Below are 115000 nucleotides of genomic sequence, written 5' to 3' on the forward strand. Positions count from 1 at the left end.
TTCGAACATCTATATATTATAGATAACATAATTTTCATATTGCTAAATAGTACCAGGATGAACTTATGTCTTTGAAATCATGCTAGAAACCCTGTCTTCAGGGTATTGTTGTCTTCCTTCCTTCCCAGTCTGTTGGAATGTCTGGTGCATGAGAATCCGTAGCCACATCAGACAATCCTTTTAAAATGGAGGAGCTGGCTTTGTTGGACTTGTTGGAATGCCCCATGTGTTTCGAGCGATTGGACCGGTCAGCCAAGGTCCTGCCCTGCCAACATACGTTCTGCAAAAGCTGCCTGCAGAGACAAGAGGCCTCTCGTCCGCACCTCTGCTGCCCAGAGTGTCGCACTCCCACCCAGGCCAGGTCAGTGGAGGAGCTGCCTGCCAATCTCCTGCTGGTCCGGCTCCTGGAGGGCCTTCATCAGGGCTCCACGGGGCCCGGCAGGGACAGACAGTCTGCCCATGACATGGTGCCCTCAGCCAGGGAGAATGCCCTACCCAGGGACAGACAGTCTGCCCATGACATGGTGCCTTCAGCCAGGGAGAATGCCGTACCCAGGGACAGACAGTCTGCCCATGACATGGTGCCCTCAGCCAGGGAGAATGCCCTACCCAGGGAGGCGCAGCAGCAGCAGCAACCCCTGCCCACACAGCACAGAGAGAGGCAGGGGCATCATGAGGTATGGGGCTGGTTCTTACTGCAACCTCCTTGTTTGACTGCTTTGTTGATTGTGATACTGATGTTTCACGCACCTCTATGATAATGACATATTATGATTTACATTGCACATTGTGTACCAGTCCCATATTTCAGGGACAATTCCAATAGTTTGTTTTGAAGCAGGCTTTAGCAAATCCATTCCAGGTCATTCCCAGCTCTAAAGATTCTTTCTGTGTGCCAAATGCCTACGGGAACGATGAATCTGGGAATTGATTTTTGTCAACCGGTACATTTTGTGAATGATCTAAGTATCTGTAAGCGATACTTAGACGATTCACTATTTCAACATCATTTAGTGAACAATTTAGCCCTCGGTTCTGAACGTCTAACCATTACTTTCATGGTACTTTCAAGCTTTTTCCAATGAGAACATATCATATAACATTAGCATAGTCATGAATCTGGTTTGAATGTTCTGAAATGAGGTTTCTCTCACCACTGTGTAGGAGGGTTAGGGCATTTTGCTGATTCTCTGTGCAAGGTCTATTTCAACAATTCCCAATTGTTATGGTCTATTATCTCGTCCCCTCTCTCATGCTTGTTAACAAATGTCTTTTTGCAAAGTGGTTGGCTGGTCCTAGTTTGTCAGTGTAGAAGTAGGTCAAGCTGAGAGTTTTATGTTTCACCAGAGGGACATGCAATTGTATTGGCAAGACCCATTGCACAACTGACATCATGGGAAAGGGCAGCCTAGAAAAAAGTTTTGTGTGTTTTTTATGTTGGACGCTTCTCGCTCCAAACTTATATTATCCAACAAGAATCTACATGTACATACAGTACCATGCAAATGCACAGTCATGAAGTGTGAAATGTGTACAGTCATGAAGTGTGACATGTGTACAGTCATGAAGTGTGACATGTGTACAGTCATGAAAAGTGAAGATGTGCTCATGTTGTCCAGGTTGTTGCCAGAGCCTTGCACAACCACAGAGGGAACACCGCAGGAGAGCTTGACATGACGGCCAGTGACATAGTCACCCTCAGACACAAGGTGGATGATAATTGGTATTATGGAGACACCAACAGCAGCAGTGGACTGGTCCCTGCCAACATGGTGCAGGTCATCAATGAGCCAAACCAGTCTCAAGCTCAAACCCAGTTCCATTCCCAGTCCCAGTCCCAGTCCCAGTCCCAGTCCCAATCCCAGTCCCAGTCCCAATCCCTACAACAATCCCAAACCCAGCCACTGGCACTGTGCAGAGCCATGTATGACTTTGAGGCCAACGCCATGGATCTGGAAGACTGCAAGGACCGCCTAACCTTCCTCAAGGTCTGTCTGTGTGACTGTGTACTGAACATATGGAGCCTGTTAGGACTGAGTAGGGTCCTTAGCATGTGTGTGCATAATTGTGTATCTTAATGGTGGCGTTATAATTGATGTGGGATTTTCCTGTTCTGAACCCAAGGAGTCATCACTTCTGTGTCTATCTGGCACAGTAATTGTTTTTTTTAATTTTAGGGTTAGGGTTACTCACTAACTGCTGATTCCAGAACACACCCACCCTAGAGTGCGGAGTGTTTTGTGTGGTATTTACCTAGCTACAAATTCCTAATATATTATTTATGGGTTTTTAATGAATACAAAAAGTCACACCTACTATTTGAAGTTGCTGATTGGCTCCCATTCTATTCATTTCTTGGAAGGCAACAACTGCAACTAGAAGACCCAGAGGCACTCTGGCAGTGGGAGACCTCTGATGCAGTGTTTCATACTGTGAGGATTTCAGAGGGAGTTATATAAGGGCCTTAGCACTCACACGCTCTCCATTAAAGCACATTCGAGCAGAGCTTTTTTCTCAAAGGCATATGGTCAGATGGGTTTAGAGAGGGGTTGTCCGTGTAAAGGATTGGGCCTGCAGACACAAAGGGAGTTGATGTCACATTGCTGTAGGGGAGTATTCCTTCTACAGAGCTAGCACTCTGTTCCAACCACCTTACAGTGGGATCTCTCTCTCTCTCTCTCTCTCTCTCTCTCTCTCTCTCTCTCTCTCTCTCTCTCTCTCTCTCTCTCTCTCTCTCTCTCTCTCTATCTCGCTCGCTCTCTCTATCTCGCACTCTCTCTCTCTATATATGTATATATACGGTACTGTATATCTGTCTCTCTCCCTCCACTCTCTCTCTCCCTCCATCCACCCCCCTCTCTCTGCCCCTGTTTTTCTTTTGATGTCAGATCTTGAATTGCAGGGAGACATCATCACTGTAATCAGACGTGTGGATGAAAACTGGATCGAGGGAAAGCTGGGGGAGAAAGTTGGGATCTTTCCTCTCCAGTTCACAGAGGTTAGTGTTTATTTTTTTTTCTTTCTTTCTTTCTTTCTTACTTTCTTTGAAAGCATCTATTGATTGCCGCTGGCAGATTATATGATCAATGTTTGTAATAAGTTGAACTATAGATGTCACTACTGGATGTCATTAACTCGGGGTCATTGCGGGGGCACTGCTTTGATTTCCCTCAAATCGTTCCTCTTTGATTCTCCCATAAATGTGCTGAGGTAAAGAACTAATCCCTGTATCCCTACTGTGTGTCACCCACCACTCATTAGTGTGTGACCATGAAGCTCACTCAGCTTCACAAAGCTAGCTTAAATAGCTAGCTGATCTGACTGCCATTAGCCTTCCTCTGTTGTTGCTGCTGCTTGCAGTTGTTAACTCTGTCCTGGCAGGGCACAACCATTGATGTTGTATAATCGTATCCCATTCATCCCCTATACAGTAGTAATGTACTGCTTAGCTCTCAGAGCCCTCCCTTTCACCTTCTACTTATATTCCCTCTCTCTCTCTCTCTCTTCCTCTTTTCTTCTTTAATCATCCAGCTCTTGTCTACCCCTCTCTCTCTCTCGTCTCCTCTCCTCCTCGCTCACTGAGCCACTGCCTCTTCTCGTGTCGTTCAACCAAGCGTGAAGACACACAGTAATACTTTCTCTGCTTGGGTGGCAGAATAGCACATCACTGTAGGGGAGTGAGAGCAGCACCACTCCACTCTGCCTCCTGCTCCTCCTCCCACCACCAGTCACGACTGCTTTGCTCAATTACGGGTACCTAGCCGCCCGCCTGCCTGCCTAACCAACAAGTACAGTACAGTGCGTGAGTGAGGGAGGGAGGAGTGAGCAGAGTAGGCCTTTTTTTGAAACCGACCATGTCACTGATCAGGTCCATTAAAGTAGGCACAGAGGGGTGGCAGGTGATGTTGGATAGAGGTGAAAAGAGGATGATGAGTGATTTAAGAGTGATTTAATTTAGTGGTCGTGTTCAGTTTTGTTTTTTTGGGGGGGGGGTTCCAGTGATCAACATAGCGTGCTGTAGCGTCTTGTTCTCTTAGTCAGTCAGATCCTAAAAGTGTGTTTGTTCTCTTTCAGCCAAACACGGCAGCTGCCAAACTCCTTGGGGGAAAGATCCAGAAGGGGACTTCTGACTTTGCAGAAACTCGCCCCCGCATCGGGAGTGGCGGGGGAAGCGCTGGCTCAGCTGGCGTACAAAACCGGATACCCCGCGGCCTTGGGGGGGCGCCTCAGAGCCCTACGAAGACCCCTATTATCAGTGCTCTCCCCCACCCCAGCCAGGGGAAACAACCCAGCATCAGCAGCTCCCTATACCAGACAATCCAGGGGCAACCCACTAACATCAGTCACCATTACCAGACCATCCAGGGGCAACCATCCACCATTAGCACACACAACCACCTGAACCATCAGGGCCTTGGGCAGCCGTCCCACCCGGCTGGCCCCTCTATCACTGACACCTCTGGAGGAGTGACCTCGCTTCGTGTGAAGCGCCGCTCTGACAGCACTCAAAAACACCTGATGCAGGTGAGTCCACAGATTGTTTGTGTGTCTGTATGTGTATGTGTGTGTGTGTGTGTGTGTGTGTGTGTGTTGGGTGGAGTCCTCATACATCTAAGCCTCCAGCCATTGGTTGCTCAAGGTTCTTGTTTACTTAATGCATGTTTTCTCATTGACTTTTCCTATTAAGCATGCGTGAAGTGTTCTCACAGCACAAGGAAACCGCTGTTCTCAGAATAACAAAGCCCTTTAATAATGGGCGTCTTTAAGGGCCTCATGAATCACAACAGCTAGCAAGATGTTTTCTCTCTAATACAGGGAGGGGAACCATTACTCATAGCTTCAGGAATGAGTGAGAGGCAGCGCCCATGTACCGTACATGATGAGGTGGCTCTGGTCAAGACATTTTACATTGACATTGTCATTTAGCAGACGCCTTACAACAAATTCACAGAGACACAGGGAGGAAGACAGATGGAGTGGATGGATGGAAGGGGGATGGAGTGAGTGAGGGAGGGAGGGAAGAATGAAGGGAGTTGAGGGAAGGAGGTAAGGGGAGATGAAGAGAAACAGCGGGGAATCACCGATTACAATCAGATTCCTTGGGAAAGGAAGACAGATTTGACCAAACCAATGAATTGGTGTGTTAAAGGGAATATTCTCCCCTTGTGGTCTGCTCTGGGAGATCGAGGGAGACACGGGAGGGTGTCAGTGTGTATGTCTAACAGAACCCCATTAACTGGGGAAGGTTAATCCACAATGCATTTTCGTATTTACGCTTAGTGTATATTATCATCATACCATAGTAGCCTATGTATATCAGGCCAAAATTAGGTGACTGGTACCTTACAGGCCCGTGGTCCTAGGGTAGTTCATAATATCATAGCTTAGTATATCATGAGTTCAACTTGGCCCATATTAGGTCTACCCCCCTGTCTGTAGGTCTACTCCCTATCTGTCAATCTACAACCTGTCTGTAGGTCTACCCCGTGTCTGTCAATCTCACCCCATTTATGGTAACGGGGGCATATCTGTAGGAACACGCCCCATTGCCGCTTGCGGTTATATTTTGTGAATTGGATTCACTGTCTCGTCTGCCCTAGGCTACTGGGTAAGTGATGCATGGCTTGTAAACAAACTTGCATTTTAGGACGTGTTTAAAAGCAAGGACTGTGTGATCATCTAGTTATGCGTCTTTAGCATGTTCATGCTAGCGATGTTCCTTTTTAGCGCTAGCCTACTAGCAAATGTTTTGCATGTGTTTTGATTCAGAGTGAATTTCTCCGCTATTGGTTTGAGGTGTACCAACATTCAAATAATCTTCTTCAACAGATATTAATGCATGATACTATCATTTGAAAGCTTTCATTTATTACAATCTGCACTATCATAATCTGGAAAAAAACTGAAAAATGACCTTGCCCTACTTGAGGACTTTTTAACCAGACCCTGTTACAAAAGCATATTAGCTCAATTAAAACTAAATGTTTAATTTGAATGATCAAGTTGAACAGCTATTATGGTTGCCTAATGTTTAATTGGACAAATACTGTAGTGATTCTCTACATTACATAAGATTAGCTTTTTACAACTAAATCACACATAATTGAGGTCCATAAAGCTAAATACTATCCTTATGTGGCTGCAAAAAAAATCCCTCACCTCCAAGCCCAAACATGAGATCATACTAGAACAGTATTTAGTGGTAATCCATGCCAACACAAACAACTCTGCAAACTACCCTAATTCCAAAGCCTGCTACTGTACCACTGCTGCCAACTGACCTGATAATAGTGTTGTTCCTTTGAAGAAAGTACTGCTCTACCCTGCAATTATGCACGTCAGGGAGTAAAAGAGTAATGTGGGTGCCACACAGGAGGCCTCACGAGGAGGAAGGAGTGAAGAGGAGAGGGAGGAGGAGTAGGCGGATCAATAAGGGCATGGAGGAGGAGGAGGAGAAGGAGAAGGAGGAGATGGAGGAGGAGGAGGAGAAAGAGGAGAATAGGGAGAAGAAAAAGAGGAGGAGGGGGAGGAAGAGGAAGAGGTTAGGGAGCCTCACTCTCTCTGTTGCTCGCTCCCATGCTTATGCTGATGACTCACTCAGCAGAATTGGTTACATAACAGACCCCCTCTCTTATCTGCCTGAGAGCTCCTTCCTCTTCACTGAGCAGGTAACACTCTCTTTCACATCGCTGTGCCAATAATAGCAGACGAGCTGAGTCCTGAGCTTGGCTCTGGCTGGCTCCCCACTTTAAAGGAGAGACTCTTGCCATCCAAACATGAGCAGGGCTGCCCAATGGTACGGACCATGGGAGGTGACATGGACTGACTGTTTTTCTTTTATTTAATTCTATAAAAGAGGTCTGTGATCCCTAGTCAATTATTATTATTATTATTATTTATTTTTTTTAAATGTTTTTTTAATGCTGTGTCACCAAAATCATAGTATAGGAGGCGATAGTGAAAATACTGTGCTCCACACAATCCACTATACCTTTCCTTTTGGATGTGATGATGAAATAATTTATGACAATCATCTATGGAGTCTTATTCTTTCTCCTGGATGTGTGCAGTGAAGGTAGGCTACTGCAACATTGTGCTGCTAGCCTTCTTCTGTTTTGGTGATACAATACCCATACAACATTGATAAACAACCAACATGGTGACTGCTGTTGGTCATGGGTGTAGGAAGCATTGAAAACGTGGGTGGGTTCTCCCCCATAACATTTTTAACAGAGCAAATTTCTTGTTTTCTGGTGCCTTTTATAGTTTGATACTTCTATCTGGCTATACTAGCATGAGACAAATGATGGGTACATTTTGTAATAGAAGCCAGAGGAAGTGGTTGGCCAGAGCACTATCATATCAACTACACCACTACCACAGATGGTGTTTGATATGCAGGTGTGACTAAATGCATGTTCATGCAATGGGCTTAACTGTTCATTGAGGTGTAAAAGAGAAGAAGACAAGAGTGACTTCAAACAGGTGTCAGCATATGTCATTTATTTAGCTGCGACAGTAAATTAATCAACATGAAATGAATCACCCTCTTTCCATATGTGCGGTTCGCTGCTTTTGGAGTGAACATAAATACATATTAAAATAAGCAGCGACAGGGATCAGGTCTAATGTTGAATAAAACGGCAGCTGTACCGCCGGTCGGCAGATACAAGACAGGCCTGAAGAGCAAGACAGGCCTTTCAAAGTCTTTCTTTTTTTTAATTAAATTTGTTTTTTTCAGATTTTATCCCCTTTTCACCCAATTTGGTAGCCAATTTAACCCAACTTAGCATCCAATTATCCCCTGCCTATTGCGAAGGATCCGCCGCACGACCCCGTGGCCGGCAGTCCCAGAGGAGGCCGCCAGGCAGACTAGGCTGACTGGCTCCTCGAGCCCAGTACCGTTACTCCGACACCAGACGGGGGCGGTGTTGCGCGACGGATCCTAGTCCAGAAATACTCCTATACCACCCTCGGAAGCGGCCGGCCAATATGCCGCTTCCCGTGTGCCTCGGCCATATCTGGATCTGGCGAGCCGGGATACGAACCCCGGCCCCGGTGGGCAGCATGCACTAGCGGCCAGTGCTTAGACCGCTACACCACCGCGGGGCGTTTTCAAAGTCTTTCTATGCAAGCCGGGGTCAATGAAGTTGTCCATTTCTGTTATAGCAATTAATCTGTTTGGTGATCTGTTTGGTGCCAAAATAGGATTCTGGCTGACTCAGAAGTCACGGAAACCTAACACCTGTATTTCTGGGGGCTGCTCCTTACCTTTACCTGTCATCACATTGTCATGAGAGGCCTAGTTACATAGTTTTACACTATTAATGAAGTTGTTTATGTTCTCATTGTAAAGCTGTTTCTGGAGTGTCTAATAGTTATCACCCAGGCTGCTCTACGTTCCAGCTTCAACATGAATCTAAATTAAGCACTTTGAGCTGCAATGTTTGCAGGAAAAGCGCTATACAAATAAAATATTATTATGATTATTATTGATTATTATATCATATATGATTATTATTATTATTAATATTATATGTGGCTAGTTATGTAAAGAAAGCGTCCCACCAGCCGGAGGAGCATGCAACTCCCCTCTGACTAGCAGCAGCCTGCCGTGAGGGAGGGGACTAGGGAACACAGACCGAATGAAAAGGTGTGCATGCTTTATATTTTGTGTGCGCACGCTTAAGTAATTTGTGTGCACGCTTTGTATTTGTGCATGTGTTTTAGTAATGCGTGTGCACATTGGCCAAGTCAACATGTGCTTTGTGAGCTATTATTAGAGCTGCAGCCCATCAGCTCTTGCTTTTGCCCCCCCCTGCCACTGCAAAACAAACACAGGCAGATCATGTCTTCCTCCCAGCACCTCTTATGAAAATAAGGTGAACTGGTGAACTAGAACATGAAGTTCCAGAAGAAACTTTGTGAGCTTGCTGAACGTCTTATTATGATAACGGATAACGTTTACAGATGGCTTGGTTGGTTTGATGGTTTTAGTGGGTGTTAGAACTGGTAGCTAAGATTGTTTGTGTCATTATTGTGTCATTATTCTAAGAATGTGTTCTGCTGGTGTCCTGCTGTTTTTATTTAAGAGTTCTGAAAGCACCATGGCAGTTGCCGTAACAATGGAGTTGTCAGAATGTTGGCCTTAGTCAACATATCACCATGTTAACATTTGAGTTACAAAAGGCAAATAGTTTAAAAAGTTGAATAGGTATCAATACCAAAAGTCATAGCACACCAAGTTGTTGAAGGAGTTACAGAGGAAAATCCAGAAGAAGGAGAATATTACGTTTGGCAAATACAATAGTTGGACTTGCTGAAACAAGTCCACTAATAACTAGAAAAATAAGTTCCAGAAGAAACTTTGGATTTTCGTGGGGTGTCACACATTTCTTACAAATTACATAACAGTATACACTCACTGAACACTTTATTAGGAACACCCTTTGCTCTCAAAACAGCCTCAATTCTTCATGGCATTGATTTCACAAGATCTTGGAAACATTCCAGAGATTCTGGTCCATGATGATTGCATCACGCAATTCCTGCAGATTTTGTGCACTTTCAAGCTGTGAATCCCCTGTTCTACCACATCCCAAAGGTAATCCCAAAAATCTATTGGATTCAGATCCTGTGACTGGGAAGGCCAGTGTAGAACACTGAACTCATTGTCATGTTCATGAAACCAATTTGAGACTACATTTGCTTTGCATTGCTCTTGGTCCCGTTGGTGGCCAGAAGTGTCTGGCACAGTTAACGTTCATGTGACTGTGCTGTGAACCGCAAAGTACAGGCCAGGACTGGAGGAGGTGTAGGGTGAGCTTCACAACAGGAGTGAGAAACTTTAGCCATAAAGCGCTTGGATTCATTTGCATCAAAACATGTATTATAGAATGCATCACAAAATGGTTAAAAGGGAGTGATTATCATTTTCATTTGATTATCATCAAACCTAACTTTTGATACAGCTAGCTTTAATGTTATGTGAAGACATGTCACAAACTATAATACATTGACCAATGGAAACATGCTATCAATCTCCCGAATGTGCCCAACGAGAGAAATTCAGATCATCTGCCAGTTTGTAGATCTGTCTAATAGACAGTGTATAGACAGTCTCTATAGACAGTCTCTATAGACAGTCTAGATCTGTCTATACAAAATTCCTTAGACGGCAATGAACTGTCATGATCTACTTCTCCTTTAGACAGTAGCAGGCAGCATCTCTCTAGGACATGTAATGCTAACTTTGTCTCACATTACTTCTGCCTCATGGCATTGCTTTTTACATTGTGAAAGTGCATGCTAGAGATTCTGATTATAGCCATGGCAGGCAATGCTTTAATCAGGGCTTCCATTGTCCCTCGGGTAGAGTGTGTGAATATAATGTGTTATGTGGTGAGAAGGCAGGTACAAATACAAACATCAAACAACTCACTTTATGCACTTTATGCACTAATGTTGTTGAGACATGGAATCCTAAATAGTGCCATAGTGATGTCACTATAATGAGAACAGTCAGTTGGAGACTACCGTCCGTGGCACTGCAATACGGACCTTTTAGTCACTCATCTAAAGGGACAACACTTGAAATTACAGGAAGGATTAGGAAATTGCCTTAAGTCTTTTTTAAGTCTTAAAATCTCAACTTTTGTACCTTTGTGGGGAACTATGGGGAGTGTAATTTCAACACTACCTGGTTGAAGAAAAGCATGTTTTAGTGCTTGGTTGAAACCAATGGAGGGGAAAGTTTTTGAAGCCCGCTGCACCTTATGCAAGAATACGGTGAAACTAGGAACATTGGGGGTAAAGGCTTTATAATCACATGGTCAGTCAGAGCCTGCCATCTCTTCCGTGTTCGTCGCTGCTTCGGGAGCATCAAGTGCGCAGTAACACAGTTGTGGCTGGTGATAGAAAGTGAGGATGATGGCTAGGTATACTAAGTGAGATAGTATGGACCGATGGATAAAGATACAAGATAGGAAAGGATAGGTAGGATAGCCAGATTGATGAGAGAAGGTTATAAGATACATAGGTAGATAGATACATACATACATAACTACAGTTAAAATGTAGTTAAGACTTTTATTCTGAACCTTTTTTTATTTTTCAGACTTTTATTCAGAAACTTTTTTTTCCTGACTTTTATTCAGACATCTTTTTGGGGGACTTTTATTCTGAAACTTTTTCTTTTTTGACTTTTATTCTGAAACTTTTTTTTCCCAGACTTTTATTCATAATTTTTTCCCCCGACTTTTATTCAGAACATTTTTTTCCTGACTTTTATTCAGATTTTTTTTTTCCTGACTTTTATTCAAGAATTTTTTTTTCCCAGACTTTTTAATTTTATTTTTTTAACATAAACTAAACTATTTAAATGCTGCTATTGTTTGTGAATGTTTTTCAGAGGATGCAAAGTTAGTGTTTTAACTACAGTATGTGTGGGAGCAGAATTTCAGTCACAGAACAAATATCAAAGGTCTGTGACTAAAGTGCTATTTCCAGCTCAGTAATTAAGAGCTATTATCCAAAAGGCAGCGTCCTTAACAGTAGGGCGGCACACCTCAGGGTAGCTCCCAGGCTAACCTGAGTCAGTGACTCTTGTCTCTGAACCCGCCAGAGTCCTTCAGCTCCCTGGAATGTTAGTAGAGTGGAGGGTAATGGATGGATGAAGGTGGTAGGATGAAGGTAATGTGGTATATGCTATGTCTGTTGCAGTTTCACTGCATTTCCCACCACAGTATTTTTCATCCAATGGAGTGCTAACCGTGGGGGCGGCTGAATGCAAGGCAAATAAAACATTATTATTATTATTATTATTATTATTATTATTATATTATACACAAAAAGGAGACAGTAAGTACAAAGGAGTTTAGAGTTTATGTTAAGCATTGTGTTCTGTTGAGGCACCAATTCAACAGTGTGTAGTAAATAACAACTCCATTGTCCTTGGTGGGTCAGTGATGCCTTATTCTCTGTATATATGGCTTTTATTCACTTTTATCACTTTTATCCCCTTTCATTTATCTGTCTTTACCTCAGTCCCTCTCCGCTGAATTCCTGGTTGACAGTCTGCTTCATTTCACATACAGTAGTTGAATAAACTTTGTCTGTTTCCATTTGATGCCTCCATCTTCTTAGGGCGAGAGGAGGATGAGTAGTGAGACCCCTCCCAGCATCACTATGGCCCTGATCAACCCCCAGACCTCCACCTCTACAGACAACAAACAGTCCACTCAGCAGCTCTCCATCAGTGTGTGAGTAACACTGGAGTAACATGTCTAACACTACATAGTAGTAACACATAGTAGTAACACATAATAACACAGTATAATAGTAAGAATAGAGCAACATTGGGGTAAGTAACACTGTAGTAGCATGACGGCACAGCACGGTTTCTCTGGGTCCTCAGGTGTGCGGCTCTGTATTCCTACAAGCCCCGTCGGCCGGAGGAGCTGGAGCTGAGGAAGGGGGAGATGGTGGGGGTGTACGGGAAGTTCAAAGAGGGTTGGCTCCGTGGCCTGTCTCTCAGAACAGGCAAAGTAGGCATCCTGCCTGGCAACTTTGTCACCCCTGTGCTCAGGTGAGAGGGTGTGGCCTGTGCCATGACACTTTTCATTGGCTGACTATTGAAGGGCTATTCATGTGGGGAATGTTTTTTTTATTTTTATTGATGAACAATCAATAGGATATAGGACAGAACCTTAAATATTTCAAAGATTCATCGTCACCTGCATATATGTATCGGAAAAAAAGAAACTGTCATAACCATTTCAATACATAGATTTAAAAAATGTTAACATTATTGTAATTACATATAATATACTTTGCCTAACAGCAGGAGTGTAAAGTAATGATCATAAAAAATCATCCATCTATCTATCAAAATGTCATCTCTTCCCAAAGGGAGCTCATAAAGGGCTCTGCACACAGCGTGCGATTTCTGTTGCGCGTCAACGTTCCATTTTGAAGTTTGAATGGAAGTCTATGAGAACATCGCATTTACCCACACACGGCCCCGATTTTAATCGCACGGCGAACATTCGATTCCATTCATTTGACAGTGCGACAAAACTCGCACGCCGTGTGCTTTGTCCCATTCAAAATGAATGGAATCGAATGTTCGCCGTGCGATTAAAATCGGGGCCGTGTGTGGGTAAATGCGATGTTCTCATAGACTTCCATTCAAACTTCAAAATGGAACGTTGACGCGCAACAGAAATCGCACGCTGTGTGCAGAGCCCTTTAGTGTTACTTTCACTTTACTTTCACATGTCACAAAGGTCTATAGTTACTCAATAATACACTGGTAAAGTGGAACATCACTGACACCCATACAAACCTACAAAGCTGCGGCAGATGGTACACTGACATGAATATGGTCATGTTTGGCTGCTATGTGCTCCCACCATAATATAAATGAATATTCGTAATGATTTCCCTTCCCCCTTATCTCAGAAACAGAGACAATGTCAAATATTCTGTAGCTTAGAATATTTACGACTGCACCCTGTTTTTGTACATTTAGCATTTTTTTACGTTAGCCGCTTCAAACGGTTATGACCATTAAAGCGATTAGTTGTATGATGATCGACTGACACTTAAAATACCATGACTGTCAGAGCCGTACGTGTATGTGGTTTGGCGTCAAGCGTTCTCTGATGGTTTGATATGAAACATGTTTGTGTTGATGTTGATTACAACAATACAACATGTGTGATGATGAAAACTTAAATTGACACTGATGTTACCCATGCCACCCATGCCGTAGAACGTCGGCCAGACTTCTTGAGTCCAAAGCTGTGTCCTCAGCCCCCGGCACAGTCTCTGGAAAGAGAACCACAGTGACCAAGCCTCCATCGGTGGTCCTGGCTCTGGATAAGGTCAACTCTAATGGAACAGCCTACACATCTGGACCTGTTTCTATGGCCACACAGCCTGTGATGTCATCAGCCGGTGCCGTAAGACCTTCCCTTCATGGGGTGTCGCAGGGATGGGACACAGTGAGGCGAGCCTTCCATCCACACAGAGGTGAGAGTGGGGAACTCGTACACAACTCCTGTTCAATAGTGCTGGATTCTATGGTTGTCAACCAGATCAAATTATGCATGCTTGACATTGTATGCACACGTAATGGGCTTACAAAGTCCTATTTTGCTAGTAGAAAAAATTTAAAGGTTCAGGAAGTTGAGGTAGTTGAAAGAAAGTGAGAGTCCTGGATGGTTGGATGGATGGATGAAAGGTTAATTCTATAGTTTAGTGAGAGAAATTTAAAGAGAAGGCTGAAGCCACCGCACTATACTTTTGTGTGTTTATGTATTCATCGCCAGTACAGGTCACTGGGCCCAGTTGTTCAAAACGTTTAATCTGGATCAGAATGATCAGATCTATCTGGCTGGTTTTGAGTCGTATAGGGGGAGAAATCAGCCAGCTCCATCAGATCCTGGATCAGAGAAAAGAATCAGGATCATTCTGATCCAGATTTTGAACAACTGGACCCAGGTGATGAGGCTTATTCTATCTCAGGATACACACTTTGAGTGACAGCAAACTGTTCATGTGCCCTCAGGCTCGTCCCAACGAGGAAATTACTCTTCCCACACCTCCAGCCATCAGTCCCACACCCAGAACTTTGCACACATCCATGCTCCTGGATACTCACCTGCCCTGCCCAGGAAGAAACACAGCGGCATCCTCTCCAACACCAGCAGACCACTGGGCTTGATCTCTGAGACAACAGCGCCCTCAGCTGGTAGCTTTCTGAGGGACAGAGATACTGCTCCTAAAGAAGCCTTGGACAGACAGGCCGGTGACGCCCCACACTCCATCCTGGTCAGACCAGACTCCTATAAGAACAATACAGAAAAGGTACTAGAATGTATAGTAGTTCTTAAAGTTCCTTTGGGGGATGTTTCACTGGTCTTATTTCTGCTTATAACCTTTATTAACTGGTTTATTATGACCTGTTTTTCACCCCCTCAGCCCATGAAGTCAGTGCGGTTCCTCACCAAGGACCCCTCCCCTCCAGGGTCCAGGACCCCCTCCCTATCCTCAGCCACTCAGGTCCCCCCCTCCAGTACTCGACCCGGACCACCACCCTTAGAGGTGTGGGCCCCATCGCTGACCTTGGGCCGAGACGGGCCTGGTATCGTAATGAAAGAAGGCAAGGCACCTATTCTTAGGAAAGGTCTGGAAACAGCTGTCTCAGATGGTCTGGCTTCCAACCTGAAACCTTCATCATCATCCCCATCAACGTCATCATCATCATTATCAGCAGCATCCACTCAGTCGAGTCCTTGCAGGTACAATGGATTTCTTTTCTCACAATCAAAAGTTAGAAACAGTGGTTAGAGTGCTATCTGTCCTGAAGTGGACATTCCAAAAGGAAGGGAGCGAGATGAGCTTGGCAGATCATGTCAAGGTTTTCTCTAAGGGTTGATCTGAATATTCTCTATAATAACGGCGAATTGTTACAAATTGCCCCACTCATTATATGACAATCGATAAAGGATACGTACTGTATGTGTGTTTGTGTACCTGTAACATCTCTTATCTCTATTCCTCACAGACACAGAGTAGTGACCATGTACACGGCCCAGACCGATGCTGAGCTCAGTCTGATGCAGGGAGAGTCGGTCCAGGTCCACAGGCCTCGACCGGACGGACGGGTTCTAGTTACCCAGGAGAGCAGCGGTCACTCGGGTCTGTTCCATAGCAGTGTTCTACAAGTCCTGGAGAGGTTCAGCTGACTGTATGTGTTGGTTAGAGTATGTGTGTTTGTGTTCTCCATTTGGTTAAACTGCCAAGTGAAATAATCAACCCGTTGAACAGTATGTGAGTGTGTCCATGTGTTGTTATACTGCCAAACAACAAACCTGCAAAAGGAGGTTTTTTGCCCTTTGAGATTTCTTACAGTATTTGAGACAGTGTCTAAATTAGGTTCTGAGATATATTTTGTGTATTTCCATGTACAGAGAAGCATGTATACAGTAATGTGAAAAAATTAGGACACCCCATGAAATATTTTGTTATTTCTTAATCCTATTGAGATTCTGTGAGGTGATTTGAAACAGGCTGTGCATGCAAGATAACGCTCAAACATCGACGAGTGGGAAAAACCTTCTCCCAATTACATCACCTTTATCTATAGATATTGTTTGAAAGAAGATCAAATATTGATGTCTATATTTCTTAAGATCTGAGCTTTGACTTGACGTGGCCATTCGAACTTTGAACTCTCCATTTCTTTCTTTTGAGCCATTCCTTGGTGGATTTACTGGAATGTTTTGGGTCATTATAATGTTGCATGGTCCACGTCCGCTTCAGCTTACAATATGTTGAAAAAGACAAAGGTTTTCCTGGGGTGTCCTATCTTTTTCACATGACTGGACAGTTATTTTCTGATTTGCACAAACCACCTCTGAGAGTCTGACCAATTATTTTGAATAAGACTGTGTTCCCTCGACAAAACACATTTTAGACACAATAGTCAGTGTCTTGGTGATGCCCATTAAGATGACAAAATAACAAAATGACTGTCAAATTGTTATAATAAACATGCTTTCATCAACAATAGAATGCATTTTAACATCCTTAACCCTCCTGTCTGCAATAAAGTTGAGCAAAGCTGGTCTACTGTCCTGTGTTCTGTTCTATGCTATGATGACTTCTTCTGAGGACAGGCACACAGACAAATAGTATAATTCTCCTGCGCTTAAAGGAATGGTACTTATTATTTTTGCTGAATATACCATGATATACTGTATATTCAGTCATATGTCATATGTCACACAATAAAATACAATTTCTTGGCAAGCCATGGATTTATATATACATGTATAAATAAATAAATCCATGACACTGCAAGAAATTGTATACAATATACAATATACTCTGTCTGTACATAGTGTCCATACAATGATATGAGAGAGACAGAATTAGAATTGCTTTTATTACTGTACACAAGAGTAACATTCTTTGGCTTTGGTTCCTCAACATTGATATTGCAGAATTCAGATACAAAAAAACTATATTAATAATAACTAACGTAAGTAAGTAAAAAAGTAACCCTATATTGATAAAGTGATGGATTTGACAGTGGCTTCAATAGTGCAAAAATGCTGAGCAGAGAGTATGATGATATGAAATGCAATCTGCCAACCAACTTGTCATCCCTTCTGCCTGCCTGACTACTATGGGACCTGACTTCGAGAGCCTTCAGCCGTTCTGCTCCCCGCCTCTGGAACTCTCTGCCACCTAACATACGCAATATTGACAGTCTCACCACTTTCAAATCCAGTCTTAAAACACACCTTTTCACAATGGCTTACTTGGTTTGATCTCCTGTATTTTGTTTGTTGTTATATCTGATTTTGCTGTTTTTATCTAATTTTGCTTTGTTGATTTTAATGTTTTGATATGTGGTTTTAAACTGTCTTGTAAGGTGTCCTTGGGAGCCTTGAAAGGCGCCCATAAATAAAATGTATTATTATTATTATTATTATTATTATTATTATTATTATTATAATACAACACATTTAGTCCAATAATCCAGTAGTGCAGCAGTTATAATATTGTAATATTTTCACATAAACAAACAAAAAATAGACAATTCATGCTTTCGATTTTTGAGCATTGCTATATCGTTATCATTACAGAATAGATTTATCGATTTTATTCATCCTCCATAAACATTGCACTCTAGGCCCCTTCTCCCCCTCCCTAGGAACCGTTCTCCTGCGCAGCCGCAGACGCTGCTCCCAGGCAGACGTGATAACAAATAATACCAGTTATCGGATATGGGCACAGCGTTGGAATTTAAATCCTCTTCTTGATAAGATAAACACCACCGAAGCTTAAAGACGCCTTTGTTATTGCCTCTTGTAATTGAAAACTATCGGCCACTGAAGTCGTAAAATGCCGGTAAGAGGGATCTGCTTTGTATTTTGCTGATGTTTAGTAGGGGTCCCTCCCTTCCTCCACCCAGGGATGGGATGCTTAGCTACTTCGGCCTGTTTGTGGGTTGAGCTAGCTAGCTAACTGATGTTTGAAGCTTTTGTAGACAGTGTCACGATGAACATGTTTGATATTGGTGTGGTTTGAACCTATCTCTTCTTATCTGGCTATGGTTCTTGTCTTTCCTTATGCGCCGATGGAGGAATATATAACGATGCAGCTAACGCGTTGGCTAGCTAGGTTAGGTTGTAGCTAGTAGCAAACCTGCCTTAATGCTTGCTTACTGCTTAGCAACAGAGCCAGTCTGATGGTTGTTGCCAACAAGCTAGCCAGCTAGCTACCTAGAAGAGACAGATGACAGCGCCTGGCTGGCAGGACATCATGTCAAACCAATTAGAATCAGCCATCTCATCATCGAGCTAACCCCTAGCTAAAACACAGAGTTATCTCTCACTGCACTATCCTATGCTGTCTGTGTGACTAATATCAGTGATCACAACGGATGTGTCTCTCTCACACAGGCACAACTAACGTTATCTTACATCTAGCCAATGATGCTGATGAAGGTAGCGGCACAGTGCTGTCATCATCGTTGTGTGTTTTCCCGTTGCAGAGCCACAATAAACCCGAGGTCCTTGACAACGTCAAGGTGGTGGTGCGATGTCGGCCGCTCAACCAGAAAGAGAAGATGATGGGCCACAAGCTGGCCGTCAGTGTGGACGAGATCCGAGGGACCATCACTGTCAGCAAACTTGAAACCCCCCACGAACCTCCCAAAACCTTCACCTTTGACACAGTGTTCGGGCAAGACAGCAAACAGCTGGACGTGTACAATCTCACAGCACGCCCTATCATCGACTCAGTGTTAGAGGGTTATAATGGTAAGATGTGATCTATTTGAAGTACATAGGCCATGAGGTGTCTGTGCATTTTCATTAGCAGGGTATTGAATCCACCCTTTTAAAAAAAGAATAAAAGTTTTGATAGCGACTGAGCCTTGATGTCTATTACAGGGACCATCTTTGCATATGGACAAACTGGAACAGGGAAGACATTCACCATGGAGGGTGTTAGGGCCGTCCCTGAACTCAGAGGGATAATTCCAAACTCTTTTGCCCATGTATTTGGCCATATCGCTAAAGCCGAGGGCGACACCCGGTAAGGACGATAGCTTAGTAGTCATGGAAACAGGGAAAAGCATGTAATGCAAATGTGAAAGCGATTGATTCATTGACCAGACCAGACTGATAGGACTGATGTTAAGACACTGGCACCACACTGGTCCACAGTCTCAGGGGTCATCGCAACTGACATGACACTGTCTCACTCACAGGTTTTTAGTACGAGTTTCATATCTGGAGATTTACAATGAGGAAGTGCGGGACTTGCTGGGCAAGGATCAGATGCAGAGACTGGAGGTAAGAGGATGTCCATGTATTTACCCCGCCGAAAGGGCTCTGTACGTAGTAGATTATCTTGTAAATGTCCATCCCATAAATATTTGTTCTGTCATTAGTGACCATGACGTCTTCTAAAACAGGTGAAGGAAAGGCCCGATGTGGGTGTTTACATCAAGGATCTCTCTGGTTACGTGGTAAACAATGCAGACGACATGGACAGGATCATGACACTTGGTCACAAGAACCGTAAGGACCCACATTTGATGACATTATCCTCACACTATCTTCCGTTGCCTTCTTAAACCCACACCATAACTGTACCAGACAGCTCTCTAATCTCTCTAATCAATCAATTAAAAGACCCCCCCTTGCAGCCAGTTAGACGATAATCCACGGACCATTTAATCGTCATGACGACTTCTGTGACTGAATTATGTTCTCTTTACATGAAGGCTCCGTCGGCTCCACCAACATGAACGAGCACAGCTCCCGCTCTCACGCCATCTTCACCATCACCGTCGAGTGTAGTGAGAAGGGCGTAGATGGCAACCAGCATGTGCGCATGGGAAAACTACATCTGGTGGATCTTGCGGTGAGGAGCATTTATGCATTTTACAGAAATAAATGCTCAATTCCTGTAAACTGCCACAGAGATGAAACCCAAGGAAAACCAAATGCATCTGATTGATTAATTGATTGATTTCCACAGCTCTAGTGACCATTCTCATGTTGGTTCTAGGGTTCGGAGAGGCAGGGAAAGACCGGCGCCACAGGGCAGCGTCTGAAAGAAGCCACCAAGATCAACCTCTCGCTCTCCACCCTGGGCAATGTCATCTCAGCCCTGGTGGACGGCAAGAGCACTCACGTGCCCTACAGAAACTCCAAACTCACCCGCCTGCTGCAGGACTCGCTGGGAGGAAACTCCAAGACCATGATGGTAGGATGGCAACACAAACCATAACACATTTTGCACACAAGTGTTAGAGATCGGATGGCAATGACTTGGCCTGTCAACATCTGGTCAGAGTAGTTGTTTTTTCACAAGTTGCAGATATTATTGCACATCCATTTGTCATTGAAGTAACTGACCTGACCCGTTTCCCTGCTAGTGTGCAAATATTGGCCCAGCGGACTACAACTATGATGAGACCATCAGCACCCTGCGCTATGCCAACCGGGCCAAGAACATCAAGAACAAAGCTCGGATTAACGAGGACCCTAAGGATGCCCTGCTGCGCCAGTTTCAGAAGGAGATTGAGGAGCTCAAGAAGAAACTCGAGGAAGGTAGCTATTGATTTTATCCATGTGCATTAGTGAGAACAAGACTAGAAAATCCGAACATGAGAAACGTGGTCACAACTTGAACCTGTGCATTCTTCCACCCAAATAGTTAAAAGGGTCAAGAGTCTGTCACCTCGAGTGATTGGATGAGAAATGAAAGCTTTAAGAATGCAAACATTCTAATGAATAGCACATTGTATTGCGTGTGGTTGGTTGGTTAGGCTTTTGGTTATGCCTGTCCGGTGCTGGAACTGAACACTGCTCTTTTATGTCTCCCAAGGGGAGGAGATTTCAGGTTCGGATGGTAGTGGATCAGAAGAGATGGATGAAGGTGATGATGAAGGAAGAGAGGGAGGAGAGGGACGCAGGAAACGGCGAGGTAAGAGTCAATATCTCTCTGTCACGCTGAGAATAATACAACTGGTGCTAGGCTTCAATGTAACATCAGGAAGAATGGTCCTTGGTTTTATGGAGACTTAGGAAATAGTTAGTGAATATCTGTCACTTGATTAGAGATTAAGACTTATGACTCAAATGTCCTTTTGCTTTTTCCAATCCAATCGTGTGCGTAAGGAAACTGAGAAAAGGTGAATGAGGAGTTAGGGCTAGGGTCTGTGTGGGTTTTATATCTGGCAATGTGAAGGGGGAGGAAAAGGAAGCTGATGCACTCTATCTAAATTTTTCCGCCTACATGTGAGTGACCCAACCACTACTCAGTCTATCCATTCTATATATATTCTTTATTTTTGTACCTTTTCCCCCCCTCTCTCCATGATTATTACTGTAGGCCTGTTTCTTATTAGCTGGAGTCAACATCCTTTTTACTCAGTAATCACACTGATCACATCTAACATTGACTTCCGTATATGGTCAGGCCAAGTACTCACATATTGGTCACAGTTAGACAAGGAGTTCCCCAAAACTTCCTTTTGCTTATGCAATGCTTTTGTGGAATGCAAAAGATCTAAAGATATCATGTGCAATCAAAATGACACGTCAGACAGGATATTTCATATGTTTGATCTCCTTTATCTTGTGGTATGGTTTGACAACTGAGTTAGGGCTGGGCGATATGACCTAAAAATAAAATCTCAAATGTTTTCACCCCACACCCGATTCTAATCGATTTTCTGTGTTGTGCAACTTGCAGTGCCACACACTTCGCCCACCCGGCTGCGTGTGGTTGGGGCTTCGGGGAAGGGGTGGCGGTTCTGTACCGTAATTACCCAAGTTAAAGTGAAAAACGATTTTCATTATTAAACATCTTCCTAAACCATGAATCCGAATTAATTGATAAAATCGATTTGTGCAGCTTGTGCGTGTCCGTCCGTCCGTCCGTTTGTCCGTCCAGCTCTGCCTAATGTAGATACTTACATAAAGCTCTTAGGATTGGCTCAAGGCCGGTTGCTCTCCAGGTCTACTCTCTGTCACCACCTCCACCTCTTTCTCTCTCTCTCTCTCCCCGTCCATATCACTCTCTCTCTCTCCCCTCAGTCTCTCTCTCCTCATCCATCTCTTTCCTCTTTTCTTCCCCCTCCCCCTGTCCGTCTCGCTCTTTCTCTCTTTCTCCCCTCCTCGTCCACCTCCCTCCTTCTACCATAATCTCTCTCTCTCTATGCCGTGCTGTGGTTGGCTGGTCCCTGTGGAGCCTCTCTCTCTGTTGCAGGCAGTGGCAGCAGCAGCAGCAGTCTTAGCTCAGACTCTGCCCGCTCCTCCTCAGTACCACAGCCCACTGGGGACAAATCTCATACTAGTGAGTGGGAGCAGCTGTCTGCACAAACCACCCACCCAGCTACCCCTCCTTTCCTACTGTTGACCCATCCCCCACCCCCGCCACCCCTATAGACACACAGCCCAGCCCCCCCCCCCCCCCCCCCACTGCTATACAAACTGCATTTTCTTCTTCTTCACCTTCAGTGTGCTTTGGTTTAACATGAAGATGATTTCACAGAAGTTGGCTGGTGATAGGCTGGTGAGGGATAGCATTCAGAGAGGGATGCCTCAAGTGCAAATGGCATGGCTCGTCTTAAATTAGCCTCTAATGACACTTCACACATGCACAACTGGAGACACGGTTGACTTAAATGCTACGGAAAACGCAGGTTATGGAACGCTATCGTGAACACGTTCTCTCCTTCCTCATCCCTCTCTCAGGCATGGCACTCTTTCTGACTACTGCATGAAACTGTGTTGTTCTCTTACTCACTTATAGGCCAACCAACTCACAGCTGTTTAATATCTGTTCACTTCGATCTGCTCATCAAATACATAAAGCAGGCCTTTTCTTCAGTGTTTGTATCTCCATCATGTCACACTCCTTCGGATTTCATCTGTTTCCTGTTCCTGTTTTATGTCTTCTCTGTAATGCCACTCATGCATATACTCAGTGTGTGTCTCTCTCTCTCTCTCTTTCTCTCTCTCTCTCTCTCTCTCTCTCTCTCTCTCTCTCTCTCTCTCTCTCTCTCTCTCTCTCTCTCTCCAGGGTTCCCACAGACTTTGAAAGCCATTGAATAAAATAAAAAATAAAAACAAGGCCTCAAAAGAATTGTGTAGCCATTATCAGAATTTTACTGTACACTTACTGTACATTATGTGAAGGCCTAAAATGAAAATTTTGTTTTTTTTTACCATTGATTTTGATCAAGCTTGCATACCTTGCAAGTAATTTGAAATGCCTTGAATTTGAGACCCTGTAGACGTGGGAACCTTGGCTGTGTGTATTGTCCTCTCTATAGAGTCGTAGGACTTTCTAGGTCACTGTGTAATCTGTGTACTCTTTGTCTTTCTCTCTTCCTCCGGGTGCAAAATGCCGCCTGTCTGACTTGCTACTGTAAACTCCTCTTAATTCAAGAAGAAAGAGGTTTGTCTGAGAATCTCCACTGTACTGCAATAGATAAGATCGCCCATCCCTCTCCCTACTGACCACAGACCACATCTATTTCAGTAAAACTCACCTTTTACTCCAATTAAAAATGGCAACAGAATCAATATGAACAGTCTCTCCATACTGTGTCATATGATGTCTTTCATTGTCCTCATTACTTCCATCTTCATGATGTATCATTCCATCTTTTAGAGCATTGTTGAATGAAGAGCCATCTAGCCATCTTGTCATCTTGTATCTCTTTACAAAGATCTTAAAGCACATTAACATTTCAAGTTGTGCACACTAAATCAAATTAGTGTTTTCAAAGTCTGACTACCTATGAATACTTATAGCGAGACTGATGAATAGATGATGTTTACCTACCGCTCCTATAATCAATTAAAGAATTCTTCAGAGGGTAAAGGTATGGCTTTTGTCTTGAGATAGTATAATCTAGAATCTCTTGCTTTTACCGTGTTCTAATCTATAAACGAATAACACAGAGAAACTTTGGGCGGAGGTTCGGGTGTCAGGATGGACCAAAGAACTACCTTTTATTAAGATGTCTGTCTATGCTTGACTTCAAAGGGAAGAAGAAGGTTTCTCCTGATAAAATGGTGGAGATGCAGGCTAAGATTGAGGAGGAGAGGAAGGCCCTGGAGGCAAAGCTGGACATGGAGGAGGAGGAGAGGAACAAGGCCCGGGCTGAGCTGGAGAAGAGGGAGAAGGACCTGCTCAAAGCCCAGTGAGTCATTTACACTCTCAACTCCATCCATCATCCAATCAGAACTCGGGCAAGCTATTAAGAAGTGTCATGGGGTAGATTTGGGACAATGTTGTAGTTAAGTCAAGACATCTTTACATAGTACATTACACGAGTTATACAATATACATTACACAAGTCAGACATATTTGACATCGATGTCCATATCCCAAAATCTCTTCCATATCTTTCATTACTCAAACCAAATCAGACAATCAAAAGATCTAAAGGCAACATTATTGTGATGCCCTGCCTCCTCAGGCTGGAGCACCAGCTGCTGTTGGAGAAGCTGTCGGCCCTGGAGAAGAAGGTGATCGTGGGCGGGGTGGACCTGCTGGCCAAGGCTGAGGAGCAGGAGAAGCTGCTGCAGGAGTCCAACAACGAGCTGGAGGAGCGCCGTAGGAGAGCCGAGCAGCTCCGCAGGGAACTGGAGGAGAAGGAGGTAATGGCATGATGATGATTTACATGTTTTGCCCTACTAAGCACAGGTCTTCATGGTAGGTAAGCGAGATGTGGTAAGGGTGAGACCACAAGAGGATATGACATCATCACACCCACAATACTTGGTAATTAATAGTGTCATTGCTAGGAATGTTGCTGGCAGGTTGGTTTGACTGTTGATGATGACTAAGAATATGCAGGTTAACCTAAGTCTAATATTAACACAAAAAAAAAGAAATTCTAATAATTTCTGGGTTAGGGTTAGGGTTTGGGAAAGTCTATACGTCACAGACAACAGAAAAACACTGCAAGCAAAAGAGAGTCAGCGCGGTAGAAATTTAACAGTACATTTCTGTGCATTACTCAGTTTACCTTACCTGCAAGCTTAGTAAACCATGGACCAAATTTCCCTTTCATTAGCTCCAGCTCAGATTTTCTGTTGCTAGCTAGCAATCATAAAGTCTGTCTCAAAAAAAAAAAAAAAAAAAAAAAAATGTCTCAATGTTTGTGACCCTGACATGCCTCTCAAGCTCAGCACCACTGGCTAGCCTATAGAGTTTCACTGACTGTCCCCTTTTCTAAACAGCAAGAGCGTCTGGACATTGAGGAGAAGTACACCAGCCTGCAGGAGGAGGCCCAGGGGAAGACCAAGAAGTTGAAGAAAGTGTGGACCATGCTCATGGCTGCCAAGTCGGAGGTAAACAAACAACACGATAAAGTACGATACAACACAGGCCTGGGGATCCTGTAATTCATGCTTCCTTTCATTCCTTATCATTCACTAGATCCCCCCACTGCACTTTGACCTTTCTGGGGGGTTTAGGTGTTTGCTTTATGTGACAACAGAGAACGAATACAAAACTACTGAATTGGAAGTAGGAATTCGGTGAACATAGAGGTTCAATTGAATGATTAAGGGAGAACAAACAGCAAATGTGGTGGTGGCTGTGGCAGGGTGGCTGTGGCACAGGAGGTAGAGCCGGCATCTAATGATCACAAGGTCGGCAGATCGGCCACATTTGGCCACATGTCAAGGTGTCCTTGGGCAAGACACTGAACCCCAAATTGCTCCCAATGAGCGGGCCGGTGCCTTGCATGGTAGCTTGCATTTGGTGTGTGAATGGGTGAAAGAGAGGCCATTGTAAAGCGCTTTGGAATAAGGTGCTATATAAGTCAGTCCATTTACCATTTGGTCTTGGGTTGTTGTTTGTCCCGTCAGATGGCCGACCTGCAGCAGGAGCATCACCGGGAGATCGAGGGCCTCCTGGAGAATATCCGCCAGCTGAGCCGCGAGCTACGGCTGCAGATGCTCATCATAGACAACTTCATCCCACAGGAGTACCAGGTGTGTCTTTGTGTCTATGTCTGCGTTTGTCCATATCATCCATGTACAGTGCCCTCCATAAGTATTGTAAGTACTCTTATTTAGTATTTGGTCGACAATCCTTCTGTGACCCATTGACCCCACCAGACGCAGGGTAACTTCTCTGGTGATGCTCTAGGCCTGTACTGTAGCCATCTTTAGTTGTTGTTTGTTTTGAGGATGTTTTGCCTAAAACCTTACCATCAGGAAAGGAAAAGCATGTTCAATTGGATTTAAATCTGAAGATTGACTTGGCCAGACAATAACTTCCTTCTTTTTGGCCATGAAAAACTCTGTAGTAGTAGCTGCTGTCAGCAGTGACGTCATCAACTGAGACAAGTTAGCCAGTTCTTGTGGCAGCTTACATGCTAAAACTATAGCATCCCCTCCACCTTTTTACTCTCTTACACTCGTCTAATGTGACGTAACAATAAAGTTGAAACCATGTTTCACAGATCAGGTGGTAGGATGTGGGATCTTGGGTAGAACCCTTTTTCTCCAGACTTTCCTCTTGCAATCCCTCTGGTACATGATAGTCTTATGTGTCCACCTCTGCAGGCTTGTTAGGTACTTTTTAGGGTAACTTGTGGTTTGCACCTTGCGGTGAAGCCTCTGTAGATTGTCTGGTGACGTATTCTGAGGATGGTAGTCTCTACCTCCTGGAGAGTGTTTCGGAGCTGTGGTACAGCTCCTTTCCCTTCTTTTTTTCTTTTTTTTTTTCTTTCCTAGCACCAGGGGAGCCACCCCTCCTAAATTTCGTTGTTTGGTACCTGTACTATAGCAATGACAATAAAGACCATTCATTCATTCATTCATTCATTCATACAGTTGTTTTGGGGGGGTTCTTAATTATGATGAACATTCTTCGGTCATCCAGTATAGAAGTCTTCCTTGGCCTACCAGCCATGTTTGGTCATCCCACTGACACATCCTTTTTTAATGATGTTACAAACTGTAGATTTTGGTAAGTCTACGGTTTTGGCTATTTCTGATGTTTCAGGCTCATAATGACATGATTCTAGGCTTCGGTCCTCATGTTGACAGATACCAATAGCAGACTCCAAAGGCAAATGCAAAGCCTAGAATCAATACTACACATTGACAGCTCTTATGCATGCACAGATGATGACGCAGAACACACCTGACTAACCAGAAACACCCGTCAAGCCAATTTTCCAATGCTTTTGGCTCTGAAATAAGGGAACTATGTATAAAAAGGATTGTCATTTCTAAATGGTGAAACCAATCTGACAAAAGAAAACATTGAATTAAAGCTGAGAATCTCTACTTTAATCTCATAGTAATTATTGGTAACACTTTACATTAAGGTCAAATAATTGTGTATAATTAGTTATTAAACTATGAACCATTTACAAACAATTATAACATTATAACATTAGTTTAGATTGTTAGATATTCACTTGGTATTTGCAATGGTTGCACAGTTGGTAAAGTTGTTTCCTAAAATGTGGAGAAGATTCAGCTGTCACCAAACCGATTCAACACATCTTTACATGCATTCCAATGTGAAGGTCTCCCAAAATACAGTACAGCTGTCACCATGTCACCATATTGATAATTAAGTCATAGCACTTCTACTTCTCTCCTTATCCTACTCCTCTTCTATCCTGTGTACTTATGGGGAAAACCTCTGACCATATAAAAGGTACCAACATGTATAACCGATAAAATGTCACACCATTAACCATTTATTAATGAGTTATCAATATTTATTAATGGGTTACCAATAGGTTACCACAATTCTAATGAAATGTTACCTTAATGTAAAGTGTAACACCGTTAACCATTTCTGAATGAGTTACTAACATTATTTTTGACATTTCTTTGAATTATTTGGGGTCTGATTGTGGGTCTGATTCTGTCTCTGAGTTTATGTTAATCTGAGAAGCTTTTGAAGTACTGATGCTAATGTTGTTCATGCTCCTATTTGCAGGAGATGATAGAGAACTATGTGCACTGGAATGAAGACATTGGGGAATGGCAGTTGGTAAGTGCTGGATACAGTAGCACAAAATGATTTGAAGTTGAGAGAATAAGGGTAGGAAGTATTGAAGTAATTGGTAACATTCTATTTAGTGCTGTCCCAAACGACTATTTTTCTAACGATTAATCTAGCGATTATTTTATCGATTATTCGATTAGTCTAACGACTAATTTATCGATAAGTCTAACGTTAATTTTTGTACTGTAAAAAAAAAAAAAAAAAAAAAACGTATTTGTCTCCACCTCACTGCTATGTTTAGCCAACTTGAATGCCAACATGGCCATTTAGAAGTCTGTCCATCACCACAACACATAGCTAGCTAACGTTACTCTCGCTGCTATGTTATGATTAGCTAAATTTATGCTAACGTAGCATGCGAGCTACGAGCTAGATAACGTACAGTAGGTGCTCGCACCACAATGACAATAGGCTACCGTAGCTAGCCAGCTACATAGCTAACGTTACTAACACCAGAAGACAAGACATACGAACTGTGGTGAGCTACATTGCTTGTGTAACATTAGCTAGTAGCTATCCATTTGTCACTCATACACTTAATTGTCTCGCCTGGTAAAATAAAGGTTAAAAAAAAAATAAAAAAAAAAATCGCCATTTTGTTTATTTACGACTAACCGACGCATATTACGCTAACCGACGTATTGACGTAGTCGATGACGTCGACGACGTCGAATAATCGTAACAGCCCTAATTCTATTACTTAATGCACATATTCCTCCAATAATGCTGATACCAAGCACCAAGATCAGTCTTGCATTCCTAAATTATAGAAAATAGGGTATATTGTAATATTGTTCCAGAGGAAAATATATGCTTTTTTTTAAATGCATGAATACACCTGTTTATTGATGTTTGCTGTTACTGGAGTGCCTACTGAAGTGGCTATACTTAGCAAAGTAACATGAGCTCTTTTGACTGCTGTCAATTAGCACAGTATCTAACTAAACGGATGTTGACTGAACAAGGAAGTTGTTCGGCATAAGGAGTCACACAATAATATATTATTTACCAATCCTTTATTTCACCAGTTAACATGCTAGCTTGTATCCATGAATTTCAGTCAAATGTTCTAGCTAATATTTGTCACAAGCAGCTTGGGTCAACCGATGAAATAATTAAGTGGATGATCAAACTGTAATATATATATATTTGTTATATATAACCAAAACATGGAATTATATATATATATATATATATATATATATATATATATATATATATATATATATATATATATATATATATACAGGGGTGCACATAACTGGTGCGCCAGTGCGCATGCGTCGCCAAAATGCATGCTGCGCGGAAGATCAGCGGCATGAACGCGCTCTTGCGCACCAACAGCTGGGAGCGCTGGGAGAGGAATTTACTTCCTCAAAATCCACCTGCTGACTGCTGACTGCTGCATCACAGCAAGCGCCGTAACGCCATCACAACGACCACGGCGACTCCCCTCACGAAAACATTCGGAAAGTATCGTAACTTGTACTTTCATTCCGCGTATCGCGTATCGCACGGTTATCACGCCGACACGTGACAATTCAGTCCCGAACGACTCGTCGCTAAAAGGAAAAACAACACCAAGGAACTTCACGTTTCTTTTCTCTGAAGCTTTCACACGTTCAGACGTTTATTTTACAGCTTCATTATCACACCTCGACCCCTGACCCAGGGAATATGGTTGGGAATTCTATTAGGAAAAAAAAAGACTTTGTTGCACAATCAAAATAATTAGCTATTTAAAGTGATGGCCTACAACATCCTCTACCATGGTTGAAATTGAGGACAGTGATAACTTACAGCAGTCAAGAGAGCAGTGATGATGATGATTAAGCTTGTAGCATAAATAAATACTTAGGCTGTAACTTTTTGTTGAAAAGTTGATTTCAGTGTTTACAGAACAGAGCAGTGCTTAAAGAGATGTCAGTTGATTTCATTGTGTTTAAAGAACAGACATTCAGTTAGTGCTTAAAGAGATGTCAGTTGATTTCATTGTGTTTAAAGGAGTCTGACAGACTTTCATGCTTAAAGAGCAGTCATTTGATTTTGTGTTTGTTTCTTTTGTTTCGCACACAATCATTTGTTCGTTCATCTTTATTTATGAATAAATGTCGTTTTGCTAATATAAGTTATCCATGTATCCCTTTTTTATCCATCCTGTGGGACGGGTCGTGACTCGCGAGCTCGGGGAGCACCAAGCAGCATCCTTAGGTGCTCCTCTGAGCACTGGCCCCAAAAAGTTATGTGCACCCCTGTATATATATATATATCTGTCATGAATCTTGCCACCCATAAATCTGCATTGTATCCAAAACTCCACTATCGGGCAGGCTCTAATGAACATACTGTAGCCTTTGATCTATCAACTAATGGTTAACATGTTTGGTTAACATGACGTTAACATGTTTCTCCCCAGAAATGTGTAGCATACACCGGGAACAACATGAGAAAACAGACCCCAGTGCCAGACAAGAAAGAAAAAGATGTAAGTACTTCCGTTATGACCAGAATTTGTAATGTCACCTAGAAAATGAACAAAAGAGTGGACAAAAACAGAAAAATATCCTCCATCCTTCCTCTCTCTTGCCCTTGCTCTTCCTATTTCTCAATTTCTTCTCTATACCCCCAGCCATTTGAGGTGGATCTGTCCCATGTGTACCTGGCCTATACAGAGGAGAGTATGAGGCAGTCACTGATGAAGCTAGAGAGGCCTCGGACCTCCAAGAGTGGCAAGAGCGGCAGGCCCAAGACTGGCCGAAGGTAAGCCCACTGCCTCCACAGGTTGCTTGTACAAATTAACGTTTCCTAGGCCAGCAGCTATTAGATAATTGCCCTGCACAGACACCAACACATGTTTACCTAGTATTACAAAGAATTACAGTGAATTAAAGTAATCTCTCTTTTTGGTGTGACCGTAAATGGTGTTATCACCATGCTCAGTATTTCTGAGAAATGTTTGGGCTTGATACTCCTCTAACGTATCAGATGGTTGACATTATCATGTGTCCATATCTCTTTGCAGGAAAAGATCTGCAAAGCCTGAGGCTGTGATCGAATCCCTTCTGCAGTGAGTGCCACTGATGGCCACCACTACAATCTACACGTTCCCTTAGGACAAAGAGTCAATAGTCGAGATTTTTATTGTTGAACGTTATTTAAAAGATTTATCTGAATACACTGTATAGCCGAGGAAGGTTTAAATGTGATTGAGAGGTTGTTCAGGGAGCACCCACTGTAGGGCGTTTGGTCAAGGGGACCTGTTACTTTTATTATAACTTAAGGCTTTTTCAGGTTAGTCTGCGTCTTAACGTTGCCAGTAAGCACATTCAGGTGGCAACACTTTTTTGCTTAAAAAATTGGGCTATTCCTAACAAGAACCTTGTACCTCTGTGGCATGATGTCAAGCATATATGTCAACTCACAGCACAAGCAATGGTCTTAACCTTTCTGCTGCCAAGAAAACAGTGACACTAAGAAAGCTGTCAGAAACAAACTTTGACATTATTTGAAAAAGATCAGTCAAAGCTTTTGATGGCAGGATGTCACAAGGCAGATGCCCTACAGGATAATCTAGAGATGATTCTTGCAATGAAAATGATTCTTGCAATGAATCATACTGTATACTAATGAATGAAAATGATTGTCGCAATGAATCATACTGTATACCAATAGTTCATGTTGAGCATCTGTTGAGCATTTCAAGTTATGTTGAGCATTTCAAGTATGGAAATCAAAAGTGTGCTTTAAACTTGTTTCCTTTAGATCCGAAGGGTAGGACATGCATGCCATACAGCTCCTACAGTAGTGCCATTTGCCCATTAAACACTAACTAAGCGACTGGTCTTTATTTTCTTCTCATGCCATCTTTATTGTGTATTGTAGTCAAAGCAAAGTGACTTTATTTTGTACTATACTGTATGTCGAAAATGTTTACATCTACTGAGCTTTTCCCCTGTATACTTAATTTATTAAATTATTTTACATGTTTTATCTCACACCCTGTTGTCCTTCTTTTTTGAGTCCCTCTGAATATGTCCCTCTCATATAGGTTGTTTGTTTGAATGTTGGTCTACTATGATCCTTTTTGGGTGTGGGAATTGCTCCATTAAACTACAATACAATATTCATTATTTAAATCTATTGCGCTGCCAAGAATGCTGTTTTCCTACTGGTCCAAAATCACAGATAGTGTATGATGTTGATTTTCTGATTTTTCCACTGGTAACTCATTGGGCCGGTTTCAGAGACAAGGCTTAAGCCTAGTCCTGGACTAAATCACACTTTCAATGTAAAATCTCCATTGAAGATGTTTTTTAGTCTAGGATTAGGCTTAAGCCTTGTCTGTGAAACCGGCCCATTAACGTCTAAGAATGTTGAGAGTGCAGCAGTGGATACTGTCATAGTATCCCCTTTCAAGTGGTGTTCAGAAATGAGCACAGACCACATTTTTATAAATTCTACATTTAGTGCAAAAATAAATAGTACATAAATATGTTTTCATTAAATACAACTCATTTCAATAAATAAGGAACAAGTGTTTGCATCATTTTCACTGTTGGATATGCTTGTTGGTTTGGGGCGGTTGCTTGTGGATCAGGGATTGGACACAGTGTTCAATGCCTTCCAGCAGGTTCCTCAGATGCTGCTCTGAATTTGTCGTTGGCTCTTCGCAGTGAATCCCCTGAAAGAAGAGGGAAACAATTATTTTAGCACCCTAATGTCCATGTACCAAGGTCAGCTGTCTGATCAACTGGCAATCAAACAATTTTGGGAAACAAGATTCATACTTAGTCGTGCATTCTGAGTCTTCACTCATCAAGACTATTCACATTGATGATCAGAACTTCTACAAATGTGTAATGTCTGGATATGAGAGAACAAGGTCAAATTACCTCAAATACCGCATATATTTCCAGATGCCTGATGAGATGTTCAAACTTCTTGTTATGAGTTTTAATATGTGCTAAACTCTTCCGAGCCTTGCAGAGGTCTTGGGACTGCAATTGGAAAGGTCATGATGAATGATCAGTGTGCGCTTGCAATGTGTTGTTGCATGCAGCATCTGGGAAAATGTCTAAGGTTCCTAGAACAGCCTATGCAGGCTAGTATATATACACATTTGTGAGAAGATTACATTATATTACACAGCAGTCAGACCTAAGCACAAAGTTAAAATCTTGATTCTTGATCACAGTGAGTCTATTATATTGGGAAGATGTTTATCAACTGTACAGTATAAGCATAACTTACATTGCAGGCATGGCCTTTGGAAAACACCTTTGGCACAAACATGTCCAAAAGACTCTGAAACAAAAGCAAATGGTACAAAATATTAGACACTCAGAATTCAGACATAATCCAGAAATTCATAACAAATCACCAAACACTCAAATGAATCAATAGACATTGAATGGTCTAGTGCATTAACCACTGTTCTTACCTCTGGGAATGTTGCGTTAGCCTCGTCTTTTATCCTCTCCAGCGTATGTCTATGTCTCTCTGGTATTGTTGCAGTAGAGACCAGCAAAAATGCAAAGGAGAGACAACAAATAGTCCTCATGGCTTTTAAGTATAACTTGAGCGACAGTGGGCTATCAGTTGAAAGTTTAAATCTGACTAACTTCTGCCATCAAAAATTCTGCTTTTATTGTCACCAGAAGCAGTAATGTCACTGCAAAAGGATGTCACTGCAAAAGGTCTTCCTTCCTGGTGCCCTAATATGGAACTTGGTCGAGGTGCAATCAGCACAAAACACCCACTGAAGATGACATCAAAATACATTACCATATAGGATGCCATGTTTTTCCATCTACATAGGTATTAATTCTCAACCATTTCGATTGAACCCTCATCAAGTATTGTTCAAAAGATTGTCTAACTTGCTTAGATTGACCATAACACTTCGTATCATCTGGTGTAGACCATAATAATGTCAAAACTCTTTATGAAACTTTATGTAAACTTTATGTACAAGCCTTCCCCCCTTGCACTGTTTTCTTTTAATCATGTGCTAAATAAATAAACTAAACTAAACTCAAAGGGGTTTACTCAATTTCATCTTGTTCAATAGGGGCCTGTTAACCAGACATAGATTAAGCCTAGTCATAGGTTAAAAAGCATCATCAATTTTTAAAAGTATACAGGTTTAATGTTTTGGTTATAATAAGGTTATGATATGATAGGACAGTCGTCCTATGCTCTTGAAGGTATTTAGAAGTCATGTTCATTCAGTAGTTAGTTTGTAAATATGCCATATATTATTATTAATATTTGTTACTTAGGTTCACATGAATGGACATTCACAGTATGTTGTCTAGATTAATCAAGAAATCTGAGCGCTGTGCATGCAGATATTAAATCAACAAGAGAACATCAGGGTAGTGTAGTAGTGCAGTGTAGCCTTGTGGAGTCTTGCTTCAGGAATGCTTCACTGTCCCAATAATTATGTGCACTGTATAGTGGTGGTTTCCTTTTGCCTTACATAGATTAAGCCTACCCCTGGACTTAAAAGCACCTTCAAGATTATTTTCAACTAACCCCATATTGGTCTTCAAAAGGTCAACTGTCAGTGTTCTTAACTTATAAACATTTGCTGTGCTGATTATGTAGGTGTACTCAGAGCATTTGACCAAATACATAGTGTATCATTCAATACCTTAGGTGTAGGCCTGCAAAAGCTTAGAGTTACCTACAGTTAGGGCGAAAATACACTGCAAGCGTCAACATCAGCAGCGCGTGTGCGTTTCATTTCAGCGGCCATGTTAACAGGTTAGAGCGGCCATACAGCACGCATCTCAAGCGTGTCTCACACTGTCTAGAGATTAGGACTCTTGCCTATTTTTTCCACGTGTCATGTGCGTTGCAGGCAAAACTCAATGTATAAAGATAGGGCTGGCAGTAACAGAAGACACACAGCCAGTGTGCAGTTCCATTTACATTTACATTTTTGGCATTTAGCAGACGCCTTATTCCAAAACGACTTACAATCAATACATTTGAATACTAAGCATGTGAATCAGCAATCCACCATTCGTTGCAGGAAGAGTAATCTAGCTCAGGCCCGGGGCCACTGATAGAAGGAAAGACCTTCTCCCTATCGCCTTCTACTAAAACTTGTGGGTGTCTTTAGGAGACGTAGTGGTGAGGGTCAGAAGATGTCTCAGGAGGAGCAGTTAAGATGTAACCTGAAGAGATGGAGGTCGTCAGTCTACGACGGAAGATGGGTAGTGACTCTGCCGTTCTGACAGCCGTGGGGAGCTCATTCCACCAGCGGGGAGCCAGAGTTGTGAAGAGACGTGATCGGGCATCGAGGTGGAGGAGCGGAGTGAGCGGGCAGGGGTTTGGGGGGTGACCATTTCCTTCAGGTAGGCAGGGGCTGTCCCTTTAGCTGCCTGGTATGCAAGCACCAGGGTCTTGAATCTGATGCGAGCTGCTATCGGGAGCCAGTGCAGGGTGCGAAGGAGGGGGGTGACATGCGAGTATTTGGGGACAGGGGAGGCTGGTTCATTAGGGGCAATTGGACAATGCCCCACCAAAGGGAGAAGAGAGAGATTTTTTTTCTATGACTTCTAGACAGTGTTGCTTCTGAATATCATAGTCCAATCAGCTAGTGTTCTGTGGAGTATATCATAGTCCAATCAGCTAGTGTTCTGTGGAGTATGTTCCAATCAGCTTCAAGTCCCGCCCCTTTCAGGGCAACTTTCAGTCTACTCGAAATTGCACTAGGCTGTTCTCGTAGACTTGCATGTAAAATCTATTTTGGTAACTTCAGGCCATTCGGTCATTTGTCTATGGGGTTTTGGGACATGCACAAAGAATCGTACGTGCTTACGTCATGTCATACGGCCGGCGTCACGTTCGTTCACCTGCTTCACCATGGCTAGTAATGTTCTGAACAACTCGGTTGAATCTTTAAAAGAAACACCGTTCAGCCGTCGTAGCAACCAGGAGAAATTAACAGTAAAGGAATTAGGACCACCCAGACCAAATTTAATTATAAAGCAAGTTTATAAGGCAGGGAAAATTGGAAAATCGTATAACCGAGGATTTACGAGGGGTTGGTATGAGAAGAAAACATGGCTAGCGGGATGTGAAGCAACAAATGCGTTGTTCTGCTTTCCACTACCGGACTTTGTAAACAAATTGAACAAATGGATTAGAAGGAGGCATCTTTTGTTCCCAACTTGATATTGCAACTGGACCTATTACCGAAGTCAAACTTGTGTAAGTAAGTGAATCATCTGTCCTTCAGTCATGATAGGAAAACCAAATCGATGCTGGGAGAAGGAATGGCAGACTGTATTCTGATTGTATCTTCTATGCTCTTTGTATGTTTCTATGCTCTTTGTATGTTTCTATGCTCTTTGTATGTGTCTTGGTGTAGGAGAAACGTAGGACCACGTTGGAAACAAGTGTTTCGGTACACGTTGACGTGTAGAAACTGTAGAGAGAAAATTGTAGAAATTGTAGAGAAAACTGGGGGGGTAGAGGTGATGAAGAGGTCTGTACAGGGGGGGGGTAGAGGTGATGAAGAGGTCTGTACAGGGGGGTAGAGGTGATGAAGAGGTCTGTAGAGGAGGGTAGAGGGGATGAAGAGGTCTGTACAGGGGGGTAGAGGTGATGAAGAGGTCTGTACAGGGGGGTAGAGGTGATGAAGAGGTCTGTACAGGGGGGGTAGAGGTGATGAAGAGGTCTGTACAGGGGGGTAGAGGTGATGAAGAGGTCTGTACAGGGGGGGTAGAGGGGATGAAGAGGTCTGTACAGAGGGGTAGAGGGGATGAAGAGGTCTGTACAGGGGGGTAGAGGGGATGAAGAGGTCTGTACAGGGGGGTAGAGGGTATGAAGAGGTCTGTACAGGGGGGTAGAGGGGATGAAGAGGTCTGTACAGGGGGGTAGAGGGGATGGAGAGGTCTGTAGAGGAGGGTAGAGGGGATGGAGAGGTCTGTAGAGGAGGGTAGAGGGGATGGAGAGGTCTGTACAGGGGGGGTAGAGGGGATGAAGAGGTCTGTACAGGGGGGTAGAGGGGATGAAGAGGTCTGTAGAGGAGGGTAGAGGGGATGAAGAGGTCTGTAGAGGAGGGTAGAGGGGATGAAGAGGTCTGTACAGGGGGTAGAGGGGATGGAGAGGTCTGTACAGGGGGTAGAGGGGATGGAGAGGTCTGTACAGGGGGGTAGAGGGGATGGAGAGGTCTGTACAGGGCGTAGAGGGGATGGAGAGGTCTGTACAGGGGGTAGAGGGGATGAAGAGGTCTGTACAGGGGGGTAGAGGGGATGGAGAGGTCTGTAGAGGTGGGTAGAGGGGATGGAGAAGTCTGTAGAGGTGGGTAGAGGGGATGAAGAGGTCTGTAGAGGTGGGTAGAGGGGATGAAGAGGTCTGTACAGGGGGGTAGAGGGGATGAAGAGGTCTGTACAGGGGGGTAGAGGGGATGGCGAGGTCTGTACAGGGGGGTAGAGCTATTCTCATGCTAAAATTGACTGTAAATCCAGATTTTAAAGTTGATATTCTTCCCCGTGGAGCATGCCCCCATAACCTGTGCCCCACCCAAACATTTTAGCACCAGCCGCCACTGTTTGGGGAGGTTGAATACCAGCCGGGCAGCAGCATTCTGGATGAGCTGCAGAGGTCTAATGGCTGAAGTGGGGAGCCCAGCCAGGAGTACGTTGCAGTAATTTATCCAAAGTGCACTGAGACATCTAGCTGGCTAGCTAGAAAACCAACTGTGGGATTTACAAATGATGTACATTATTGAGGAGTGCATGTCAACACTTTTCATTATTTTAATTCAGTCGAATATTGAACAGAGGCAATATGGCCGTGACAATGGCGCCCCCAAGTGTTTATAAACGAGTATTGCAGTGTATCAGATGAGTGCAATTCAATTATACTTTATTTATCCCCGTGGGGAAATTCAGTCACAAAGCGTATTATTCATTTAATGTACATCATTTTGATCTCAATCATTTCAAGGATTTTTTATTATAATTGTTTTAATAACGTTCATTTTCATATCGTCTTTGTACATTGAATACATAGCAACGTCTCGTGAGAATCAGTCGAATGATGCGCGTGGCTGTTGTTAAGTGTTTATGTTCAAACAGATAACGGTGGTTATTCTCATTACTCCAACTTCTCTCGGGTCAACAGGTGAGTTATTCCTCTGCTCTTCCTGCATTTCTCTTGTCATCTCAAACTGACTAACGGATCTATACCGGACAAGTTTAGACACAATTTAATAGCTAAACGTAACCCGAACTATTAACCCTATAGCGCCCCCACGTGTAGTTTGCTAGCTAACGTTAGCATTGGTTAGCTTGCTAGCTCATCAACAACCCCTTGGCATTTAGCAGACGCCTTATTCCAAAGCGACTTACAATCAATACATTTGACTACGACTGGTGGATTGATGTACATCATTTTGGTGGATTGATGTACATCATTTTGATCTAAATCATTTCAAGGATTTTTTAAAATTATAATTGTTTTAATAACGTTCATTTTCATATCGTCTTTGTACATTGAATACATACACGTCTCTTAGCAACGTCTCGTGAGAATCAGTCGAATGATGCGCGTGGCTGTTGTTACGTGTTTATGTTCAAACAGATAACGGTGGTTATTCTCATTACTCCAACTTCTCTCGGGTCAACAGGTGAGTTATTCCTCTGCTCTTCCTGCATTTCTCTTGTCATCTCAAACTGACTAACGGATCTATACCGGACAAGTTTAGACACAATTTAATAGCTAAATGTAACCCGAACTATTAACCCTATAGCGCCACCACGTGTAGTTTGCTAGCTAACGTTAGCATTGGTTAGCTTGCTAGCTCATCAACAACCCCTTGGCATTTAGCAGACGCCTTATTCCAAAGCGACTTACAATCAATACATTTGACTAAGCAAGTGAATCATCAATCCACCAGTCGTAGCAGGAAGAGTAATCTAGCTCAGGCCCGGGGCCATTGGCAGTCTCAGTGATAGAAGGAAAAACATTATTATTATTATTTTAATATATAGACACTGGAGAACAGAGAAACAGTACAAGGGGGGCAGTAGAAGTCATAGGGGACACAGTAAAGGGGAAAAGCGGGTGTCTCAGGAGACGCAGTGCTGGGGGGTAGTAGATGTCTCAGGAGTCTCTGTTTAGCCACATCTGAAATCTCAAGTCTATAATGCATCTTTAGTGTGCAGGGAAAGTGTGTTTATGCATCGTGGATGCTTCCTTATGCTCTATGACTGAATCAAAAAATAAACCTGGGACAAGAGGAGGTAAGCAATATTATGTTAGTACCAATACGTTTACAGAAAATACAGCTCCCACCATTCAGAGAGCGGGACTTTTTTTCATTCCTTAACCAATAGCATTGCATGTAGGATTTGGGCTAGATGCGCCATTTTAGTGCGTCTCCATCCATCCGGCAAGATGGCGCCCGTGCTTTGTCTCTACTGATCGGGGCTGATAGAATACTCACATTCCCCTACTAAATATCAGCTCTTGAGAATCTGTTGAGTAGCTGCATCTCTGGGACAACGTGCCGCGATCTACACGCGTCTCTGTCATTCAAGAAATGACGACAGAGAACAGTAGGTATGGATGATATCTTGCTTTTATGCAAGTGTTTGTGCAGTGCGCGCGTTTCCCCGGCATACGCAGCCGGCACATTTAGCTACATGTAGCTAGCAGCTCCACATTGAGACTGTACTACGAACACGGTTAGCTTCGAGTTCGATGGGTTCTCTGCCATGCTAGCTTTTGCACAAAATTATGTTCTCGCACTGTAGGATGTACACATTTTACGCGGGAATCTTATTTGCAGTTAGCTTTACTAGCTGTGCTGAATCTGAGAAAAAAAGAAAAAAAACAGGGGAGGGGACAAACTAGAATGCATGCATTTTGATGCATGCCTTGAATGCATTGGACCGTGGATGCATGCACCGGTGTTGCAAGGTTGCCACGGTAACTCAGAAATCTTGACATTGTGAAGCACGTTAGCCGGGTCACCCTGCCTGGCGTTAGTTGCGTGCAGACAAGCTAGGAAGCCAGCCAACCTGGTTTATTAGCTAGCTAGCTATTTTTCCTTTGAATGTGAACAGGCCCAATTTCTCGGCAAGCTAGCTTGTTTTTTTTTGTGATTTCCAGATTAATGTCTGTTCACGTTGCCGGCTAGCGTCACTTTCCTGAACCCATGCCAAACGGCGAGGAAACTCATCCAGGCAAGTGTCGAGGAAACGAACTTGGAAGATGAGCACAGCAGCGGCGAATCACTTCGCGCCTATGACGCAAAATGTCAATAAACATAACTAGCCTGCTAAGCTAAGTAGCAAAACTAGCTAACGGAGAATTGAAATCCCTCTGTTGAACTGGCAGTAAGCGCATCGGTCAAATTCACTAATCTTTTGCACGCATAAGCGGCTGTTTTATTTAGCTAGCGTAGTTAGTATGTGTTATATAGCCAGCGCGTAATGTAAACTATTTTTCCGGGAGATACAATGACTTCCTAAGCACCTTTGATGGAAACGGCCAATGGCCTGTTTGATCTTAGGTCCCTTTATGTCCCCGTTTGTGAGACATGTCCCCGTTTGTAAGAATAATTTATCTCAGTTCTCTAAACACCATTACAATCCTATTTGTTTCAGCAAGTTGAGCATAATGGTGACGAAACTTCATGAGTACTCGAGTCATTGTTCAGAATCAGGAGGAAAATATTCAGGCCCAAGTCCCAGAAATCTGATGGTTGTGAGTGATACTTCAGTTTCTCCACCCAGTGAACTATGCACTATAACAATGAGACCATGGGGATAATTAGCCTTTGCTGAATCCTTTTTGTGTCATGGCTGGCTGACTGACTATGGTTATGTTACAGTTATTGTTGAGTTACACACTGTATTGCTTGCATGAGGTTTGTGGCTTAGCACTTGGCTGGTAGTCAACTGACCAGTTTGATGTTCCTCTCCCAACGTAGACCTCTTTTAAAACCTAAAGAGAATTACATTTTGGGCCATCTTTTCATCCTTTGTTTTACTGAAGAGTCAACATCAGTACGTGCTTGGTTTTTAGCATTATGCAGTGAGACCTTAAGGGTATGTTTTTTTGCCACTGAATGATGGTAGGAACTGTTAGTTTAGTCGACTGTTGCTGTTTCTTCTTCATTCTTATGTTATGATAAATTGTATTTCTTTAGCTGTTGATATAGAATTTCCTCTCATTCACAGGTAAAATGAGTAAGGCATCCACCGAATCAAATACAGACCAAGTGATGGAGGAGGTAGGTCTCCTGAGAAACATTGATTTGTCTTTCCTAGTTTCTCCACCACATAGCTTACCACATTAGGCCTTTATTATTGCTCTTACTTTTCTTAACTCTTGCTTTTATTTTTTATGTATTTATTTTCTTAAGGCTGGAAGCTCAACTGAGACCACAAGGTCTTCATCTTCACGCTCTAAAAGGTTGCTATGGCACTGCGGTCTTGACTCTTTTTACACACACACACACACACACACACACACACACACACACACACAAACTAACTAACTAACATCAATATCTAGTCTACACTTGCTCATGTACACAATTGTATCCTCCAACGTCTTTTCAGGAAGCCTACTGTTGTGACCAAGCACACTGGAGCAGATGAGTCAGACACCTCAGATGAGAGTGGAAATGAGAGTGGTCCGACTTTGGTCGTGAGACCAGAGCCAGCTGGGAATGAAAACAAAGATGGCAGCAGAGGAGCCATGAAGCTCAGAGTAGACATCCGGAAACGGGAGGGTCAGTCTCTTTTTATGATCACATGAACACATTAATATACTTACTTAAGTATAAGTACCTCTAGATAATATACATTATGTTAATCAAGTTTGTCAAAGGTACTGGGGCAATAGTCTGAGGGAATGTATTCATGACGCTAGTATTCAGTCATTAGGCATGTGACCTTTTCCTCAGAGGAACTGATATTCAAATGGATCTCTACTGCAGTTGGCATTGTATTCAAACAGATATTCTTCCCTGTCCTTCATGCCTTTTTCATCACAGACAATATTTTACTGGAGAGAGTGAATTGCACTGCCTGCGGTCAGCAAGTGAACCACTTTCAACGCAACTCGATCTTTGAGCATCCCATGCTCAAAGTGCTCATTTGCAAGGTAGGACATGCATCTGATGTACCTGTTAGACTTAGGCGAAACATACAATAGTGGTAGTGTGGTAATATGCTAGCTAATCCATTAGGGCTGGGACGACGCGTCGACGTAATCGACTACGTCAATGCGTCGACTTGCGTAATGTGCGTCGCAAATAAACAACATGGCTGCGACCAGTTACGAGCAACGTGTCATTGATTTTCAACAACGCTTAACTCACGCTTTTATTTTGAAGACGCGAAAACAAAACCGGAAGTCTATAATATTAGAATGTGCCTCTTGTTGTCTTTCAGAGTCAGAGAACAAATACCAAACTGCCCACATGTTTGCTGTAATTATATTACTTGGCAGTAGGTAGTCATCACTCAATGCTCGTCTCATTTACAGAACAGCATGGGTTGCTTGCACTGTTTGATCGCGTCATAAAAAATGTACGTCTCACATTGGCGAACATTCACACGGAACACGGAATGGCCGAACTCCGACTGTGCTGTAAAGTGGGTGGAGTATGGACTCCGCACATGCGATAGTATGTATACTAGTATACTAGATAGTAGTATAATCATGCGAGCTTTTATCGACCGGAGATCTCCGACACAGTCGTACATCAATGGCGCGGTTAAGGCTTATCCCTCTGAACCTGGCCGATTGTTCGGTGCATCCCTACTACAAGTATTGTGATTTTCTGTCATTTTTCTTTTCCCTGTCAGTGTCCCTGTTAGACATGCCATCATTATGAACAGCTAAGATACTGTAACTTGTTGACCTCCTAACTGTCTCTCGCGACGCGCCCGCCCCACACTTTGAGAAACACTGACCTATAATAATAACCAGGAGGCAGGCGGGGGGAGAGAGGAGGGGGGAGAGAGAGGAGCGTGGGAGGGGGAGAGCAGAGAGAGGGGGAGAATGTTATATTGTTACTGAGATCGTTATTGTTACTGAGAGGTATAGTTACGGTATTCCGGTTAGAATTTCACTCGAATTGCACTAATTAGAGGATTTAATGTTGGTATTTATTTTGGTATTCCTCCTGAAAATGACTTGAACTTGCACTACATTACTACAATACTACAATGCATTACTTGCACTTTTCCTTTTATTTGAAGTGAACTTTTATATTTTATAATATTATATTTTATGTTGGACTGTAAGAAAGAGAGGATATTTTTTGTTGTGGAATATTGCCCTGCAGTGCAGAAGCCTAATTTATATATTTGTACAATAATAATTGAATACAATACTGAAATGTTAATAAGAGAAGTTTTTGACATTTATTTAGGGAAAATGAAGTGATGCATTAATCGAACAGAAAAAATAATAATAGCTAGACTAATCGTTAAATTAGTCGGTAATCGACTAACTGAAAAATAATCGCTAGATTAATCGTTAGAAAAATAGTCGTTAGGGACAGCCCTATAATCCATATGTCTTATGAATAGCTCTGGAACATATTGCTATTTTGGTGCATGTGTTTCTGCATTGAATGTGCAATAACACTATGTGCAATATGACAACCCTAGTCGTTTTATCTGTACAGTATAGTATAGTGGATAGTGTACATAGCCTTTATTTATGTAAACCAGCTCCTTTCCCTTCTTGTTTTTTTTGTTTTTTTTCTTTCCTAGCACCAGGGGAGCCACCCCTCCCAAATTTCGTTGTTTGGTAACTGTACTATAGCAATGACAATAAAGACCATTCATTCATTCATTCATTATATTTTTCTTTTCATTAATGCTTCTCCCCAAATGTTTCCTCCCCTAGTCATGCTACAAGTACTACACAAGCGATGACATCAGCAAAGATTCGGATGGAATGGATGAGCAGTGCAGGTAGGAAACTTAAAACAGATTCCAACTCTTCACACTTGGTTAATGTTTATAGTTGATGCATTAAGCGCTCAGTTTACCCGTGCTCCAAAAGGTAACCTAAACGATCCCATCCTCAGGTGGTGTGCTGAAGGGGGCAACTTGATTTGCTGTGACTACTGCAACAATGGCTTCTGCAAGAAATGCGTCCTGCGCAACTTGGGCAGGAAGGAGCTGTCAGCCATCACTGATGAGAACTGTAAATGGAACTGCTATAGCTGCAGTCCAGAGCCCCTTCATGACCTGACTGCCAACTGCCACAGCGTCATGCAGAAGCTGCAGCCGCTGTGGAACAAGAACCGGAAGAAAGAAAGAAAAGTGCAGAGTGAAGGCAAAGGGCACAAACAGAGCAAAGGCCACAAATCGGTCGTCAACGGGAAAGAACATTCCGAGGGCTCCGGGATGCTGACGTTTTCCTACAAGGCACTGCAAGTTCCCAAAGAACTGGTCAAGAAAACGAAAAAGTTAATCGAAACCACAACAGGACTGAATAACACTTTTATTAAGTTTATCCAGCAAGCGACAGGGGAGCAAGGAGGCAGTGCTGTCAGGCATAGGCACTTGAAGGCCTTCAAATCTGTGTTGGCTGATCTGAAAATGGCCCATGCCGCCCTAGAGGAGGCTTTGGAGCCTGAATTTAAGAACCAAGACATGCAGAATGGAGATGAAGGGTTACACACGGAGAGGAACAGCACTGATAGAGTCGTGTCTAACTCTGACCACACTGAGAGCCATGTTGAAACTTTAAATGAGGAAAATGACAATACGGACAACATGCCTGATGATGACCAGGAGCCTGATGGAGGGGAGGATGAGGTGTCAGATGAGGCAGAAGTGAAGAAAAGCCCTGAGTATTCCTTAGACAACACTCAGGACTACACAGACGACAATGAAGCCAAAGAAAAGACTGATGTAAAATCTGAAGAAGACGGCAACTATGACAATGGTCCTCCATCAGCTGATGAATCATCTCTTGATAAGGATATTGTCTCTGTCCCTCCTTCCGTCCCCGACGAACTCTTCCAGATGGTGGAGAGTCTTGCTGACTCCACAATGTTGTCACAGGGCAATGACAGCACAGAGACAGAAGTGAGTGAATCACCTAAGCCCACCGCCTCCAAAAGGAAACCAGCTGATTCTCAAAAGGACCCTCCCAAAGTGAAGAACCTGATTGTGAAGTTGACACCTGTTCCAGTGGTGACTACACGGGGGTCAAGGACCAAAAGTAAGGACAAAGATGGAGGTAGAGAGAAGCAGAGCAAGAAGTTGAGGAGAGAAGGAGAGCAAGAAGAAGAAGAGCCAGAAGTGGATGGAGCTGCATCCCCGGAAAACAGTCCTCCTCATAACAGGCGGTCTTCCAGAGTGAAGACCACACCAAAGCGCAAGCCAGTGCATGGCGAGGTGAAGGCTGACCCATCACAGGACAACGGTGACAGTGACGACGAGAGCCACGGCAAGACGTCCAAGAGGACAAAAAGCTCCAAGGAGAAGCGGACCACGGGAGCCGATGCTTCCTCTGATGTTAAAATGGCAGAATCTGATTCTGATGAGGTCCCCGACATCCTTCTCCAGACCGCTGCAGCAGGGCACAGCTCAGAGGGAGAACAGGACATCCTTCTCCAGACCGCTGCAGCGGGGCACAGCTCAGAGGGAGAACAGGACGGCAATGCAGATGGCTCAGGCAGGAGTGTGAAGAAGTGCCTGTTCAAGCTCAACAAGACATCGGCCAAATCACAGGAGAGGGAGAAGAAGTCAGCCAAACGCAAACTGAAGACCAACTCCTCTGACTCTGAACGTGATGGTGAGAAAGCCTCCACCAAAGCTAAGAAGGCCTCTAGTAAGAAGCAGGAAGGCTCAGAGTCAGAGGACTCAGAACACGATGGTGAGAAAGCCTCCACCAAAGCTAAGAAGGCCTCTAATAAGAAGCAGGAAGGCTCAGAGTCAGAGGACTCAGAACACGATGGTGAGAAAGCCTCCACCAAAGCTAAGAAGGCCTCTGATAAGAAGCAGGAAGGCTCTGAGTCCTCTGACTCTGAACACGATGGTGAGAAAGCCTCCACCAAAGCTAAGAAGGCATCTAAGAAGAAGAAGAAGCAGAACGGCTCTGACTCAGAACACGACGGGAAGAAAACCTCCACCACAGCCAAGAAGGCATCCAAAAAGAAGGAGCAGAACGGCTCTGACTCTTCCAACGATGATTCCGACCTGGAGAAAGAAATGAAGAGTCTGAGCAAGCTGCGGACTGGAAAAAGGAGGTCCAGTAGGGTTAAGAAACAAGAGGACAAAGAGACCAACAAGGAGGGCAAAAAAGAGATTAAGGCTGGGGATCGAAAGAGGTCCTATGAAAAGAAACGCAAGTCACCCAGAGGCAAAGAAGCCACTAAGCAGCAGTCATCTTCGTCCAGTGAGGATGAGGAGAGGGAAGCCCAGGGTGGGGAGTCTGGAGAAGACAGTGACCAACAGAAGATCAAGCCCATTGTGGAGGAGAACATGGCAGAAGGAAGGCACACTTTCCACCAGTCTTCAGGTGAGTTGGTTCCGTATTACTAGACGAGGGATGTGCAGGGTTCGACATTAACAGTTGCCCGATTGCCCGGGGCAAGTAAGACATTTGCCGGGTTTGTTTGCACGACAAGAACAACGGACGGCGCAGGCGCCAGACCAGACTAGATGATCGTGGAGTGAAGATATTATTAAAGCGTACGCGCCTGTCCACCTGTCTGTCGATCAGCGTGTGCGCTTTAATAATATCTTCTCTCCACGATCATCTAGTCTGGTCTGGCGCCTGTGCCGTCCGTTGTTCTTCCTGCACACTGATACACAGATCCAGGATCCAGCAGCGTCGTCGCTGTCGCGCAAACAAACCCGGCAAAATGTTTACTTGCCCCGGGCAATCAGGCAACCGTTAATGTCGAACCCTGGATGTAGAACCTGAAGTCACTAGTGTCGGATTGGATGTCATCACAGTCGTCACATTTATTTGCCACGGTCAGCTTTGTTAGTTCAGAACAGGGTCAAAAGCATCCACACACTGCAGCTCTGCAGGAGGGAAGAACACATCTAACCCCTTTACCACTGTATCTCTTTTGTAGGTGATGAAGGTGAAGGCAAGCATGATGCATCTCAGGTGGCTGATGACGACGAGGACCCTGAGAACAGGTATGTCTCTCAGACCCAAGCCTCCTTTCAACTCCTAACATCACCCCAACTCTAGCCCAAGTGTTATGTCCAACACTTACCAGCACCCTGAATGACTGGCTTCAGTCTCATCTCCAACCCCAGTGTTTCCCATACATGGACGAAAATGTGGTGAGCTGCCATAGTCTAATTTGTCCTGCCCTAGTCTCATAACGAACCAAAAGTATTTTTTAGCTCTGTTATTTTTTTTACATTTTTCAGCGCTGCTGGCGCTGTTGTGGTAAGTGTTGGAGCGAGTTCGCGGAAAGGCCAGAGCTAGGGTGTTTTGACTTCCTCTGTAGCTATTTTGAATCAACAATTTGTATTCAGTGTTTCCCCTACCATTGCCTTGGGCGGGCCGCCCCCCCAACGGAACCCCCTGCCCCCCCAAGAAAGAGGAATTATTACGGACGTAGACAAGCGTCAAACATAGACAAGTAAGCTAAAATATCCGCTTTTTTAAGTGCACCCAACCCGAATCTGGCGAGTGGCAAGCCCATGGGCTCGTTGGTAACGTTAGTCCGCCAGTAGTCTCGCATAGCCAAACCTGTCTCCACACTTCGCGCTGGACACACTCGCACACTCGCGTACAAGATTGTGCGCGAGTGTGCGCGCGACGCGAGAGAGTTTTTGCAGGGTGAGATGTCTGCAGATGGAAAGTAAGCAAGTTGAAACGTTTCCAAATATAATTGCTGAGTGTTCTAACAGAGCAAGTTGGTTCAAATTGGTCGTTATTATTGTGACTAGAAAGTGTCTGATTATAGTTCCATGGTATGTAAAATAGTGTCAAAGAACTAGCAAGCTAACTAGCTAGCTCAGAGGTGATTACCGTATTTTCCGCACTATAAGGCGCACTTAAAAGCCTTTAATTTTCAAAAAAAACGACAGTGCGCCTTATAACCCGGAGCGCCTTATATATGGATCAATTGGTTAATTGGTTGATCCATACTGGTTGTACACGGCGCTCAAGGCGCTCTGTCAAAATGTTTCAGTACGACTGGTAAACTACAAAGCCGCACCGCTTGCAGCATTACGGTAATCAGTAAACACCGGTGTTGTGCTTCCTCACAGTCCCACACCACTTGTGTGTGTATAAAGACCCCAGGTAAAGAAGACTAAACAGAGTTTCCGAGGGAACAAAGTGAGATTCTTGGTGCTTTCAACTTGAAGTTTTAAAGTACCCACTCGATATAATAAACAACAGTTTAACGATCACTAAACACTTATCATTTGTGTATTGGATTCATTATTCTCGTTTGCCGGAGGCTACCGGTAAGGGAGGGTTGATTTGTAAACATACTTTCGTTTTAGCTCGTGTTCAAAAGCAAGAACTGTGTGTTCATCTAGTTATGTGTAGTTATGTGTTTTTAGCATGTCGATGTTCTCCCAGTATGTTGTCATGTTATTAAAATACAGTTTAGACCTTCGTAGCGATGTGTTTTGTTAGCTGTTAGCCGCTAGCAGCGTTTGTTGTGGTTTGGTCAGTCACTTTTCTCCCATTCAGTGTTTGAGGTGAACCAACATTCAAATACGCCTGTCGTGTTCAATCTTTCTCTGATTTGAATGTATGACACATCATTTGAAAGCTTACAATCTGTAGTTTAAGCATGTGTAAAAACTGAAAAAGTACGTTGCACATTTCACCAGGAGCTGTCACATATTGGTTGTTGGTTATAATTGTATAGCCTATTGGTTGTTTTCTGGTGTTGTTTTGCTCTGTTTGTAGTCTACTTGATGTATTTTTATCAGCTGTTAAATCACCACAGCGGTTAATCCACTAATAGAGATAATAGCAGATTGAAAATGCTTGTAGCTAACTACTCTATATCTCGTGGTTGCAGCTATTGCGAATTGCTATTCACGCGAGTCAGCTGTGAATCACCGCAGGTCCTTGACGCTTGTTGCAAAAATGGATGACGAACGGCTGATACTTGAGGTGGAAAAATATATATTTTTGACAGTGTAGCAGGTAGAACGTTGATGGTGACAACGCTCAGGTGGAGCTTGGACAACGGGAAGTTGACACAACACCGATGGAGAGGTGACGCAACGCAGTAGGTGGAGCTTGGGCGTAACGCAACCCCAGTCAAACGTTTGACTGCAGTATCTATTCTATGCGCCTTATAATCCGGTGCGCCTTATAATCCGGTGCGCCCTGTATATGAAAACAGTTCTAAAATAGGCCATTCATTGAAGGTGCGCCTTATAATCCGGTGCGCCTTATAATCCGGTGCGCCTTATAGTGCGAAAAATACGGTAGATGAGCTAGTCTGCTGCACACATGCCAGCTAAAGAGCTAACTGGATGCACTTTATTATTTTACTTAAAGTAGATCTATCTAACTATCTTTCTTATTCTGCTAGAATTGGGCTTAATACCATAATGGCATATTTACAGTACATGGACAGTGGATTGAAGCATTGGAAATGTCTGTTTTTATAGTTGGACATACGCTTTTTTTTTTCAGGTGGGAGAGTAAAGTCAAAATGACATTATCTGACTGCATTGCCCACAGCAATCCAATATTCAATTATAATTATGTTATAAATTGATATGGATCAATTTATACCTCTTATTAGATTATAAATACTCTGGACATGACGCCGGTATGTCGCAGGGTCTTACCCCCTGGGGGGGGGGGGGGGGGGGTCCATGCCACGGTCCATGCCACCCCCCCAAGGCAGCAAACCTAGGGGGAACACTGGTATTGATACAAAAACAATTCTTTTTTTCCTGTTATTATTCCTCAAAGGATTGCTAAGAAGATGCTCCTGGCACAAATCAAAGCTAACTACTCATCAGGAGCTGAGAGCTCCTCAGATAATGAGGGCTCAGAGAAAGAACACAAGAAGTCCTCAAAGAAAGCTGCAGGGGAGGATGAGCAGGACGGTGAGCTACCTCTACTTTATACTATTCATTTTATTATTATTATTTAATTTTTTTGGTGAAATGCACAAACAAACAATAGATACAACACTGTTACTGTTAATCTCTGTCAACCCTAACAACAGGGCTCTTTCCTTGAGAAAATGTTGTTGGTTCATGTGCAATATTACTGCTCCTATTCCCCCTTGCAGACGACGACGATGATGACGACGATGATGACGATGATGAGGATGATGATGATGATGATGCTGAGGTCTCTGGCTCTGATGTTGATGTGAAAAAGGGTGGCCGCCGTCATCGCCTTCTGCGTCACAAACTCTCCCTGAGTGATGGTGAATCAGGAGACAAGAAACCATCCAAGGGAAAGAAGAAGAAGGAGACCAAGAGGAAGAGCAAACGTAAAGGTGAAAGGAGACTGTTTGTCTGTGTGCCTCTGGAGAGGGGGGGTGTTGACCTGTGGAGGTGGGGAGGGGGCATTGCTGTGTTCATCAGCTACGGATCAGGGAACTGCTTTTCATCCGACTCTGCAAACTAATGTGACTTGTAAAAACATGTTTTGCAAATATTATGCTCTTACTCTTTCTCTCTCTCCCCCCCCCCCCCCCCCCCCCACAACTTTCTCTAGAGGGCAGTGATGATTCTGAAGACTCAGACTTCGAGAAGTCTGAATCCAGCAGTGAGTCGGCCATGAGTGAGGAGCTCAGCGAATCAGAGAAGGAGGGGCCTCGTCGCAGGACCAGGTGCTTTTCCTTAACAGATCTTCTCATAATGGGACCAGCATGGCGCTGACATCTGACCCCTCAGGCAACACAAAGATGTAGTCTACAGAACGAGGCCTCTTCACTGTGCTTTTAATGTGACCCAGAGAGGCAGAGATAATGGTCCTGTGTGGCTCAGTTGGTATGGCACTAGCAATCCAATATTCAATTATAATTATGTTATAAATTGATATCGATCAATTTATACCTCTTATTAGATTATAAATACTCTGGTTGTTGACAGCAAAAGAGGGAGAGAGGAGGATAGAGAGGACGAGAAGGAGAGAGAGCAGGATGGTGCACCAGAGAGAGTGAGCGCAAGAACCAGGTGAGAAAGTGGACAGGTAGTCAAGACCACATAAGTAAGTAGCCTTGAACGGCCCATAGGGCAGGAGCCTATCTCCTGTTTCCGTAGCGTGAGGCGGCTTAATGTACAAGTTAGTACACCCCCTGGACATGACGCTGGTATGTCGCAGGGTCTTACCCCCTGGGGGGGGGGGGGGGGGGGTCCATGCCACGGTCCATGCCACCCCCCCAAGGCAGCAAACCTAGGGGAAACACTGGTATTGATACAAAAAAAAATCTTTTGTGAACAGTTTCTGCCGGGACCATATATACAAAAATGCATGCACTGTACTGTAAAACGCCTAGGATAAAAAAACATCTGCATATTTTGATATTATATTTTATTATTGTTGTTATTTTAACGTATACAGTCACTGAGCACTTTATTAGGAACATCTGGCAACAGTCTAAGCTGGTGGAGCATGAATGCCGCAGCCCATTTGAGTATTGTTGCTGACCATGTGCATCCCTTCATGGCCACAATGTAAAAAGTAAGTAGCCTTGAGAACTGATGGTTCTTGAGCCTAATGGCCTGTAGGAGCAGATCTCCTATCTCCTGTTTCAGTATTGTCAGGCAGCATGATGTACTAGTACACCCCCTGGACATGACGCTGGTATGTCGCATGGTCTTATCCCCATTCTAACCCTTAATGCTGAGTGCCAAGCAGGGAGGCATCGGGTACCATTTTTTATAGTCTTTGGTATCACTCGGTCAGGGATCGAACTCACGACCTTCCAATCTCAGGGCGGACGTTCTAACCGCAAGGCCACTGAGCTGGTAATAATGCCATCCCAGTCACAAAGCAAAAGTCGTCAAACTAGTTTCTTGAACATGACAGTGTGTTCAGTGTTCTTCAGTGGCCGTCCCAGTCACCGCATCTGAATCCAATAGAACGCTTTTAGGATGTGGTAGATCAGGAGATCTACAGACTGAAAAATCTGCAGGAATTGTTGCAATCATCTCATCATGGACCAGAATCTCATGGGAATGTTTCCAACATGGAATCAATGCCACAAAGAATTGAGTCTGTTGAGGCTGTTGAGAGGAAAAAGGAGGCCCTACTCAGTATTAGTATAGTGTTCCAAAAAAAGTGTTCAGTGATTGTATAAGATAATTTGTCCTCTTAGACTGAACCCTGTTTTCTCTGCCAGATCCTCCAAGAGGAAGGGTGAGGACAGCCAGAGAAGTTACCACCAGAAGAAGAAGCGCCGCAGGATCAAGGTCCAGGACTCCTCCTCCAGCAATGAGAAGGTACTATGAGACAAGTGGCTGGCATCCTGTCTCCCTACCTAAAATGCATCCATATTCCTTTCTCCCATCTTTGAGCTAATCAATGATCTGCATGTGATTTAGATACATGAAGGCAGAGATTCCACTCTGGCTTTCACCAATCCAGTCATGTGATAGAGTAGAGAGACCCAAGAGTGGTGTAGGACATTGGTCAGTCTGATTGGTTGACTCCTCTGAGGCTGAAGATTAAGGGGTGATATTTGATATGTTGTTCTTGTAGAGTGGCTCTGGAGACGAGGAAGGTGACGAAGACGACAAAAACTCTCCCAAGGGTCGCAAGAAGATCCGCAAGATCCTGAAAAATGACAAGCTGCGGACGGAAACGAGGGATGCCCTGAAAGAGGAGGAAGACAGGAGGAAACGCATCGCTGAGAGGGAACAATTGAGGGACAAACTCAGAGAGGTAAAATGTCTGTCCATCAGTCGAACTAGGTATTTTCTCTCTAGGAATACAGTATATGATTATTATAATTGTAAAAATATTTTTTTACATTTCTGTAGATAGATTTATAATAATATCAGTTTCCATAGAAAAGTTTGGCAGAGACTTTTGGCTATATTTTGTTAATAGGGAAGCATTTCTAATAGGGATGCATCGAAGGTTCGGCCACCGAATGTATTCGGTCGAATAATGGCAAAAAAAAGCACATTCGGTATTCGGCCAAATGTGTGAAAAGACTGAATGTTTACCGCCGAATAGTAGCAGGGTTTTTCCTGCATAGAGAATTATGAGGCGGAACGCGCATGACACACACACACACACACAGAAAGATCATCAGCTCATCGAATATGAACGAGATAATCAGCTTATCTAATATGAAGTACACAAGAGTAGAGTACACATGGAACCGGGAACGCGCATACAGCACTGAACAACATCCGTAGAATATAAACTTGTGACTGACAGTCACATACATACATACATACAGTACAGGCCAAAAGTTTGGACACACCTTCTCATTCAATGCGTTTCCTTTATTTTCATGACTATTTGGTACATTGTAGATTCTCACTGAAGGCATCAAAACTATGAATGAACACATAGGAATTATGTATTTAACAATAACGTGTGAAATAACTGTAAATATGTCTTATATTTTAGATTCCTCAAAGTAGCCACCCTTTGCTTTTTTGTTGTTAATAAAATATATAATAATAATATTATATATAATATGTGTTAATAATAATATTATTATTATATATTTTATTAACAACAATTTTATTTTATTTTATTAACAACAAAAAAGCAAAGGGTGGCTACTTTGAGGAATCTAAAATCTAAGACATATTTAGAGTTATTTCACACTTTTTTGTTAAGTACATCATTCCACATGTGTTCATTCATAGTTTTGATGCCTTCAGTGAGAATCTACAATGTAAATAGTCATGAAAATAAAGGAAACACATTGAATGAGAAGGTGTGTCCAAACTTTTGGCCTGTACTGTACATACACACACACACAATGAAAGATCAGTAGGGCTGGGACGACGCGCCGACGTAATCGACTACGTCAATACGTCGACTTGCGTAATGTGCGTCGGTGCGTCGCAAATAAACAACATGGCTGCGACCAGTGGAAACATGGAGGAGGCTACTAGCTAATGTTACACAAGCAATGTAGCTCACCACAGTTTGTATGTCTTGTCTTCTGGTGTTAGTAACGTTAGCTATGTAGCTGGCTAGCTACGGTAGCCTATTGTCATTGTGGTGCTCGCACCTACGCCTCCGTCATATTTCTAGCCGCCTCCAGCTCTCAACAAACTGACGGTCGTATTTTCTACAAGCGTTGCACTCGGTGGATTTCTGTAATTTCTAACTGCAATTGCGGCACTGCGCCGACGTGGTGGCGGGGGGCTGTTTCTCAAATAAGTTAGCTTTCGTTTTTGCGAGCGAAATAGCTGATAGTATGTTGACTGCTCAAGGAGAATACATATTTGAAAGTACAGAATGCCTGAGAGCCTTATATTGCATTATATTACATTATATTTTGAATGGTCATTTGGTGCCTGAATATTGTGTTTTCCTTTACATAAATAATGACATTTCCACCATAAATTGATGCAGAAAGGGCACAAATTGGTGTATATCAATTCACCAGAATGCAAGAAATTAAGTGTTTGATGTTTAAGGACCCCCAGACAGCCCTGCTTCATGGGTCCCCCCGATGTCAAACACCACTGGTACCACCTCTGCCTCATTTTGAACCAGGAAAAACCCTGATGGCCATGTTGGCATTCAAGTTGGCTAAACATAGCAGTGAGTCTGCCCTGTGTCTGGGGCTGTTTGACAGAGGCAGTTACAGTAGCAGTAGTAGCAGGTCGCCGAATTAAAGGTGTCTGTGTTTAATTGCGGCCCACAGACAGCCCCCATACATCAGCTGATCATTTAAAGGGGCGGCCGTCTGAGTAATGTGCATGTCACACGCTGCTTTGTTTTATAAGAGCAGCAGCTATTACCCAGAGTGCTTTATAAAGACACTGTTAAACAGAGAGAGACAATCCAGCCATTCTTTTGGGGAAAATTAAGTGATACATTAATCGAACAGTAAAACAAATGACCGTTAAGTTAGTCGTTAGAGTAATCGACTAACCGGAAAAATAATCGCTAGATTAATCGTTCGAAAAATAGTCGTTAGGGACGGCTCTAATCATCAGCTCATCAATACGAAGTAGGCCTACATGAGAGTACACGCACAAAACCGTCTAACGTTACTCATTAACTGTTTACACAAGTAAAATCACAGTGTGACAGTCAGATGGAGCATTCGGTAAACAACAACAGCAAGGTAATGCTATCAGTTGAGTTAAAGAAAACCAACTCTTACCTTTGAGGACACCAACATGAGCCCTGCTTACCCGTACCTCCGCCGTTCTGTTCGTGGTGATTTTAGAGGCAATAGATTATGTTTGCCCTGCGCATATTGCTATGAATAGTTCGAAGCTAGCGTTAGGTGCGAGAATGCTCGGTTAACCCATTAGCGGCAACATTATTTGTTTCACAGAATAGGCTGATTTAATTGACCATGAACATCAGAGACATACATTACGAATGTTCATTTAAAAGACTCTATACTGAGCACTGGTATAAGAACATGAACCAGAGAACAGCAGTAAATGCAATAACCCACAGTCGTCGCTGATGATGTTGCATTTTCGATTAGGATACGTTTACGGGATTAAAGGGATGGGTGCCGGGCGGAGAGAGAGAGGAGATTGATTTCCTGAAATCCAAATGTCCAGCTAAATTTGGACCAATCACAAAACTGTTTTGAAAGCGCGTCGCCTCGCGGCCTAAATCTAGCTTCAATCTGCTTTTTTCTGTTCTCCGGTCATAATAACTCGCTGCCTTTCTGCGCAGCCAGAATCAAAGTGGACTGTCTGAATCAATTAGTGGCGGAGGAAATTCATTCGCGGAGGCCCGCCACGAATAAATGCATATAGAGGAAACACTGTGCTGATTTAAGTGCAAGAAAAGTTAAATAGACATATTGTACATTCTACTAGAGAGAGAGTAGACAGACAGATGAACACAGGTCATTCAAACAATGCTACTCATGACGAGAACCACAGGACAAAGACAGAGGACTGCTTTTTATAACATTTTACCACAGTATTTAAATTAGGAGCTGTTCCCAGGGAGACCTAACCACTGTCTTCTCGGGGATGGGGCTCTTAATGTAGGGAACAGAATAGCTCCCCCTTCACTCACACCACCTTTTACATGAGTAGGAAGGATTTAAAAAGAGATTGTTTTTCACTTTATTGACACAGTACAACAATAGGAAAAATACTGCACATGGTGAAAAGATATAACCACAAACAAAACCAGAAATCTACAGATCTACCTTTCTGACCGTGTCAGGTGATGGTGGTGGAGCTGGCGTCTAAGGAGGACTGTCCCATCACCACCAAGCTGGTGTTGGATGAGGATGAGGAGACGAAGGAGACCTTCGTTCAGGTGCACAGGAACCTGGTCACCAGGCTCAAACCCCACCAGGTCGACGGTGAGAACAAAGTGTTTCTATCTCTTTCTGTTTTTTTCTTTGTTTTTTTCTTCTCGTAAAGCGCGTTGTATTGCCTCACTGTGTATGAAGTGTGCTATATAAATAGGATGGATGGGTTGATGGATTGAAGAAAGGCTCACTTGATCACTGATGATAATTGACAACATGTCGATCATAGAATAAGATCTAAAGTGAGAAAGTCTTGAGCTATTCGTTTTTTTTCTAATATTTACTCGTCTGTGCGTTTGTCTCTTTTTTAGGGGTGCAGTTTATGTGGGACTGCTGCTGCGAGTCGGTGAAGAAAATCTCAAAGTCTGCTGGGTCTGGCTGCATCCTCGCTCACTGTATGGGTCTGGGGAAAACACTGCAGGTCAGGGGAATAGCTGTGCTGCTTCATGCAGACTTCACTGTGACCATCCCTCTTTCTGCCTCAAGGTTGGTCGACTGTCTCACTGCAATTCCTGTGTTGTCCGCTAGGTGGTGACATTCCTCCACACCTTGCTTTTGTGTGAGAAGCTGAACTTCACCACGGCCCTGGTGGTGTGTCCACTCAACACTGTCCTCAACTGGCTCACTGAGTTTGAGAAGTGGCAGAAAGGCTTTAAGGATGAGGAGAGCTTAGAGGTGAAGGATTGTTTTTTTTGTATTTATGAACATGAAAGTGTACTTGGTTTAGCTCGCCCTTCCATGCAGTGTTTGCCCATGAGACTATTCCATTGGTTCCATTGTGCCTTACCAGTTCAATCATGCACAGCTACCATTCAACTTCATTAACATCAAGGTGACAGAGAGTTTGTTTTCTAGCTAGAGTTGTGGAAGTGACTGTGTTGAACTTAGTGTCTAGACTCAAAACTCCTTATTTCTCTTGTTGCTTTTTTGCTGTAATTGTGGTGTGTAATTGTGTGTGTGTCAGGTGACTGAGCTGGCCACGGTGAAGAGGCCCCAGGAGCGGGCGTACGCGCTGCAGCGCTGGCAGGAGGACGGGGGCATCATGATCATCGGCTACGAGATGTACCGCAACCTCACCCAGGGCAAGTCCATCAAGAGCAAGAAGCTCAAGGAGACGTTCCAGAAGACACTGGTCGACCCAGGTAACGTAGCGCTGTAGAAAAACACTGTTCTTCCTCTGAACGAGGCAGCAAATGTGGCCACACCCACCCTTTTTAAATATTGTTCTTGGTGTGTGTGTGTGTGTGTGTGTGTGTACCTGATGTTTATGGTACATTTGTGTGTGTGTGTTCCACGCAGGCCCAGACTTTGTCATCTGTGATGAGGGTCACATCCTGAAGAACGAGGCGTCGGCCGTGTCCAAAGCCATGAACTCCATCAAGACCCGGAGGAGGGTGGTGCTGACGGGCACCCCCCTGCAGAACAACCTCATAGAGTGTGAGTGTCTCTCTTTCTCTCTCAGCCAGCGCACGTCTGCCAAAGTACACACTGACTGGGGCGCTTAGGTGGCGTAGCGGGTTAAGCGTTGACCACGTAACCGCAGGGTCCCCGGTTCGATTCCGACCGGGGACATATCCTGCATGTCATCCCTCCTCTCTCTCTCACCCATCCTTCCTGTCTGAATCTCTACTGTATCTGTCAATAAAATGAAAAATATTAGTGGGACTGCCCCACTCAAAAAATAAAATAAATAAGTACACAACTAACTGACATTCTGAAGTGGGCTTTGTAATTGGAGACTGGCTTGACGTGTACACTATTTGTGTGTATGCTTGTATATCTGTGCATACCTGCTGGTGTGACTGTATGTATGTATTTAACCCCCCATCTTCCCTCTCTCCAGACCACTGCATGGTGAACTTCATCAAGGAGAACCTGCTGGGTTCCGTGAAGGAGTTCCGGAACCGTTTCATCAACCCCATCCAGAACGGCCAGTGCGCCGACTCCACAGACCTGGACGTGCGCGTCATGAAGAAGAGAGCCCACATCCTCTACGAGATGCTGGCAGGATGCGTCCAGGTATGGCCGTACGTCCCTCCTCCCCAACATTGCAACCTTACAACCTTGTAACCTTAGTCAGGCTGACCTCTCTACCCTCTCCCCCACAGAGAAGAGACTACAGCGCACTGACTAAGTTCCTGCCTCCCAAGCATGAGTATGTCCTGGCCGTGCGAATTACGCCCATCCAGGTTAAACTGTACAGATACTACCTGGATCACTTCACAGGTATGTGTCCCCACGCCCCCCCCCCCCCCCCCCCCCCCCCCCCCGCTGAGACACATTGGATTTTGATGTCACCTTTTAACTCTAATGCAGTTGAATCTGGAGTCTGCTGTTTTCAATAGACAGGTTTTTGGACTGCGTGTGTTGTTTTTCTTCTTTCTTTTTTTGTTGAGTTAAGTGGTGGTGTGTGTGTGAGAGAGAGAGAGAGTGGCAGCTGGCAGAGTGCCGCAGGCGGGTTATAAGCCCAGTTTCCCACGTCTCCCTCTCTAATGAAGAGCTCTGGGAGAGGGAGGGGGGAAGGAGAGAGAGAGGGGGGGGGGGAGAGAGGGAGGGGGGTCAGTCCAGTGCCTCATTAGACCAGGTTTTCCACTGTGCCCACCGCCGGTGCTCTGGTGTTGAGACTGCCTCCTCTGGACCCCCAGGCTGCTTTCTCTCTGTTGAAGACCACCAGCCTCTCTGGAGGGGGGGGATGACTAGACCTATTTTTTATTGTCCCCATCTCCATTCCTCCATCCATCCCTCCATCATCCCCCCCTCATGTAAACTTCAGAGGCCTGGACATGTTGATATTAACTCCTGAACCCCCCCACCATTCCCATGGTGCATGTGGGATGTGAAGCTGAAGCGCTTTAGCTACTCTCACTGCCTTATTTCAGTGAGCCGTTAATCAATCTGTGTGGAGCTCAATAGACACGTTGTTTGTAGATGAAGCTTGTAAAGGTCCTGCAAGCCCCCGGGCTTATCACTGAGGTAATGAACTATACTTTCTACCCAATTTCTAATTCATTAATAGAACAGAATTTCAATTGAATTCAATTGACCCCCTGGACCAAAGTAACCTGTTTAATTACTGCAGTCCCACTTTTTACCTCCCCCCTTTAGTGGCAGCATAGAAAGAAACGCGTGTTATACTTGTTGAAAATGCAAGTTATTCCTTAGCTGATATGTGAGTGTGAGGGAGTGGTCCCTCAACTGCAGCTGTGCTTTTGGTACAAAACACACACACACACGTGCGCTGACACAGACACACACACACACTCTGCGCAGGTGTGGGGAACGCCGTGGAGCAGGGGCCGGGGCAGGGCAAGGGCCGGGCCGGGACCAGACTCTTCCAGGACTTCCAGCAGCTCAGCAGAATCTGGACCCATCCCTGGTGCCTTCAGCTGGACTACATCAGCAAAGAAAACAAGGTGAGGGGGAGAAAGACAAGTGTGTCAGCCCAACCACACTGCACACACACTACACACACACACACTACACACTACACACACTACACACACTACACACACACACACACACACACACACACTACACATATAAACACCAGTGAAATAAGTACAAACCATAGAAAAATGTAAATGCAAAAGTTAGATAAACCCATGCCCCAGGGATAGAAACGCACAGTAGCATAATTCCCCCCCCCCTCATCAACCTGTGCTCCTGCTCTGACGTGGGTCTGTGTCTCAGGGCTACTTTGACGAGGACAGCATGGACGAGTTCATCGCCTCAGAGACAGACGAGTCCTCCATGAGTATGAGCTCGGAGGAAGACAAGAAGAAAAAGTAAAAGCACAACGACCAGTAACTTTACACAAATCTTGTTATTGAACTGTGATTGTTTACTCTGCAGTGCTGAGCCGAGCCTTCTGTCTCTCTACCCTCTCTCCATCTTCCCCCCCTTTTCTTACCCCTGGTAGGAAGAAGAAGAAGGAGAAGGGGAAGAAGAAGGACTCTGACGATTCTGACAGTGACGCCCTGGAGGTTATCAAAGAGTATAACACCAGCTCACGGGGCGGGAACCCCGAGAGCCGCAACAGGGCGGAGCCTGTAGAGGAAGGTAGGAAGTGAACATGGAAATGGAACGGTGGGAATGTTCTGTAATATAGTGGAAGTGGATGGGTTCTGGTTTCTGGCAACGTTCTATTGGGAAATGTGGAAGTGCAAGTTGCTAAATGACCAAGATGTAATGGCTTAAAAGTAGTGCTGTCAATCTATTAACATTTTAATCACAGCAAGTTAATCACAATAATATTCTGTTTAAAGTTTAAAATACCGGTACTAGTATTTACTTACTATTTTGGGGGGGAGATAAAACAAAAATGTGTAGTGTTGGAAGAAAGAAATGCATGACGAACTGGTTAGAGGAATTTAACTTGATTATAACATCTTAGTTTTGATGATTTCTGAATAAGATTAGAATCTCTTAATTTGCTGAGTAAATAAGTCTCAAGCTGTGCAGTCAGAATTGCACTTAACTGCCAAACCTCAGACTGCACAGACACACTGCACCCGCCTGAATTCTAGTCGGTTGAAACAAGCCCTGTCATAAGTAACCGCTCTACCTCAATGGCGAAAGGGAAAAACGTTGTTTCCGCCCGATCTTGAACCGGGGACCTCCGGAGTTGAGAAAAGTTACTCTGAAACTCCCTTAACCTTTCCCCTTTCATTGATGGTAGATTTTACTATAATGTATTATATCTTCAACCACTAGTTGGTTTTGTGACGCTGTTCCGACATTCAGTACTTCAGCAAGCAGAGAAATACAGAGTCTTCTCCAATGACTCAATACCACAGTATTTCATATTTAGTAACGTGTAAGATTTGGGTCCACCATATTTTATATTACTGAGAAGGAAAAAAAATGTTGTTGCCAAAAACAGGATTTGAACCCATGCCTCTAGATGAGATTGCAACCTAGGCCCGATCTCGATTCCCTTTTCTACCCCTACCCTGTTTTGGAGTGCCACTCGCTTTGGAGCCAAGGCCTCTGAACAGAGCCACAAGTGGTTGAAATCTTCCCCTATAAAATGGGACAACCCTTCAAGAATCTGATACGTCATCAGTAGTATCATAGAAATGCATCACTGGCGATTCCTTCACAACTTAAGTTTTACGCTATCAATCGATAAAATAAATATAAATTAAAAAGAAATAAAAAAGAACAACGCTTCATTATCAGACCATGACAGAATAACGGTGCTCTAACCTGTATGCAACCTGTGCTCCTACCCTGCCAGTCTGCACTGATATAGGACAACAGTGCAACAACTTTGCGGCTGAACTTTTATTTCCGGCGTCATATGCCATCAAAGGGGGGAAATAAGACATGGAAAAATGTATGACTTACAGGGAGCGCAGATTTATTTTTGATGGCGTTCCGAAATCCGATGCGACAGGAACGTTGAAGAAACAGCCGCTGTCCACATCATTAGTCAGCTACATGCTCCTAGATGAGTCTCCCGTTCACTGCTCTCCATCCAAAAATGACACATCCATCAATAATATTACATAATAAAAACTGCTAGATTGCGGGTTGTTTTGGTTTAATAAGTCCCGCTATACAACTGTAGCATCATATACCAACAAGGGGAGGAAATGTGAAATGCGTTGAAACTAGGTCAAAATGCACGCCTATCATGCACATATCAGCCTAACGTTAGATAGGTAACTTAGGTAAATATGTCTACAATCATCCGCTGTCAAACGCCACATGTAAGAATTTATTTCTAAATAAACAGGATTGTACATCTTGTTCTGGAGCAGAAATGCGCTCCGATGACATGGTGTATTTCTATCTATGGAAAGGCTGTGCCTGACGCTTCCATTGGACTGGGGTGCCGGGGCGCTCATACAATCTCCGCGTTTGTTGCAGAGGAACATGGTGACAAAAGCGCAGATATGAGTGCTCCGGTGTCTTGCTTTGGGTAGTCTAATGCAGGGCTTAAAGTTCTCCGGCACGGTGCCGGATTTCCGGCGCGGGGGAATTTTGAAAAAAAATAATTTAAAAAAATCACATGCTATTTGTTGACATCGTAATTTAAAGAGTCATCTTCAGCAAAGAGACAGTTCCGCCTACCAATGGTATCACATTGCTCAAGCCAACCAACGACTTCTAGCCAATCGGAGGCAGAGTAGTGGGGCGGGCCTTAAGAAGTTGAATGAGTGTAATGTTAGCTTGTAGAGACGTTCGCTTTTAGCAGCCCGCTATCTCGCTAACTTTAGTAAGAGTCTATTAAAATGGAAGCCAAGTTTCTTAAACCTGGCGAAGACACAGCTATACTAGAACGAGGAGTAAGGAATAAATGGCGCTGAGCATAGATAGAGGAGAGTAGTGACGGGAAGCCTTATGGGACATGTTGCCTCAAACTGAGGGAGCCGGGTGCTTGTTTCTGTACGCCGTGCTCAAAGAAACTCGTCTATACTATAGTATATACAGGGCTCGACATTAAGGCTTGTCCGCTTGTCCGGGACAAGTACATTTTATGTTTGGACAAGTGGACTTCCTCCTGCAGTTGTCCGATGGACAAGTCAAAACTAAAAAACAAATCAATATGTATTAATATCTGCAAACATTAATTCCTCCTTCCGATCTGAATAGTAAAAAAAAATAGCAAGCAAAGCGATGCCGCGCCTCATTCTGGCTTTCAGTCTCTCGTAGTTCGTTATCGTCATAGTTCGTAAATTCGCTCAGAGCACCAGAACGCACACTGCGTTCAACGTCATAAAGAGACCAAGTAATTTGATTGGACAAAAGGCATTCCATGAGTGCTGATCAGATTCCAGAGCGAGTTTACGAACGCAGCCATAGTGTTGTGGGTCTCCTGTCACTAGTGCCATTCACGTAAACATGCGCATATTCGCTTCTTCTCAATGCCGCTTATTTTCATGTAGTTCGATGCGATCGTATATTTTAGGTTTGAAGTTTTAAGACCAGCACATCGCAATACGAACTTCAGAATGACACTAATGATAGATTTCTCAATTTGAATATAGGATACTATCCAAAGGCTAGCAAATAAGATTGCTTTCATTGGGGAGGGACTGTAGTTACAAACATTTTTTGAAAATATTCCTAGATATTAATCCCTTTTGTGGCCAATCTTAATCTAAAAGGGTTAGGGTTAGGGTAATCACTGATTACCCCTACGTTTTTAAATAATTACAAAATATTGTTTAATGAATACATTTGAAAATTAAGGATACATCATTATCAAATCAATAGTAGTCAAATGTGTTATTTGCATACACATACACTCACTGGCCACTTCATTAGGCACACCTTGGGGTTGGACCCCCTCTTTTGCCTTCAGAACTGCCTTAATTCTTCGTGGCATAGATTCAACAAGGTGCTGGAAACATTCCTCATATTGACACTATAATATCACGCAACAGCCCGTCTGGCACCAACAACCATGCCAGGTTCAAAGTCACTTAAATCACCTTTATTTCCCATTCTGATGCTGGTTTGAACTTCAGCAGATCGTCTTGACCATGTCTACATGCCTAAATGCATTGAGTTGCTGCCACATGATTGGCTGATTAGGTATTTGCGTTAACAAGCAGTTGAAAAGGTGTACCTAATGAAGTGGCCGGTGAGAGTTTAATATATTATTATTCATATTATTGCTTTTTCAAAATCTTTGGATTTGGACAAGTAACTTGAGCTCTAGGACAAGTAAAAGATAAGTTCACTTGTCCGAAGGACAAGTACCTGAAAAAGCTTAATGTCAAGCCCTGCTTATATATATATATATATATATATATATATATATATATATATATATATATATATATATATATATATATATATATATATTAGTAGTGGGAAGAAGGTTATTGCTCGACATGCCTCAGATCCCGGTCACCAAGCTTCGGTTCGAGCGCTTGCTCATACAACAACCTTGCCGGGAGCGACGGCTACAGGTACCACTTCATCTTCAATGACCGACCGTGTTTGCGAGCAAAAGATCCGAGTGTGCGCATAGCTGAACATGATCTGTCTTTCACAATGGCTCAGCCACTCGTCAATTTGTGCAAGAAGCTATCCGAAGACAAAAATGCACTGACAAAGCTGTCCGTTTCCAATCAGCACGCTAGCTATTTAAACACACATGGCCTTTGTCCCTGAATTTAAAAAACGGCTGTGTGAAAAGCTTAAAAAAGCAACGTTTTCAATGAATATCGACGAAGCTACTAATCTTAACATAGACAAAATCCTCAATGTCCTTGTTCGATTTTTTGATGATGATCTGGCCAAAGTAACAACACAACACCTAGTCAGCAGGAAAGTAAACATCGCCAACTCGTCAGCCCTCATGCAGGAGCTCAAAGATATCCTGGAGTCCAATGGTCTTGACTGGTCACTAGTCATCAGTATTCTACTTGATGTAGATCTATTGATCTATTGTTATAGTGATAGTGGCTTAATATGTGATGCAATCAGTTTGGCCTTAAGTGATTTAATCAGTTTGTTCTTTTAAAGACATCTAAATATATTATTTTATTTTGTTTTGAGTATAAAACAGTATTAATGCATTTTAACATTGAGGCATATCTTTTGTATTGACTATAAAATAGTATTAATGCATTTAAACATTGAGACAAGAAGCTGTCTTCTGTGCCCCGCGGTGGTGTAGCGGTCTAAGCACTGGCCACTAGTGCAAGCTGCCCACCGGGGACTGGGATCGGATCCCAGCTCGCCAGATCCGGATATGGCTGGGGCACACACGGGGAGCGGCATATTGGGCGGCCGCTCCCGAGGGCGGTATAGGAGTATTTCCGGACAAGGATCCGTCGCGCAACAGCGCCCCCGGGGTGCCGGAATAACGGTGCTGGGCTCGAGGAGCCAGTCAGCTAGTCTGCCTGGCGGCCTCCTCTGGGACTGCCGGCCACGGGGTCGTGCGGCGGATCCTTCGCAATAGGCAGGGGATAATTGGATGCTAGGTTGGGTTCAATTGGCTACCAAATTGGGTGAAAAAAGGGATAAAATCTGAAAAACAAATTTAAATAAAAAAGAACCTGTCTTCTGTACCCGCTCTCCCAATATCTCAAACTGTGACCCCCCTTCCCAAGAAAAAGTTTCAGGCACAGGATTTTTTCCCACTTTAAGCCCTGCTAATGGAAGTGCCCAGGTAATAGTTTTTTTATTGTCCTCTACTGCTGAGCACCAAAACCCTTGGATCTTTAACTTGGCTGAAGCGCGCTGGACTATGGTGGAACGGTAGCATAGGCACAGCACATCTGCATAATAGCGATTTTTTCGTTATGCTTGTTATAAAGAAAAGGTATATAATGCATTGAAATGACATTAAACTGAGATAATAAGATGGTTATCATCATTTTTAAAATCTTTATTAACAAAGAAAAGTAATTACATTTGTGAGTGTCTTCCGCATTGCCTAGAGCGAAATCAGATTTCTGTAGACGATTCGCAATGCATCCTGGGAGCAAGGGTTATGCCTCCGAATCGAACGTGGTCCCTGAAAATCTCTAAACGGAGCCATGGATAGCCCTCCCCCTTCCCCCTAGCCCTCGATGAAATATGAATTGGGACACTCCTACCCTAAACGTGAACGTGCAAAACGGAGCCGTAGGGGTGAATTGGGATCGGGCCCTAATCCCAGCGATTGGACCACTCAGCCATCTTGACTTGTGTTTGCTAATGGAGGTTCTGTAATGGAATCGTAAACTGACTTCCATCTAATGTCTGTAGTTCTAATATATCTGGTACATATCTTGATAATATAATTAATTGTTTTAAGGTTTCCAGATTAATCGCGAGTGTTAACACTGACAGCCCTACTTAAAAGGTGTCTTGGGAATGTCGACTGGAGTGAGGGTGTCTTGTTAATGAACTATCCCTTTTAACCATGGGAGCTAACCTCTGCTCCCCTCCCCCACAGCAAGGCCACCCAGCAGCCCCACTGGCGCCCCCGCTCATGACTGGCACAAGGAGTTTGTGTCGGATTGCGACGCTGAGATCCTGGAACATTCCGGGAAAATCACGTTGCTCTTCGAGATCCTGCGCATGGCAGAGGAGGTGGATGACAAAGTGTAAGCACTGATGAACTTTGCTGTGAATAAATGCATAAGAACAGCACATTGATTTTAGAATATTTTTTGTTGTTGTGAAAGCATTAGTTAACTTAGCTAACTTTTTGTTATTTTTGTCAATTACAAAAAAAAGAAACTATGTTCATGACAGTGTCCATTCAAAGTTGATTTGGACTTGTTGGATGTGTCGAGTATGACTGGTAGTGCTTGTGTACATCCAGTAGTGTGACCAGTATGGCGAGTTGATATTTGATTTAATGTTCAGTGATTTCTCTCTTGTTGTCGTCTAGGACTGTTTTGGATAGTGTGTTTATGTGTGGGACCCCCTGGGAAGTGTTCGCTGGCGAAATTGTAACAGCTAATGGTGATCCAAACAAACAGATAAACACTTCTCTCCTTTCCTCTATCAGCCTGGTCTTCAGTCAGTCCCTCATCTCTCTGGACCTGATCGAGGACTTCCTGGAGTTGGCTGGCAGGGCCAAAGAGGAAGGCAAGGAGTCCGTTTACAAAGGTAGGCCATGGCCATGCACGTCTCACAACTACACCCAACTGGGAGTGGATGGGAGGGTATTATGAGGTTTGGATTTGAGTTCTTCTAATCACTGATGACTTCTTTATATTCCAAAGCAGTGTCTGTATAATCAAGCAACTAGTGATTAATGGGGCTGAAGGAGCGCAGCTGCTCTCGTTTGTAGTCGCCAGACTGCTTCTACTGTACTGTTGTGTGCCTTAGGTTTCATTCTTGTGGTTTTACGCTGCAGCCCAACACGGTTTTAGAACTCACCAAACCATTTGTGAGGTAGAAAGAATGCAAACAGAGAAAGCAGAGCTACTTTCATGTGTAGACGTACATTTCACACACTCATAAGACAGCCCACATGCAACATGTATACCTGCACACTCACTCTCTCTCGCTCACATATACACACACACACAGCCTCTGGCGTAAGGTCATGTTCCTAATTAAACTTCAGCAGCTGTTTTTGCTTTCATTTTGAAAATGATTAGACCTTGACTTTTTTTTTTATTCCACCAAAAAAATGTTTGCTTAAGGGTTTGCAATTTGTAATGAAAAGATCACAGTGCTGTAATTGGAAACATACTGAAATGTTACTTATGAAGGCAGGCGGGGTAGCGGCTATATTAAAGGCTGAACACGGCTGGTATCCATGAAACCACCTATCTGTTCATACTTAACCTGAAGCCACCATGTTTAAAACCACCTATCTGTTCATACTTAACCTGAAGCCACCATGTTTAAAACCACCTATCTGTTCATACTTAACCTGAAGCCACCATGTTTAAAACCACCTATCTGTTCATACTTAACCTGAAGCCGCCATGTTTAAAACCACCTATCTGTTCATACTTAACCTGAAGCCGCCATGTTTAAAACCACCTATCTGTTCATACTTAACCTGAAGCCGCCATGTTTAAAACCACCTATCTGTTCATACTTAACCTGAAGCCGCCATGTTTAAAACCACCTATCTGTTCATACTTAACCTGAAGCCGCCATGTTTAAAACCACCTATCTGTTCATACTTAACCTGAAGCCGCCATGTTTAAAACCACCTATCTGTTCATACTTAACCTGAAGCTGCCATGTTTAAAACCACCTAGGAGGGAGGACACCAAGACTAGCGAAAATGCTGTAGTAGACTGAGAATGTGGATCATGAAACGTCTGTCTAATTGTGGTGTTTTGTGTCTGAAAGGTGATGGGAAGTGGTTCAGAAACATTGACTACTATCGCTTGGACGGATCCACCAGCGCACTGGCCCGGAAAAAATGGGCAGAAGAGTTCAACGACATGAGCAACATTCGGTAAACACAGATTGAGTTCACATGTGTGAATGAATGAATGAATGAATGAATGGACTTTATTGTCATTGCTACAGTACAGGTACCAAACAACGAAATTTAGGAGGGGTGGCTCCCCTGCATGTGTGCATATGATAGCCCTGCTTTATCCAGATATTGGCTATATGGATATGCCTCACTGTGACTAAGATTTATCCAAGTAATTGTCCCATAGTGGACGAATAGAATACCTCGTTTCTGTACCCCGTTGGGGCTTGACACATTTTACATTTATATTTTTACCATTTAGCAGACGCTTTTAACCAAAGCGACTTACAGTTAGAGATTACAGGGAAAGTCTCCCTGGAGTAATTTAGGGCTAAAGTACCATACTCAAAGGCACACTAGTGGGTCGTGTTCCCAGGTGGGATTTGAACTCATGACCTTCTGATCACCAGACCAACTCACTGTCCCCTAGGCCAGGCCATCACGACCCCTCAGGGCCCCACCACACCACGGGGCAGACCCGAACCATACTGGGTTGGCTCGGATCATTTCTCTTCACATGTTTTTTTCCACCACTGCAGTGTTTCCTCCAGGATTTTTCATATTAGGCGCGGGGTGGTCACCTTTCGCGGGCGGAGCGTGTGCGCTCAAAGACGAACAAATTTCAATGAACAAAGACGTAATTTCACCAAAAACTAGAGGGTGGCAAAATGTTTTCTTTTTATAAAAATAGCGGTTAAGCCATTGAAGGCCATGTTTTATATAGTAGCTGATCAAATACCAAGATATCCTGAGGCTCGAGCTGCAGCAGAACATGCGGAACGCGCATACAGCACTGAACAACATCTATATAAACCTGTGACTGACAGTCACATACATACACACACACACACACACACACTGAAAGATCATCAATGTGTGCTCATCAATACGAAGTAGGCCTACACGAGAGTACACGCACAAAACCGGCTAACATTACAAATGTTCATTTAAAATACTTGTATACTGAGCACTGGTATAAGAACATGAACCAGAGAACAGCAGTACCGGTAAATGCAATAACCCACAGTCGTCGCTGATGTTCCATTTTCGATTAGGATACGGGATTAAAGGGACCGGCGAAGAGAGAGGGAAAGGAGAGGGATTTCCTGAAATCCAAATTTCCCGCTAAATTTAGACCAATCTGTTTTGCAAGCGCGTCGCGAGAGCAGTGCGAACACAAACCGAGACGAGGTTAATTGCAATATTGTAACTTACTACTCCCTAAATCGGAACGAAATGTAGGTCTGAATTTAATTTAGTTTAATTTAATTTTGCCATTTAGCAGACGCTTTTAATCCAAAGCGATTTACAATTAGGAATTACAGGGACATTCCCCCTGGAGTAACTGAGGGCTAAGTGCCTTACTCAAGGGCACACTAGTAGTGGTGTGGTTTCAGGCGGGATTTGAACTCACAACCTTCCGATCGCAAGTCCAACTCACTATCCACTAGACCACCACTACCCCGTCTGAAAGCGGCCTAAATCTAGCTTCAATCTGCTTTTTTTCTGTTCTCCGGTCTTAATACCTCACTGCCTTTCTCGTTGCGCAGCCTGAGGAGAAAACGTTGACTTAGTGGACTGAATCAATTAGTGGCAGAGAAAATCTATTTGTTGCAGGCTGCCACAAATCAATGCATATAGAGGAAACACTGCACTGTTTTAGCACCTGTGGTCGATGCGTAACCAGGCTAGCCCAGTTGGATAATTGAAGTATTGTCTCTCCTCTCTTCTAACCCTTCCTCCCTGTCCTGTGACTACCTCTAGGGGTCGCTTGTTCCTGATCTCCACGCGAGCTGGCTCTCTGGGCATCAACCTGGTGGCGGCTAACCGGGTCATCATCTTCGATGCTTCCTGGAACCCCTCCTACGACATCCAGAGTATCTTCAGGGTTTACCGATTTGGTCAGCTCAAGACCGTGTTTGTCTACAGGTTCCTGGCTCAGGTCAGCATCTAAACCCTGCAGGGGTCACTTGTATTTACTACCTTTACATGCGCTGCAGTAGACCACAGAGCAAACCATGCCCCTGTTTTAAGAGAACATAACCATGAGTCTCTGGACCTCAGGATGTTAATGCTCTTCCTCTCCCCTCCTCAGGGGACCATGGAGGAGAAGATCTATGACCGTCAGATCGCCAAGCAGTCCCTGTCGTTCAGAGTGGTGGACCAGCAGCAGATAGAGAGGCACTTCACCATGAACGAGCTGACGGAACTGTACAACTTCGAACCCGACTTGCTGGACGACCCCTCGGAGAAGAAGAGAAAGAGAGCCACGCCCATGCTGCCCAAGGTGTGTGTGTGTGTGTGTGCGTGTGTCTAACTATCAACTACGCTTTACCAGTCAATCTCATAATGACTACAGTACACAGAAGAAACAGACAAAATACCCGTTTAACGATTGCCCTCATAAAAATGTCCTTCACCAAAACAGCACTGAATGCCCTTTAAAAAAAGGCCAAGTTGCCTTTTGGAAACCTGTGCTGTCGAGCGTGTGCTGCCTTTGAACTTTAGCGCTTCAGTGATAAACCCTCTTGTTTACTCTTGCGGCCGGCCTGTATCCAGCCCTCCAGCCTTCTCTCCTGGCTCTGTCTATCATTCCCCTCGTTTCCCGTCCTCTCCTCTCCTCTCCTGGGTGCAGGTGCTGTGTCACTGGATCGGGCCCCCCCAAGGCCCACGGCCCCCTGTGGTTTAATGAGAACACACGGCCCTTAGATGGGCTGTCCAAGCGCACACAGCTGCACAGATTCCTCTGTTTACTGCTATTTACCAAATAGTGTTCATATTGCAACACCGCGGCACACCAGCGCAACGCTTGCCCCTCTCTGAACTTGGGCTGATCTCCTCCTCTCTCCTCTATCCGCTCCCTCTCTCTTCTCTCCTGTCATCTTTCCCCATCTCCGCCGGCAGGCCTCTTCTTTGTCTCCTCGGAGGCTTCCTTTCCTTGTAACCTTTCCTCAAGTGAAAGCAGGTCTTCCAGTTAGCATTTGAGATGTCTTCTTTCACTTCTCCTGTGTTTTCCTATCAGTGCATTTGAAGGGAAAGAAGACCATCTGCCCCCGTCAAAAATTATGTGCAAATCGGAAAGTCTTTGTTAGTCTGTGTCCAGCCCCACAGCACAGCTTTGCTTCGTATCAACACAGATGAGTTAGAAAGACTTGGGCGAGGCTTCCCCCCACGGTGCTCTCAACCCTCCGTATTCCCTCTCAAGTCGGCCTAACGCTCAGACCGGCGGCCGCGAAGGGAAGGCGTGACGAGGAAAAAGATGTGTTCATTGGGACACAGCCCCGTAAGATGTGTATGATCTTTAACGAGCCTGCTGACGTTTATGTGACACTGTATTAAAGATGGAGAGGCTGACCGGCGCTTTAACGAGGTGACCTGTTTTGGCCGGGGGGTTCACTGTGATGTGGCAAGAGAGAGAGCTGCAGTCTTACGGAAGGAATTCACTGCCTGGAATAATATGAAGATGAGTCAGACATGAGCTCCCAAAGCCCTCAGCCAAATATGCTCTGAGTCTATGCACAGGGAGGAGAGACGAGTTCTAACCAGGGGCAGATACTCGTATGCCCTCTTCGTTTAGTTTTGGTTTGGCTGGCATTTAGATGATGGCTGGTGTAAAGGTTAAACCATTGCTGTAGTATGAGTCAGTGGGGGTATTACACATGTCCTTCTTTTGGAGAGAGAGATGGAGAGGGAAAGAGATTTCTATATCTGATGGGATTACTTCAACCCCTCAGACTAGTACAATAGGCCCAGTCACGACAAGATGGTAGTCTCTCCCCCTGTTGCTCCCTTCTTACCCAATGTTGGGAAGACGGCGCCCCCCGTCTGTGCCCCTCCCCTCCGGTGAACCTGTCTGACCCTGCAGCAGCCCTCTCCTTCCTCCCCCCCCCCCCCCCAGCTCTTCCTCTCACCTTAACCTCACCCACTCTCTCATCCTCTACCCCCTCCTTCTGTCCCTCCCCCTCGCCCCTCTTCCTCCAACCCCCCCCATGCCATCTCCAGGGCCATCTGTTCCACTGACTCACCCATTTGTCTGAACTTTCAAAGGAGCTCTGTTTAGTTGTCCCCCCCCCCCCCCTGTCTCTACCTGATGAAGGGTCATTATTGGACCCCCCCCCCCTCTCTTTAAGAAGTCCTCCTGCACTTCCGAGAAACTAATTGCAGACAAAGGAAGTGCTGGGGCACAGACACAAGAGCACGCCACCCACCCCCACCCCGGACACAGACCACGCAGCACAGACCCACATACTCTTTCTTTCTCTCTTTCTTTCTTCTCTCTCTCTCTCTCTCTCTCTCTCTCTCTCTCTCTCTCTCTCTCTCTCTCTCTCTCTCTCTCTCTCTCTCTCTCTCTCTCTCTCACATGCACACGGTTTCGCAGTACATGTGGAATAGTGTATGTGACTCACACTGCCCTACGCAGTAGCGTTGCAGTGGGCGGGCCCTGGTGGGTTCTGTCTGCTGCAGGTGATGGGGGGGGGGGGGAGACGTAGTCATTAGCTCCTGTGCTAGGTCCCCTGCATGGGTGTAGTAGTTAGCTCCTGTGCTAGGTCCCCTGCATGGGTGTAGTAGTTAGCTCCTATGCTAGGTCCCCTGCATGGGTGTAGTAGTTAGCTCCTATGCTAGGTCCCCTGCATGGGTGTAGTAGTTAGCTCCTATGCTAGGTGCCCTGCATGATCTCTGTAGGGAGACAGAGAGGGGCAGTGATGCCGGGAGCAGGAGCTGGCCAGAGGAACACGCCACACTGGGTCATTAAGAGCAGGAACTCAGCTGGCCCTTAACGAGCCACAGCCCACATGTGCTACTGCCTCAAACCAGCCTCTCTTAACGTCAAATCTGTGTCTGTCTCTCTCTCTGTGTGTGTGTGTGTGTGTGTGTGTGTGTATGGGTGAGCCTGTGTGGTCCTGTCACAGAGCCCAGGAGAAAACCTCTCCACTCATCCTGTCTCTCCTCTCCCACACCACTCTTTCTTCTTATTCTTGCCGCAGGGCACAATGCCCGATATGAAGTGCCCACTGGATTGTGTATTATACTGTAGGCCAGTGGGGTTATGCGTGTCATTCTGTAGGCCAGTGGGGTTATGTGTGTCATTCTGTAGGCCAGTGGGGTTATGTGTGTCATTCTGTAGGCCAGTGGGGTTATGTGTATCATTCTGTAGGCCAGTGGGGTTATGTGTATCATTCTGTAGGCCAGTGGGGTTATGTGTATCATTCTGTAGGCCAGTGGGGTTATGTGTAGGCCAGTGGGGTTATGTGTATCATTTGCCTGCAGCTGGGGGAGAGAGAGTTTTGACTGGCTGGCTTTAGCTATTACAAATATCTCAACCCCTCACATTCCTGCAGTCAGGATCCTACCCCGGCCCCCTCGGTTGCTATGGTTGACGCACCTGCGTGTCAGACGCAGTCTCAGGCAGGAACGGCCTCCTGGGACCAAACACGTTTTGGTCAGACGCTAGGCAGCGGCTGGAGTGTCGAACAGCTCTCTGAAAACACCAACCTCCTCCAGCCTCCCCTTCCTTCTCCTCCTCTAACTCTCTACATTCCTCGCTTTCCCTCCCTATCCCACCCCCCCTACCTAACTCTCTCATATCTCACCTTTTCATAGGACTGCCCCCCCCCCCTTCTCTCTCATTTGCCTACCTCTTTCTCCCCCCCCCACCTCTCTCTCTCTCTCTCTCTCTCTCTCTCAATTAGCTACCTCTTTCTTTTCCCTCCCTCCCTCTCTTTCCCCATCTCCCTCCCACCCTCTTTCTATATATTTTTCCCTCTTTCTTTCTTTCCCACCCTCCCTCTATCCCTCACCCCGAGAGTTTCTCTCTGTTAAATCAAGGTTTATTATTGTGGTAATGAGAGAAATAAAATAAAAGCGGTGAATACATGGGGTGCGTTTAAAACCTTCTGAACACAATGAGCTGCTCTTTAGAGGCAGGAAATTGGCTTAACGGGTTGAGTGTTCTCAGCTAGAGTAAATATCTGATAACACGGCCAAATGCCTGAACAGCAACCGAAGCTATTAATGCAGGGGGGTGGGTGGGTGGGTGGGTGTTTAAATGCATCAGAGCTTTTCCAGTTAAGCACCATCTGAAGTCTTAATGGTGAAGTACATGTGGAATCCCAGTGCCAAGTCGTAAAGTATCCTACACGAGGCAAGTTTATACGCTCGCATGTTTTCATCTTTGGTGATGTGGGGGGGCCTGCTCTGATACAACACTGCTTTACATCACTTAAGGAGCGATGGCAGGGGTAGGCTGCTTCGTGTACAGTCACTCGGCTTACGGGAAGAAAGACAGAAAGAACCTGTCAATTGTTCACTCGAACCAGAGAGAATATAATTAGATACACATTATGTCAACTTAGGCAGGTGCTGAGTTGGAGGGCTATTGCAAATATACTGATATACCCCCCCCCCCGCCTCCTCCCTCAGGGCATGGCTCTAGCCAAGCTCTGCAGCACCAAACATTTTTGGTAACGCTTTACGTTAATAGTTCATTTGTAAATCCATTGTTCAATAAACTGCACTTTTCCGTGCAAAAACCCACTGCCTGGAATTAGAACGGGAGGTGATGAGGGTCTCAGAGCTTTGAGGTGTGTGTGTGCGTGTGTGTGCACATGTCTTCAGACCTGAGCATCTAGGGCTGTGCATAAAAATCGATACACTGATCGATACATTATTCTTTCACAATACTGTATGGATTACCCAGCCGCATTGTATGGCCATAGTATCGTGACCCATGTGTTGCGATCCATAGGGTACGGTGAGGCCTTAAGCACCACTACACCCTCCTGTAATGCACAATTGTCTTGCACACTCAGAAATGCACTCTCAAGCACACGCACACTGTGATCAACTGCCAAAATTCCTCCCCAGATTTTGTGCCTTTGAAACCCTCCCCCCCCCCCCCTCTTCTCAAACAAAAAACCCAAGTGCAGTTGAGTGGGGTAATTTACCTCTTCCCTCTCTGAGAATCTGCCCACCCAGCGTCTCTCTCTCGCTGCGCCCCTGCAGTAAGGCGATAGGCTTCCCCCTCCGGCTTCTGCAGGATGACAATAGCCCAGGTCTGGTTACCTACCATCATTAGCGCTGGCTCGGAACACACACACACACACACACAGAGTGTGCCTGGAAGAGAGATGGACCGGACCACCCCAGAGCCAGAGCTGGTGGGGATTACTCAGGCATCCCAGAATACAATGGGGGGGGTGGTGTCTGCGTTGTCATTTGACCTGCAGGCTCAATGACCCATTTCCATGTCAAGAATGCTCATTTTCAATATTTGGTTGATAGTTACATTTACATTTTTGGCTGTTAAGACACCTTATTCCAAAGCGACTTACAATCAATACATTTGACTACGTAAGTGAATCATTATCCACCAATCGTAACAGGAAAAGTAATCTGGCTCAGGCTAGCGGCCATTGGCAGTCGTTGTGCTAGAAGATTTTGTTTTCTTTTTTTCTTTTTCTTTAGTAGACACTGGAGAAACACTACAAGTGGGTAGTAGAAATCTCAGGAGAAACAGTATAGGGGGGGAAGCAGGTGTCTCTGGAGGAGCAGTTAAGATATAGCCCTGAAGAGATGGGTCTTCAGTCTCCAACGGAAGATGGGGAATGACTCTGCAGTTCTGACAGCTGTGGGAAGCTTGTTCCACCAGCGGGGAGCCAGTGTAGTAAAGAGACGTGACCGGGCAGCGTGACTGCCGCGTTGGCGTAGAGGTGGTGGGGCCAGTCGGCCCGCAGAGGTGGAGGAGCGGAGTGAACGGGCTGAAATTTGGTGGGGGGACCATTGATTGCAGGTATGCAGGGGCTGTCCCTTTTGCTGCCCGGCAGGCGAGCACCAGGGTCTTGAATCTGATGCAAGCTGCTATCGGGTGCTAGTGAATGGTGCAAAAGAGGGCGGTGATAGTGAAATTCAATCGCTCTCACACACACACACACACATTCACATATGCTCAGTTTATCTGAAAGGTGTCTGACCGTCAGTGCCATCCCACCAATCTTGTGTTTGGGTCTGTGTGGATTTACTAATGAAATATAAACCAAAAATATAAATGAGCACTCTTGGACAAATTTGGGTCCAACCAAATGTGAAACCACCCACTCCCCCCCCCGATCGCCTAATGAACTTGACCCTGGTCTCCCCGGCCTGCCTGGTCTTGCCCCCGGCAGTGCAGTACAGTGTGGATGCCTCCTCTGGCAGGCAGACTCTTTTATGTCCTAATTGGTGAGTGGAGCTGCAGCTCTGAGGAGGGGGGAGGGAGGGGGGCTCGTCCTGATTGTGCTCCTTGTAGCCACATGTTGTTATGTTCCAGCCATCAGCCCTGGTTAGTCCTCAGGCCGGGTGGGCAGGGGGATGTCTGTGTCTCAGGACCCTGTGTGTGTGTCCTACCTGTCTCAGCCACCTTATCTGGGGGGGGGGTTCAAGTGGATCTAAAAATAGAACCCTCATCTGGTTGGTTGGCAGGCCTTTCCTCTCTGTGAAGGGTCCAGTTTCGCCCGGTGTTTATTTTCTGTGTATTCAACACAGGTTTGCAATCACTGCTTAATTTGATAGTGTTCGGGCCCGTCTCTTTTTTTTTCCTTCTTCTTCTTCTTAACTCTGACGTTTATGATTCATTTTGTTTGTAGTAGTGAACTCATTGTCAGTGTTCAAAGAGGGAGAAGTGATCAAACGAGTGCAGGGCTGAACCCTTCCTCACCGTGTGCAGGGTAACAGTGTCGTTTCCACATTGCCGAGGTCCATTTAATGTAAAGGCGAGACAGAGAAAAGCAAACACACGAGCAGCTCAGAGAGTAATGTAAAGCACGTTTGTGTGACCGGGGCCTGGCACACGACTCCTTTTTCTTTTTTCTTTTTTTCTTTTACTCAGGTATTGTTTTTCAATAACAGTGTTGTCATGGAAACCTGAGTCGCATGAAAGCGTCTGAATCCAGTTTCTTTCATTTTTTTTCTTTTTTTAAACATGTCCTCTCTCTTCTCCCCCTCTTTTTAGGTTTCGATTTGTCTAAAATAAATGTGTGAGAGAGAGAGAGAGAGAGAAAGATAAAAGGCTCAGATGAGACTGTAGCCTGACTGACCCTCAGTGCTGTCTCCCCCTCTACAGGACACATTACAGACAGACAGACAGACAGACAGACAGTAGCCTGACTGACCCTCGGTGCTGTCTCCCCCTCCACAGGACACATTACAGACAGACAGACAGACAGACAGACAGACAGACAGACAGCCTGCAGCCTGACTGACCCTCAGTGCTGTCTCCCCTCCACAGGACACCTTCCTGGCAGAGCTGCTGCACAGCTACAAGGACCAGATCGTGGGCTACCACGAACACGACTCCCTCCTCGACCACAAGGAGTCAGAGGCCTTGAGCGAAGAGGACCGCAAGGCCGCCTGGTCCGAATACGAGGCCGAGAAGAAGGTATGTGACTGCCCCCACACACACACGCACACGAGCGCACACACACACACACACACATGCATTATTTATATATTATATATATTATATATTATTATTATACACGCATCTTTTATTTTATTTTATTTTTCAAGTATTTTTATTCAATGGTTACACAATACAGTATGATTAAACATGTTGATTTTCATTTTTTTACACATTTCTGCCCACCCCCCCACCCAACCCCAAACATTTCCCGCAGGGCCCTAAAGTTACATTGGCATAGTAATAACATTAAAAAAGGAAAAAGAAAATAGATTAAAATAAATGTTCACACTGGACAATAATAATGTTGTTGTATCACAGCTGCAACCAGGTAACTCCCAAGACAGTACAGTACAGGATCTACAGAGACAGAGACAGGTCATCGCAACATCACATGGACCAACACTAGAGAGGTGACAGAAGCCTGCATCCCTCAGGTTGGAACTTCAGGGAGAGTCTTAAGACCATCAAAATATGCCAACACAGAGCCCCATGTAGAATAAAATTTGCTTGTGGAACCTCTAATTGTGTATTTAATTTTTTCTAATTTAAGATATAGCATTAGGTCTCTCAGCCATGCTGAGACTGTGGGCGGTTTCGGTGATTTCCAATCAAGCAGTATTCTCCTCCGAGCCAATAGGGAAGCAAAAGACACGCTATTCTTTTGGATGTTAGTCAGTCGGTCGCTCACACGCATGCATCTTGCTCCATATCCCTCTGTCTACATTGACATCTAATGGCGAGGTCAGCCATGTGGCTGTGTTTTTTTTTTTTTTGCCATGCTGTGCGAATCAGAATTGACTTGAGATGCAAATCTGACCAATCACAGTCAGTGTCCCAATGAGCAGGCTGATGACAGGGCCACTCCTCGGCCTGTGATATCATCTCCCAGAGTGCGCTCAGCTGTCTCGCACTGTAGGTTAAGTGTCAGACACACACACACACACACACGCTCTCTGGTCTGCTGCTAGCTGTTCTCTGTGTGCAGAGTAGTATTCTCCTTTTCTCCCCTCCCCTCCTCTTCTGTAGTACATGTCAGTAAACCATACTGGGTAATTAGTATGGTTTGTTTGGAGAGACGGGGGGGGGGGGCTCTGCAGTCAGGGAGCAGGTCTCCTCTCCCTCTGGGTAATCCTAGAGTCTAATTCACTCTAATGATTATTTTTCCAACTAACTCTCCCCTCTTCTGCCCTCTCAGGGTTTTAAGCTCCTCTGCCCTAAACAGAACAGGGGAAACTCTCCTAGGAAAACAATAGCACCGCTTTACAACGGAGGCTTTCAACTTGCTCTTTACTCAGACAGATATCTTGTGCGTCCAGATCTCGTATGTGACGGGGTCTGGTTAAAAAGTCCTCAAGTAGGCATGGTAATGTTTTATGTTCTTTCCAGATTAAAAAAAGTGCAGATTGTAAGCTTTCAAATGTGATGTCATGCATTGAAATCTAAAAATAGTTGAAGATAGCGGAGAAACTCGTTCTGAATCAAAACACAGGCAAAACAGCTGCTAGTAGCTAGCGCTAAAAAGGAACATCGCTACAAACATCTAACTCTATGTTTAGCACATTACAACATGCTGATGGAACATCAACATGCTAAAAACACATAACTACACATAATTAGATGATCACACAGTCTTTGCTTTTGAACACACCTAAAACTTAAGTTTGTTTACAAGCCATGTATCACTTACCCAGTAGCCTACGGCAGACGAGACAGTGAATTCAATTCACAAATTGAACGTATCTAGTGATCCTAAAATTGTTGTTATATCGAGTGGGCTCTTCCAACAACTTTCGTAATATGATAATTTGCATGACTTGAGGATTGCCAACATGTGGCCCTTTTCACCACACCATGTCTCATATGTGGAGGAATGCTAGATTAGAGCCCCTGAATACAAGGACTAAAGATCTCCCCTCAGTCAGAAGAAGAACAGTGCGGAGTGTCTCTCTGTGTCTGTCTTCACCTCCTGAAGGATGGGCTGTAGGCGGCCACTGGCTAGGTGTGTGTTTCTGTCTTCACCTCCTGAAGGATGGGCTGTAGGCGGCCACTGGCTAGGTGTGTGTTTCTGTCTTCACCTCCTGAAGGATGGGCTGTAGGCGGCCACTGGCTAGGTGTGTGTTTCTGTCTTCACCTCCTGAAGGATGGGCTGTAGGCGGCCACTGGCTAGGTGTGTGTTTCTGTCTTCACCTCCTGAAGGATGGGCTGTAGGCGGCCACTGGCTAGGTGTGTGTTTCTGTCTTCACCTCCTGAAGGATGGGCTGTAGGCGGCCACTGGCTAGGTGTGTGTTTCTGTCTTCACCTCCTGAAGGATGGGCTGTAGGCGGCCACTGGCTAGGTGTGTGTTTCTGTCTTCACCTCCTGAAGGATGGGCTGTAGGCGGCCACTGGCTAGGTGTGTGTTTCTGTCTTCACCTCCTGAAGGATGGGCTGTAGGCGGCCACTGGCTAGGTGTGTGTTTCTGTCTTCACCTCCTGAAGGATGGGCTGTAGGCGGCCACTGGCTAGGTGTGTGTTTCTTATGTGCAGCGCAGGAAATGGGGAGACTGTGAGAAACCCCTCTGACGCCCAAAACGAAACTGAACACTGGAGCCGGCTGTCTCACAGGGATGACTCTAGGTCTGCAGAGAACTCAGAGTGAACTCTGCTATAAATTGTGGTTCGCGAACAGTACATCAGAAACTGAAAGGCAGAGTTTACGTGTGTGTGTGTGTGTGTGTGTGTGTGTGTGTGTGTCCTCCCTCAGAGTCTAAGGCTGCAGTTGAACTCCACTGGGTTGCTTCTTGTTAGTAGTCAGTGTTTTTGAGTTCCCATGAGACAGAAGCAGCTGTGTGGGGTGTCTGTGTACGCACACATACACACACACTGTTTGGGCCTGCACACCTGCCCCTGGCCAGGTCCAAAGAGCCACCCTGATACACACACTCGCACATGTACACACCGGATGGCCAGATTACAGGGCCGGGACGGGAGCATCTGCAACAGAGGCTCAATTACACACAAACACCGGCATCCTGCTGGCCTTTACAGGGACACGACTGTTTACTGCAGATAAACACACACACACACACACACACACTCACACACACACTCACACACTCACATACAGCCTCACACACTCACACAGGAGGACTTCCAGAAGGGGATGAGACAGAGAGTATTTGTTTGACTTTGGAGCAGTGTCGTCCCTCTATAGAATAAGAAAAGAAAACACAGAAGAATAGATGACGGGTTAAATATAAGATGTACATTTATTCCCCATGATTATTTCTAACAGTCATGATAGAACAAACTCATACAAGTGGTCACATGACCAACTAACACAACTTAACATTACATTATATGTAACTCCAAAAGACATTTCATGCTTAATAATGATTGCTAATGCTTTACTCATCCCTGTGTGACCGACAACCAATCATATCGGATCCTAGATTCATCAAGAATACCCCAAATGCTATTTCACCATGCCCTCAAGTTAAGATAAATCTGCTTGCGTGGAGTTTACGCTCATGCCACTAGCTGAAGCTGATGACTCTCTGTCTCATTAACAATGCATGTGAACATTAGACAGATGGTAAACTCTGATAACCTGGATACGTTGTGCTTAACAGCACATTATGTATGTGTATGTGCTGTTTTAACAGAAAATTAGTATCAACTCTGATAGAGAATCAACAAAATAACCAATGTAACAGTTTCAAAACAATATGTGACTAAGTTTTAACCGTATGTTAACATGGGTCAAGGACACGCGGGAGAATGGTGGAACAGGCCTAATGCAAAACTCCAAGAATAACGCTGTCCCTCTCCTTAAATATTATTTCCAACAAAGGACAAGGTGTGAGAGACATTACAATCGCAAAGGAATGGCCAGGGTGTGATTTCCTCAGCCACATTACAATCGCAAAGGTATTGACAAATGGTGACTTCTTCAGGATGTCCGCCAGACTCATTCAACTGCAAATAGTTATACACATTGAAATCGACTCTGACGCCCCTTTACATCCTTCCGAGAAGCGTTTTGGACATAAGCTGAAAGAAATCACACCAGTGTCACTGATGCATGCAAGCTAGACGAAACCCCGGTGAGCATGCCTAGTGTGTCCCTCACACTGAGAGCATCCAGGCTTTCCCACGTTATTGTCCTTCAGACGGTAGCGAACACCTTCCTGATTGACCTGTTCTAATCCCACTGTTCTCTCTCTCTCTCTCTCTCTCTCTCTCTCTCTCTCTCCCTCTCCCTCTCATTCATTCATTCATTCATTCATTATTTCAGGGTCTGAACATGAAGACGAACTACCCGGCTCAGATGGACATGGGGGCCTCCAACTACTTCCCCTTCAACGTTGCGGCCCTGGCCAACATGTCCAACCCGCAGCTGGAGGTTAGTAATGAGCTCCACATGCCCCCGGCCCCCGAGCCCTCCCCTCCCCGCCCGAGCCACGCATTCCACAGTCCCCGCTGCTAATTGTGACATGAGTCCGGCGAGGCCGCCAGCCCCGCTACCCCACCAGTTGGTGCTCCCCTCTGCTGTGCCAGCTGCTATTTATATAGAGGGGCGGGCTGGAGAGAGGGAGCGTGCAACAGGACTGGGAATGTTGGTGGAGGAGGAATGTGCGTTTGATATGTGTATCTGAGGACTGGGGAGCCACTGGGGTTGTTTGCTTATTTTGTCTCTCTCTCTCTCTCTCTCTCGTGTGTGTCTGTATGTGTCTGTATGTGTCTGTATGTGTCTGTATGTGTCTGTATGTGTCTGTATGTGTCTGTATGTGTCTGTATGTGTCTGTGTGTGTGTGTGTGTGTGTGTGTCTGTGTGTGTGTCTGTCTGTAGGAACTGCTCAACCAGGGCCGTCTGAAGGTGAATGAGGCGACCAACGATCTGAAGACTCTGCGCAGAGAGTCACTGGAGGACACCATCGGCAGAGTGGTGAGTGATGGGAGGAGGGCCGCTGTTCTGGGCTCAGAGTTTAGTCTGAGGGACCATGAGTGTGGTGTGACAGACAGGTTCATTCAGACACCCTTCCTATGTACATACATGCTGGGTAAAAAGTTACTTCAATGCACGCTCTGGTTTAATGGGATGGGGACGTCTGTATACAAGTTGTCATGATGGAGTGTGTGACTGACGTGTGTGTGTGTTCCTCCCTCCCTCCCTCCCAGTGGAAGGAGAACCCGGAGCTGACGGAGATCCAGGTCCAGTCCATGGCTCTGGGCCGACAGGCCAGCGTGGACGTGGAGTTCATGCGTAGGGAGGCCGTCTACAAGGACGTCCTTGGCAAGCAGCAGACGGTGAGCCCTGTCATATGTGACGCTTAGACGTGTCTCCTTTACTATAACCATCCCACCCCACTGTCCTGGACCAAACGGTACCTCACACCTACCTTCCTTAGCTGGGCTCAGACACCAACCCTCAAGATTGAACCCCTTTCCCAAAAATTACTGCGTAAATCAAATCCCCCCCCACCAGCCCCAAAACCACCACACAAACCAACCAAACCCTGCACTCATCCACAAGGTGATCACCAGCTGTCAGCCTAACCTCTCTCTCTCTCTCTGCAGCTGATGATGTATGTTCAGAAGGTGGTCACCAACCGTAAGGTGCGAGAGCAGCAGCTGGCCATGGCCAGCCAGGCCACCTACCTGAACCAGCTGGCCATGCAGAACGGGATGCTGGGAGCCTCAGGGCTCAGCCAGATGGACCTCATGGGGCTCTACCAGCAACTGGGGGCCCTCCAGGGCCACGGCACGCACCCCGCCATGGGCAAGAACCCTGGGCCCTCCAAGGGCCTGTAGGGGGGGCCCCCACTCACTGTCTCAGTGGCCAAGTCTCAAATGATACCTTAGTCCCCAAGCACTGATATCGGTCAAAAGTAGTTCTCTACCATCGGACTCTGGTCCGGTCAAAAGTAGTGCACTATATGGGGATGGGGGCGGGGGGGGTTAGGTGTCATTTGAGATGCAGGCATGGTCTGCTCCTTTCACTTGGGTCCCCCAGTGGGACTGACTTACACAGAGAAGACCCCCTCAACGTCCTTCTGTCTCTAATTCTGTCACTGAGAGTAGGAGGAAATAAAACTGTATAGGGACTATATGAAGGGGTGTTTAGCAATTTCATTCGAAATTCTGTATATACCGCCTTAATGTTATTCAAGTTCTATCTTCATTTTCATTGTATTTAAAGAAGACATACAAAAACATGTTTTACCCAAAATGCTTTGAAGCATTGCGTTATTCTTTTCCCCTTAAAGGAGGGCTTGTTAATTATTTTAACTCTGTTGTTTTTATACAGTTTAAATGCCTAACTGAACCTGAGTGGGACCACAGTGTTGCTGGTGACAGGATTCTATGATGCAAAGATCTAGATGATTTTATCCCCAATAGATTCCTCCACCAAAATGTACCTGCTAGCAGACAACTACCAGTTCTGTAAAGTCCTGCTCTTTTGGGAGATACTGATACCATGACGAAAAGAAGAAAAAAAACACAACATAAAAAAAAGTTATGGCCTTATTTCCATTTCCTAAAAGTCCTGTAAAATAAATTTGAGATATGTTGAAGATGTCTTTTCTATTCTGCTTATAGCCATTTACACTAGTTGTTGCTGACCATAGTTATGGAATGCTTGTGTTGTTCAAAACTGCCTGCTGTTTCCTCTGGACTTTTTGTAAGCTCATGTAATCGTTGTCAAGTGTTGCCTAGCATAGCACTGTGGGTCCTGTTCATAGTTTATGTTCCACTTGTGTTGCATCCAAGCCTGGGTGAAAGCCTGGCTTTTACAAAGCAGGATCAAGTTAGCCAGCTAACTCTAGCTAACGGACTCCTTATTCCCAGTAATCTGTAAATTTTATTTTCAACTAAGAAAACGAGATTTAATTCTATGGTTAGATGGCTAACTCCTAGATTCTGCTTCGTGAAAGATTCATAGCTTAAGTTGTACTTAATTTCTTCCAACAACCTAGTCGCAAAGCGTAAAAGGGAATAGCAACTGTCAGTGTGAGTTTGCTGGTCTAGTAGAGGTGTGGGCCTGGAAGAAATAAAGTAGTACTTCAGGTATGATTCAAGCTTTCAGTAATGTCACCTCAGGGCATCAGACTAGGTCTCACCAGACTGGCACCCAGACTACCTTTACTCTTCTTTGGCACATGTTAGCTTCTAAAAGATAAACTGATGTAGCTGTTTTGATGATTAATTGATTGCTTATTTGTGGGAGAGACTGAGCTCCTTCGATTGCACAAGGTGTATTTCAGAAATGTAGAGAAATGTTTTGCCCTCCTAAGAATCTTCTCATGTTAGCAAATACACCAACTTGTTTTGCCATTAATCTGTTCTGCTATTATCTTGAAGTATTTAATATAACATTTAATAAAGTGACCAAAAGGGTGACCGCCTTTTGTTTCTTGGTGTCGTTCTTTCATATGTACCTGTTAAGGTGTCTACAGTAATTTTCTGGATCTATTGCTGTTGTGTATGGGTGAGGTGTGGCATGAACGTCTAATAATTGAGTGGTAGCTCAACTGAAGCAGAAGCATCACTCCACACCAATAGACCCAGCTGAAGATGAACACTACAATCACTTCTGGTTAGAGAAGCCAGAACAAAAAATACAATCACATTTATCAATGAATGCGCTAGAAAAAGCTGTTATAAACTGCTTCACTGAGTACTGACTGAACAGTGACTATGTACTACATGCACTGACTACTCAATGCATTAGTGGACACCAGCAGATCCAGATGCATTGTCTCTGGAATTGACAACATTTTCACACCATTCGCCCTTTATCTCAGCCCCCCCACACTCCTCTCTCTTTCCCCCCTTCAATCTTTCATCTGCAGTTTTTTTTTTTGTTGCCCGGTATTGTTTTCATTCCTTAGTCTGCCAGGGTTTTCCCCGCATGTCTTTGGCTTTTCCATTCCCTGCCCCCAGGGGAGCTCGCTCTCACAGCTTGTAGGAGTCTGCCAGTGGAGGAACATTACAACTATTGCAGATGTTGAAATGTTGATCCCGTCCCCCTCTTAGCCCTAGATTACCACTGCTCCAGGTTCTGCACATCCCTGCTGGCTGGCCATGCAGCTGTTTCTGTCTATTGGAAAGGCCTCAGTCAAGACTATACTATGGCTGTGCATGCCAGGCCCTGAGTTGAACTACCAATCATTGTCCTAAAGCCATGCTGATGTGTAAAGCCAATTAGGGGGTGAGATCCAGTTGCACATGGAATTTGATTTTCCATGGTGGATGGAGGTTGACTTAGACCTTATGGAGACAGAGGAAGGCGGGGGACAGAGCTAAGGGTTTAGAAGGGCAAATTCACATGGGGATTCTTTGTCATAATCGTTTTACCTTTGAGAAAGCGGAACAAGATGAAATGTTTGTAACCAATCTATATGATATCCTCTTTATTGTTCTGTTTACAGGAATGGTTTGGCATATTTCTCAAATAGCAGAGAGCAGGCTCACAGTTCCAAGAACATTCTTACATCATCAGTAAGCGCCCACATATCAGCGCTGAGGGAGCTATGGGAATGTTCTGTGGTGTTCGTTTAAAATTCCAATTCAACCACAGGAGTTGGCCTGCAGATCTCTCGAGTAAAGCTTTCACTCCCCTGGTAGGGTTTTTACATCAGGTTAAGATAAGCATTACAGTATATTAGGAAATGCATTAAAAACTCCATCAACTCAATGGATTGTCAATATCTGATTTTATTCGTCGGTACAGAAGATCCTTATCCAAGCAAAAATGGTCTCTCACAATGAACACTAAATAGCAGGACAATTTTATTGTCAGACTCATTTCGGTTCTTTTTTTGTGTGTGTTTTCTGTATAATTTCAGTAGAATCTACAGTTCAGATAACTTCAAGTTCATTACAAAATAAAGTCTTTGCAATAAATAAATATAATATAGATTTATATTTATACTTTATATGTAGAAAATAAATATATTGTACATCTCATAAATAGGATCATCCATATGTACACCTCAACTGCTTGCATTTTTAATAATGTTCCTGACAGTCTGAACATTACAAGTCGCTCTCCATTCTAAATCCAACACATGCTGAACCTTCCTACAAACACCACAGATTTACTTTAGTCAGAGAAGTGCTTTCGCCCCCAAGCTTACTTACAGGATCTTGTAGTCGTGTATCTCGATGCCACAACGTTTACCTTTTATTTTCAGTGTGACGATCAGACTCTCTGGAGATCAGAGAGGAGGCCATCCTAACTCTCTTGGGGGGCGAGGGGGGGGAGTAAGTGCTCTTTGATCTACCAATGTCTTACACTGGAGATGTATCTTGAGTTCTCTTGCACCTACTATTAAGGAGGGAACCTGATGAATTCAGGTTCCCCTCATACACAACGCAAGCATGTTCCTTTCGTGATCACTTATTGGTTATCATATGCAGTCATTGAATTTAAATCACATAAGAACCCTTCTTTCCTTGACTGTCAAATACGTTACACTTAAATCACATAGCTAGCATCAATGTTCTGCTACATACTTTGATGCTTCGGTACCCTCATGACGATTCTCTCTCCCTCACATATAGTGTGTACTCTCTAAATCAGTGTGACCAATACCTTTAGGGTAAGGTAACTCTTACTAAGCAGAATGCATGACAAATGCACAAGAGTGTAAGAGTTCTGTAGTCAATGCCGAAGGACACTCTTACTTGTGTGGAACTCTTACAGTCTCTTAGTTCCCATTGGTCATTCCCTCCCTGGAGTTCTATTGGTCAACCATCATTAGACCTCTGTCATCATTAGACCGCAGGTCCTTTAGTGCTACCCAAACTGCTGAGGACAAAACCGAAACCTTTCATTGTTGCAGTGAATGCTGGTTTTAAGTACTGGTCCAGATATAAAAATAGTTATTCGGAAACAGTCTTTCTTGGTAGTTGTGCAGGTGTGTGGCTGAGATGGTTCAGTCACGCGGGCCTGACGCCAGAACCTCTCACTTGGACCTCCTCTCTCTGTATCCGCAGTGGCTTCAGACACATAATGTCTCCCCCCCGGTCCGTGGTCACAAACCCCTTACAGAGAGGAAGTGGCTACATCCAAGAACACACGCAATGTTTATCTTGGTGTGGACAAGAGGAGGGGGCTCACCGTTCAGACGGAGGGACTAATATAAACACCTCAGGCGGGGGGGTGGAAGAGTGGGAGGAGAGGGGGTGGTGGAGGTCTGTCCCGAGTTCCAAACCTCTCTGCTCCCCCTCCTCCTCTTCTCCTCCTCCCCCTCCGACTCGCCAGTCTCTCCCGGTATGGACGCTGGTCACCTGTACTGGAACAGGTCTCTGTAGGCCGGGGGGATCTTCTCGATCTCCACGGGCCTGGGTAAGAAGTGGGTGAGCTTCTGGTGTTTCTTAGTCCTGTTGCCCTCCCTGGGCGAGCCATCCTTGTTGAGGGCCACGTAGTAGAAGCGGCCCGTGTCCGTGTGCTTGTACAGCGTGGATGCGTAGGTGTTGTACCAGTTCTCCTCGAACTGCTCCCTGAACACACATTCTGCTGTCAGCTTCTTCTGTCAGGAGAGAGAGAGAGAAGGAGAGAGAGAGAGAGAGAGAGAAGGAGAGAGAGAGAGAGAAGGGAGGGAGGGATACAGGTGAATGAGTTTTCTGGTCGTGCTGCTCTGTAGTAGTGTTTGAGTGTACTACCATAACAGACAGAAATGCCCTCCTGTAAAGGGAGGAAGGGAGGCAGGTTAGGGTAAAGGGTTCTGTGCAGCTATTAGTTTCAGGAGGCAACTTCTCTAGGGGTCTGAGTGAAGGGCAGTCCAAATCAGTCGCGGAATATGTCAAGGTTCACAATAACCCTAACATACGAAAAAATACAACAAAAACAGCTGAAATAGGCCGATATTTCTTCTTCTCATGCAGATACTAAACATCCAGTCGACACAAGGAGATGTTGCCTCATTGCCGTACAGGTCTGTAGGCCATGAAGAAGAGCTCTTGCCCCCCAAGAGGGGGTGAGAGGGGGGCGAGGAGGGCTGCTGGGGTACCCTGGTGCACCACCAGCTGAACTGAACGAGTGGAAAGTACATGAGGCCGCGAGGCAGGTGCTCGTTATGACAAAAGAGGAGAAGTCGTTATCGCAGAGCTTTTCAGTTGACACCCAAAAATCACTCTGCGGACCCGTTCACCTTTCCGTGTGCACAGAGAATTCTCTCCCCCCGCCGTGACGCAACAGGAACAGTGTACACAAACACAAGCATGCTCACATGCACGCACACACACACACACACACACACACACACACAGGCTGATGTGCACAGAACTGCCGCTGGGTTAGGCCAGTGCAGCGTGAGCGATGGCTGAGGGTTCAGCAGGTGAGAGTCTGCTGGCTGAGCGAGCGTGTGAGAACAATAGAGGACGTCATGGTTACAACTGCTCTCTTGCCAAGAGCAGTCAGTCTGTCATTCTACAGCTCTGCTACAACGCCTGTCGTTGGGGCTGTTGTCTTAAGAAGGCCCAGCCTCAGGGGTGTCATTAAGCGCTGAATATGCCGTCCTTTTGGACTGGTTTCGGGCTTTTGGCGAAAGATTTCACAGTGTTACAGCCTGTCATGAGTTACTCCCTGTCAAAACAGAGCGTATAAACAAGTGTTTGTGTATATTGTTAAGTCTCTACGGCGTTCTAACGCTGTGATATTTCGGATTTTTTATTCCAGTAACAGTTTTGTCAATTAGCTGACAGCCAGGTTCTGTTTTGGCTGTGGCCGTGCGGTGGGCTGTTGTCTGTAAACACAGACCCCAGGCCGCATGACTTGGCCAGCTTCAACCTGACTCCATCCATGAATACACAGAAAAACCTCAGAGGATCAAAACCTGGTCTCAGTCTGCAGAACGGAAGCACGTGTCTCTCTGTCTCCCTCTCCCTCTCTCTCTCTCTCTCTCTCTCTCTCTCTCTCTCTCTCTCTCTCTCTCTCTCTCTCTCTCTCTCTCTCTCTCTCTCTCTCTCCTCTCTCTCTCTCTCTCTGGCTTGAACCCCCTGTAGCCCCAGGCCTCTCAGACTCAGTCAGACACGTCTGCAGCTCCCCCCCCTGTGTCTGTCTGTCTGTCAGGTGACAGTCAGGTGTGTGATTACCAGATGACCTCTCTAAGTCGAGGCTGCAGGACGTCTCGGTCTGACAGGACATGGTAACGCTATCCACCGCCCATTTATTCTCCACATAATAGCCCTTCTTCATAATAAGCTGTTCTGATAGTTAGGAGTCAGAGACAGTCAGGGAGGCCCTCAGGTAATGCCTTGGGACACTTGATAGCAGGGATCTCCCCCCCCTCCACACACACATTCACAGACTCTCTCTCTCTCTCTCTCTCTCTCTCTCTCTCACACACACACACACACACACACAGGCACGCACACACACACAGACATACACACACACACACACACACACACACATTCATAGACTCTCTCCCTCACACACACATACACACACTCACACACACACATGCACGCACACACACACACACGCACACACACACACACACACACACACACACACACACACACACACACACACACACACACACTAAGAGGGGAATCTGTAACTACACAAACTGTGTACCAAAATCTGAAAACCTCTGCTTCACCTCTCGTGTAACCCAACTAAGCACACTCTAAATGGTTCTAGGTGTCCTTGGGAAAATATGTAAATATTTGAACCACTTCCAAACGACATGAAGAGGTTAGTTCCCATCCTAATGTCGAAAAAAGAGATGGAAGAATCTTTCTCAGGGACCCATCTCATGGCAGAGAGGTACACAGAGTACTACTGCTGTCCCTGTCCCTGTCTGAGTATTTCCACCACAGAGATCCTTTCTCCTTCTTGATTTAAACCGTCCACACTGAGACACTGAGAGGCAGTGAAGAGAGGAGAGGTCACCCAGAGGGTGTGAGGTTCAGCAGTGGAAACATGCTTTGTTTTGTCTCACTGTGTTTTTCCCGTCTATCACGAATGTGGAAGGAATTCCCTTCCAACTTTCCTTGAGCCGCATCTCTAACAACTCTGTACTGTATTGGTGTTGGGAAGCTGACAGTTACCCCCCACCAAGAGAAACATGCTTTACACATTCTGTCTATTTTGCAATACCATCATTTTCTACCACATTTTGAATGAGGGTGAACATGTCAACTATTTGATATGAATGATAGGGGGGTCGTGGGGGAGCTTAGAATGGGGGTGATGGGTGTTTGACTTACCGACCCATAGAGCTCTCCTTTCTCGTTCATGCCGAGGTAGAGTCCAGCGTCCACCCCTCGGATGCTGACCAGCCCCACCGCCAGACTGATAAACTCCAGGATGCCTGAGGTCAACAACAACAACAACAACACTGTTCAGACACCGCAGACGGCAGACTGGCCTGACAGACTACTGTCCAGGGACCATCTGCTCACAGCAGCCTGGAGGGTCCTCAGAAACAAACACTTGTTGCATTTGATATTTGATATTGAATATATGTCGCATTTTACTATTAGTTTTACTGTAGTAAATATATATTATAATATTACTGGATTGTTGTGTCCCTGAAGTGTGATGTTGTTTGTTGGACCATGACCCTGTGTCTGCAATATCTTTGGTATCAAAAAGCTGATAAATGCTGATATATTTGACACTCTGTGACACTACAGAGTTTTGGGCCGGGTCAGATCGATCCGAGGCGCTGACTAATGCATTGAGGAGATAAATACAGGACCATGGACAGATCTTCCCTAACATTATATGCGTTTACATCACATGCAGTGTATGTAACTATTTACAGTATTTGGATATATTCCACCATATTCAATGTTCTACATTTATTATTATTGACCTCTTATTATTATTGTAATGAACCTAGTACTTTACTGTGCTTTATTGCCTATTGTGTTTTTATTTTATTTCTCCTATTTCTGAGATTTCACAGCACTGTTAAGCATTTCTTTGTACCATTTACCTGTGAATATGATTTTTTTATTTGAAGACTATTAAGATCTATTCTCCGAACCTCAATGCATCAGCCTGAAACTCCTCAGACAGTGTAATAGTGACACTGTCCCAAACCGACACAACCTCCTTCTTCCCCTCCTTGTCCACTATGTATGTATGCCATTAACAACTGGTCCACAGTCAGATGTTACTCTTCACCTGTAGTTTGGAGTGGGTCAGGGGAGCGGACCTCTAGGTGCATTAAGTTACTACTCCTACTCTTATGTTTTCAGATGAGATGTGTTCATTCATGTTAAGATGTGCTGGACAATGAAAGTGATTTCTCTCACACACTGATGGGAATGTTGAAGAACAGAGAAAATGCAGCTGAATTCTAAATCTGACATTGGCCAAACCACCTGGTTTCCATACTTGAGCCCTTCTGATGCCAGGGAATGACACAGAAGATCCATTTAATTCTAACGGGGTGAAGAGCGTGTTTCACATCCCTTTAATCAAAGACATCACCTCCCTGCAGCAGCACTGACAAACGCCTTCGCATTCTAAACTAAAGTGAAGCCAGAAACAAACACACGGACCACCCAACCCAGTACACTCGCTTGTTTTGGCTGAAGAATGAGCCTTAAAACCTTCCTTGAATTCCACAGTGGTCATGCTTTAATTTAGAGCTATTCTTCCACGCAGCACCTGCGGAATGATTACATGGACATGAGGCGCAAAAGATTCACATTTCTGCGCCCTGACCTAATTTGTTTACCATTCTGATCCAAACCGCACCTCGAATGATTTATATTAATAGTATAATCAGGAGTGCATGTGCCTGTGTGGGCTGGGATCCTTTGAGCGAAACAGAAACGGACCCCGAACTCGGTTCTTGTTCTCGGTTGAGGAGAGGCACCTGCGCCCCTCGCTGCGCCCTGCGGAGGGGGTTGCCAGTGAAAGGCATGTGGCGGCTCTCCTGCTGACGGAGTGACTGACGTGAAGTCTGTCTGCTGCACACATCTGAAGCACTTACTGAAGAAATATGACTAATCATGATCCGGGAAACGGTCGTCGTATAATTGGTGTGAAATAGGCCTACAATAAATAGTAACCATGCTCCTCATTAAATCACTAGTCGTCTCGACACTTCACACATTTCAAAAGCTGTGATAGTCCTCACATTGTGGTTTCTCATAACCCATGCACTCAACTCTTTTCAGCACACTAATTGCGCATCAAAGGACGTAATGCCACCGATAACGGGTGATATTAGCGCTCACCAAATCTACTGTGGTCCAGTCTTGTCCCGTGCACGGTCCCATTGGGAAATATCTCCAATTGGAAGCCAGTCCGACAGTACAGCTGTCGCCGCCGCAGAATCCCTTTGAGGTGGCCGAAATCTGTCAGCGAACCCCGCTGTAATCTCCCCTCAATCTGTCCTAGTCGCTCATTCAATCCCACGGGTGACTCCGCCAAGGGCATATTTCCGAGTGCAGGAAAACTTTGTAAATCCAAATCGAGTGTCCCGAGAAAGCCTCCGACCTCTGCCATCGCGCACAGTTGTCAGAATCTGTTCATGCAATTAAAATATATCTTGATTTAGATGGTAAAAAGTTTGCGGTGCAACATAGAAGATCCAATCCCATGCGCACAAAGCGTTCCAGACGCGCAGTGCCTCGCCTCCCCAGTACACTGATTCCCTTAGTTCATTAATCGGCCTTTACTATTCATCACTAGATATGTCTGTTTATCAGATGGAAAGAGCCGTTTATATACATACTCCCCACGCATTCTCATATTGGATATTCAAATGCAAGCCACGCCTGGCTGGCATCCCTTCTTTACGCACATCAGTTTGCTAACTGAAGAAATATGTAAGTTTCACTCCAACTTTTATTATAGATGATGCCGCGGTCTTGGTCCGTGTCGCCGTTCTTCCCACCGCTGTAACTATCTTCTGAACAAACAGACCCAACCCGTGGAGAAATCAACTCATCTCTCCTCCTGTGCGCTGCAGTGTGGCCGCTCCTGACTGCGGTTTGTGGATTTCTGATAAAACCATAACCGATGGCAGGACACTCAGTTAATCGTTTGTGGTGCATTAAATGTCACAGAGGACAGAGCAAAAGTCATCATCATTCAAACAGGAGTGATCGGTGACACGAGGCTGATTAACACGTTTCACTGAGAAGACACAATCCGCCAAAAAAAACTGCAATTACTCATCATTGTCTAGTCACACCACACCTATCTACATCTATCTACGGTACAATGCGTTTCCTTAGCGACAGCTGGCCGTCATCTCCGGAATTTCAAAAGAAATGCTCAGTTGAATCCGAAAGCGGTGCAGTCGCTGAAGAACTGTGTTATATGAGCCACTAGAGAAGTAGAGTTCGAAGTTTTCATGAAAGCATTTCTCTCCACCTCCTTGTTGGAAGCAGGTGCTTCCTCGTCCTCTCCCTCGGCGTTTGTGCTATAGCTCCAAAACCAGCTGCTAGATACTGTAGGCTTACAAGAAATTGGGAGGAAAAAGTCAAAAAACTTTGATGACGTTACTCTACAATAGCTGACCGGTGGAGAGATTGTGTGGACCAAGGAGAAGTATAGACTACCAGATAATCTAAGATACTTGGAGAGGACCACCAGGAATGAAACTGAAATGGTACAACTACAGCACAGTTTGAAAAAACGATGTCCACACACACACACACACACACACACACACACACACACACACACACGCACACACACACACACACACACACACACACACACACACACACACACACACACACACACACACACACACACACACACACACACACACACACACACACACACACTGTTCCCTCAAACAGCTGAGAATATAATATTCTCCAATTACCAACAATGTTCCCAACTTGGTATGACTGAGTCACAATTCAAAAGGTGACCCAGACACTATTAACACAAGTTAAGTTACTGCCTTTGGTGAGCCTCACAAAAGGGCAAAAACGTATTAGTCTTTCAAACACCCATTTCCTCTCTGAGACAGACAATTGCTAGTTTCCTCAGACCACTTATTACACCTCATCCCCACCCCCTTTTCATCATCCGTCCTACCGCGACAGTGATGTGTCAAACATTTGATATCTCAGGTGCATTCTGCGAGCTGTGCTATCATGCTTAAGTGGAGGACTTGAAAGAGGATACAGTCAGAGCAATACCCTGAATAATGAATAATAGGTTTGATTTATGATTGAATGGGGATTTTATTCCTTTCATGTGTACAATGGTGTGACAGGTCCCAACCTGCCTTCACCGGTAAATCGCAGTTGATGTCTCGAACCTTTTTTTTCGTGCCCTTTTATTTCTGTGTAAGGAATGAAATGAAAACAAACTCCAGGAGTGTTTTAATTAGTTCACTGTTCCTGAGATATCAGTGACAGAGGGATAGACTGCTGGGGAGGCCATGATTACATCAATAACATGATTTAACAATTAGATGTGTTATTGTAGAGCTCCTTGACACAGCTTTCGGAAAACCCCTATCACGGTTGAGTTATCACTTCTTCTACTCATCACAAAGATCTCTCTCTCTCCAGAACACTGTGTTTCATGGCATTAGAAATACTGTTGCTTCAATGAACATTGGTGATTATTACAGCCCAAAAGAATGTGCCTGTTGTACCTTGTATTTTTTCTCCTGAAGTCGACGCACTGGGGGGTTTCTGTGAGTTACGATTTCAAGTAAAGGTGTAAAAACCTATAATACTTTTCTGACATTATCATTACATAGGCCTAGTTGTTAGATTGTAATTACATTTTCTTTAAAACAAATCCCTGTCTTGCCATTGCAAGGATTCCCCCCCCCTTCTCTGCATTACAGGAGGTCTCCCATTGACATTCATGTTTAAGATCCTGTTTACTTACTTCTCCATGTATCAAGTGGCTGCATTGCACTTGAATGAATGTGAGAGGTTAGCGGGCAAGTTTGTGGGTTACCCACACGCATGCTGGCATCATACAGTAGGGCAGTTGTTTTTCACTGTTACTAATGATAGCACTATCAATCATGTAGTTGGGTCAGCCTTTTATTGAAGTCATGGAAGGGACAGTGGCATTCAGCTGGTGTGGGATATGAAAGGTGGTGGAGGTGATGGATGTGGAGGCCCCTGGTATGCCCCTGTGTGATGGATTGGTATAGGGGTGGATGTGAAGTCATGGATGGTCAGGCTTTGTGTGTGTAGACACCAGGGCCCACGCTGAACAGAGGATGAAAGGATGATTCGTCTCAGCAAATGATGGAAGGACATGGATAAAAGAGAGGGAGAGAGAGGGAGAGAGAAGTAGAGAGATAGATAGAGAGAGAGAGAGAGAGAGAGAGAGAGAGAGAGAGAGAGAGAGAGAGAGAGAGAGAGAGAGAGAGAGAGAGCAGTCCCGCTCTCTCTCTCCCTCCCCCAAGAGGTGTTTGAGGATCCTTTGGTTACGCGTTAAGTGTCAGCCTGAAAATTTAGAGGTGGTAAAATTTTGATTCCAATTTTTTGTTGCTATTACAACTACATCTGTTGCTGGTCAGCTATATTTTATAGTTGACATGGCAGATTTATGGCAGCAGAGAAAAAAAAGATCCTGAGGAAAATGTTCCCATATGCTCAGGACCTGTGGAGGATATAGAAATGAAGATAATGACCTCAAGTGCATGGCTCCAGCTTTGAAGTCACCCTCCTCTGCGAGTCATAGAGTGCAAGAGTAGAAACTGAAAATGAGGTTATACTTGCAACGTGAATTGGGGCTAATAAGTGTCTCACCTGTTTATTTGGATTAGACTAACTTCATATGTTTCCTCTTCGGAGGGTTGCACAAAGGTTTCCTTGGAAAAACAAGCCTGCCATGTTTTGAAGACAGGAATGTGCGTGAGAATCACTCAGAATGTTTGACAATCTAGACTGGGAACTGGCTAATGTGGGGGCGATGATGCCAGTCTCTGGCCTTTTCTCAATAGTTAGAATAGTTTCCTCACGTCATCTTCCTTGTCCTCCACTTGCTTTCAGCTCAAAACACATTGGATGAGAAGATCTCAGTTCTTCACTTTAGATCTTCTCTTCCGAAGCTTTTTGGAGAAGAAGCGAGTAGTAGAGGATGGAGGAGAGGAACGTGAGGAATCAAGTTTCTAACAATTGAGAAACGTCTTTATCCTTGTGAGAGTGATCAGGGCAAGAAGAGGCCAGGAGAAGTCCCCCACCTTCTTCAGATAGAAGTTGCACTTCACCACAGGTCTAGCGTCAGATTTACCTTAAGGGCCATGAGAACATCATTGTATCTGACTCGGTATCAGTTAATCAGTATCAGTTAGAGGCGATATCTTCCCACTCCCAGTCCTGCTAGTGTTTGCCACCAAAGAGGTCAGCTCACCGGTGGCGCCAGCAGAGCAGAGCAGAACGACTGAGCTGTGAGCTGTGAGCTGTGAGCTGTGAGCTGTGAGCTGTGAGCTGTGAGCTGTGAGCTGTGAGCTGTGAGCTGTGAGCTGTGAGCTGTGAGTGCATCTGAAGAAAAGGCTCCAATCCCAGAGAAGGAATGATATCATCTGTTCTTATTTTTACCTTTTGTTGAGCGGCACGCGGAAAATGATCTTCTCTGTGAGTTATTTGCAGAGCTGGATTCCGTGTTATTTTATTCCGTAGCAGAGACATAACAGAGAGGGTCTCCTCTTTCACGCAGGTGGTCCCCCAGCCTTCTCAAGGGCGCTCGGCGCGTAGGGTCGGGGGGTGGGGGGTGGGGGGGCGTCGAAGACACGGACAGATGCATGCGGATTTAGGTAATGGTGTGACATTTCAGCGCCCGCTTTCCCTGGCCATCACGTGTAAAGATAGTGTTAATTAATTTGTTTGCTTTCCTTTTTAGCACTAACGAATGGAGCCCCTTCAGCTTTTGAGAAGCCACTAGTGTGTAAGGAACATAGTCTAAAACCAACATTTGTGATACAAATGACTAGCATATGTTCTTGGAAGAGGAGAAAATGAAACCTGTCTTGCCACATGAACAGTGCTATCGTGTTGGTGATTAACTCTTGATTAGGAAACCCTCTTATGATGTGGCTTTATCTCAGCCACCCAAACAGTGTTTGGTTTGAAATTCATTATTCCACCTCTTATTAACTTGTGGTTTTGGAGTTTCCTGAAAAGTCTGATCACATTTTAAAGTGCAATGTCAAAGGCCCCAAACATTTAACAAGAGTTCTGTCACAATTGATATGTTTCATTCCACCAGTTGCATTCACCGGTTGGTTGATGGATTGGGACCTCTTGTAAACCTTCTTCAAACCGTGTACAACATTGCTGGAAATGCATGGTCTGCTGAATGTGTTGATCACTCTTCACTAAACTGCTGATGACGGGGTGGGTGATCTGATCTCGAGTCGGAGGTAACTACGAATCACGAGAATGTTCTTTTCTCACAGTGGAGAGATACTGTTGACTGATGTTTCACCTGCCTGTGCAGATGATTGAGGTGTGGAATAATAACAGCTCTGGTCGGGTTTTCTCAGCACCAGGAGGGTCACTCTGACGTTAGTAGTTACAGACGAGAGTATGTATGTGTGATCATGATCCTGTCTGATGAGAGAACAGTCCCCTCAGAACGAGACTGTTATTCTTACTACAACACAGAGCAGGAATCTACCCTCAAACAGATGTTAGCAGCCCTTTGTAGAGTCCCTTGGCAAGGAGCCCAACCCTACCTATCTTCACAACTATTTACATGGCAATCCAGCTGCTCGTTCTCTCCCTCCCTACCCCCATCTTTCTCTTGCTTACCCCCTCCCTTTCTGTCTGTCTGTCTGTCTGCCTGTCTCCCCCCCTCTCTCTCTCTCTCTCTCTCTCTCTCTCTCTCTCTCTCTCTCTCTCTCTCTCTCTCTCTCCCTCCTCTCTCTATTACTTTCTCTCTCCTCATTTCTCTCTCTCTTTGTCTCTCTGTCTTCTCTCTGTCTCTCACTCTCTCTGTCTCTCTCTCTCTCTCTCTCTCTCTCTCTCTCTCTCTCTCTCTCTCTCTGTCTCCATCTCTCTGTCTGTCTCCCCCCCCTTCTCTTAATCCCGCTCTCTCTGGTCCACACTGGGTTGAGGCCTACCCTAATTGCATTCAGTTCTCTCTGTATGAAACAAAATAGCTGGTCTCAAGTAAACTTAATCAATCAAGATTACAAGGTTGTTTAGCTCAACAGACAATGACATACAGATGCAGGTACAATAACATAGAAAGAGGAAAAAGGGTATTGTCCAGGCTGACTCAAACTCTTACACCTCACTTTAGTGTTTACTCGTTCCTCGTCACAGAAAGGCCAAAAAAATCCCTGAAAGTCCTACCTGTTATAATGACTTATGGTCATCTTGATTTGGAATATACGTACGTGGGAGGGAAGAATTCCAAACTATAACGTTTCTGGGACCAAGTGTTTATATTTAGTTTCTCACAAATGTAGATGTTGAGTCGTTGCTATTTCAGTCTGCTCTGCCTTATCTGGCTAAAATCGTTGATTCAACTGTTAAAAATGAAAGAACACAATTGTAGGAGTAAATGGAGCTGAATGTTGCTGGAGACAGAGAGGTGTGTAAGATAGTCTCACTTGTCCTGTGCACACCAAACCCATAGTTTTAATTTCATCCACATGTCATAAACCAACGTCTGTTGAGAATTTGTTCTTGATTAATTGTATATATCTTTAGATATCTAGCTGTGAATGCTGTAAATGTTGTATTTGAAAGGCACAATGGTCACTATCTTCTTGTGTATGTCTGAACACACAGTTAAAAAATTACACATATTGTTGGAGGTTTGCTCATAGATTAATCTGGTCTGGGTGTTAGTTTCTTAAATTGAAATGTAGATTGTTGGAGCCATGCCTGGTGACACTGAGCTAGTGGTAGTTGTTGCATGTACCAGTAGTGCATGGGGATCCGCCAGTAGAGGGCGCTAAAACAGTCTAATGTTCTTTCCCTCTTCAGAGCAAAGCCAACATCTCAGGTTGCTTTAGAATCATGCGCTGTCAGGCCATGACAAATGGAGACACATTAGTTAATTACTGTGGAAAGTTCAGACGGGGGTGATGTAAGTCATCTTTTCAACTTTTCCCTTTTATTTTTAGACATTCCAACGTACCAAAATGCAAATCTGGGGCCAAGTCCAATTTGCTGCCTCCTGGCTTGCTTGGATGAGTTCTCTTTCAGCATCTTTAATCATCTCTGCTTCAGCATCTGACGCAGGTTGGTGTTTTTTCCGCCTGTTGTTGACACAAGTGAATACCTGGACTGAGATCTGGCATATTATTGGAAGTCATTTGCTTTCCAGAGTGATTTACGGTGCGGATCCATTGTGTGGGCTTGCGCGTGATAGGTGAAAGTGTGTTTACCAAACAGGGGATACAGTAGGCATGTCTCTCGCGTGCTCTGGGACATTAAACAGGCCCTCACACTGACATTATCTGGCCCATTTGAGACATTTTAATTGTTTGAAAGTGATTTCACACGAATAAGCAGGCACCAAACAAACTCATGGGCACAATGAGTTCATTGCTGATGATCTGTTTTGCCTGGCAAATATATAAAACAAGACAAATACAATGTGTTTATCATCGCAGATTTCAATTGCGGTCTTGTGTCTTTGATGTTTGGAAGAGAATAGTTTTTTGGTTGAGACAGTCTCTCCAGTGCCAGAAACATGCACATGAGGCAGCTGAGACAGGTGTACAGCCCTCATCACCTCCTGACGGGCCGGAGTGGGGTGAACATGTTGTTCTCAACATGTTGGAAGTGTTTGTTAACAGATGTGGACAGGCACTGGTGAGGCGCAACCTAACTCTGTGCAGAGAAAAGGATGGGGTGAGAGAAGAGGAGGCATAGACAAGGTTTTGTGGCATTCAGCCAGATGCAGAGACTGAAGACACACTAGAACATGTGATACAAGACAAGGCATCTTAACATGCAATCTAGATGTAAAAAGATTAGAAATTGTGTCATAACAGGTACTGGAGACTTAATACCACCACTAATAAGAGTAGGGAGTCTTTACAGTACCAACAGTAAGAACCTTCAAGCTGTCAATCTTGTCTGAGAGAAAGCAGTCTAGACATGTATTTACTCATTGGTTTTGAATATAACCAGTTGCAATTTGTGCAAAACCACATGCAGGGTTAGGATTTCCCCAAAGGAAATGTTTTTTATCTAACGGTTGTCATACATTTCAAGCCTGGCTTTGTGGTATGTTTTCACCACAGTCTCTCTCCCTCTATCTACATTTGTATCACAGCTTTAAGTCTCTTGTAAGGTCATGCAGCTACAGCTGGCATCAATATGGTAGCTTTTTTCTTGTTTGAGCCCAGAGCTGGAAAGTTATATTCATAGGGATAATCAGTTTAAAAGATAATGAAAACAGATATTGTTTACAGAAAATTACTCTCTTGGAAATGTGGTAATCAGTGCCTTGAAAGGACACTGAAAGGGCTGGATTACTGTCTGTGGTCTCTCCTCTTTGTCTAACAAGCTCTCTGAAACCTGATGTCATCACAGATAGTTGTCTGTGCGAGGCGAGCAGATAGAATACCCTATCCTCTCCTCTTTTCTCCTCTTCTCTCTTTTTTGGAGGAATGAAATTACTCAACGTTTAACAGACGGGACACCTGTCAACCAGATGTGTTTGAGTAATGAACAAAGTGTAGGGTGAAGTAAGCGTTTTGACCAAAATGTTCAGAGAAAAATTAATCATGGCCTTGTCTTTCCATGACTGCAGCTATTGTTTAATATGACCATGATTTATGTTTTTCAATGGGTTGATTAATTTCAGGACAGAGATACTATACAGCACCCACTTCAACTGCAAGTCCATGACCCTATGCTAATTCACAATTTAATCAAGCGCTTCATTATTCGTCACAGTCAATGCATTCACAAACATATGGGTTACATATCATGTTTTGGAAGGCGCACCACATCAACTAACGAGGTAGACTATTGTTTTTCTTAGGGGATAGGTTTTTAATTGGAGTGGCTTACACAGTGTTATTTGTTGGCAGGACACTGAGCACTACGATCAGATTCCTGTTTTATTGATCGGAGAGACACATGGGGCTGCAGTTTAATTGGGGAGGGGTTCCCTCATAAGGGCTCACCCCCTGAAAGCCAGGAAAGTGATTATCACTATCTCAGACCTCACTGGCCACGGAACATATGTTTGGGTTTTTCTTTTTCTTAGTTGGTCCCCTCTCACCAGCCAGAGTATTTGTAGTTCACTGACTGGGCATACCAGCGCTACAGCCGGTCTTTTAACAGGATACGATCTCTGGTCTGGAGAGGGTTTGTGGGAGGGTTTTGTGTCCAAACGTCAGAGAGCAGATAGTGGATCTGCTGTGTGAGGGTGCTAGGACATGGACTAAGCAGGCTCTGCTTGGCTCAGGGGTATTGTCTCTGCTTGGCTCAGGGGTATTGTCTCTGCTTGACTCAGGGGTATTTTGTCTCTGCTTGGCTCGCCTCACTCATCCTCAACACACAGCACTGCTCCTCCATCTTTCATCTTTTTTTCTTTTCGCAAACACGGCTTCATCTTAGCCTTCATAATCCTGTGGGACACAGACAACTGAATTCCTGTCACTCACCTCAAAATCCACCCAAGACACAACGTTATATGCAATACATGCATATTGCATACATGCAATACATGTAGAGTATGCAAGTTTGTTCACTTGTGGGTCTTTACAAAGTGCACTGACCCTTACGTGATACATAGACTACTGTATCTGTCCTATGTTAGTTAGTGCGATAATGATGAATTGTGCGATAATGATGAATTGTGCTGGCTGTACTGGGTTGCTCCTAGACGCTATCACAGTGATCACAGGCCTGGACTGAGACGATGGGTGTGAGTCCGTTGTCTCAGCCTGAGTGTTCTGCGGGCCAAAAAATTCTGTCAGCTGAGCAGCCCAGTGAAGCTAACCTCTGCCCCCTCCGCCTGTGACCAATGGCTATGGCATCCTCAGCTTTGGCACAGAGAGGTCCTGAGGGAAGCTCGACTCTGATCAGCATTCAGGGCAAGAACCTGTTCATACAGCCACACCAAGGAGAGAGGAGGGGGGAAGGGAGGGAGGGAAAGTTAGAGAGAGAGAGAGAGAGAGAGAGAGAGAGTGAGAGAGGGGGAAAGCAAGACAGACACATTCAATATATAGTACTAACATTTACGTTCACTTGTCCTAATTTTTATAATCACACTCCCTTGTGTATATTTCTCTGATATGAAGATTTTGGTCCTTATCTGATAGAACGACGGACCCTGAAATTACAGCACATCGAGGAAACGAACGTATATGATGCGGTTTGAATCTGGAGGAGCGTACTTGATACACATTTTGTATAGCCTATACATACACTCCAGGAGAATGATGGGGGGTTGCCTGTGTGGTGAGGGCTGCCCCGCTGTGTGTCTGTAAGAGTGGAGAGTTGGGTGGTCCATCCGTCAACGGCAGATTTGGGGTTAGGCCTGAGAAAAGCAGCTCACCCATATCACTTTCAAAGCCTGAAACCCAAACCGCTCTGTGCTCTCTGCCCAATGCAGCCCCACACGCACAAAGACACCTGTTGTTAGCCTTTCAAATAGGACTGAATCGATCTGTCTGGTTCAAGCAAAACAAACACAAACAAAAATGCCAGCTCATATTCAGTTTTCTATTGTAGGTTTAAAGTGATGGGACAATGGGACAATGTCATGATCCTCTTAAGAGCTACACGCAGCTACTCTGCGTACTACTTGTCACTAAGGATCTCACCCTGCTGTGCTTTACTGGACAATAGAATGAACAACAATAATCACTACAGTACTTACAGTAACTGCATAGAATGAAATAGTCATGGAATGTTCTTTTGGTTCTCTGGAACTCATTCGAATCTCGAATCTCCCAGTTGGTGAAGTCATAACACCAACATGAATGCATTCGAGTGCTTTTGAACGGGGAACAACTCTTCAACCAATGAGATTTTGTTTGCAATCCATCATGAATATTAACAAACTACAAACATATATAATACATACTGTATATGGGTGATTGATTAAATATGTACACATTGTACAGAATGACGAATACCTTTAACAAGTTTACCATTTACTGTCAAAATGTCTGTTTTCTGACGAGAAGGTGAAAGGTGACAGTGGATACATCACAACTCATAAATTAGGGTATTATCATACTGGTCAGAGTTTCCCACTTGGAAATCCGACTTTTAGAGTTGTTCTAGTGGTTATTTCCCACTCTGGAAGTCATATCTCAGAGATTCCTACCGCTGCCTATCGCACTATTATTACAAGGTAATTACATAAGTTGACTCCTTACAACTATCCTGAAATACTGGCTGCATAATGCAAAATATGCAGCTTTGGTTTGGATATGTAGTAGAGTGCATTCCTTAAAACACTTTATTTTTTTTTTAAATGTCATGACAGGCTTTATAAAAGCATAAGCTGTCAAACCCAAGCTAACTAATCTCTCTGGGGTGGAATGCTATGTGAGAGGAGAGTCCAGGCCCATGGAACACAGCAGTGGAAGAAGAATCACTCACTATTGCCATTGGAACAGCACTGAAGACCTTGTGAATCGGGAGGGAGTGTGTGGAGGCCACATCCCAGTCCCCTGCAGAGCTGCAGTTTCCTCTGTTCACTAGATTTACAGCCTCTGGATGGGCGGCTAACGGCCCAGCACTACGCTGCTGTCTCTCTCTCTCTCTCTCTCTCTCTCTCTCTCTCTCTCTCTCTCTCTCTCTCTCTCTCTCTCTCTCTCTCTCTCTCTCTCTCTCTCTCTCTCTCACTGTGGAAGCTCTGCTCATCACCCCTGGCTCTACATAACCTTAGCCTGCACTTTGTCCTTGGACAGATACAGCAGAGGTAGTTTGTATTGTTGTATTGTTGTATTTAACTTTTTTTTTTCTTTTTCATATATACAGTATAATTTAAATGGACTTGTTGTAACGCGTCTACCACTCTAAGAGTGGTCTGTCAGAACGAACAGCAGGTTGTAATCTACAATTACACTCTGGAACCAACTGCAAACTCACCGAAGTCCAAATCTATTTTCCACTCTACTGTGAGGCACAAGTGAGCTTCAAACAGCATGACAGTATGGAAAGAGCACAGATCAAAAGAACAGATCCTCAGATGAAGACAGACATCTACAGAGATGGAAGAGAGACAGAGAGTACAGGCCAAGCGCTACACCACCTCTGTAGTGCACATACATATTCAGGCCTGCTTTCTATTGTGAGTCTGAGGAGAAAAATAGCTGAAAGTTTGCTGTTGGTTCACATTGTCGTCACCTGTCATATTTGATGGGTACTATTATGTTTATGTCATTGGGCAACATCTCAGAGTAGCTCGAGAGACCAGCTATAATAGTTTACATTTATTCAGCACTGGTCACTTCTCTCCATTCCGCCAGGCCTGGGCTGATGTTATACAATACTGTAGTTAAACACTGGATAATTAAGAGAGACTGAAGCTTGTTGAGGAAAGATGGGATTGGGTTCGGCCTAAGCCTTTCCAGTAGAACAGACCCAGATATGAATAGCTGTGGTAATTTGATAACGAGCTGCTTTTCTTTTGAAAACACACTGAGAGGGACCTTTGTTAATGTGCCAAACGGATTTATGGAATTAAATAGAAGTTTTCATTTCCTTGTTCGAGTCAATGTACAGAGGATTAGTGGGAAAAAATGTGGGGAAAGATAAAAGTAGTTATCAGAACCGGGTCAGTTGAACAAAGCTCCTTTGGTTTACCTGTAAGTACTGTGTTTTAGTCTTCAGATTTTGTCTTGAAAGTGGCTTTCAGTTGGACCATCAGAAGTTGGTATACCTTCGAGCTGGGTATAGGCCTATAATATATATATTTTTTAGATTGTTTGTTTAGTTGTAAAGCACTTGTAAATGCACTATGCAAATACGTCCATTTGATTGGTTGATTGATTTATTGATGTAAGTTATTCTCCTATGAATGAATTTGGGATGATCATGTTTCCAACGTTAGATTAAGAACAGTTCACCTAAGAGAGAGCAACAGACTACAAACACTGACATAATAACGGCGACTCGCTCTAAGTCTGGCATGGTTAATTGGTGGTGTATAATTACCACTGAGTCCTGCAACAATACATGTTCCATGTGCCCTCGTCTGTCTGCGTGTTATTGGACTGCAGGATATTCCAGTCCCGCTGTCTGAGGAGGAGACTTTCCATTTGCGTGTATGTGTGTGAGTGTGTGTGTGTGTGTGTGTGTGTGTGTGTGTGTGTGTGTGTGCGTGTGTATGTTTTGTTTCTGTGTGAGTGTGTGTGTGCGTGCGCCTGTGCCTGTGCCTGTGCATGGTGCGTGCTGTGCTCATCATTGCATGTGTATTGTTGTAGCCTTTCATGTGGCCCCACCCCGTCTTGGCTGAGGACGTGAGGCAATGCCTCGCATGGTGAGTGTTGGGTCTGACTGGGCCTGGCGTCATTCTCCACCTGCTGTCAGTAAAGAGACGGGGCAGGCCTGTAGAGAACCTCTTTCTGCCACGCAGGCCAGAACAATAGGCAGGGCGAAGGCATGTCAGTCACGTTCCTTATTGAGGTACTGTAATGCTGTAAAAAGGGATTATGGATTGCATTGACGTGAGTGCTTTCGCTTTATATTGTATTATAGTAACTCACCCTACCCACCACCGATGAGTGTGCTGCTTAATGTAAGAATCAGAATCAGAATCAGAATAGTTTTTTTACATCCAATGTGCAGTACACACAAGTACAATTCTTAGGCTTAGGTTCTTCAACATCAGCATTGCAGCAAGGTACACAATCAACAATAATAGAATAAAGTAAAATAAGTAAAGTAAGTAATAATAAAGTAGAATAACTTAATAAAGTGATGGTAGTCGTACAGTGAGACCAGTCGTACTGCAGTAGAAACAGTAGTGCAAAAGAACTGTACAGGTTACAATATGATGAAATGCAATATCATACAATATGCAATATAATACAGATATGATACAGTACAGATAGTCAAATAGTAGTCAGGTAGTGTTCAAGTAATCAGGTAGTCATATAATATATATTATTTTTGGAGTGAGGATGGTTTGGGGGAGACAGTATGGACAAACAGTACAAACAGATGTGACTGATATCTCCTATCTCATCTCACTGTCTACTGGGCAAACAGTTCAGACCAGAAAGTACCACCTCTCTGCTCTTGATGGTATTGACCCCCTCGCCCTCTGTCTCTGTGGTTTAAGAACCTTTATCCGCATCTTTACATTTATTTTAGAAAAGTTGGAAAAAAACGGACTCTGGCTACCCTCTGTGGTTAAGGGTTCACAGGGTTCACAGGTTCAAAACTCTCATGGGAACCAACTTCTCAGTAGCTAGACTGACAGACTGTACTTCAGCTAAAGGGATGTGTGTGTGTGTGTGTGTGTGTGTGTGTGTGTGTGCGTGTGTGTGCCCATGTGTGTTTTGAGTTTTGCCTGATGATGACATCAAGGTCTACGTGTGGATCTGGACATAAACACGGGGTCCTCCAGTGTTCTACCTCCACCCTTCTCATGTTCTAGACTCCTGTTGACATTCCTCTAAATCATCCTCTTCATTACATCTAAGATTGTTTGGTTCTTTACATTTTCCAAAAAGGTGCAATAAATCAATAAGCTTGCACCACAAAAGACTCCAAGGCCAAGCTGCCAGACACACCAGAGAGGCTGTGAACGACCAAGACTCTCTCTCTCAGCCATAGAGGACCACAGTTAAGCCTTGATGGATGAAAAATGGGACTATTGTTTATAATGGCATTGCATGTATTTTCACTTTGAACATGTTCTCATTGGCTTGCCTGTCAGAGACACATAAGTGAGGTTATTAATGATCATGGACTGTGGTATTGTAAAGGTAGTAGCTCAGCTCCTATTCATCCGCAGCTAGCAGACAGCGTTATACAGACAGACCAGGGAGAAAAATGCTCTCCGTGTGAATAGTTAAAGTACTACAGCACTGGACTTTGTTTTGCTTTGTTGTATGGTAAGGTCCAGTTCACAAGCTGCCCCATAAGTTCAACTAATTAAAAATGATGTTGGAGAACTAAAAGGATATGTTGATAGTGGCAACTCACTCAAAGATACAGCTCACACAGTTTTCTCAGAAAGACAGTATTCACGAATGTCATCTTAGCCGCCAGGTGCTTTAGCCTGCTGTGAAATTAAATAGACACGGAGGTCTCTTTGGATAAGTATATTTCCTTCTGGGGAACCCACCTCAGGATTGATTGAGACAGAACACACAGGCAGCTTCTTCAGAAGATATGAACATAACCTTTTGAAGTGACTTGTGACAGCAGTTCATATATCTGGCAATGGTTTTGTCAGGTGGACAGTCATCCATAAACACATTCCTGGAGTCCAGACATAAGTCATTTTCCAGAAGAGGGGAAGGCAGCCATGTTAAAATCACAGGCTTGTTTAGCTCCTCAGTAGTGATCACTACATTATGAAACTTTACATCTTTGACCCCAGGGTCTGGAAATGCCCACATGGCCACATGGTTTTCCACCCGCCTTTACAAAGCTTGTCTATTGTCTCAATTCTCCCTGTCTCCATCTGAGACTCACTCTCTCTGCTGTGCGGATGCACCTGGCCCATAATATTTCACTCATACATTCTTCTTCTTGGAATATCTGAGACACCTACGTAAAAAGAAGAAGTTAAATGCCCCAGCCTGTGCATTTGCACTCCTTATAGTATGGGAGTAGGAGCCTGGTGGAGGCCCAGTCGGTGGTATGAACTGGTTCTGAATCTGAGGCAAGGTTCTAAAAGTGAGCTTTATGGGTATGATAAGCTCAGTGTAGGTAGGTCTGTGGGATTTGTATGATGGGTAGGGCTGAAGACCTGGTCGTGTAGGGCTGAAGGTCTGCTCATGTAGGGCTGAAGGTCTGGTCGTGTAGGGCTGAAGACCTGGTCATGTAGGGCTGAAGACCTGGTCGTGTAGGGCTGAAGGTCTGGTCGTGTAGAGCTGAAGACCTGGTCGTGTAGGGCTGAAGGTCTGGTCATGTAGGGCTGAAGACCTGGTCGTGTAGGGCTGAAGGTCTGGTCGTGTAGAGCTGAAGACCTGGTCGTGTAGGGCTGAAGGTCTGGTCGTGTAGGGCTGAAGGTCTGGTCGTGTAGGGCTGAAGGTCTGGTCATGTAGGGCTGAAGGTCTGGTCATGTAGGGCTGAAGGTCTGGTCATGTAGGGCTGAAGGTCTGGTCGTGTAGGGCTGAAGGTCTGGTCGTGTAGGGCTGAAGGTCTGGTCATGTAGGGCTGAAGGTCTGGTCGTGTAGGGCTGAAGGTCTGGTCGTGAAGGGCTGAAGACCTGGTCGTGTAGGGCTGAAGACCTGGTCGTGTAGGGCTGAAGGTCTGGTCGTGAAGGGCTGAAGACCTGGTCATGTAGGGCTGAAGGTCTGGTCATGTAGGGCTGAAGGTCTGGTCGTGTAGGGCTGAAGGTCTGGTCGTGTAGGGCTGAAGACCTGGTCGTGTAGGGCTGAAGACCTGGTCGTGTAGGGCTGAAGGTCTGGTCATGTAGGGCTGAAGGTCTGGTCATGTAGGGCTGAAGGTCTGGTCATGTAGGGCTGAAGGTCTGGTCGTGTAGGGCTGAAGGTCTGGTCGTGTAGAGCTGAAGACCTGGTCATGTAGGGCTGAAGACCTGGTCGTGAAAGGCTGAAGGTCTGGTCGTGTAGGGCTGAAGGTCTGGTCGTGTAGGGCTGAAGGTCTGGTCATGTAGGGCTGAAGACCTGGTTGTGTAGGGCTGAAGGTCTGGTCGTGAAGGGCTGAAGACCTGGTCGTTTAGGGCTGAAGACCTGGTCATGTAGGGCTGAAGGTCTGGTCGTGTAGGGCTGAAGACCTGGTCATGTAGGGCTGAAGACCTGCTCATGTAGGGCTGAAGGTCTGGTCGTGTAGGGCTGAAGACCTGGTCATGTAGGGCTGAAGACCTGGTCGTGTAGGGCTGAAGACCTGGTCATGTAGGGCTGAAGGTCTGGTCGTGTAGGGCTGAAGGTCTGGTCGTGTAGGGCTGAAGGTCTGGTCGTGTAGGGCTGAAGGTCTGGTCGTGTAGGGCTGAAGGTCTGGTCGTGTAGGGCTGAAGGTCTGGTCGTGTAGGGCTGAAAGTCTGGTCGTGTAGGGCTGAAGACCTGGTCGTGTAGGGCTGAAGACCTGGTCATGTAGGGCTGAAGGTCTGGTCGTGTAGGGCTGAAGGTCTGGTCGTGTAGGGCTGAAGGTCTGGTCGTGTAGGGCTGAAGACCTGGTCGTGTAGGGCTGAAGGTCTGGTCATGTAGGGCTGAAGGTCTGGTCGTGAAGGGCTGAAGGTCTGGTCGTGTAGGGCTGAAGGTCTGGTCGTGTAGGGCTGAAGACCTGGTCATGTAGGGCTGAAGGTCTGGTCGTTTAGGGCTGAAGGTCTGGTCGTGTAGGGCTGAAGGTCTGGTCATGTAGGGCTGAAGGTCTGGTCGTGTAGGGCTGAAGGTCTGGTCGTGTAGGGCTGAAGACCTGGTCGTGTAGGGCTGAAGGTCTGGTCGTGTAGGGCTGAACACCTGGTCGTGTAGGGCTGAAGGTCTGGTCGTGTAGGGCTGAAGGTCTGGTCGTGTAGGGCTGAAGGTCTGGTCGTGTAGGGCTGAAGGTCTGGTCGTGTAGGGCTGAAGGTCTGGTCATGTAGGGCTGAAGGTCTGGTCGTGTAGGGCTGAAGGTCTGGTCGTGTAGGGCTGAAGGTCTGGTCGTGTAGGGCTGAAGACCTGGTCGTGTAGGGCTGAAGGCCTGGTCGTGTAGGGCTGAAGGTCTGGTCGTGTAGGGCTGAAGGTCTGGTCGTGTAGGGCTGAAGACCTGGTCGTGTAGGGCTGAAGGCCTGGTCGTGTAGAGCTGAAGGTCTGGTCGTGTAGACTAGGTCTGGGTAGAGCTAAAGGCCTGGTCGTGTAGGGCTGAAGGTCTGGTCGTGTAGCTCTGAAGGTCTGGTCGTGTAGACTAGGTCTGGGTAGAGCTAAAGGCCTGGTCGTGTAGGGCTGAAGGTCTGGTCGTGTAGGGCTGAAGGTCTGGTCGTGTAGGGCTGAAGGTCTGGTCGTAAAGGGCTGAAGACCTGGTCGTGTAGGGCTGAAGGTCTGGTCGTGTAGGGCTGAAGGTCTGGTCGTGTAGGGCTGAAGGTCTGGTCGTGTAGGGCTGAAGGTCTGGTCGTGTAGGGCTGAAGGTCTGGTCATGTAGGGCTGAAGGTCTGGTCGTGTAGGGCTGAAGGTCTGGTCGTGTAGGGCTGAACACCTGGTCGTGTAGGGCTGAAGGTCTGGTCATGTAGGGCTGAAGGTCTGGTCGTGTAGGGCTGAAGGTCTGGTCGTGTAGGGCTGAAGACCTGGTCGTGTAGGGCTGAAGGTCTGGTCATGTAGGGCTGAACACCTGGTCGTGTAGGGCTGAAGGTCTGGTCGTGTAGGGCTGAAGACCTGGTCATGTAGGGCTGAAGACCTGGTCGTGTAGGGCTGAAGGCCTGGTCATGTAGGGCTGAAGGTCTGGTCGTGTAGGGCTGAAGGTCTGGTCGTGTAGGGCTGAAGGTCTGGTCGTGTAGGGCTGAAGGTCTGGTCGTGTAGGGCTGAAGGTCTGGTCGTGTAGGGCTGAAGGTCTGGTCGTGTAGGGCTGAAGGTCTGGTCGTGTAGGGCTGAAGACCTGGTTGTAAAGGGCTGAAGGTCTGGTCGTGTAGGGCTGAAGACCTGGTCATGTAGGGCTGAAGACCTGGTCGTGTAGGGCTGAAGGTCTGGTCGTGTAGGGCTGAAGGTCTGGTCGTGTAGGGCTGAAGGTCTGGTCGTGTAGGGCTGAAGACCTGGTCGTAAAGGGCTGAAGGTCTGGTCGTGTAGGGCTGAAGACCTGGTCATGTAGGGCTGAAGACCTGGTCGTGTAGGGCTGAAGGTCTGGTCGTGTAGACTAGGTCTGGGTAGAGCTAAAGGCCTGGTCGTGTAGGGCTGAAGGTCTGGTCGTGTAGGGCTGAAGGTCTGGTCGTGTAGGGCTGAAGGTCTGGTCGTGTAGGGCTGAAGGTCTGGTCGTGTAGGGCTGAAGGTCTGGTCATGTAGGGCTGAAGGTCTGGTCGTGTAGGGCTGAAGGTGTGGTCGTGTAGACTAGGTCTGGGTAGAGCTAAAGGCCTGGCCATATAGACGAGGGCTGATACTCATGAGCTCAGCAGATGTTTCCCTCTGTTCCCAGTCAACAGTGTGAGACTGTCATGGCAGCCGTTCAGGTCTCTCCTCTCAGGGTTCAGTAAGTCTGGGGCTTGCGTGAGCCCTACCAACCCTCTCCCTATTGTTTATCCTCCGTCCTGTCAGCATGGCGGGAGACCGGCTAAAAACAGCCCAGAGTTGATGATATCCAGGACTGATAGAGGTATCTGCTTTCATTAAGAAAGACTCTATTAGCCAAGGGTGTGAATTTAACGTTCTTTGTGGCCAAGTCTGAAATTAAGGGTTATCTATAGCTCTCTAATCGAAGCCACCTTCTCTTCAGTTCTCTCTTTTTTCTCTTGCTCTCTCTCTCTCTCTCTCTCTCTCTCTCTCTCTCTCTCTCCTCTCCCTCTTTTTCTCTCTCTCTGGTGATTTGATGACATTTGTCTGCTGGAGTCACTAGAAACAGATGTGGGAGAGAGAGATTCCTGCAGGTTTCTGTTTTAGATCGCGGTCTGGTAGATGGTCGGCCTGATGACATTTTGTTTGCCTGTGAACATGTTCTTCATTGGATTTATGGAGTGTCTCGCCCATTTCAAAACACCTGCTACACCAGGGCGGGTGCCAGATCAGAGCTGAAACCCCACATCTCCAAGCTTTCCATCTCTAAGAAAGCCAAAATAGAAATGTTTAACCATGATGATGATAACATGGAAAATACTTGAAAAAGTTCTGCAACCTAATGAAATATGATATAATTAGTTGAAGTCCAGTAATGTTCATTTGATGAAACAGCACACATGTTGTACATAAAAGAGGAGTGTTAAAAGAACATCCATCATCCAACTATGCTCTATAAAATAATCCCAGTAATACATTATCTGTACTAAAACATACTACGGATGTAATATCACTCATTGGTTTCTTAGACATTTTATTGAGTTTTGATTGGTTAGAAAGGTCGCTCGAGAAATTTACACAAGAAATGTTTTTCATCTAAAGTTTATAGATTGTAAAATGTGAACAACACATTTCCTATGTACAGAGATAGGCTGCCTCAAGGTCAACACCTCAGGCGCTTCACCACAAAAGAGCATCTGTAGACTTGTAAAACAAAAGCTTTCATTATTTTGGTAACAATTTATATTAACCCAATACCTTTGTAGTAATATACTACAGAGTTATTACAATACTGTAATAACTCTGGTAACAGTATATTTCCATGCTGCAAAATGTGATGAGCTGAGAGCATTTTGAGAGCATTTTTTTTACTACACACAATGTAACTAACAACATGTTAATATAATGTTGTTACTAGTGTAATAACAGTTAAAAGCAACTTAATGTAAAATGTTAATAAAAGCAACTTAATGTTACCATTGTATTTAACCCTATGATTACCCAATCATTCCTCGACAGCCCCACAGTACGACAAGCCTCAATGCTTTCCACATCTAGACCCAGTCACATCAGATTAAACCTCAGCTACAGCCCCTGCTCTGTTTGGCAATCAGCGAAAGCCTCTTAAACACCTGTTAGTCAGTTTCCATGGAATAATCCAATGATTCCATCAGGAATTGATTGTGAGGGCAAAAAAACATACATATGCGTCTGCACATACAGTAGACTCGACTTGGAAGGAATGCCACTATTTGTTTTCTCAAGCTGAGGAAAAAACCTCTTGTCTTTTAGCCTGGAAGATCAAAGGCGGTGTGATACGAGAGGGTCTACATGAGCCGCTCTGAAATGAATTACTCCTCCGTCCCCCCCAGTGTAGGCTAGAGCTCTGTTTGATAATTGGGAAAAATACGAGCTGTTATGGTAGAGTTGCCATGGGAATCTGCCCTTATTTATGTGAAATAAGTCAAAGTTGAATGCCGAGTTTTCTCTCTGTTTTCAGATAAAAAGGTACTTGGTGTTTGAAATTCCATACATATTCAGGGCCTTTAAATCAAGCGTGGAGCTTTGGACAGGCAGAACAATTTATACATGAAGTCTCTGGGCTCCTCCTTTCGTGTCTCACTCTGTAGTATTTCCATGATAAAACCGTTGTAGCTCATTTTTTAAATGACATGTTTCTCTCTTAATTCCCTTAAAGCTTTGAGTGGACTCCCTCCCTAGTCACTCACTGCTACAATCAATCAGGACTTAGTCTCACTCTGCTTTCAGCATTAGAGAAATGTCATCAGTGGCACCTTAAACAACACACAAACACGCACATGGACACACACACACACACACACACACACACACTCACACATACAGTACATACATTCCATAATTATTGCCAATCATTTTCGAAAAAGTTTTCATTTTCAAAAAGGCAAATAAAAGGCAAAAACTGAAAGCCATGTTGTGCTACTGTTCTGCTCTGTGCTGTGACTGCTTCATGATGTGTGTGTGTGGAGCTCCAGGATCAGGGCTGGGCCACAGACCCCCGGCTCCAGGGGACTCATTCACAGGGCTGTGAGGTGGTGGGCTTCCTTGTTTCCACCAGCCATGAGTAATGGTGGAATTCCCACACCTTCCAAAAGGGAGGAAGAGCGTCGGTGCTCCAGCTAAGGTTATGATTGTGAGCTGAACCCAGTCAGGCCGGGCCGAAACTGAAGGAAGACATGACACAACAGGGGCTGGGGGGAGGACGCTTAGGAGGGGCTTGGACCACACTACTAGGAGATGAGGTAGCACTCCCCTTGGGCTTAGGAGAACACAATCGTTCAGAACAGAAATCCATCATCCCTCTCAGACAGAACACCACTATCACTATGAGAACACAAGAACCGGCCTTGTTTACAGCTGATTTTCACTCTCAGAACACCATCAGAACTTCATTATCCCTCAGAACACCATCAACCTTCTAGATTCTAGAACGCCATCATTCCTATAGAGATCATCCCTCTCAGAACACCATCATCCCTCTCAGAACACCATCATCCCTCTCAGAACACCATCATCCCTCTCAGAATAACCTCACCCTATGCCTCCTCTGCCTTATCAGACCAACAATACCTGTTTGGCATTCTGAGCCTCTCTGTTGTTTGGGCTCTGCTATGAGGGCATACAGTGGCTGGTG

At 44.8% G+C, this 115000-nt stretch overlaps 4 protein-coding genes across 5 annotated transcripts; 3 read left to right on the forward strand and 1 right to left on the reverse strand.

Annotated features, from left to right (window-relative positions):
- Window positions 1-185: 185 nt before the first annotated feature.
- sh3rf2 (SH3 domain containing ring finger 2) lies at window positions 186-15752 on the forward strand (the record flags this gene model as incomplete). The annotated part of the gene is made up of 11 exons (XM_080527045.1): window positions 186-677; window positions 1620-1798; window positions 1919-1988; window positions 2903-2998; window positions 4075-4524; window positions 12145-12260; window positions 12416-12586; window positions 13775-14034; window positions 14573-14871; window positions 14986-15305; window positions 15572-15752. 11 exons carry the CDS (start codon window positions 186-188, stop codon window positions 15750-15752), a joined length of 2634 nt encoding a protein of 877 aa, XP_080383171.1.
- Window positions 15753-17919: 2167 nt separating this feature from the next.
- Window positions 17920-31928, forward strand: kif3a (kinesin family member 3A; the record flags this gene model as incomplete). The annotated part of the gene is made up of 17 exons (XM_080527046.1): window positions 17920-17925; window positions 18572-18839; window positions 18972-19116; window positions 19292-19376; window positions 19499-19604; window positions 19811-19950; window positions 20098-20295; window positions 20468-20642; window positions 20920-21018; window positions 24094-24250; window positions 24530-24710; window positions 25296-25406; window positions 25929-26054; window positions 28027-28080; window positions 30512-30580; window positions 30725-30855; window positions 31118-31928. The coding sequence occupies 17 exons, from the start codon at window positions 17920-17922 to the stop codon at window positions 31164-31166; spliced, it is 2100 nt and encodes a 699-aa protein (XP_080383172.1). The 3' UTR covers window positions 31167-31928.
- Window positions 31929-39516: 7588 nt separating this feature from the next.
- Window positions 39517-85233, forward strand: atrx (ATRX chromatin remodeler). Of its 2 annotated transcripts, none has more exons than XM_080526655.1 (33): window positions 39517-39674; window positions 41304-41356; window positions 41489-41538; window positions 41688-41860; window positions 42125-42234; window positions 43993-44060; window positions 44177-46623; window positions 47189-47255; window positions 50026-50162; window positions 50351-50563; window positions 50785-50899; window positions 52415-52514; window positions 52774-52956; window positions 56416-56557; window positions 56818-56927; window positions 57035-57181; window positions 57471-57648; window positions 57806-57943; window positions 58350-58525; window positions 58615-58732; window positions 59777-59919; window positions 60197-60291; window positions 60426-60565; window positions 66411-66561; window positions 66972-67072; window positions 68279-68387; window positions 70176-70353; window positions 70507-70698; window positions 77674-77823; window positions 82122-82229; window positions 82677-82772; window positions 83006-83134; window positions 83405-85233. In XM_080526655.1, exons 1-33 carry the CDS (start codon window positions 39659-39661, stop codon window positions 83636-83638), a joined length of 6567 nt encoding a protein of 2188 aa, XP_080382781.1. In that variant the 5' UTR covers window positions 39517-39658; the 3' UTR covers window positions 83639-85233. The 2 variants fall into 2 exon arrangements, with proteins under 2 accessions (XP_080382781.1, XP_080382782.1); XM_080526656.1 differs by having other exon boundaries at window positions 39548-39678.
- Window positions 85234-88119: 2886 nt separating this feature from the next.
- fgf16 (fibroblast growth factor 16) lies at window positions 88120-93311 on the reverse strand (the record flags this gene model as incomplete). Its single annotated transcript, XM_080526663.1, has 3 exons — window positions 88120-88365; window positions 91052-91155; window positions 93041-93311. The coding sequence occupies 3 exons, from the start codon at window positions 93309-93311 to the stop codon at window positions 88120-88122; spliced, it is 621 nt and encodes a 206-aa protein (XP_080382789.1).
- Window positions 93312-115000: the final 21689 nt, after the last annotated feature.

This window comes from Nansenia antarctica, assembly GCF_963989245.1.
Source record: "Nansenia antarctica genome assembly, chromosome: 3".
Taxonomy (NCBI): Eukaryota; Metazoa; Chordata; class Actinopteri; order Argentiniformes; family Microstomatidae; genus Nansenia; species Nansenia antarctica.

Bases quoted from the DNA above. Each gene is read 5' to 3' on its own strand.
- atrx (XM_080526655.1), top strand. The intron at 42,235-43,992 runs GTAGGACATGCA...TTCCTCCCCTAG, and splicing joins TCAAAGTGCTCATTTGCAAG to TCATGCTACAAGTACTACAC. The intron at 57,649-57,805 runs GTAACGTAGCGC...TGTTCCACGCAG, and splicing joins GAAGACACTGGTCGACCCAG to GCCCAGACTTTGTCATCTGT.